The sequence below is a fragment of the Prunus mume genome, linkage group LG6 (genome assembly GCF_029339155.1).
Source record: "Prunus mume cultivar Tortuosa linkage group LG6, ASM2933915v1, whole genome shotgun sequence".
NCBI classification, from domain to species: domain Eukaryota; kingdom Viridiplantae; phylum Streptophyta; class Magnoliopsida; order Rosales; family Rosaceae; genus Prunus; species Prunus mume.
In genome coordinates, this window is record NC_142703.1 from 11,302,910 (window position 1) to 11,424,636 (window position 121,727).

General features: G+C 37.4%; 28 protein-coding genes and 1 long non-coding RNA gene across 53 annotated transcripts; 16 read left to right on the forward strand and 13 right to left on the reverse strand.

Annotated features, from left to right (window-relative positions):
• Window positions 1-888: 888 nt before the first annotated feature.
• Window positions 889-4,706, forward strand: SCPL21 (serine carboxypeptidase-like 21). Of its 2 annotated transcripts, none has more exons than XM_089054641.1 (14): window positions 889-1,270; window positions 1,359-1,504; window positions 1,815-1,891; window positions 2,029-2,151; window positions 2,262-2,364; window positions 2,463-2,500; window positions 2,576-2,677; window positions 2,772-2,852; window positions 2,933-3,178; window positions 3,421-3,516; window positions 3,624-3,745; window positions 3,934-4,047; window positions 4,217-4,262; window positions 4,394-4,706. In XM_089054641.1, exons 1-14 carry the CDS (start codon window positions 1,104-1,106, stop codon window positions 4,475-4,477), a joined length of 1,545 nt encoding a protein of 514 aa, XP_088910767.1. In that variant the 5' UTR covers window positions 889-1,103; the 3' UTR covers window positions 4,478-4,706. The 2 variants fall into 2 exon arrangements, with proteins under 2 accessions (XP_088910767.1, XP_008235895.2); XM_008237673.3 differs by having other exon boundaries at window positions 3,451-3,516.
• Window positions 4,707-6,116: 1,410 nt separating this feature from the next.
• Window positions 6,117-9,760, forward strand: LOC103334691 (CDT1-like protein a, chloroplastic). Its single transcript, XM_008237672.3, has 7 exons — window positions 6,117-6,601; window positions 6,687-6,806; window positions 6,910-7,144; window positions 7,604-8,509; window positions 8,992-9,193; window positions 9,281-9,377; window positions 9,497-9,760. The coding sequence occupies exons 1-7, from the start codon at window positions 6,321-6,323 to the stop codon at window positions 9,552-9,554; spliced, it is 1,899 nt and encodes a 632-aa protein (XP_008235894.2). The 5' UTR covers window positions 6,117-6,320; the 3' UTR covers window positions 9,555-9,760.
• Window positions 9,761-10,086: 326 nt separating this feature from the next.
• On the reverse strand, window positions 10,087-13,256 carry LOC103334690 (uncharacterized). The gene is made up of 2 exons (XM_008237671.3): window positions 13,051-13,256; window positions 10,087-12,565 (listed from the first exon to the last, which is right to left on the reverse strand). The coding sequence occupies exon 2, from the start codon at window positions 12,446-12,448 to the stop codon at window positions 10,496-10,498; it is 1,953 nt and encodes a 650-aa protein (XP_008235893.2). The 5' UTR covers window positions 12,449-12,565; window positions 13,051-13,256; the 3' UTR covers window positions 10,087-10,495.
• Window positions 13,257-14,061: 805 nt separating this feature from the next.
• On the forward strand, window positions 14,062-17,231 carry LOC103334689 (Polynucleotidyl transferase, ribonuclease H-like superfamily protein). Its single transcript, XM_089053790.1, has 8 exons — window positions 14,062-14,437; window positions 14,533-14,663; window positions 14,909-15,091; window positions 15,192-15,304; window positions 15,413-15,529; window positions 15,607-15,721; window positions 15,824-16,054; window positions 16,359-17,231. Exons 1-8 carry the CDS (start codon window positions 14,109-14,111, stop codon window positions 17,003-17,005), a joined length of 1,866 nt encoding a protein of 621 aa, XP_088909916.1. The 5' UTR covers window positions 14,062-14,108; the 3' UTR covers window positions 17,006-17,231.
• Window positions 17,232-17,556: 325 nt separating this feature from the next.
• LOC103334688 (uncharacterized) lies at window positions 17,557-20,487 on the forward strand. The gene is given in 10 exon segments (XM_089053789.1): window positions 17,557-17,989; window positions 18,129-18,278; window positions 18,483-18,697; window positions 18,800-18,870; window positions 18,951-18,961; window positions 18,964-19,112; window positions 19,249-19,447; window positions 19,539-19,697; window positions 19,840-19,928; window positions 20,089-20,487. Coding segments are annotated over 10 exon segments (1,311 nt in total). The 5' UTR covers window positions 17,557-17,814; the 3' UTR covers window positions 20,182-20,487.
• A 298-nt stretch (window positions 20,488-20,785) lies between these two features.
• On the forward strand, window positions 20,786-24,107 carry LOC103334686 (uncharacterized). Of its 3 annotated transcripts, none has more exons than XR_016127671.1 (9): window positions 20,786-21,217; window positions 21,348-21,497; window positions 21,631-21,845; window positions 22,067-22,137; window positions 22,262-22,424; window positions 22,622-22,814; window positions 23,092-23,243; window positions 23,388-23,476; window positions 23,660-24,107. XR_016127671.1 is itself a non-coding variant. In XM_008237664.3 (9 exons), exons 1-9 carry the CDS (start codon window positions 20,866-20,868, stop codon window positions 23,750-23,752), a joined length of 1,485 nt encoding a protein of 494 aa, XP_008235886.2. In that variant the 5' UTR covers window positions 20,787-20,865; the 3' UTR covers window positions 23,753-24,107. The 3 variants fall into 3 exon arrangements, 1 of the variants encoding a protein (XP_008235886.2); XM_008237664.3 differs by having other exon boundaries at window positions 20,787-21,217; window positions 23,085-23,243; XR_016127670.1 differs by lacking the exon at window positions 23,660-24,107 and having other exon boundaries at window positions 23,085-23,317.
• On the reverse strand, window positions 24,023-27,628 carry LOC103334687 (linoleate 9S-lipoxygenase 6-like). The gene is made up of 9 exons (XM_089053787.1): window positions 27,426-27,628; window positions 27,044-27,327; window positions 26,716-26,956; window positions 26,235-26,573; window positions 26,069-26,154; window positions 25,832-25,921; window positions 25,415-25,713; window positions 25,053-25,316; window positions 24,023-24,907 (listed from the first exon to the last, which is right to left on the reverse strand). The coding sequence occupies exons 1-9, from the start codon at window positions 27,565-27,567 to the stop codon at window positions 24,133-24,135; spliced, it is 2,520 nt and encodes an 839-aa protein (XP_088909913.1). The 5' UTR covers window positions 27,568-27,628; the 3' UTR covers window positions 24,023-24,132.
• A 698-nt stretch (window positions 27,629-28,326) lies between these two features.
• On the forward strand, window positions 28,327-29,003 carry LOC103334685 (2Fe-2S ferredoxin-like superfamily protein). Its single transcript, XM_008237663.3, is given in 2 exon segments — window positions 28,327-28,367; window positions 28,369-29,003. Coding segments are annotated over 2 exon segments (489 nt in total). The 5' UTR covers window positions 28,327-28,341; the 3' UTR covers window positions 28,832-29,003.
• A 3,882-nt stretch (window positions 29,004-32,885) lies between these two features.
• AGD11 (ARF-GAP domain 11) lies at window positions 32,886-33,987 on the forward strand. The gene has a single exon (XM_016795392.2). The coding sequence runs from the start codon at window positions 33,312-33,314 to the stop codon at window positions 33,771-33,773; it is 462 nt and encodes a 153-aa protein (XP_016650878.1). The 5' UTR covers window positions 32,886-33,311; the 3' UTR covers window positions 33,774-33,987.
• A 1,010-nt stretch (window positions 33,988-34,997) lies between these two features.
• Window positions 34,998-37,490, forward strand: LOH1 (RNA-binding CRS1 / YhbY (CRM) domain protein). Its single transcript, XM_016795391.2, has 4 exons — window positions 34,998-35,425; window positions 35,523-35,841; window positions 36,037-36,444; window positions 36,850-37,490. Exons 1-4 carry the CDS (start codon window positions 35,343-35,345, stop codon window positions 37,396-37,398), a joined length of 1,359 nt encoding a protein of 452 aa, XP_016650877.2. The 5' UTR covers window positions 34,998-35,342; the 3' UTR covers window positions 37,399-37,490.
• A 213-nt stretch (window positions 37,491-37,703) lies between these two features.
• Window positions 37,704-39,493, reverse strand: LOC103334683 (protein FAR1-RELATED SEQUENCE 5-like). Of its 2 annotated transcripts, none has more exons than XM_008237662.3 (3): window positions 39,256-39,493; window positions 38,399-39,016; window positions 37,704-37,975 (listed from the first exon to the last, which is right to left on the reverse strand). In XM_008237662.3, exons 2-3 carry the CDS (start codon window positions 38,960-38,962, stop codon window positions 37,769-37,771), a joined length of 771 nt encoding a protein of 256 aa, XP_008235884.2. In that variant the 5' UTR covers window positions 38,963-39,016; window positions 39,256-39,493; the 3' UTR covers window positions 37,704-37,768. The 2 variants fall into 2 exon arrangements, with proteins under 2 accessions (XP_008235884.2, XP_088909917.1); XM_089053791.1 differs by lacking the exon at window positions 37,704-37,975 and adding an exon at window positions 38,228-38,283.
• Window positions 39,477-41,867, forward strand: LOC103334682 (protein FAR-RED ELONGATED HYPOCOTYL 3-like). Its single transcript, XM_008237661.2, has 3 exons — window positions 39,477-39,637; window positions 40,385-40,767; window positions 41,358-41,867. The coding sequence occupies exons 1-3, from the start codon at window positions 39,580-39,582 to the stop codon at window positions 41,571-41,573; spliced, it is 657 nt and encodes a 218-aa protein (XP_008235883.2). The 5' UTR covers window positions 39,477-39,579; the 3' UTR covers window positions 41,574-41,867.
• A 258-nt stretch (window positions 41,868-42,125) lies between these two features.
• Window positions 42,126-44,217, reverse strand: LOC103334681 (protein FAR1-RELATED SEQUENCE 5). 2 transcript variants are annotated; one of them, XM_008237660.2, is made up of 3 exons: window positions 44,058-44,217; window positions 42,967-43,385; window positions 42,126-42,487 (listed from the first exon to the last, which is right to left on the reverse strand). In XM_008237660.2, coding segments are annotated over exons 1-3 (624 nt in total). In that variant the 5' UTR covers window positions 44,059-44,217; the 3' UTR covers window positions 42,126-42,283. The 2 variants fall into 2 exon arrangements, with proteins under 2 accessions (XP_008235882.1, XP_088909918.1); XM_089053792.1 differs by lacking the exon at window positions 44,058-44,217 and having other exon boundaries at window positions 42,967-43,400.
• Window positions 44,218-44,700: 483 nt separating this feature from the next.
• On the forward strand, window positions 44,701-49,679 carry LOC103334738 (Far-red impaired responsive (FAR1) family protein). Of its 2 annotated transcripts, XM_008237711.3 has the most exons (5): window positions 44,701-44,956; window positions 45,603-46,054; window positions 46,935-47,076; window positions 47,650-47,750; window positions 47,866-49,679. In XM_008237711.3, coding segments are annotated over exons 1-5 (792 nt in total). In that variant the 5' UTR covers window positions 44,701-44,955; the 3' UTR covers window positions 47,962-49,679. The 2 variants fall into 2 exon arrangements, with proteins under 2 accessions (XP_008235933.2, XP_016650635.1); XM_016795149.2 differs by lacking the exons at window positions 47,650-47,750; window positions 47,866-49,679 and having other exon boundaries at window positions 44,707-44,956; window positions 46,935-47,393.
• On the reverse strand, window positions 48,763-49,827 carry LOC103334680 (maternal effect embryo arrest protein). The gene is made up of 2 exons (XM_008237659.2): window positions 49,639-49,827; window positions 48,763-49,520 (listed from the first exon to the last, which is right to left on the reverse strand). The coding sequence occupies exons 1-2, from the start codon at window positions 49,644-49,646 to the stop codon at window positions 48,953-48,955; spliced, it is 576 nt and encodes a 191-aa protein (XP_008235881.1). The 5' UTR covers window positions 49,647-49,827; the 3' UTR covers window positions 48,763-48,952.
• A 2,324-nt stretch (window positions 49,828-52,151) lies between these two features.
• LOC103334679 (DNA-directed RNA polymerase) lies at window positions 52,152-54,888 on the forward strand. Of its 3 annotated transcripts, XM_008237657.3 has the most exons (7): window positions 52,152-52,383; window positions 52,941-53,089; window positions 53,296-53,405; window positions 53,500-53,585; window positions 53,965-54,069; window positions 54,176-54,527; window positions 54,747-54,888. In XM_008237657.3, exons 1-6 carry the CDS (start codon window positions 52,274-52,276, stop codon window positions 54,486-54,488), a joined length of 873 nt encoding a protein of 290 aa, XP_008235879.2. In that variant the 5' UTR covers window positions 52,152-52,273; the 3' UTR covers window positions 54,489-54,527; window positions 54,747-54,888. The 3 variants fall into 3 exon arrangements, with proteins under 3 accessions (XP_008235879.2, XP_008235878.2, XP_008235880.2); XM_008237656.2 differs by having other exon boundaries at window positions 54,176-54,888; XM_008237658.3 differs by having other exon boundaries at window positions 52,154-52,383; window positions 54,185-54,888.
• Window positions 54,889-55,070: 182 nt separating this feature from the next.
• Window positions 55,071-57,232, reverse strand: OTP80 (Tetratricopeptide repeat (TPR)-like superfamily protein). The gene has a single exon (XM_008237654.3). It carries the CDS (start codon window positions 57,170-57,172, stop codon window positions 55,280-55,282), a length of 1,893 nt encoding a protein of 630 aa, XP_008235876.2. The 5' UTR covers window positions 57,173-57,232; the 3' UTR covers window positions 55,071-55,279.
• A 535-nt stretch (window positions 57,233-57,767) lies between these two features.
• Window positions 57,768-59,920, reverse strand: LOC103334737 (uncharacterized). The gene is made up of 5 exons (XM_008237710.3): window positions 59,298-59,920; window positions 58,978-59,149; window positions 58,701-58,799; window positions 58,450-58,601; window positions 57,768-58,371 (listed from the first exon to the last, which is right to left on the reverse strand). Exons 1-5 carry the CDS (start codon window positions 59,312-59,314, stop codon window positions 57,984-57,986), a joined length of 828 nt encoding a protein of 275 aa, XP_008235932.1. The 5' UTR covers window positions 59,315-59,920; the 3' UTR covers window positions 57,768-57,983.
• An 884-nt stretch (window positions 59,921-60,804) lies between these two features.
• On the forward strand, window positions 60,805-72,150 carry LOC103334677 (Transducin/WD40 repeat-like superfamily protein). 2 transcript variants are annotated; one of them, XM_008237653.2, is made up of 21 exons: window positions 60,805-61,162; window positions 61,252-61,336; window positions 61,962-62,001; window positions 62,089-62,337; window positions 62,554-62,653; window positions 62,732-62,806; window positions 63,206-63,304; window positions 63,621-63,737; window positions 63,852-63,967; window positions 64,187-64,286; window positions 65,100-65,440; window positions 65,804-66,134; window positions 66,631-66,845; window positions 67,355-67,573; window positions 68,163-68,349; window positions 68,838-69,088; window positions 69,604-69,696; window positions 69,772-69,873; window positions 70,096-70,453; window positions 70,758-70,895; window positions 70,971-72,150. In XM_008237653.2, exons 1-21 carry the CDS (start codon window positions 61,031-61,033, stop codon window positions 71,775-71,777), a joined length of 4,155 nt encoding a protein of 1,384 aa, XP_008235875.2. In that variant the 5' UTR covers window positions 60,805-61,030; the 3' UTR covers window positions 71,778-72,150. The 2 variants fall into 2 exon arrangements, with proteins under 2 accessions (XP_008235875.2, XP_088909981.1); XM_089053855.1 differs by having other exon boundaries at window positions 60,811-61,162; window positions 62,099-62,337.
• Window positions 72,151-72,812: 662 nt separating this feature from the next.
• On the reverse strand, window positions 72,813-82,156 carry LOC103334676 (uncharacterized). 10 transcript variants are annotated; one of them, XR_016127698.1, is made up of 5 exons: window positions 81,127-82,156; window positions 74,474-80,399; window positions 73,610-73,696; window positions 73,174-73,252; window positions 72,813-73,070 (listed from the first exon to the last, which is right to left on the reverse strand). It is a non-coding gene; the product is annotated as an uncharacterized LOC103334676 (long non-coding RNA). The 10 variants fall into 10 exon arrangements; XR_016127702.1 differs by having other exon boundaries at window positions 74,474-76,601; window positions 80,236-81,939; XR_016127700.1 differs by having other exon boundaries at window positions 74,474-76,601; window positions 78,366-81,939.
• Window positions 82,157-88,396: 6,240 nt separating this feature from the next.
• LOC103334736 (uncharacterized) lies at window positions 88,397-91,881 on the forward strand. Of its 3 annotated transcripts, none has more exons than XM_089054328.1 (15): window positions 88,397-88,677; window positions 88,772-89,002; window positions 89,094-89,153; window positions 89,249-89,350; window positions 89,521-89,601; window positions 89,696-89,814; window positions 89,906-90,007; window positions 90,139-90,255; window positions 90,411-90,479; window positions 90,690-90,756; window positions 90,914-90,967; window positions 91,057-91,146; window positions 91,253-91,315; window positions 91,393-91,431; window positions 91,524-91,881. In XM_089054328.1, exons 2-15 carry the CDS (start codon window positions 88,814-88,816, stop codon window positions 91,638-91,640), a joined length of 1,269 nt encoding a protein of 422 aa, XP_088910454.1. In that variant the 5' UTR covers window positions 88,397-88,677; window positions 88,772-88,813; the 3' UTR covers window positions 91,641-91,881. The 3 variants fall into 3 exon arrangements, with proteins under 3 accessions (XP_088910454.1, XP_008235931.2, XP_088910455.1); XM_008237709.3 differs by having other exon boundaries at window positions 88,402-88,677; window positions 88,883-89,002; XM_089054329.1 differs by lacking the exon at window positions 88,397-88,677 and having other exon boundaries at window positions 88,883-89,002; window positions 89,260-89,350.
• Window positions 91,853-95,747, reverse strand: LOC103334674 (alpha/beta-Hydrolases superfamily protein). The gene is made up of 13 exons (XM_008237652.3): window positions 95,494-95,747; window positions 95,336-95,390; window positions 95,168-95,223; window positions 94,895-94,995; window positions 94,675-94,744; window positions 94,279-94,348; window positions 93,896-93,952; window positions 93,741-93,808; window positions 93,558-93,638; window positions 92,951-93,028; window positions 92,603-92,758; window positions 92,263-92,415; window positions 91,853-92,063 (listed from the first exon to the last, which is right to left on the reverse strand). Exons 1-13 carry the CDS (start codon window positions 95,644-95,646, stop codon window positions 91,977-91,979), a joined length of 1,185 nt encoding a protein of 394 aa, XP_008235874.2. The 5' UTR covers window positions 95,647-95,747; the 3' UTR covers window positions 91,853-91,976.
• Window positions 95,748-96,145: 398 nt separating this feature from the next.
• LOC103334673 (bacterial hemolysin-like protein) lies at window positions 96,146-99,447 on the forward strand. The gene is made up of 9 exons (XM_008237651.3): window positions 96,146-96,372; window positions 96,616-96,676; window positions 96,797-96,876; window positions 97,090-97,192; window positions 97,307-97,463; window positions 97,681-97,809; window positions 98,050-98,136; window positions 98,764-98,808; window positions 99,060-99,447. Exons 1-9 carry the CDS (start codon window positions 96,261-96,263, stop codon window positions 99,240-99,242), a joined length of 957 nt encoding a protein of 318 aa, XP_008235873.2. The 5' UTR covers window positions 96,146-96,260; the 3' UTR covers window positions 99,243-99,447.
• On the reverse strand, window positions 99,395-100,787 carry ATG10 (autophagocytosis-associated family protein). Its single transcript, XM_008237650.3, is given in 6 exon segments — window positions 99,395-99,630; window positions 99,633-99,699; window positions 99,815-99,912; window positions 100,001-100,103; window positions 100,215-100,283; window positions 100,368-100,787. Coding segments are annotated over 6 exon segments (711 nt in total). The 5' UTR covers window positions 100,602-100,787; the 3' UTR covers window positions 99,395-99,490.
• A 132-nt stretch (window positions 100,788-100,919) lies between these two features.
• Window positions 100,920-103,332, reverse strand: LOC103334671 (Rhodanese/Cell cycle control phosphatase superfamily protein). The gene is made up of 4 exons (XM_008237649.2): window positions 102,510-103,332; window positions 102,186-102,288; window positions 101,437-101,682; window positions 100,920-101,226 (listed from the first exon to the last, which is right to left on the reverse strand). Exons 1-4 carry the CDS (start codon window positions 103,232-103,234, stop codon window positions 101,179-101,181), a joined length of 1,122 nt encoding a protein of 373 aa, XP_008235871.2. The 5' UTR covers window positions 103,235-103,332; the 3' UTR covers window positions 100,920-101,178.
• A 209-nt stretch (window positions 103,333-103,541) lies between these two features.
• ATSPO22 (Tetratricopeptide repeat (TPR)-like superfamily protein) lies at window positions 103,542-108,041 on the reverse strand. The gene is given in 6 exon segments (XM_089054902.1): window positions 103,542-103,829; window positions 103,832-104,405; window positions 104,564-105,178; window positions 105,271-105,303; window positions 105,393-105,582; window positions 105,675-108,041. Coding segments are annotated over 6 exon segments (2,850 nt in total). The 5' UTR covers window positions 107,015-108,041; the 3' UTR covers window positions 103,542-103,731.
• Window positions 108,042-108,180: 139 nt separating this feature from the next.
• Window positions 108,181-112,510, reverse strand: LOC103334669 (FRIGIDA-like protein). 4 transcript variants are annotated; one of them, XM_089054903.1, is made up of 6 exons: window positions 112,296-112,457; window positions 111,934-112,029; window positions 111,590-111,672; window positions 109,761-110,818; window positions 108,980-109,149; window positions 108,181-108,811 (listed from the first exon to the last, which is right to left on the reverse strand). In XM_089054903.1, the coding sequence occupies exons 4-6, from the start codon at window positions 110,806-110,808 to the stop codon at window positions 108,392-108,394; spliced, it is 1,638 nt and encodes a 545-aa protein (XP_088911029.1). In that variant the 5' UTR covers window positions 110,809-110,818; window positions 111,590-111,672; window positions 111,934-112,029; window positions 112,296-112,457; the 3' UTR covers window positions 108,181-108,391. The 4 variants fall into 4 exon arrangements, with proteins under 4 accessions (XP_088911029.1, XP_008235869.1, XP_088911031.1 ...); XM_008237647.2 differs by lacking the exon at window positions 111,590-111,672 and having other exon boundaries at window positions 112,296-112,510; XM_089054905.1 differs by lacking the exon at window positions 111,590-111,672 and having other exon boundaries at window positions 111,934-112,001; window positions 112,296-112,454.
• Window positions 112,511-114,496: 1,986 nt separating this feature from the next.
• On the forward strand, window positions 114,497-117,508 carry BIR1 (BAK1-interacting receptor-like kinase 1). Of its 2 annotated transcripts, XM_089054132.1 has the most exons (4): window positions 114,653-114,884; window positions 114,963-114,987; window positions 115,251-116,195; window positions 116,380-117,508. In XM_089054132.1, the coding sequence occupies exons 3-4, from the start codon at window positions 115,335-115,337 to the stop codon at window positions 117,397-117,399; spliced, it is 1,881 nt and encodes a 626-aa protein (XP_088910258.1). In that variant the 5' UTR covers window positions 114,653-114,884; window positions 114,963-114,987; window positions 115,251-115,334; the 3' UTR covers window positions 117,400-117,508. The 2 variants fall into 2 exon arrangements, with proteins under 2 accessions (XP_008235868.1, XP_088910258.1); XM_008237646.2 differs by lacking the exon at window positions 114,963-114,987 and having other exon boundaries at window positions 114,497-114,884.
• Window positions 117,509-118,514: 1,006 nt separating this feature from the next.
• On the forward strand, window positions 118,515-119,526 carry LOC148916059 (probably inactive leucine-rich repeat receptor-like protein kinase At5g48380). The gene has a single exon (XM_089054133.1). The coding sequence runs from the start codon at window positions 118,612-118,614 to the stop codon at window positions 119,410-119,412; it is 801 nt and encodes a 266-aa protein (XP_088910259.1). The 5' UTR covers window positions 118,515-118,611; the 3' UTR covers window positions 119,413-119,526.
• Window positions 119,527-121,727: the final 2,201 nt, after the last annotated feature.

A 121,727-nucleotide genomic window follows, 5' to 3' on the forward strand; every position in this document is an offset into this window, starting at 1 on the left:
CATGTGATTCGTCCAACATTATCAAGTTCTAACAAATATATAGAACCCAAACCTAACTTTTGCCTCTTATCAAATTTAAGGATGCAAGTACAAAACCAACCTCAGAATCCTCACACGCAAAATACTTTAAAAACTAACCCCACACCACACAAAAACAGTTTCTTTTCATGGAAGGTTTTAGTACTTTCTTTTCATGGAAGGTGCGTATATTTTAGTACTTATATGGCCTACCATGCATGATGAATGTTATGAAATAACCCATGCAACTATAAAAAAAATTTCATACGACAATTATGGGTTTAGTCAAGTTGGGTAGAGTGGATGTGTTTTCTACTTTGTATTTTTATTCGAATTTCACTCCCCGTAATTTAGATTAAATTAAAGTAGAATACCACTTATATAAATAAATAAATAAACTATAGAATAACTAATGAATTATATGAGAAATTGATAATAAGAAAAAAATTATATGCGAAAAAAATTTGCAGTTAATTTGAGAGCAGTTACTAAAAATTAAAGCTTTAAATATTTATCTTCTAATATAACAGTTTGAGTAATGGTTAATTAAAGCTTGAAAGTCATAGTCCAAATCTAACGTCATCACACATTTCTTGTGCCAATTCCTCAATTTTCTCCCTCTTTCTCACTCACAGGGTCACACCCATGTACACTCCACCCATACCACTGATGCGCCAATATCAAGTGGACCTAACGCAAGAATTATGGAGCACCTTTTCTCCTTCAGTTGCATCAACATCTGACTGACTACCAGTCAAAACGTGTCATGCACTGATAGGTCCTCAGAAGATGACTGGCTTGTTGCCTTCCACAGAGCACCAGTTTTCCCACTATGGTACGTAATAATAGTGGCCTCTTCTGTTTTTTCTCAAGTTGAGGGCTCACTTTTGTTATCTTCCTCTTTTTAGCACCTCTCTCTTAGCTTGTAAGCAGCAGCAACAGCAACAGCAACAACAACAACAACAATAGCAAGTTGCTGCAGACTAATTCATTATAAATTCTCTTTCACAGTGTTTGATTGATATGACATCCTTCTTGCTTTTCTAATTGCCAACAAATTTTATCAAAAGTCATAGGTAGAGGCCATGGATAGGACTAGTTCTAGTCTTGACTCCCACAGAGTATTATATTTGTTGCTTTCATTAATTTATGTGTTCTTGAGCTTTTTCCCAGCGCAATCAGCTCCTCAGTCTGCTCTCATTACCCAGATTCCTGGCTTCAGCGGCACTCTTCCTTCAAAACACTATTCTGGGTAAGCAAGACTGTTCTCAAACTATAAGTACATATGGATTTCTGGGATGCACGGTTGTTGATTTCTTTATGGGTTTGATTGTATGAAGGTATGTGACAATTGACCAAAGTCATGGGAGGAACCTGTTTTACTATTTCATTGAATCCGAAAGGAAGCCGTCGGAGGATCCAGTGGTTCTGTGGCTGAATGGTGGACCTGGATGCTCCAGCTTTGATGGCTTTGTCTATGAGCATGGTATTGTTTCATAGTTCATTTGAATTGAATCACTCAATTTAATTAATGAAGGCCATGACATTTTTAATCACACCACTCAATGTACATACTGTCTTCAAGTATCTGACTCTGCTGGGATCTGGGTTTGAAAGTAAAGGTGCTTACTTTCAAATGGGCAATACTTATTGGTTGCTGAATCTAGGAAGATGAGACTAGTTAAAGTAGTTTGTGCGTTTCAACTTACTGGATGGGCTTAATTCTCATAAAGTTTAACACTTTCTGTAATTTCATTATTAATCTATAAAATATTGGTTTCATCCCTATTTTTCAGGGCCATTCAATTTTGAAGCAGCCAAGACCAAGGGAAGTCTGCCCCAACTGCACTTTAATCCATACAGCTGGTCAAAGGTTAGAACTTTGAGAATCTCAAGGAAAAAACTAACTACACTAATATTCTGCAGATGTAATTGTGAATCTGATGGAAATTGTTTCTTTTTCTAGCACATGTGAAATCAAATTACTCATAATTATGCTTCTCATCTTAGGTTTCCAACATTATATATTTGGATTCTCCTGCTGGCGTTGGTTTTTCTTACTCAGAAAACAAAACTGACTATTATACTGGTGATCTAAAGACTGCCTCTGATAGCCATACGTTTCTCCTAAAGGTGAGAAAGGAAAAAACTTGAAAAGGTTCCCATACTTGTTGAAGTGATGCTTATTATGTCTCCCAAAATACTACTATTAATGCATCCGCAATTTGTTGTTCTGCAACCAGTGGTTTGAACTTTACCCGGAGTACCTCTCCAACCCATTCTTCATTTCTGGTGAGTCATATGCTGGAATCTACGTGCCAACACTTTCTTCTGAAGTGGTGAAAGGTAAATCATCCTATAATAGTAATGTTAGAACGTACTTAGGTACTTCAAATTCTTGAACTGCAAGTGTTGAAACTAAAAGCTAAGGTGGAGCTCTGCAGGAATCGATGCCGGTGTAAAGCCCATTCTCAACTTCAAGGTATTTATCTGCAGGCAGTCCTTTTGTGAATTTCAAATATCTGTGGCTCCAATCTCAAATTACTGCATAATACAGGGTTATCTGGTGGGAAATGGAGTTACGGATGATAAATTTGATGGTAACGCTCTTGTTCCATTTGCACATGGAATGGGACTGATATCAGATGATCTATATGAGGTTTGTGTAGAATGTCCAATTTGATTTGTAATGCTAATTTCATCCCCTTGCTCCCACTATCTAGTAATTCTGGTAATGCATCTTTGTGCTCCAGGAGGTTAACAAGGAGTGTGGAGGAAACTACGTTTACCCAGTCAATGATGCTTGCAGGAGCAAGCTTGAGAAAGTTGACAAGGTAATATAAATATTGATAATTTGCCTATAATATGGAATTTTATGTTTTTGTTCTGACTTTAAGACTGTTACTAATCCCAGAACATAGAAGAATTGAACATATATGACATTCTAGAACCATGCTATCACGGCACAGATTCAATGAAGATTAAGACAACTACAAACAGTAGAGTGCCATCGAGCTTTCGACGGTTGGGTGAGACTGAAAGGCCTCTTGCTGTGAGAAAAAGGATGTTTGGTCGTGCCTGGCCTCTTAGAGCTCCTGTGAGAGATGGAATTGTTCCAACTTGGCCAGAACTTATGAATAGCGAAGACGTTCCATGTACTGTAAGTTGCTAACATTATTATCACTTTGATATTTTGATCCCTTTTCCCATTTCAGCCATTGATTTCTCAAGTTAATAGTAATAAGCGTACTTCCCTGGAAAGGGCTAAATGAATGGTTCTTCAACTTCAATACTAGAATACTGTCCTCTGTTCATATTTATTTATAGAATGTATCCCTTTGGTCCTGATTGCCGTGACATTGATCCTGATGTGGCTTCATTGGAATTGTCTTAAATGTCAAGATGCCCTTAGATTTGATATATCTCCTGCAGGATGATGAGGTTGCTACTTCATGGTTGAACAATGAAACAGTTAGAAAGGCAATCCATGCAGCAGGGGTAAGGTTTCTCTGAATTAATATTTTAAACCAGAATCTGAAATTTGTAGATGTCTAGTCCTAGTGGTTCCTAAATCATCAAATTTTTTGGAACTTTTTGCACTATAGGAAAGCTTGGTACCTAGTTGGGAATTGTGTACTAGCGGAATCAGATTTACTCATGATGCTGGGAGTATGATCAAATACCACAAGAACCTCACTGCAAAGGGTTATCGGGCACTTATATATAGGTAAATCTACAAGGAAAATGCCACTTTTTTTTTTTACCTTTGCTACAATGTTCCATTTGATTGCACAAAAAGGGAGAAGGTAAATGAAAAATGTAAACCCATACATGCTTTCACTTGGTTATTTCAGGTTCTGATTTGCAATCTGTTATCACTGATATGCATTTATATTCAATTTTCATTTCTGGCAGTGGTGATCATGATATGTGTGTACCTTTCACTGGGAGTGAAGCATGGACTAGATCACTTGGTTATAAGGTTGTGGATGAATGGAGGCCATGGACTTCCAATGGACAAGTTGCTGGGTACCTACTGTTACATATTTTCCTTCATCAAACCCACAATAGAAATAGATGATTTTCTTTTGCTTCAACACAATCTCAAAAAGAAAGAAAAAAGAACTCATTTCCTGGAAGACCATTTTCATTGGGTACTTGGTAGTGAAATTGAATAAACCTATGTTAATGGTTGCAGGTATACACAAGGGTACGAAAACAACCTTACCTTCCTAACCGTAAAGGTCAGTACATCACTTTCTTAGTCTACTCAGGCTGTAAGCCTGTACTGAAACTGCATCTAGCATCATTCATTTTTGCTTTTGAGCAGTTTCATTGTTGATTCTCATACTTCCATTTGATTGTATTGGTGCAGGGATCAGGACATACCGTTCCAGAATACAAACCGCGGGAGGCGTTTGATTTATTTAGCCGGTTTTTGGCTGGACAACCACTATAAGAGAGAGAGCAGTGCTGCTATTTGTTGCCTATGCTGCACAAGCTTATAGTGAATAAACAATATGATCAAATGAACTGTGTTGTAGTTGCCTATTAAATCAAACCAGTCTTCTGATTGTTACTTCTATATGAAACATTAAATTAAAATATCAGATAGATAATCCTCCATGGTCACATAGATGAGGCAAATTAACAAGCTTGAGTTAAAGGAACATCCTTTTTTATTTGAATGATTCCTTGCATTTTAACTTGGAGATTATTGGTTGCAAGTAAACTGCTTAATTAAAATTAAACTGTGGCTAGTTGCTGCATATAAATCAAAACAGGCTTAAAGTATTCTCTCAAGCCTAAAAACTGGGTGGTTTCTAAATAGCCAATGAAGCATATCAATTCAAAGAAAAACTCAATGAAGCCAATCTATGTGGTGCCAATGGGATCTAGTCAATTGAAAAATGGCATTGATTTACAAATTAGTGGTCTCAGATTCAAATCCCCAAGGCACCTCAGCAATGTCTTTGTGAAAAAAAACCCCCTCTCCCTTCCTAACTTCATTTATAAAATAAAAAAGGGGTTAATTTCAATTTAGTACTCTCAACTCTTATCTTTAAGGCATGTTTACCATTGCACTCTCAATTTTAACGATTACATACTCTAAGCTTTTCAATATGGTTCCGATGTTAGTTTTAACATTAGCATTTCCATTAGTTGCTGATGTGGCATGTGTGGAATCCACTTTTTTAAACTTAAAAAAAAAAAATCAAAACACATTTTTAAACTTAAATTATTAATAAAACATTAAAAAAACTAATTAAAAAAAATTATAAACACAAAATACAAAAAGAAAACTCCATAATCTCCAAGCAGCCACCCCTCATCCCAAACCCTAGCCCCACCCCACAGCCTCAGCCACACCACCGAAGCAGCCACCCACTCCTCTCTCTCTCTCTACCGAAGAAATTGGAACTAGAAGCATGTTCTTCAACTTCACTAACCAAAATTGAGAAATCCTCCATTTATAACAACTCCATCAAAACCACACAATATTTCCGAACACACGGCCACCATTGAAACAATCACCAAAACAAAACAAAAATCAAAACAAAACAACCAAATTTCAGCCAACAGCCAATCAAAATCACACCACCACACCCCAAAACTTTATCAAACTAGATCCAAATCCAGATCAAGAAATTCCCACAGCGTAATGAGGGTTCGAAAAGGAGGTAATGATAATGAAAGAAGCATCCTCTTCCTGTGGTTGTTTGCTGCGAGCAAAGAAGAAGAAAAGAGAAGGAGATGGATGAAGCACCCTCTTCGCTTTTATACTCGGTTTAAAAACTGTATAGCCGCGCGGCTATACTTATTTTGACACCAGTGGGGGTAAATATTATAGCCATACTCGTTTTTTAATTTATATGAGCCATTTTATTTTTTTTTATAAAAATAGTATAGCCGCTCGGTTATACGTTTTTGACACGTGGCGACTTATTCGCGAATTTTTAAAAAATAGTATAGCCGGTCGGCTATATTCGGTTTTTATTTTTTCCGAGAATAGTATAGCCGCCCGGCTATACTGTCTCATAGTATAGCCGCACGGCTATATCTGGTCTTATTAATATTTCTTAAAAAATAATAGCAGCGAATGAATTATAAGTGATCCAACGGATCTATTTCGCGGGAAGCAACGGGCATCTTTTCCCGCCATGGAAAACCCTGATTATAATAAATACCAAAAACCCCCAATTGGCAAACACTTTTCCTCTTAGACTGTGGTCTTCAAAATTCACATTTTCATCGACTCCAGATCCCAAATCTCTCTCTGTCTCTTTCGCTCTTATTCTGCAATGAGTTCCTCAGAAATCCAAAAGACCCCTAAACGCAATCTCTCTCTTACCATCAAATCGGAAAAACCCCATATAAACCCAAAGCTCCGAGTCGTAGACGACGATTCAGTGAGCACCAAAACCCCAGAGAAGCCCCAACACTTCCGTCATAAAAGCCTCCGCGAGTCGACCCAGAAGCAACCAACGGTCCAGATCGACTCTGCTAGACAAAAGATCGAATCTCGCCCCGACGAAAACCCAAATAAGACCCATGTTGGTGCCACCGAGAAGCTACCAGAAAAGTAAGGCTTCGTAAATTTCATTTGTTTGTATTGAAATTTTAGGTGGATTTTAATGTATTAATTTTTGTGGGTTTTTCTTTGGCAGGTATGAGATATTGGGTGAATTTTTTGATTGCTTGGATGCTTCGATTCGGTTGTTGCGGTTGAGGGGTTTGATGACGAGTTTTTCCAATATTTGCCCAAAAATCAAGTGTTTGACAGATAGGTACTATTTTTTTTTTAAAGGGTCTTTTTAATTTGTTGTTTGGTTGCTGAAGAAATAAATTAGACTATAGAAAGTGATTGATTTTTGTTTATCTGGGTTTTAGGAGGTTTACATATAGTCACTTGGCTCAGCTGAAGTTTATTTTTCCTGAGGCAATTGAGATAAAGAAGGTGCTTGTTAAGAATGAGAAAACCAATTGTTTGAAGCCAGATCTTCATGTTACCTTGAATGTTGATGCGGTAGAGAATGATGAGTTGAAATCTGAAGGTGATGGGCATATGCATTTGAGGAGGGCCTTTCGCGAGCGGCTTGCAGATATTTCAAAGTTCCATCCTGAGGTATACCCTTTCTACATTGGATGTATAGGGCAATCTGTGAAATTATCTTGTATTTGACTGGGAAATCTATGAGTCACACCTGACTTTTACCAAAAATATTAGAAATTATTTAGTGTAGTGGCATAAGCTTGAGTGCATGCTTTGTTATCTTCTCTCTAATCGACAGTAAATGACACTAGGATTTAGAATGATTACTGTGTTAACTCTTGTAACAGAGGAATTCTACAAATATGGTTTTGTAGGGTTATTCTTGCTCTAGGATATCTGTATCTCAATTTTTTTTTCCCAACATACGCTAATTAAATTAATTAGGCTAGGCTTAAGGCAACTTGTCCAGTTGTCCTAGCTGGGAAGTAAGTTACTTAGCTCTTCAAGCTGTTCTTTTATGGATTTAACATTGTTTTTCTTGAACTTCTTTTTGAATAGCATGTGACCTAACAATGATTAATATGCTTTCAGGGTTATGAAATTCCAAAAGAAACTCTGCCCCAGCCATTCAATTGCGCAAAGCAAGATATCCATCCAGATACTATTAAGTTTCCCTTGTCACCATCTCCTGAGGTGTTGACTGATTTACACACGGTTGAAAAACCAGAAGCATCAACAACCCGCCTTCAAGGTGATGAAATTCCAGATGAAACACATCAAATGCCATCTAATCAGTCAAAGGAAGGTGTGAATTCCAACATAAGCGGAGCTCCCGGCCCATTATTACCCATTGAGACATCATTTGAAGCACCGATAGAGCAGCAACCAGCAATGACAGCTCATTTATCTCGATCTTTTCGACGGCACTTTTCAAAGCCATCCTTCCAAGCTCGAAATGTTTCAGTTCCAGAGTCCAATCTTAGTATAGTTTACTCAGGTGAGGAAGCTAGTACTGCTGCTTCATCGTATGGCAAAGTGCTTGCTACACCAACCGAAGAGATAGGGCCCATAGAAAATGATAATGGTTTATCCACAAAAAGTGCTAGCATTCAGTCTACTCCAGCTAGTACTGCTGCTTCATCATATGGCCAAGTGCCCGCTACTCCAACCAAAGAGATAGGCCTCATAGAAAATGACAATGGTTTGCCCACAAAAAGTGCTTGCATTCAGTCTACTCCAGCAAAGCTTGCTTCAACTCCAGCCAGGTTGATGACTGTTACACCTGCATTGCACCCGCCAAAGCGCTGTTATATGAGCCCAGATGATAATTCTACTAGCTCACCAGAAAAGTTGGTTAGGCGACCTCCACGCTCCAGGTCATTGAAATTTGACACTCCTGTGAAGAATAAAAAGGTCGAGGATGAAGCACTTGATATGGACAGTGCATCATTTGATAATGGCTTTTCTGATATTCTTCCAGAAGATCTTTTGCAATCGGTATGTCATGTCTTTTGTCTGTATTTCTATGAAAGCTGTTGGAGCTTACTAACTCCATCCTACTTTAATCCACCTGCATGACCCTATGAAACCTGTCAGACCAAAAAATTATGGCATCATATGCTGGGAAAAATATGCCCATTGCCCAGAAAGCTTGCTTGAACTGACCTCGGCTTAAATTATGTAGTGTAAATTACTTTTTCTGCATCAAGCCCACAACGTGGTTTTGTGAAAGTATGGCACTTGAAATATAGTGTAAATCTCGTTCTGTGTCTTAGTTTGGATAACCGTATGATCTGTTCAACGATGTATTTGGTTGAGCTCTATTAGTTATGTAAGTTTTTGGAATCATGTTAAATTATAGTTGAAAATCAAGCTCAGTATCAATGTTTAAGGCTTGCTTATTCCATATGTCTTTACATCTACTTGATTTTAAACATAATGACTTCATTTCTGATGAGTATCCATTTTATCTTTTGCAGCTTGAAGATGAGGAGAGGAAGGAAATAGAGGGGCAAAATCCTGACGTCTCACAAGCAAAGAGGCAGCGACAGATGATTTCCAGCCTGCCTAAGCTCTTCAACACGATTCATCTCCTATTTCAGTCAATGAGCTCTTCTGCTATCACAAAAGAGGAGCTTGTACACAAAATAATTTGGATAAACTGTGATTTTGTTGACAGAAGTAAGCCATTGTATAAAATAAATAATTTCCTATTACGATTTGCAAAAGGTCTTGGTGAACCTAACCCTTTTATTGTTCTTTTTACAGAGGAAGTTGAAGAGCAGCTTACCTTGTTGCTAAAGCTGGTTCCAGAATGGATTTCTGAAAAGAAGTTAGCACCCGGAGGAGATTTGCTTTTGATCTAGTGAGTTTTATCTACAGTGCAAAACAGAATTCTGTGTTTTGGAGACGTATATTGCCTTCTATTAAATAGATAGAAACTCAATCAAATTGTTTGATGTCATCTCATCTCTCTTCTTGCAGCATTAATAAAATGTCAAATCTGGATTCAATACGTGCGCGGCTTGAGGAAGCAATATAAGCTGGACAACGCTAGGTTTTCTGAAGTTATTTACTGTAAAAAGCAGATTTAGCCCTATTTCATTAGCCATCTTGGAAATATTTTAATTAATCAGTTGTTCATGTAAAAGCACATCTGCGTGGCCCAATCTATTAGTAGTATGAAGGGTTTGTCAAGAATGTTATTTAACAAGAAGATTATGGAAATATCTATTCCTTTTCTTTACAGTTTTTGGTGTTCTTTCAGCAGCATAAAAAACGCTTGACCACATTTGCATGAACTTCAAAACATTATATCTGACTCGCCAACCTTAAACTGAAAATACCCAAGAGATATATAAACAATTACCAAAAGACTTGATAATTGCTCTATTTTATTCTTGCGTTCGAAAAAGTACGATGCATAATCTTCAACCATCGATTGTATCTCTTTTTCCTTGTCTTCTGCTGTAGGTTCCATATAAGACCCACTAACCAAATAGAGACCCATGCTGATAATTGAAGGAAAATTTCATGAGGAGAATCCTCCTACCAACAACATGAGACAATTAACAAGCTTGAAATGAAGTAAATATATAAATTTGGTTATCAGTAGAATCAAATTGTGTCTAGTAATGAAATTGCTACAGCAAAACATAAACTATTCTCAACCTTAATCATTATCTCTTCCTATTTTCATGCAGCTGCTAACCTTTCACAGATCTCTCAGTGCAGTGAACCCCCGACACTGAAATAAAACATGGTCTGAAAAAACAATACAAAATATAATCCCTCTTCCAAAATAGCTAAAGATCTGTATTGGCTCTACACCAAAATCAACATGGCAGAGACCGGAGCAACAACTGCTCTCAATCTAAACCTAAAATAGCTTGCACAATCTCCGCCTAGAAAGAATTAAAAATGTAAGAGATAGCCAGAAAGATTTTCTCAAACACCTGCAACAATTGAGAAAATCCCAGCAAATTAAGCAGAACTCTTCTTGTTTCTAAAGCTTTCCTTCAGCAAAGTAAATTTTTTCTTGCATTGATTCACAGTCTTCCCAGGAACAGCAGCAGCAACTCGCTCCCAACGCTGACTGGCTTCCTTTGGAAAGGTTTTCAGGGCCTGAACCAGTGCTCTTTCTTGTACAGCAGACCATACATCCTGCTCTGAACCTGACGATACTCCATTTTCAGCAATTCGATCGTTAGGATTTTGGTCTTTTGTGCTTCCGCTTGACGACTCTCCTGATTTATCTACCTTTTCAGCAGGGGTTTCAGTGCCCTGAGGAGGAGTCAATACCCCTTCTACTTCAATTCTCGTTGTAAGTGGAGAAGCAATAGATGGTGTGGGCTTCCTCTTTTCAAGAAAAGAATCAAAAGCTTTGCTAGAATCAGGTTTCTGGAGGAGGACTGTTTTGGTTGCCTTCAGAATTTCTTCCACAGATCTTCCAGTACCAATGTAATCTGAAACAACCTCCCACCTCCGAGAGGTTCCTTTCGGAAACTTTAGCATTCCTTTTCTCAAAAGCTCAATTTCTTCTCTGCTCCAAGGTTTCTCCTTCTTCTCATAGCTGCCTAACAGCACAGTACCATTAGTCTCCACGGAACCATTCTGTTGTAGAGTTTTCTTCTCATCTTCTTTCTTACCCTCCAAATCATTTTTATATCCACATGCATCTCTAAGAACTTCTGCTCGCTCCAGCCCCTCTTTGCCCTCCATCCTCTCACATATATTCCTAAGCTGCTCAATATCAAGAGACATACAGAGACTTTCCACATCATCCTCGGCAAGACTGAGTAAACGGTTCGAAATAACAGGCCCTGAAAGTGTTCGAAGTCGACTCCGCTCTTTGCGCAGCAGTTTCTTCTCTTTCTCTTTCAACTTCTTCTGCTGCAAAGCTATTTCTGCAGCTCGTTTCTCCTCCTCCTCCTTCCGTCGCTTCTCCTCTTCTACAGCCCTGGCTGCTTCCTCCTCCTGTAATTTCTTGGCAAGATACTTGGCCTCCTTTTTCCTTTGCTTCTCAGCTTTCTCTGCTTCCTTTCTCCTCACAATTCTTGGGTCTCTTTTATACGCATTGTCAACAAGAGTACGTATTCTAGCATACTCCTCCTTCCTAGCCTTTTCTGAAAGCTTTGCATTCTGCCTCTCCATCCACCTCTTATGGTCACGAGACTCAGCTTGCTCAAGATCAAACTCATCGGTATGTGGGAACTCTCTCCAGCTCTTGAAGGTGTACCAAAAGTCATAAAAACTATCTACTTCCTTCAGAGGAGTATTCTCTTCACCTAAAAATGGGATTGGCTGGTTAACCGACCACCGCCCATTCCTCATAAAAGCAGGACCAAACACCTTGAAGAAGTCCTGTGGGGCACAATCAGTGGGGATTTCATCATCAAACTCATCAGTGGAGTCATAGATTCTTCTCTTCACAGGATCAATTAATGCCTCGTACGCTTCTTGGATGGACTTAAAGTGGCTCTCTATCTCGTCCTTCTTTGTTTGTTTAGCAGCTTCAGTTTCCTCATTAAGAAGAAGAGCAGCCTGTTTGTCAGGATGGTATTTCAAGGCAGTCTCGCGATAGCTTTTTCTTATCTGTTCCTCAGTGGCAAGGTATCTTAAATGACTCAAACCTAACAACGCATAGTGATCTTGTTGTTTGCCTTCAGCACCAGATTTTTTTTTACCTTTGCTGCTGTACGAATCAAATGATGGTATAGAAGTCGGCTCCTTATCATTAACCACCTTCTGAACATCAGCATCTTTTTCCTCCTCCACACAACCAAGAAGTTTAAGTGCCACGGCATGGAAAGAATGCCCAGCTGGTTCAAGCTTCAAAGCCTTGATAGGAAGGCAGTTTGAAGAAACATAGACCGGTTGTCCATCAACCAACTCTTGCGAGTACGAAATCAGGCGAAACTTGGATTGGACATTCATGACGTTTACAAGAAATCAACAGTGCCAAGAACTGTATAAAATGACAAATTTTGTACTCAAGAAAAAGCTTCACTGCACTTCAGAACCCAGTTAATATGACACCTCACAATCTCCACACTGCAATAACAAGCAAAGCAAACCTCAATCAGAACATCTACAATACCAAATGATGCAAAATAAATATGATACACAAACTATTGAACATGTATAGAATATCATAATCGTGGTACAGGTCCAGACAGAGAAACCAACCCTTCTTCAACATACAGACGTACAGGCATTTTCTAGACGCAACTCAATAAATTTAACTAGAAAACATACATCATACTGTTTGTTCCATGAATTACACACCAGTACCAGATACCACCGTATAATCATACCATGTTTTCCAATAAAGATTATTACTTTATTAACCAAGAAAATCAACAAATAAAAAAAACTTTTTGGGTTATTTCATATTTGATGGTACCGAAACATAGCTACTTGACCTCTCAAAAAGACTCTACAGATTCCATGCAACCAAGAAATGACCAACACAACAAGACGATTCAACAGAAATTGACAAGAAACAAAATGAAGGTCGACGAAAAACAAACCCTAACCTTGAGCTGAGAAAATGAAGGCGATGAGGGCTTGCAATGGAGCTTTTGGCGGAGAAGCTCGAGTCTTGTACGACGATCGAAGCTCTACCGGACTTTGCTGGAAACGCAGTCGCTCGTTCGGTCTGGTTTTAGTGGTTTTACATATATAAAGCTCGGATGCCCTAATCGATTACAATTGGGGGATGTTCACGATCTGCATCGAACACGTGTCACGTGCTTTCGTTGATACTATTTATACTATTGGGCCGCCGCCTCATGTACGTCGTTCGTTTTTATGGGCCCAATACTGGTTGTGTTTGGGCTAAAGTGGAAAGCAACGACATGTCGTAAGTAAATGGAGATTCTATAACATTTATATATATATATTTTGGGTGCTAAAATATAAACACTTATATATGGTTGCACTTATAGCAATAATGCCCATTAATTATCACCACTATATTACTTTATTCCCCAAATTTTAAATTGATTCACATTATCATATATTTTTTTAGTACGGTTATAGTCGTTAGATTGACTGATTCATCATTCTTTATTAACGTATAAATTAATCGTAAATTATTAAATTGAGTTTGCACTATTTATGAATTTATCCTTAACTTAGAAGTAAAAAGGCCATAACCAGACCTAAATTTCACATGGTCCCATAATTTTTTTAATTGTATGTTTTTCCCTATAGTTTTATTATGCTATTACTTTTTGTTTAAATTGTCCATGAGTTCATTTGTATACATGTATCCTATTTTAGCTCATTTTCGTTGAAGGGAATGCCCTCACACACATGCTCAACAAATTAATGCTAATGAGATTAGTAGATGATTTGAACTCAAAGTGGCAACCTAATTGGACAAAAATGATCATAAAATTTCATGGAATTGGCGACCACATGTCGCATTTGGGAAGAGTATTTTTGTCAATAGCATGCAAATGCTACATTTGAAATAAAAAAATCTAAAATCGAAAGGGAGGAAAGCAACGACAAGTCGTAAGCCCGCCGTCTGGTAAAGAAAATTGAAAGGCACATTTTCTAACAGGCAGTGCGAAGACGGAGGCAAACCATGGCGTCTCTGCCTCTACTGATACGGCGACGTTTTCTCAGCACCAGCACCAGCACCAATGTCCCAAAGAAATGGGCGGTGAAGGAAGTGACCAAGTTGAATTTCAAGGAGTCCCTGGAGGAGTTCAAGGACCACCTCGCCGGCTCGGACTTCGTAGCCGTCTCGCTGCAGAAAACGGGGTCGTTTTCTGCGGCATGGCACCGTCCCCAACCCTTCGACACCGCCGACACGTCGTATTGCAAGGCCAAGTACGCCGCAGAAAGGTTCCAGCTTCTTCAGTTCGCCGCCTGCCCCTTCACTCTCAGAGCCTCCAAGCTCACTCCTCACCCGTCCGTACACTTATACTATACACATGTGCATAAATACGTACATATTACATGTAGAGAATGAGATTGGTAATGCGGGTTTGTTGATTTTGATGCAGATACAACTTTGTATTGTTCCCAAGAGATGAATTGAAGCTGGGGATGCCATCTTATAGCTTTTCAGTTCAAACATCACATTTGACTTCCATGGCTCAAGAAGGTTTTGATTTTAATGCCTGCATATATAATGGTAAGCCTGCCCTAATGATTTATCATTTCACTTCCTAATCACCAAGTTTATGATATATGATAATACCCAAGTCAATATTTTTAGGAAAATGAGAAGAAATATGAAAGTTAAGAACATATGATGTATTGGGGAAAAGTGAGACAAAAAATAAGGACTGATTTTCTTGTTGTGTACAATTTGAGATTTTGCAAGTCTGTAACTTATATGAGGTTTTGAGATTTTTTGTCTCTTGTCTTTTGAGACAGGTATATCATACTTGTCCAGAGCACAAGAATCTGCAGCTAAAGTGCGGATAGGGAATCCAAGCCCCAGCACCTATATAATGAACTCTTCTTCGACCCATACCGTTGCTGATACAGTTTTTCTTGAAAGAATTAAATCACGAGTCAAGCATTGGAAGAATGCGTGTAGGAGTTCAAAGAAAGATGGTTAGGACTGAAAATGCAATAGATTGTATTTACATCCATTATCTTTCCTCCGATTTTGTTATCTTTTTTGTTAAAAAGTGTATTATTTTTCATTTTGCAGATGCTCTGCTTAGTTCCTTACAAAAACTTGTCTTGGGGAGTGAACTTTATGGATCAAGGCCATGCATGAATATAGATGTTTGCAGTGAACGTCAAATACAGCTTGCATTGGAGGTTGGTTGATCTGATTTTTCGGATACTTTGGCTGAAGCCCTGTCGTCTGGTGCTGATATGCTTAATCAGAGTTTTGTTTGGTTTAATGTTTGATGTCATTGGTTGCAGATGTTGAGGGAGTTCTCTGATGAACTTGTTCCTTTAATAATCCCAGCAAAGGGTGGAGGAACTCAGGCTGTTCGTGTCGTTCTTACAAGTTCTAAGGAGGACAAGGACTCGTTTGAGGTAGAGGAGATTTTCAATTCTTAGTGTTTTGCATCATCAAGCTTAGTATAATCAACATTTGGTTTGAATGTTTACAGAGAGAACTTCAAAACCTTGAAGAGGAACAAAACCAGAGAGTTCGGGGATTTCGAGAGGTGATCGATTTGATTTCTGCTTCACAGAAACCTGTTGTCTCCCACAATTCCCTTAATGGTGTATCTCTATTTAATAAATATCTATGAGCTTTAATACCCCCGACTTGGCCTCTGTTCTTTCTTAGTTTCTTAACTTATAATTTAATTTTGTTTTATGCAGATTTCACGTTTATTCATTCAAAGTTTCTCTCCCCCCTGCCGACTAATGTAGACGAGTTCATGGACTCCTTGCACTTGGTTTTCCCTCACTTACTTGATGTCAACCATATGATGAAGAATATTGGCCCTCTAAGGAAGGTGACCAATATACATGCAGCTATTTCCTACCTGAATAATCATTACTTTGCACCCATTGATATGGAAAACTTCCCCAAGGTAGTCATTTCTCCTAGTTTTCATGTAACGCACAGACACTCTAGAGAGAGTACAGTAATGCTACATGTTTGTTGCTCTTGTGGGTTTTACCTCTGGGTGTTCTTGCGGCAGGTTTGATATGGGAGGGGGGAAAACACAAAAATCAAAAATCAAAAATCAAAAGAACAAAAGAACAAAAAAAACTTTGGCAGATTGCTTGACTAGTTTTCAATAAAATAACCTCATTTTTGTGAGATTTCTCTTCATCATGCCATGATCTTTTACTTCAGAGCAAGCCTCACTTTTATTATGTATACAATGTTTGGGGTTGTCCATTACAGAAAATGAAGAAGGCACAGTTCATAGGCATAATGTGGTGAAGATGTGTTATCTGTTTGCAAAGCTCTGCTCCATTCTGAAAATTCCAGACAATGCTATGACATCTAACAATGCACTGTTGGCTCCAGCCCCTGAAGAGTATACAAACATATCCAATCCGTACCCTGACAGCCCCCAAGAATCAATCAATGATGATATCAGAATCTGGACAAAGAATATGAAAAAAGTCAGCTGCAATCATTTGGTATTCTTATGGGGATTTAGAAGTGGCATGACTGCGGGGATGCTCAAGAGCTTGTTGCACAAGTCACATGACGTTTTCTCAGAAGAATTTGATGTTCGGTTAGTGGACAAGAGCTGTGCTATTGTTGTTTTCTGGCGACCTGGTTTATCCGAAACTTTTCTGGATTTCGTGAGTGGTGAAGAGATTTGTGGATCTTTAAGGGAGATGGTTTCGGAGGGCCTAAGAGCATCGAGTTATGAGGCTTACAAGAGAGTCTGCAGGTTGGGCTTATGGGAAGCAAATTTAGCAGAGTCCTTAGACAGAGCCTTAGAAGACCCAGACTGCCTTGTGGAAGCTAATTTAGCAGCAAACTGCAAAGAAATCTATTGGTCTAGCGACTCAACGATTAATTTTGACAACTTGTAATAATATGTAAAAGTCCATGCCTTAGAAATGAGATCAGTTTTGCTCTAACTCATCTGTGTACGGCAGAGAATTGTTGCTTACCATCCCAAAATAGAGACTTTATGGCGTTGCCCTCCATATTTTGAGGGTAATCTCACGTTTTGGCAAAGACACTTGTATTTTTTGGTTAATTTTTATATGGTAGAATGAAAAAGAGACAGGATTATGTACTCTTAAACCATAAAAAGGCTTATGATGCATAACCATCCAACCATGCATATTACTACAAAGTTCTAATTGGTAAACTCTCTTCAATTGTGTTACGGGTATATTTCTTCTTCTCGTTTTTTATTTTGTACAAGGGAATTTGAACTTGAATGCAAGTGGAGCGGACTCATTATCTACGTACGTATGCTTTCTACATGTTCCTTAGAGCATCTCCAAGGGGCAGGGGCAAAGTATGTTTGCCTCGTTTGAGGAGTGTGGCCATTTTATCTCGTTTCCAACTTCATCCTTCCTTACCTAGAATGGCGATGTGGTAAGGGATACGATACCCCTTTGAGTTGCTCTAGGCCTCTAAAAACAAAATATTACCTCTTTTTTTATTTTTTGTTGATACAAACAAATATTACTTTAAATAAGTAACATTGATTCAGAGTTTAATATATAGACTGGTGCTTCTATAAAAGGATCCGCCACCGGCTGTTTCAAATAAATCGACGTCGTTTCACGGGAACACCCTGCTTCAAGTCAACGTTCGAATTCAAAAGTCTCATTCACAGAGCTGTAGCTTGAACTCAGATCAACAGAAGAAAGTCAACGAAGTTTCAATGGCTTCCGATTCTGAACCGGCACCTGCATCCCATTCCGACCAAACATTTGATGTTCTGGTAATTGGAGCTGGAATAATCGGGTTGAGCATAGCCCGGCAGTTCCTGATCGGGTCGGACCTATCCGTCGCCGTAATCGACAAGGCTGTCCCTTGCTCCGGTGCCACCGGAGCTGGTAAGCATAACGTTTAGCTCCTTACTGATTGTTTTGCAGGCGTGAATATTAAATTTAATTAAATGCATGAAAAAGGCATTCATCTGAAAAAATGTTGGGTCAAGTGAAAAATTGATGAAAATGTGGACCTTGTTTTTAGGCCAAGGCTATATATGGATGGCATCCAAAACAGTTGGCAGCGAGGGTTGGGAGCTGGCTCTGAGAAGCCAGAAGCTCTGGGAGGAATTGGCTGAGAGTTTGAAAGATCAAGGCTTGGACCCTTTACAATTATTGGGTTGGAAAAAAACAGGTATTAAAACATTTATGAAAAGTATTTTCACATCAAATTAATTCGCAGAATTATGTGACAGTGTTTCATTTATTCAAATGCGGACCGACTTTTAACTTCGTTTATTGTTAACGTGTGTACTAACACATTATTTTCAGAGTTGTCAAATTTGGTGACTATAGCATTAGTTTTTTTTTTTTTGAAAGTGTTGGTTTGGTTTTATAGGAAGCTTGCTAGTTGGTAGAACCCCGGAGGAGTCTGACAAGTTAAAAAGGATGGTAAAGCAGCAATGTGAAGCTGGGTTAAGAGCAGAGTACTTGTCTGCCAGTGACTTGCATGTGAAGGAACCTGAACTCATGGTTGATAAAGATACTGGGGCTGCCTTTCTACCTGATGATAGCCAACTGAATGCCCGTCGCGCTGCTGAATTTCTTGAAAAGGTTCATTTGTTTTTAAGAAAAGAAAACCAAAACTATTTAGCTATATGAACAAATTTAGTGACCTTATCTTTATCGGTCTATAAATCATTCCCACTTTTGTAGGGCAACAGGCATTATTCATCAAAGGGTAGATATGCAGAGTTTTATAATGATCCAGTGATAAGTTTGTTAAGGTTTGCTATCGAACTTTTTTGGGTGCGCTGGGCTAGATTGTTAAGCTAATACTATTGTAACTCTTTATGTGTGTGCTCAGGTCTGATGGCAGTGGGAGTTTAAGGCTATTAAGACTTCTAGGAATATCTTGCGCAGCAAGAAGGCCATTGTAGTGGCAGCTGGTTGTTGGAGTGGCTCTTTGATGTCTGATCTGCTTAGAGAATCAGAAATTGTCCTGGACATCCCCGTGAAACCACGAAATGTTTAAATCTACAATTCAAACAGACTTCTTCTTGCATAGATGTTAAAATATCATAGTTGGGTTTTCCAGATGCATAAATGTCATCTATGTTGCTTTGAATTTGTGTCATTTATATTTTGTTTGATCTGTGTGACAGGGTCACCTTCTAGTGCTGGAGAATTTTAATTCCTTTCAACTCAATCATGGTCTGATGGAGGTAGGATATATTGATCATCATCATACTGCAGTTCCGCTTCCAAGCTTATCAACTTCCGGGTTGCTCGATGATCATGATGGGCAAGCCTTGTCTGTATCAATGACAGCCACTATGGATACAATGGGGAACATTGTTCTTGGTAAAACATTACCTTGATGACTCGTTTCTTTTCTTGAGAAAACATGCAATCGTGTAATTATAACTTGCAGTTATTTGCTATGGCTTTGCAGGGAGCAGCCGCCAGTTTGCTGGTTTCTGCACTGAAGTGGAAGAATCCATCGTTAACCGCATATGGGAGAGGGCGGGGGAGTTCTTTCCCAAATTGAGAGAGAAGCCCCTCTCTGATTTCAGTAAGAGCAGAGAAGTGAGAGTAGGATTAAGACCTTACGGTAAGTCCTGATATCTTTTAGAACATAATGAAAATATACAAAATCTGGATCGTTTGATATTCTAAGGATTTCAAATTCATGCTAGAACTAAAAAAAAAATTGGTCATGTAATTGATGAATGACATAACCTGTACAATCTCAGTGCCTGACGGGAAGCCGGTGATCGGGCCTGTGCCAGGTTTGGCCAACGTGTTCCTTGCAACCGGGCATGAAGGGGAAGGACTTACTATGGTAGTACTCATTACATTGTGATTCAGCTGATTATATAGAAATTTATACACTGAGAAATATTTTTCCCAACATTTCTTGCTTGTTACAGATATCTTATAACCGTTATTACTTGTAAGTCAAGTAAAGAAAGAATTATCCATCCTTTTTGGTTCGATTTCAGGCTCTAGGAACCGCCGAAATGCTTGCAGATATGGTGCTAGGCAATCCTCAAAAGGTTGATTCTGCGCCATTTGCTGTTCATGGTCGATTTTGATGATAAAACCATACAGAAGAGGAACTTCTGGTGGCTGCCATCGGAAAAGCCTATTTGAACATTTCATACCTCAAGGTTACAAAGATTCTGGTTGCCTCAATGAGAAGAGAGGAACAGTCATAGTGGACATGAAAATCCATCTTCCTTCTTGTAATTATTCTTTGTGTCAATTTGTCTCGATTACGATCAAATCAAACAACGCATTTTCTAAACGATGCTTGGTTAATTGGCCTTTAAATGTTGCTATCAAGCAGCATTGATGCAAGATTAACATGGACTGTGGTGTGATTTTGTTGTTTATGATTATCACAAGGTGTTTTTGTTTGAATCTCAAGTTAAGAGTTTTGGTTGACCCTTTTTTCAGTCCATACTTTTACACCAAAATTACATTATAGAGGAGAATTCGAACTCGAATATAAGCCCTGATTAAGTGCCCTAACTCACTTCCGCAACAGTGCCCTAACTCACGTCCCTATTCCAAACACATTTTGAGTCCATTTTAAATGGCGGTTTTCTGTTGACTTTCTAGAAAAGGACCAACTCACTTTTCCAATGAAACGACGCGTCGTCTGGCTGGAATACTCTGCTTCCCTTCATAGACAACATTTCAATCTCTCACTCACAGTAACAGTTGACAGTTGTTCCCTCGTACCATAATACCTGGAGAAAGCCAGCAAAGTTTCGATGGCTTCAGCTTCGACCTTTCTCTCACACCCAAACCCTCAAGCAAACGACGTCGTCTCCTCTGCAATATGCCAGTTCAAGTCATGCAGCTTCGCCTCACAGTCAACCTTGTTTGGCTCCAAATTCGCATCCAAATCGCTTTCGTTGCACACCGCCACAACCCGACCCGAACCCGCCTGCGCTTCCGATTCGGAACCGATATCTGCATCCCATTCCCATCAAACATTCGATGTTCTGATAATCGGAGCTGGAATAATAGGGTTGACGATAGCCCGGCAGTTCCTAATCGGGTCGGACCTGTCCGTCGCCGTAATTGACAAGTCTGTCCCTTGCTCCGGTGCCACCGGTGCTGGTAATTAATTCCTCCTTATCGAGCGTTTGGTAGGCGGGAAAATTCGATTAACTTCAAGTGCAGGAAAAAGCACTCACCTGGAAAATGCTGGGTCAAAGCAGATCTGATGAAAATGTTGACCCTTTTTCAGGCCAAGGCTATATATGGATGGCACACAAAACACCTGGCAGTGACCTTTGGGACTTCGGACTCAGAAGCCAGAGACTCTGGGAGGACTTGACTGAGAGTTTGAGTGAGCAAGGCTTGGACCCTCTGCAACTATTGGGTTGGAAGAAAACAGGTATTTTCAACACTGCCTAAAATTTATTGAAAATTTTCGATTTTGATTTCTTTTTATGTTTTATGTTAATTTTTAGTAGCAAATTTGGTGATTCTAGTTTTATTGTTTTTGAAGTGTTACTCTGATTTTGTAGGGAGCTTGCTTGTTGGTAGAACCCTTGAGGAGTCAGACATGTTAAAAGGGAGGGTAAGGCTGCTATGTGAAGCTGGGTTAAGAGCAGAGTACTTGTCTGCCATTGACTTGCTTGTAAAGGAACCCGAACTGATGGTTGATAAAGATACTGGAGCTGCCTTTCTGCCTGATGATTGCCAATTGGATGCTCGTCGTGCAGTTGAATTCCTTGAAAAGGTTCTTTTTTCTCGTTTAAGAAAAAAAAGCTATTTAGCTTTATGTTTGCTGTTCTTGCTAGGGTCACCAAGTTTTTCATCAAATGATGCGTCAGTGTTTCATTTGTTCAAAAATGAGCCTGATCCTTATTCTTTTCTAGCAAGTTACTGTGCATGACACTGAACAAATTTAGTGACGCTATCATATTGGTGTATTAATGATATTGAACTTTTTTAGTGTAGGGTAACAGGAATTATTCATCAAAGGGTAGATATGCCGAATTTTATAATGATCCGGTGAAAAGTTTATTAAGGTTTGCTATCATACTCTTTTGGGTGCGCTGGATGTTTCACTGAGAGACCAAGGGACAGGAATGCAGGATTTTAGAGGTGGGCTTGATTGTTAAGCTAATACTCTTATAATCTTCATGTTCTCAGATCTGGTGGCAGTGGGGAGGTTGAGGCTATTAAGACTTCTAGGAATATCTTGTACACTAAGAAGGCCATTGTAGTTGCAGCTGGTTGTTGGAGTGGCTCTTTGATGTGTGACCTGCTTAGAGAATCAGAAGTTGTACTGGACGTCCCTGTGAAACCACGAAAGGTTTAAATCTACAATTTGAACAGACTTCTCTTGCATTTCTTAAACTGATGCTTTACTTTCACTGATTTTTGCTTTGATTAACTGAAGTAGAGTCATCATATGATTCATGTTTTATGCTATCCAACCTTCCGAACAAGGTGGTTTAATTTCTCTAACTTTAGCGTTAAGACCCTCCTAATATTTGATCTGCATGACAGGGTCACCTTCTAGTGCTTGAGAATTTTAATTCCTTTCAACTCAATCATGGCCTGATGGAGGTGGGATATGTTGATCATCAAACTGCAATTCCACTTCCAAACAGATCAACTTCTGGATTGCTTGATCATGATGGACAAACCTTGTCTGTTTCAATGACAGCCACTATGGACATGGCGGGGAATATTGTTCTTGGTAAAGCGTAGATGACTGTTTCTTTTCTTGAAAAGACTTGAAATTTTGTAATTATAACTTGCAGTTAGCTATGAGTCTAAAGATCTCAGGCTTATTCTGGATCGTGGTTCAACACTAACTAATAAATGTATCTAAAGTGACCTGGAAATGTTTCCTAACCAAACTTACAGTACTAATTTTTTGAGATCTCTCTCTTCAGAATTATGCATGATCATATTGTTCTATGGCATCCCCCCCTCCCCTCCCTCTTCTCTCTCTCTTTCTCTCTAGGGAGCAGCCGCCAATTTGCTGGGTTCTGCTCGGAATTGGAAGAATCCATCATTAGTCGTATATGGGACCGAGCTGGGGAATTCTTTCCCAAATTAAGAGAAAAGTCCCTATCAGATTTCAGTAAGAGCAGAGAAGTGAGAGTAGGATTACGACCTTACAGTAAGTTTTGATATCTTTCAGAACCTAATGGAAGTGAACAACATCTGGGTCATCATATTCTAAGGATTTCAAATGTATGCTAGTACTAAAAAGTCTATTAATTTCTTGTGAAATTGATGAATGACATAATCTGTACCCTCCCAGTGCCTGATGGGAAGCCAGTGATTGGACCTGTGCCAGGTTTGGCAAACGTGTTCCTCGCAACTGGGCATGAAGGGGGAGGACTTTCTATGGTAGTACTCATACGTTGTTACTCTTCTGATTATATAGTGATTTTCCCCAAGTTCTTGCTTCTTACAAAATTTGTGCATGCTATTGCTGGGCTAAACGTCAGTGGACAGTGAATAATAAATTGTTAATAGTTACTTGTATGTCAAGTAAAGGAAGAATCAACCATGATTTTGGTCCAATTTCAGGCTCTAGGGACTGCTGAAATGCTTGCGGATATGGTGATAGGCAATCCTGAGAAGGTTAATTCTGCACCGTTTGCTGTTCATGGCCGATGTTGATGATAAAACAATCAGTGCTAATCAACATTAACACATCGATTTTATTGATGATTTCATGGGCTATATTAGTCATAAATTCACAATGTACCCATGGGCACTCCAGAAAGCCTAAGGTCGAAGGTCATGCCTCTGAGCACCTTGGTTTCTTAGTGTTGGTGTGAATTGTATTGTTCCTGCATATGAGTTGTATTTTTCTGCACTCCATATGTTGTTGCTTCCATTATCTTTCATCATGTATTCTTGTTTTGCCTTATCTAGCCATATATGCAATTGAGAAATGTCCGAAACATATTTACAGGCTCTCATACTATTTAGAATACATTTATGTCATGCCTCCCATGCTTGTAAAGTTGCATATCTTTTGCACTGCTTCAAATATGTCAAATGGATATGCTGTTAGGAATCCCCTTCCCTGTGATGCCCCCTCTGGATTCAACATTGGATGTATCAGGGTACAAAAGCATGTACGGAATCTCAGCACGGCCCCTTCTGTTGTTAAGCTCGGGATTGGTATTCTTTTCCTTAATTCTTTTCTCTATATTTTGAAGTTCTTGATTGAACTTTTCAAACTTATGGCTAACCTCTTCATTATTTATCCACAACGACGATGACCTCTGACCCAAGTACACTTCATCTGAAGTGTGTCTTGAGACGGCCTCTGCTAGTGCTATACCCAAGGTCATCTCAACTCTTTCAGGCAACATGTTAAGGTAGTATTTGTCTGGATCCTTCAGGAACTCCGCATATTCAAATGTTCCTTCGTCAGGAATGAACTTTCGGCATAGTGTGGGATGATTTAGGGGATAGCCAGCATATGCATATTGCCCAAAGTTTACTGAAGCATGAAGGGCTGATGCAATCCATATAAGAGTTGTCAAAGCTTTGATTAGGTCCTCTCGTGATGTCATGTCGTACCACCATGTTTCACTGCTCTTATCACCATGACCCACATTTCGGATTTCCGACCACCATGCTTGGATTTCTTCATCAGATCTTACAGACTCGTCGTCTGTGTAGAAGAGCATGCAAAAATCTGTAACCCATGCCTGGATGGCGCTCCATATCTCAAGCCCATCTGAGCCATACGGATAGTCCTGGAAGAGGAGCTGAACCCCTGTGGGGTTATCTGGATCTGGGTCTTCTATGGCCATACCTCTGAAAATCAGAATATGAGAATTTGGTAAAAGTCCCTGTTGTGGTTTTTCCCAATTATGCCCCATTTCTGTTGTAAAACATCCAGAGAACTAACAATATTGCTTAGTGAAAATAAAATATTGGGTTATGATGGAATATAAAATACCTTTTAAGTAGATCAGCAGGAAGGGCTTGTTCATCAAATCTCCACTCTTTGTAGAGCTCAGCAGATAATTCCATGGAGAGTTCAGCAGAAAACAATGTCTTCTCCAGGATTCCTCCAGAGTTAATGAGCATACTACGAGCCAGCGCATTTACGTGCATGGTGTCCTTGAAATGAGGATCTAGTAGCCAATGGATTGGGTGCATCCCACTTAGCTGCCTTCTAGTAGCAATGATGAACGGTTCAACCACCGCATGTGTATGCAACCTAAAAAATGCATTGCAAGGCAAGTGTTGTGGTAGTAGGAAATGCAATGAACAATGATAACTTGCATTGTTTTGGGTTCATCGAACTGTTCAACTCACCAATGGCTGACTAGTTGATGATACACAGTGTCATTAACTGCAACATGAGCCTTGGCATAGTGCCACAGTGCCGCTGCTTCGCCCTGTCTTGCTGGAGTATATACCCAACTGATCTCTTGGCCTTCTGCTAATACCGGAAAACTAAGTTCTATTGCTATTGGCTTTAGTGTGGCATCACTCTTCAAGAACAGTAGTGTACGGGACGCATAAGTACGTACATCCTCTGTGTTGATTTTTCTTAAGAAGGGTATGAGATAGTCATGGTGATCTAAGATGAATATCCTCCAATTATTCATTGCCTGTGAAATTTATTGCTAATCAGAATGGATGAAATTTTTTTCCAAGAAATACAATGTTGTTGGGAGGCAGGATGATCACAGAGTATCACCAGCTGGTGCATTGCTATTTTTCTTTTACCTGAGCAAGAGTCATCCCTTCAAGGTTGTGCTCTATGTGTGATGGCTCTATCGAACTCGCCATTCCATTTTTGCTTTGTGGTGGAAATACCTGCAAATAACTCAAGGTACAACTAAGATCTTAAGATAGTTACAACAGTTTTGTTGTTAATCACTTTGGGATACACTACAGAGTGATAACAATGCCCTAACTGCCCTGCGCCTACTCAGGCATCCAGCTCAAAACGGTAGGACATACCTCCAAGGATCGTATTCGTGCTGGATTAATTCCTGCAAGCATTTGGCGCCCAAACTCTTCATCATCCTTCCATGCAAATTCATTTTCTGGAAAGTGGAAAACAATAATGTAAAAGAGAAATAAAGCGCTATCCATCATGCAGAAGTCTAATAGTCAACTCTGTCACCTGCTATCATTTGAGGAACTGGAAATTTCAATGGGGTTTTGATTGCATGAGTAATATCTTTGAAAAGGTCATTTGGTACCATAGCTTTCAGCTTCTCTTCGAGTGACCCCTCAATTACTTGATTTTGGTTGTCAGAAAACATGTCATGTATCTCATCAAATGACTCAAAATGATTGGAATCTTTTTGCATCACAAATTTTACCTCACGGATCAGGAACCATAGAGCAGCCTGGATTGAATTTGATGTGAACTCGGATTGTTTCTTGGGGCTGAACCTCTCATCCAGAGGAACATATATGTCCAGGTTAGTGGTATGTGGCCGGCTCTCGGTTAAAGGATCTAGCATTGATCATGTTGGGAAAGCCAGGTAAGTGTAGAACTTGTAAATTGTATTGGGAAGGAAAAATATTCAATCCAGTTTGCCAGTACAATTTGTTGTCACAGCAGAAATGAAATGAGAAAAATGAGAAGTTGTATATACCTGCATTGCTAGGAGGGCGGCCTGTTCTTCCTCTGCGAGGATATGGATGCAATTCAGACCCACCCAAGACAGGTCTCTGATGTTCTGGACCTTTGTCAGGATTCCCAAGATCATTGTAGTAATCGTAGTCGTAAATTCGATCCCATTCTTTCCTCTCCCCACTTCCATCTCCTCTCAAGCTAATAAGCTCTTTATTCCTCAGTTTCATTAGTCCTTGGGGTGTTTGATTTGGAAGATATTTCTATGACAACATGATCAGCTGAGTTGCTTAATTGCATTTGCAAATACTTGTATAAAATAAATCAGGCAAGTTCACTATGCAACTTACAGTATTTGAGAAGAAGATTCGATCAAACTTTTTGGTCTTCTGGGACGGGTAGACCCAGGAGTGGCAGTCAAATTGGATAATCTGATTGCTGTGAGTTTCAAAAGATGCAGATTGGAGGAAGAATCTATGCTTCCCTTGGTTTCTTATAACAAAAGCTCCTGGAATTCCAAAGCTTGACTCAACATAAAACTTGACATGATATGTTCTGGTTTTTTCACCATTACTTGTTTCGGTCTTGCCGCATTTGAGGTTTGCTTGGCTGCTCATTTTGCCTTTGCCAGTTTCTGCTGGATACAATATCAAACAAAAAACAAGATTTGGGTTTGATACTTGCTCAAATCTCATTAATTTCATTAATTATTCATGAAATATTCGAACTTACTTGGATCGACTTCTGCGCAACTATATAATCGAAGAGAAGCTGATTTTCCAGACCCTGGCTGTTCATGACTCTGCACAACGACAATTTCACCATTGATAGTTGATTGCCTGCTCTGTGCTCTGTGTTGCTGCTGATGTTGCATTTTGACTGCCTGTGCATGGGAAAAAGTGGCTTCTCAAATCAAATCTAGAGACTTTCTGCTGACTAACAAGGCGGGGTTTCATTAATACAATTGGAACAATTAACTTGTTGATGTAGTTTAATGTGAAAGGGAAAGACTTATGCTTTGCCTTGATTCTTAGCCAATGCATCTGATTCATTGCTTCCACAGAGGTTCTCTTGCTTTTTCAAGTTGAGTTCCACATGAAACTTGTGATTCTGTCCCTGCTTCTCATACAATGCATGAGCTTTAGAAAATTCATGCTTTCACTCAGTAATGATACTCCATCAAAATCTAAATTAACTCAAAACATTTTGTTTAAATAGTTCCAATACACTGTCTAGTTTGTTAATTTTCTCTTTTTCTTCCAAACAACTATATTAATGTTAAATTTAGACAATTGTTACTATTAGTGAGTAAATTGTCGATTTTGAATTGGTGACTCGTAACTTCAATGGTAAAACACTTTATCTTGCATTTGCTATAAAAATTCTAATTCTCGTTGTTTCTTCCTGAATTAAACAAGAAAAAAGTCCACTGGATTACATAAAAAGCAGTTATTTCTAATTTTTTTTATAAAAAAACTCTTTGGTATTAGGAGTTAAAACATGCTTAATTTTTCTGTTTTTCTATTTTCTTGTTGGAGTTTCTATTTTTCCTTTTTTTTTAGTTTTTACAATAAAGCATTTTTCTTTCCAACCAAACAGGTTGTCACAGTCGACAGCCAAAAGCGTCCCCAAACCTGAAACAAGCAAAATGGCGATGGCGAGCCTTCAGAGACTTCGTCACTCCCAAATCCACCACCGCCTGCCTTCTCTCCTTCATCTCCAGATCCTCCGCCTCCTCTGCATCCCCATCCCCATCCTCACCCACCCACTCAGCCAAAGTCTCCGATCGAATTGTGAAGCTCTTCGCGATCGACGTCGATGGGCGCAAGCGCGAGGTGGTGGGCCTATCGGGCCACACTCTGCTCCGGGCCCTAGCCCAAGGCGGTCTGATCGACCCGGCCTCCCACCGGCTCGAGGATATCGACGCCTGCTCGGCCGAATGCGAGGTCAATATCGCGCAGGAATGGTTCGAAAAGCTCCCGCCACGGTCCTACGACGAAGAGTACGTGCTCAAGAGGAACTCTAGGGCTAGGGTTCTCAACAAGCACTCCAGGCTCGGATGCCAGGTCGTCCTCACTCCTGAGCTTCAAGGTATGGTCGTCGCTGTTCCCGAGCCCAAACCCTGGGACATCCCATAAGATTAGGGTCTTGAAAGACTCAGGCTTTATTCTGCTTTTGGATATAATAATGCGATTGTCTGGCTCTGGTGGAAATTTGGAACCAGTTTTTTATGTTGTGATGAAATGTTTTCGATTCTGTGTAAGAATTAAGAGAATTGTTGCTCAATTTCATGATTTGATTATGTTGGAATGTTGAATTGTTTATTGTGATGTCTGCTGCAATCTGCATGTTTTTTTTCTATGTTGGTTTTATTGGTGACAATTGACAAAATGTAGGAGAAATGAAGAAAAGAATTGAGTTCCAGATTTGGGGTTTTCTAGAATGGGGGATATAAAAAAAAATGCTTGTAGTGTTTCTGAAGTAGGAGTAGCTTGAGGAAATAAAGTGTAGATTTTGACTTGAATTGAGTATGAATGTGGATCTTCAATTTGTAGGCGCATCTTGAGGAAATAAACTGTAGATTTTGATTTGTATGGAGCTTGAATGTGGATCTTCTGTTTTGTAGCAACCATCATGTTTTAGTTTATGTGAGTGAAGAGTGTTAGTTACCACTGCAAATTGTGGAATTTTATGGAATGCAGCATAAAGTGGAAATGATGCAAGAATTGAACAAAGGAGGTTCGGAATTTTGAGTTTTACTTTTAACAGTTATTAGTTACAGTAAGAATGATGTCAAGTTTGATACACTTGAATGATAGCTCGGTATTCATTTTCTTGGGTGGGTTTGTTTTGTGAGCTGGTGGTAGTAAATTAGTAATGAATCATAATGACTTTTGTGAACTTGAGATTAGTTGGCGTAAGAAACTAACAGATTGGTTTGTGCTCAAAGCCTGAGTTGATCTCAATCTTTTGGAGCTTCTTATTCCTATTAACTCTTCTGATTTGCACACTATAGAGATGTGTGCCATAACATGCGGTTGGTTTGGTCCAACCCATGTTTTTGCACTTGAGATGCTTTCTTCTATTCTGATGATTTCTTAGAACCTCTGGGTATTGAAGATATCAAAAGATGTCTCCGATCACTTTTCCAGCATGCTGTTGTGCCACATACTGTTCTGTAGCATACTTGCTAAACAGCATGCTGGAAAGAATAAGGGATACTTACCTTGAGGAGTAGGAATACCATGAGAAGATCGTGATAGGTGCTTCACATTTGGAGCTTTGGCTTAAAAATGCAGACTTTTGGAATTTTGGTTTCTTCTGTATGAAGTGACTAGAGCCTTTCAAGCACATATACCTTGCCTGCTATATGCCCATATTTTGGCTTCTGTTTGAAATCTGACCATAGTAATACATTAAAATCATTTAAATAGTTTTACATGCAAAAAAAGGAAAATGAGATAGCCAATGGGGTGTGAGGATGATTGCCCCGGCTATGAGACTGCTGAATTGGAAATACTAGTGAAAGCAATGGAAATTGTATCTTTTGGATGGGTGCAAACTTGACATTCGAACCACTGAATTCATTTTTCCCTAGCTGCTTGTGGTTGATGGCTTGAAGAGAATTTATCATGATCATGATAATCGGCATCGTCAATAGTGATGAATCTTGTGCTTGGAGGATGTGATCCTCGTATCTTCTCCAGTAGCCATTGACGAAACTGGGACAGAAGAGGGTAGTAGTGAGTGACGAGTAAGGTGCCCTTCTTTTGCCATCTGAATTCTTCTGCTTCCTGAATCTTCATCATCATCATCATCATCGACAAAGAACTTAAAAGAATTTTCGATTCAGAATTTAATGATCAATGTAAAATTCTTCAGCAGCTGATACTTAGTAAAGTCAAAAAGTTAATAGGGTACAAATTACAATCTGCGGTTCAGATTAGAGTTAGAAAAAGACCTCTCCATCTCTTCTCGCCCCATAAGAAATGGAAAAATAATATCTTCACCCAATTGGCAAGCACATTGGATGAACAATTGACATAATAGAAATACAAAATTTTCAGTAATAGATACAAAATTCACGTATTGTACACATAATTTTCACATATTATTGAATAAAAATAACATATATTAAATAAATTAAATAAGTTAAATTAAAATATTATATATAGGCTGAACTATTTATTAATACGTGAATACTCTTTAACATATTATATAGAGGCTGAAGTATTATATAAGTTATATTAAAATATTATATAGAGCCTGATTTAGTCTAGCCGAACGGCTATACCACTTTAGTATAGCCGTTCGGCTATACGGTGACACGCGGGCTGCTTTTTGTTTTTAATCAATAGTATAGCCGGCCGGCTATACCTATTTTGACACATGGCACCTAATCGCTAACGGGTACATATTTATGAATAGTATAGCCGCGCGGCTATACGGGTGACTTATTTATTTATTAATAAAAATAGTATTGTCGCTCGTCTATACTGTGGTTTTTTTTTAAAAACAAAATAGTATAGCCGATCGGCTACACCGTTTAAGCATTTTAAATAGTATAGCCGATTGGCTATACGATTTATATAAAATAAAAATAAAAAAGTTACCGGGCACCACACAAAACCCTAGTTTGCTAATTTTCTATATAAATACGAGAATGAATGGCATCTCAATCATCTGAGGGTACCGCAGGCTGTGCGGCTTCTTCTTCTTCTTGGCGCTTCCCATCCGGACTCTAAATCTTCTGTTTTTGTTTTTGAATTTTATCTTTTTTCTAAGCAAGTTCAGCTTCTTGACTGGGTGTTGATTCAAACGACCCAGCCAAATGAATTACAAATCTTGCAAAATTCAATTCGTCGGTAGCACTCGCCTGAATTTGACCTCCTCCTGATCCTTCAGGCCCTTTTACTACCGGCACATCCTTTTCCTCTAATTTCTTGCCCCCTTTTGGTTTTTGTTTATAATAGGTTTTGCAAAATAGAATATTATTTACCTAGGGTTAAGCAAACGCACTCTGTCCCAAATCTTTCGATGTTTTGAGGCAATTTCTTCGTTTGCAATATTGATGGAATTCTAGTTTACTAGAATATCCAGCTACTCGCCCATCTGATCTTTTCATTTTGATTGGTCTTATGGGCACATGGTTGGATTACATTCTGAATTTTTCCATGCCATTGCAACCTATGTCCAGCTTTTGGGTCTTTCTTTTTTCAAGTTTTCAGATCCAATGGTGCAAATGAAGGGACTGAATTGCAGTCTTTGAATTTTAGTTGAAGCACAATAAAACAGCAAAGCAAATTACCAAGAGACATCTTAATCTTGAAATAGATTACACAATCAGAGTGAATGGGAAGAGCTCCAGATTACTTTAGTCCTTGTAATTTGCTGGTCTTACCATTGGAGTCCATGTAGGTTGAAACCCTAAGCCCCAAAATTGGGCCTAAAGTGAAGGGGAAGAGCTTCAAATTGTGTTTTATTATACAAATTCGGAGGAATTTGACAAAAATTGAAACGTGTTGTTGAATTGCTCCAAAATGAAACTACTGAGTATAAAATTGACAAAATTAAAACTATAAGGATCAAGTGTTAAAACCGACAAACTATATGGTCCAAGTATAAAATTGACAAAATTAAAACTATAAGGATCAAGTGTTAAAACCGACAAACTATATGGTCCAAAAATAATAAGGACAAATCTTATATTATGCGTTTTTTCTTATTGGAATTATATAAAATACGTAGTGTATAATCTGGTGTTAATTTATTTATAAACATGGTGGTTATAAATGTAAACAGAAAGTTCAAAATGATGTACTTAGTGAGATTATCTTGTCAACAAAACGCGGTTTAAATCATGAATGACGAGAAGTGGTTAGAAATGTGATCAGTAAAATGTGACAAGAACATCCTCCAATCACTACGTTACTACTCACTCATAAATTGAGTCTAAATTCTTACAATTATTTTGAGTCATGAGTCTTAGACATCAAGCAACAGAAACGAAAAGAATAAGCAAGTTCTAGAAAATTATCCAACACTCGGATCTAATATTTTGGGCCCACCCAAACTTGGACTGCCCAAACTTGGGTCTTCAAGACCAAAAGCCAACTCCTAATTTGAGAAAATATGGCGCCACTTTTAACGGTCAGATCAGAGTGCGTGACCAATCCAATACACGCAATGCCGCAAAAACACGGGTTTACTTTGAAGCGGTTATGTTTTTGGGTACAAACCCGCGTTTTTCAACCAAACAACGGAAAAAATCCACAAAACCAACGCTCAAACGTGTTGGATGGTTTCTGGTTCTCCCTGAGATAAACTTTTTGGCCCCTATCGTTTTTTCACCTCCATTTTCCTCAACAACTCCAAACAACTTCCACCACCCGTTGTCAGTTTAGTAATAGCCGACTTTCTCAACCATATCGCTTTCAGGTTTTTCCGTATCTCGTTGCAACCCTTCTTTCAAATCTCCACAATCTTCATCAAAGCCTCAACTTTTCCTTGAGAGCGTCACATTTGGTCATCTGGGTTTTGTTGCTGTTGCTCAATTGCTCAACCGCAGATCAGATTATACATTTTGGCAATTAGTTTCTCAATTTCTGAGAGTGTTTGATGGACAACAGGGCAGAGGTAAAACGAGTTTTTCAGATGTTTGATCGAAACGGAGACGGGAAGATCACCAAGAAGGAGCTCAGGGACTCTTTAGAGAACCTGGGGATCTACATTCCTGACAAGGACTTGATCCAGATTATCGAAAAAATCGACGTGAACGGGGATGGGTTCGTGGATATCGACGAGTTCGGGGCGTTGTACCAGACGATCATGGACGAGAGGGATGAAGAGGAGGACATGAGGGAAGCATTCAACGTGTTTGATCAAAATGGAGATGGGTTCATTACAGTGGATGAGTTGAGGTCAGTTTTGTCATCTTTGGGGCTGAAGCAGGGGAGGACATTGGAGGATTGCAAGATAATGATAAAGAAGGTGGATGTTGATGGAGATGGGAGGGTTAATTACAAGGAGTTTAAGCAGATGATGAAACGTGGTGGATTTGCTGCTTTAGGTTCAACTTGATTTCATAAGAGCAGCCTATTTGTTTGTGTACTCTTGTGAAATCTCATGTTAAAAGAATCCAAAATCCTTCGTTTCTTTGTGGGTTTTTATCATCATTTCTAGTTTTTTTTCTTTCTCCTTCTGGTGATTTTCATATTTTTAGTTAGTTTCTTTGTAATGTCTTTGATATGTTCAGAATATATATAGTAGGACCCCTTCAAGGGGGAACAAGTAATATCATTGTATATATATATATATATATATTTATATAAATCCAATAAACATGTATTTATATTTCACTAAAACACCCAAAATTTGATAAATAAAACCCAATTTATAAACCACCCAAAACCCATCAGACATGTTGACTTTGGGGTTAATTTATGTTTAAATAATAAATACATGTCCAAGCACTATTTAAACATAGAAACACACCCAAAATCAACCCCAAAGTCAACTTTTTGGGTGTGTTTATAAATGAGTTTTGAGTGTGTGTAATGATGGGTTTTGGGTGTGTTTATATGTTTAAATAGTGCTTGGGTTTTTTTATAATTTCAATCTCCATTTTGGGTGTTTTAGTGAAACTCCCTATTTTTTATTTATCGTTGTGAAAGTCTTTAGTTTTTTTTTTTTTAATTTCAGAGATAATATCTTATTTTACAAACTGAAGTTGCATCAAGCTTAGAACATGTGTTTGCATTAAACAATCACAGTTATGCATTCAGATAAGAAATCTCTTTAGAGTTATTGCATTTGCAACAACAAAATCATGCCACAAATCAAATATTAAGTGGTTTTAAGAACTTGAAGTCCCTGCTTTTGGGATCTTCTCCACTCCCCCTCATTTTGAGACATACATTCAAGTTCTTATTTGTTGTTATGGAGAAGTTGACACTCTAGCTTGACAAAAACAACATGTGTTTTGGGAAGCACATCATCTCTCTTCTCCTAGATTTTGGCTTACAATTTCCCCAATGTGACTCTTTCATCTGGTGAAATATTGAAGTGGTGGTTTAATGGTGACCATCTCATGCCTCATCCTTCATCTCATGATGCTCACTATAGTCGTTATAGAGATCGAATGATGCATGTATAGTTTTTTATTAAAGATCGAATTGTTAACGTGCAATCGATATTTTATCAGTGTTGACGACAATGATATTGACAAATGGATTGCAAATCAACATTTTAATCTTTATAAATCAGACGTCTATGTACATAACCAAACTCAGGACGTTTTCCCTTTCTTCCAAGAAACCAGATGAATGAGGGGAACATTAGCACTTACAGTTTTTCCTGTTTTGACAATATTAACCCTGTTACGGTTGGTAATCACAACAGGACAGCCAGGCCAACTTCGAAACGTCACCGTTTCCCGCTTACGCTGCTGCCTCTTCATCGTCCCAAACTGGGGTTCGATAGAAATATGCCTGAAGAAGACGCACTTGAAGCAATTCAATTCAATTGAATTTTATCACTACTAAAAAGCTTCCAAACCCTCTGATTTTTTAAAGGGGCAAATTCGAAATGACCTAAAGTCGTGTTCTTTTGGATTCTCCAAAACAGGGAAGTGCGTGCAGCTCAGGCCCAATGCAGAAACTGGCGCGGACGAGCGTCTTCCGTTCACTGCGTCTTCTCAAATCTCATAATCGGCTCAATATTGAGAAACCCAGGTACCCGTCTTTCTCAAATCTCATAAAGTATGGAGCTTTTTGTGAAATATACATTGAGATAAATAGCATTTCATATCACGACCTCACAGTGGAGTAGCTTGGGTGATGTTGTATGCAAGGTGTTTGTTCAAAAGCCTGCTGTTGGGGACTTGGTTGGTATTACAAGGTTTCCATTGGAGGGCCATCGATGGGTTCATTCAGCTCCTTGTGTTAACGCTGAGCACAAAGCTGCGGAGCCATTGGGAAATTCGAAAGAAGGCACATTTGCTAAGGACACTGGTAGTGCTACAGTGAAGAGGAAAAAGCTCAAGGGGAAAAGAGCAGTCGTTAGGTGGCTCAAGTTCTTCAGGTGGAAGAAGAAGAAGGATTATAAGAGAATGACTGCGGAGGAAAAAATTCTCCACAAGTTGAGAAAGGTAAAATTCTATACGCTAAGAATTGTATTGGGTTTTTATGTAAATGCCACTTTTTAATACAGTTTTTGTAGTTTTTGGCATATCTTTCAACCCATTTTCCATGGCATGGCATAAGTAACCCAATTGGACACCAAGTGTTAGAGAATGCAGTCTTACGTTAGAGAGTTATGATAGTATGTGGTTGCTGTTTTGCAGGCTCAAAGGAAAGAGGAAAGGCTTGTTGAAGCTCTTAAGAAGATTGAGCCCTCGGAGACATCAGAGACAAACCATGATCCAGAAATATTGACACCAGAGGAACACTTCTTCTTTTTGAAGATGGGTCTCAAGTGCAAGAATTATGTGCCCGTTGGAAGACGGGGAATATACCAGGGTGTGATTCTGAACATGCACTTGCATTGGAAGAAACATCAAACTCTGCAAGTGGTGGTCAAGACATTCTCACCTGAGGAGGTTAAGGAGATTGCTTCTGAGCTGGCAAGATTAACTGGAGGGATTGTGCTCGGCATTCATGAAGAATACACAATAATTATGTACAGAGGGAAGAACTATTCTCAGCCACCGACAGAGATTATGTCACCTAGGGTCACTCTCTCTAGGAAGAAGGTTCTTCTCTGCTCTTATGTTTCTTAAATTTATTTCTTTTATGCATGGAAATTTAGAATTAACCGTCTGAATTTCTGACACTGCCTGTTAATGGGTTATGCTTTTTAATTGCATATTTGAAATCAATTTTCCATACAGTAACTACCACACTTGCTCCTTTTGTAAAACATTTTGAATCAATGCATGATAAGTACGACAATGCTTCCTCATGCCCTGGAAACAATTTTTCCTTGTGAACTATGGTTGATCAGTTGCATTTAGGCCTCCATTTTTTGGTGCTTAAAGGACCTCATCAATAAAGAAAGGGCATAAAAAGTATACAGAGATGTGCATGAATGCCATATGGTTAGGCTTTTGACAGATGTTATTTGTTCTCATTTTTTCCCTTCTTGCTCCCCCACACAGGCTTTGGATAAATCGAAGTATAAGGATGGCCTTCGGGCTGTAAGGAAATATATTCCAAAACTTGAACAGGATCTTGATTTGCTTCGAGCACAGGCTAAAAGGAAACCTGAAATTGAAACAGATGCCATTGAAGAAACCCAAGAAACTGACATTGATAGTGTAGACTCCAGGAGCTCCTCAAATTTGAAGCTGGAGCCTTCAGATAAGCTGAAAGAAATAATCGGTCGAAGCAAGGGATGTACTGAAGATGAACTTGTAACGGATTCAGAAATGCCTTCGGACTCCGAAGATTTATCAGATATTTTTGAGACTGACTCTGACAAGGAGACTGAGGAGAAGGCAGAGCGACCGTTGTATTTGGAAGAGTTTGAAAAGTTTCCAGTTGAAGGTGACGGAGAACCTGAAGATTTTGAGGATCACCTGCGTCAAATATCCATGGACTCAAAGAAGGCTAAATCAGCGAACGAAGATGCTGACTTGCCAAATTTTGATGAGGTTGATAGGATATTTCTGCGCGCTGCTTCACTTTTAAAGAAAAAAAGAAGATGAGACACACACATGTAAATTGTTTATGATCACCATTCGATTGTCAGATACTTGTTAGTTTCTAGTTAAATGTAATATTTGGTTGCTTTGGTGAATTTCTTTTGTGCTAAAATGGAGCCTTAAGAAGGGCCTTTTGCTTCTAAAATGGTGCATCTTAAGGAAACCGGAAAAAAAAAAAAAAACTGAGCAATGGTTACCTCTCATAAATGCTAAACAATTCAGATACACTGAAGCATAAATACTTGGCAAAATGGACATCAATATCATCTGGTGTTTATTTAACTCGATATCCAATTGGCTGAGACAAATTAATGTTAAAATTAGTGGCATCTGTATTAAGCCTCAAAAGGGAAAAATGTACAAATGGTTATTGTTATGAATCTACACATTGCTCATTCTCAAGTTCTCTTATGTTCCTTACTATATCTTGAACTCTTGTTGACAAGTGATCACTATGCTCTTGGATATCTTTCAAAAGCATACTTATTTGTTCCTGATAAGCTGCACATCGGCGTTTACAGCGCTGTCTCTCATTGCTAAGTTCAATTGTAAGATCCCTAATTTTCTGATCCTTCTCATCCTGCAAGTAATAGGGCAAACATACATGATCAAAATCAAATTAAAAGGAACACAATGCATTAGGCTGGGAAGCATTGTCTCATCAACTTCTATGAAACAAATACGGGTCCATCCATAGCAGCTAGTTAATAAAAGCCAGGTAAAATGGCATTTCAAAAATTTCCTTCTATACTTTGACTATTTTATGAAATTGGATATGACAGAAAATTGCTTACTTTTGAAAAATTGTACACAACATATTGTTACTCTGGGCTTTTATTTTGTTCTCCAAGCAGCAGCTATGTTATTGAATTCAAGCTTAGGCACTGCCTTAGATTTAGGTCATTAGTCAGAAAGGAAAATATTGCAGAATCTGTCACCATTCAACTTAACTTCATAAATGCCACAAAACCTTCTATCTCATCATAGACGATTAGAAACATACCTCACTAATTAAGTTTTTCCCAAATCCTCGCCATGGAACTTTACTTGGAGCCATTAATGTGTGATTATGTTCTTTTACAAACTTGGTAACAACCCACTTCTCCCCATCTCTTAAAGCTACCCTCAGCATTGCAGCACAGCCTTCTCTGGTGACAGGTGGTGGAGGAAGAACTCTATCTTCCCTGCAAACATATTTCTTATCCCGAAAACCCTCTCTAGAACAAACAAAATCTTGGCCAATAACCATGTTATTCATCCTCGAACGCCGGTTGTGATGAATTCTTACTGTAAACCCAGAATGCCTGCCATAAGCAATATAAAAGTCTCGAGCATCGTCTCTAGACTTGAACCCCATTCCAATGTATGGCTCTACAGCATTGCCCATCAAAGGCAAGCTTGCATTAGGCTGTTGTATGATCTTATCAACTTCAAATGAGCATAAATCGGTGTCCTTTGGAAGCTCATCATCATCATCAATCAATAAATGCTCATCACAGCTTTCAAATTCCAAACACCTTTCGCTCTCATCCGAATTGAATGATATATTGTTAGCCTTGCTTTCCATTGCTCCTTGTACAACAGAATAATTCACACAACCTCTACATTCATCACAACAACTCTGCAAGCAGCAAGGCCAGCAAAATTACTCCATTTTGTAGTTTCTTTTTAAGAAAACTACCCAATCTAGTCTTATATTACGAAAACAAATACACCCACGAAGTACATATCAGAAAAATGAAAACCCAGATAAAATCATTCGGAAAAATTGGAACTTTTTTTAAAATTCCCACCCCAATCTGATCTCAATTTGGAGACCAAGAATGCATGAAAAATGTAATCTGCAAGAGAAATCCATACCTGACATAAGATTCTCAACAAACTGGCTGGTGAGAAGCACCAAAATTCAATCTTTACCACTTCTCATTCATTTTCTATGGAAAGTGGAAACAAACGGAAATTAAGACCCTTCAGCGTGAATTGTAGTGTCGACTTATGAGTGGGGCTTGGACTGAACAAGTTAGTCCAATACAGCGCCACTGTTACAAAACGACTAGTACAATGATGTCGTTGGATGCCATACGACGTTGGCTTTTGAGTAATTCTTTGATATTGTTGGATGTGGGTGATGCGCAGTGAAGGTGGAAGCTGTGAGCTTTGCTGAACCCATTTGTGAAACGTGAAATGGAGAACGGAAGACCAAGACCTTGGCTTGATTTGCTAAGTACCGACCCGAAACCCAGTAAGTACACTGCTAGCTTTCTTCCGTCAAGTAAATTAGTATTGGTTTTTTCTTCCATCCAGTGGCCAAAATTCATGTTGCCTTGTTTGTGTTTGGTTGCAGAGAATTCTGAAAGTAATTTCAATCTTGTTATATAGAAATCTATTCTGGGTTTTACCTTTTTTGGTCTTGGAGTGTACAGAAACTTCTGAAACCCCCAAACAAAAGTAAACCAAAAGCTCTTTAAAATCGAAAGATGTGAACTTTTTAACTCGATTATGGTAAAAAAAAAAACAAAAAACAAAAAGCCTTTTTTTTTTGCTGTGTATGATTTGATTGGGTGTAGAGGAGACTTTGTGTGACTCATTTTTTAAGTGACCTGAAGCTCAGAGAGAGAAAGAGATCAGAAACATTGTGCTGGAACGATTGTCTGTAATATGTTAGCCATGAGCTTGGCTTCAATTTCTGTGATTACAACGTCTAGGAACCTTAGTAGTGATTCCAACCTCACCTGATGTATATGAACTTCAAATACAACAATGAAACAAATTCTTTCAGACCTCTCAAAACCTTTTTTCTACTTCAAGTATTTAGTTTTCATCAGTGTGGTTCATGAGGAAGAATGAATTTTGGTATTAAAAAAAAGCATATAAGTCTTCACTGTAGGAGGAAAATCAATAGATGCAATTTTCTAGAGAGAGAGAGAGATTATGTTTGTCGAATATAATAGAATGTGGTGATGTGTGATACTGAATTTGAATGTGACAGCTGGAGCACCTGAAACTTCTGCCGAAAGGGACTTGAATGCAGTTGCAGAACCATATGTTGGTATGGAATTTGACTCTGAAGATGCTGCCAAGGATTTTTATAGTGAATATGCAAGGCATGTAGGGTTCATCATGCGTATAGATCAGTGTCGGCGATCTGATGTTGACAAGAGAATTCTTTCTCGTAGGCTCTCCTGCAATAAGCAAGGGCGTTATGTAAAACCTAGAGATCAAGTCCGGCCAGTTCGGAGACCACGACCTAGCACAAGAGAAGGGTGTAAAGCAATGATGCTGGTCAAAGTTAATAAATCTGGAAAATGGGTTGTTACAAGAGTTGTTAAGGACCATACTCATCAGCTTATAGTTTCTTCTGGGATTTCTATGGTAAGTTTATCTAATCTATTTTCAAGAAAAAGTAACCATTACTGTAAACTTTTATGTGAAGTGTTGAGTTAGTTCTCGTTACTCTACGCTCATACTCTCATGGAACTTCTAAAGCAGGAGGAGAAACATGATTGATTGAACTTTGCTTATTTACTGTGGTGCTGAAACGAAAATTTCAAAATATCAAAATCATGGTTTATGTACTTTTTAATCAGGCTAGGTGCTTTAGATTCCTCATCCCTGCTATAAGTATCATGGTTGCTGTCAATGTAATTCACTAGCTGCTCTAGAAACAAGGCCCCTTAGGTTTTCAAGGAGAAGCAAATTTTACAGGCAAACTTTTCCATGCAATGGAGTTTCACAGACCTAGTTTCCACGGTCCTGGGAATTGGATCATAATTGATCATAATAGGAGTATTTTTCTTTCTGTTTTACTTCTAAGATGATGAGTCTCTTGACTTTAGTTTTATTTCCGCTATTAGGAAATAGAGTTTGACAAAGGATCTAAAAGTGCACATAGGTACATGATTGTGAAACTGCATTTGCCTTTAACCTCTGAATCTGTTTTGTTTTCAAATATACATTCTTAGGATGAAAGGGATATGAAGATTGAGCAACTCACTATGGAGCTGGAGCGTGAAGATCAGTTATGTGAACTATATCATGGGCTACTACTTACATTGCTGGATAATATTGAGGAGCAAACAGAACTGATATCCATGAAAGTTAGCGGAATCGTTAACGATTTGAGAGAATTTGAGACGGAAGTTGAAAGACTTCCACAAAATGAACTGGACGACAATTGAAGAAAGAAGTATGGCTCTGTGCATATTAGTGGTATGAGGATGGATTCAACTAATGTTTCTCCTTTTGAGAGTGTTTTGACAGATTAACATACTGTATAGATGAGTGAGCTTGGCCCATTTATACTACAAGCAATCTCAGAAAATGTCTTGAATTGAACATGAATAATTTAGTGAATGGAATACCCATGGAATACAAGGCAAACAATTGCTTTGTCCTCCCACTGGCCAGGGTGGCCCTTTTGGCCTTGTTCCTACACTTATTTTTAATTTATTAATTGTTTATTTTCTTTTCAATCCAGAAATCGATGTCCGTTCGAAAAGATATATTTTCTAGTGTTGATTTTAATTTAGCACCCTGAATTTACACCCATAAGCCTATTAGTATTGAACAGAAATTAATCCTACTTTCAAATTCAACATCACTGCAATATTAACAATCATGTGGTGAAAAAGGAATTTTTGAATACTGCAGATACTGAGAGTATGATCTGAAGCTGCAATTATGATAAAAGAGTCATGAACCTTTTGTTTAATCTAATGAAACGATTAAAGTTTGAGGTCAAACGAAGAAAAAAGGGAATTTTCTATTTGTGAAAAAAGGACTTTCCTATCTGTCATAAAAGAAACTGATTCTAATAAAAACTGTACATTCTTGGATGGAGCTGAATGCGAATAGGTGGCAAATAAATCCTAAGTGTTAACTTGCAAGGCTATCTACGACGAGAATGTTTTTGCACTTCAGATTCAACTTTTCTCACATTGTCAACTATAACTTGTATCTTTTCCGACAGTTCTTCCGTTTCTGCTTCAACATTATTCATAAAACTGAGAAGTTTTTCTCTATAACCTGCACATAGTTGATCTTGACGCTCCAACTCCATCATAAGTTCCTCAATTTTCCTATCCTTATCACCCTGCAATTATCAATAAGCAAATAACTCATCTGCGGAAACTGAACTAATTCAAAGTATATCACACCTATTAAAAATTAATAATCATATGCGAAACCAAACAAAAAATTGCAAAGTTTTGACATCTCACTTTTAGGTTTCAACAATTAAATTCAAGGCTTTAGTTGGTAAACGGCTTCCTAAACTATACTTGCTTGGTCATGAGGCCACTTTCACATAATTCTAAGGTTTATTCGTGAACGTCATTCGTGAACATCACTAGAAATCTTCCAAACTCACTCTCCTTTTTCTGCTTGAAACTTGTTCAATCAATAGTTCATTCAACAACTTATGATACACCTTAATATGAGGGAACCAGGCTTTGATGTGGCAAAGAAGGGGCAAAAATCAAAAGCAAAAAACAATTATCTTGAAAATTCAATAAGATATGATGAATAAAGGAGAAGATTGTTGAAGCAGTTAAATATTTTAAATAAGCTCACCGCTGTGCTAAAACCACTGGCAGTAACAACCAGAGGATGATTATGATCCTTTACAAATCTTGTAACAACCCATTTTCCAGATTTTTCCATCTTCACCAAGATTGTTGCATTGCAACCCTCTCGCGCACTAGGTCTAGGCTTTTTCTCAGGTCCAAATTTCCCCTTCTGGTTAGGAGAAAACCCTTGTTTGTTACACCCAAGCCGACGGGCAAGAGTTCTCCCATCAATGCCTGATCGACGACGCTGCATAACACGAACAACAAATCCGACCTGTCTGGCATAATCAGTATAGTATTTCCTGGCGGCATCTTCAGAATCGAATTCCATACCCACATAAGGTTCCGGAATTGGACCTTCTGAAGCAACTATGGTTATTTCAACAGACTCATCTACTGCCCCAGCTTCCCTTTCCAAATCCACTGTCATAAATCATGTAATAGAATCCATAAACATCTTTACGGGTGTATTATATACGTAATTTGTTATTAAAACGAATCTAACACACTTAATACTCCACAAAGAGCTCAACTGAACTAAAGAAATCTACACACCACATTACTTTCAAACAATATCATGAAATTACTTTCTAATACTTGGGTCATTTTCTCATGGGGAATTTTCGTCATACTAAAAGGAGAAGTACTAGTTTAACTCAAAAGGTAAAGCCTTCATGAAATTGGACCAATAACCCAATGTTTAATATCCACAAGAAAAATCTTGGACCAATAGCTCAAAACAATACAAAGAAACAAATTCCAAAACACAAATTTGAGCAACAAGCTGCAATTTCCACAAATAGTTCTGGAATGCTCAGTTGAATGTTATCTATGAAATAACCAGAGATCTGAGAATCTAAAAACAAAGTTTTTTCCACTTTCCCACACTTTCTCGTCAAGGAATGGATTGCATGACCTATATTTCTCAGAAAAATTAAACAACTTTGCAAGTATTTTCGAGTAGTTAGAAGCATTTGGAGGGAACAAGAGGTAAGAATATATAGATTGGTTATAATCATTAAAAAAAATTGAAGGAGAAATTGGAATTGAAAGGCTGGTAGAGCGGGAGAGAGAGAAAAGAAGAAAGGAACTTACTTTAATTAAAAAATAGTCGAAGTGCTTCGGACTGATATCGGAAGCTGAAGATCTTCTTCTGGCTTTCATGGACTGATCAAGACGGAGATAGACACTGCTCAAATGTAAGTGACTAGTGAAATCGATTTATTTTTTTCTTCTTTTTTTTTATTTATTATTTTTTTTGTTTTGGCCTCAAAATTTCTCACACGCAACTATGGTGTCGTGTAAATTAAATCCTTTTCACCATGCTAGACCTCTTGTAGCTTTTTTGAAGTGGTCAGGGCTGGGCTATACTGTTTTAGGAGGTTCTAAAATGGGCTGGGCTCACAGTATTTTTTTTAATTTAATTATTTTTTGAAGAAAACAATATTCTAAATTATTTTTAGTGTTAGGCGAAGCAAAAGTGAATTAGGTTAGTTAGTCGGAACAGTGAGTTCGTAGTTTTCTGTACACTCAAATTTGAATCTCTTTTCTTATTTTTATTAAATAAATTAAAAGAAAATATTCAGCCATATAAACAAACTCGATAACACGACAAATATCCGATCTTGATCAACTAGCCTAACTCACGCTTACTATTTAATTAGATGGTAATTGATAAAAGAGGGGTTTCTATTTTTGTCAAAGAGAAAGGCTATTTATAGATATATTAGAAAGAATTAAAAAAAATTAAGAAAAGAAAAACAATAATCCGTACAGAGGGACGCTGTTCTTCGCCGTAGAGGATCATTATTCTCTATCCGCCTGCCACACCCCCTCTGGACTTTGAGCTCCGAGACCTCTCTGAAACGTTTCAACCGCCACCTCCTAAGAAAGAACAGGGGAAAAAGGAACGACCTTTTTTTTTCTTTCTCTCTCTCTCTCTCTATTGTAGAAGCTAAGCAAACTACTGGGTCAGGATCTCTCTCTTAAAACAAGTGAGTTAGTCCTTTTCTTCACTCTTAATTTGTCTAAACATTCATTAATCTGCACTTGGATTAAAGCTTAGATTATTTTGTTTTCCATTTTGGAATTTCCTCTCTCTTTGGCTGCTGAGAAATGATTTAAAACGATGAGTTACAAGTTGGGCAACTTAAAATTCAGCAACCCCAATTTTAGCTGCTGGTCCCATTTCCACTCTGATATGACTATTCTCTTGTGTTTTCTGAGCAGCCAAACACAACCAAACTATGCACCCATCGTTCAAAACTTGTTCAGTTCAATTTCTTTGACAATTGATTTTGAGCTTATTTGTGTATAGAGTCGAATTCTTTATAAACGAGCTTGCTTTGGAATAATTTGTTTGCTGTTTCAAGTGGTTGGATTAGATATAGTTGTGGTATTCAACAGATGTCATTTGACTCGTTACATTCGTAAAATGAGTTTCCGCGGAAGTAGTTCCGAAAAATTCAGAAACTAGTTTACTCGTTTCTGTAACATTGTAATGTGAGACTTTACACGATTAATTATGCATTGAACTAGCTTTGGTATTAGAGTTCATTTTCACCCTCAAAGTCTCTGTCTTGCTTGAGTTCCCGAAAATTGAACCTTAGATTGACTCTTAGAACGATGTCTATTTGGCAGTGGATGAACAATCTTCTATGAGCAAGGATGAGGATGTGATACAGAGTTCCAATGGAAAAGATGCAGTCACATCTGAGGGGAATTCGGATATGGAACCATATGTGGGTATGGAGTTCGAATCCGAAGAGGCTGCCAAAGTGTTCTATGACGCATATGCAACACACTTGGGGTTCATCATGCGTGTTGATGCCTTCCGAAGATCCATGCGTGATGGTAAGGTAGTTTGGCGTAGGCTTGTGTGTAATAAAGAGGGATTTCGTAAGACAAGACCCAAAAGAAGTGAGAATAGGAAGCCTCGAGCAATCACCAGAGAAGGGTGTAAAGCAATGATAGTGGTAAAGAAAGAAAAATCAGGAAAATGGATAGTAACAAGATTTGTAAAGGAGCATAACCATCCACTGGTGGTTACACCTGCAAATGGTCGTCGCACTGTGCTTCTATCTCAAACACCAGTGAGTACTCGATAAGATTTCTCTCGTTCAAATTCTATTTGTCTATGTCGCCTTATTTTATCAAATCTGCATTTGTGAGTTGCTGAACTGTAGTTTACAGGTTTATTTGGTGACATTTGAGATGCATTGTGATTTGTGTGGCTTAAGTTAGTGGATTATCTAGTATCTGTGATGTTACCCTATAGATTTGGAAGTGCATCAGATGTTCTAGTATCTAAGAACCTGAGATTTGCTGCAGTCTGTTGCCTGGAAGTGGTTTGGAGTTTTTACAAGTTGGAAAGTTACTTTTGTTATGTGTCTTACATGATATTAGTAATTCTGGTTAATTGGATGAAATTAGCAGATGCCTCTTGCTTAAAAAGGTTACTCTATGTTGTAGTTTCTATTGTTTCATTGTTCTAAGTTTATTGTTCAGATACTAGACAACTCATGCTTCTTCACCTCCAAATTGCTAAAATCAATTTTGATATTCAATCTAAAACTTAAATTTACTCAAGTAATTATAAACAAATATATAAAGAAATATCTCCCCACTCAACTCTAGTAGTAACCTTTATTAGAATTTTTGCAGGTCCCTTCATGTGCCATATTTGCTTCTCTAATCCGTTTCTGTGATCTATTATAGTAGGTGTGTGTGGTCAGTTCAAGTTTATAATTGTATCTTTTGGTATTGTGCTCTAGTTTGTAATGGTTAAAGCAAGCACTTTATATAGTTGATCACTGCTTGGTAAAGCCATCTAGCAGATACTTGATGTATGTTTATGACGGCATGGAAAGAGTTCTTTGCATTCTATTACCATAATATTTTCACTGACAATCAATGTTTACCATGCATTGTCTGTTTGTTTTCTTATTTTTTCTTCTTGTGGGTATGTTCCAGGACGAAAAAGATGTGAAAATTCGGGAGTTGATGGCTGAGTTACAACGTGAGCGGAAGAGATCTGCAGCCTATCAAGAACAACTTGATATGGTTTTGAGAGAGATGGAAGAACATTCAAATCACCTCTCAAGAAACATTGACGGTATAGTCCAAAGCGTGAAAGAAATTGAATCGAAGAGGGTGGCACCCTCAAACAGTTAAAGGCTGTTCTATTTGTTCAGCTGACCATTTTTGTACAATTCCTTTCATGTGCTGTTGCTTGTATTCAGGACTGTAAATCTCAGTTTTAGGTTGAGCATAGACTGAATAACCCTGTAGTTTCTTCTTTTCTTTCTTTTATGAATTAGCCTGTAGTTGTAAAAATAGCATACCTATAATTAGCAAGATGTTCTAAATCTGTAAACTAGTGTATCCCTCTTGTTTTTCTTCAGTTTCATTTGGTATAACGTGTTACTTTCACTCGTTTTCACCATGCCATCATTATGCGCTACCAGAAGGGAGGTGTTAATTTCTAATATGACCCCAAAATTATGAACAACATTTGATTGTATCAAGTATTGTTCATAATTCTGGGGAATTTGTGTGTCGGATATGTAGGGGCTGGCCAGCCTGGACCCATCAAGTTGCAATATCTGAGCTTGCAAATCCCATTTTGCTAATCCTTGTTTAGTACTTCTTGGATTTACGTGTAAACAACTTGTTTCTTTGCTTATAGGTTTTGTGCCTCTAAAGCGTAACGACTTCTTCCAATTTTCTCCAAGTCAAATGCTTTGGTCCCAGAAAACACACGGCGGGAACGGAGGAACAGTATCATTTGTAAGCTCTCCATAACTGAGTTTCCATCCAAAAGCCACACAAGCCCAAGTTGGAAAATTTCAGAGAGATCAATTTATACCTACTCATGTTTTTCTTTTCTGTCTCAATAAACCAGCTGGTGCTTGCCAAAGTGTATTTTCATGGCTATTATCAATCACCATTTGGTGGGGGCCCTGGGGGCTTTCAATACACTTCTATTCCAGAAAGCTAAGAGGATGAGCTCATCTCGCTGAGGAAACTTGCACGTCACGATGTTAGTACTGTTTTGCTATCCTCATTCAATCATGTTTTGAGTAACAATACAGTTTTGCTATTCTCATCCAATCATGTTTTACCATGTGTAATACTTATTACACGTTACGGAACGTAATTGAATGGATATAGCAAAACAATGCTATTCCCGTAAATGAAAGTGTTTTTCCCCCTAGTTGGCTCTGATCACTGATGTGATCAAAAGAAGGGAGACGGGGAAAGGACTTGAAAATAGAAAATGAGATAAGAATATGCTCTTCTTTTTTTAATGAGGCTCATCAAGTCTCAAGTCTAGCACGAGTTATGTGGAGACACAGCAAACTATTGACCAGCGGACGCCATGAGACCCTGGTTCGAGTCCAATGTTGGTAGAAACGTTAAGGAAACAAAAAATAAGGGTCTCAAATGCAACTAAAGCCATCATCATATGCAAACCAAAAAAAACGTCCTTTCTGCAACAGAAATCCAACTTAATAATGCTACACTCCAACGATTAAGTCTTCTTTTTCTTTTTCTTTTTCTGGCTTGAAGATAGAATGCAGGGCAGAACAGACAGTGAGAAACCAAGCACAAACGAACACAGAAAGAAACAGACACCAAAACCCACAAAAGGGCAGGAAAATCATGTGATGGTGTCTGACAAACATTGCATCAGCAGCTAATTTGAGTGAAATTGCGGGCCAACATTAACAAAGCAATTCTAGAAACTGACCATAACCCAGATATCCAACCAACATTAATCAACTGAGAACTCAAAAGAAGCACCTAAAAGTTACCATCTTTTGCAGATTTCTCTTCCAACCAAAACAGAGGTTTCAAACAAAGGCCAGTCAAAACTGTCTCTTGTAAACAAAAAGAGACAAAACAAAGACCAATTGACAAAACCCAGAGAGACAAATATACAAAATATGATACTGAATAAGAAACATGTATATAAAATTGGGCTTCAGCTAATGAAGAAAAGCATAAACAACAGTGGAAATATAGACCAAAAGAGCCGTGGAAACCAAAACGACAAGAGCCGCAACAGAATGCACGGCAGATTTGCTTCCACAAGACAACATCCCCAACCTAATCTGAATCACATCCACCATTGACAGCACCAAAAACACACAGCCCATCACCGACCCGAAAGCCGAACCCATCATCCCAAATCTCAAGACTTTGAGATTGATGTGGGCCCGGAAGGCCTCGTCGACATCCTTGCTGTTGAGCAAGTTGATTGCCAGCTTGAGGCCCTGGGCCACCAGAGAAGAGAAGAGGAAGAAGCTGAAGGAGACAACCTCGAAGACCAGGAGCTTCTTGGCTACGTCGATTCTGGCGTCGCAGGCTGTCTTGCCCTCGAGGCTTCTCTGTCCTGGTGTTGTCAGAGACAGACCCACGAAGACTGCGATGGTGAATAGTGAGTTGACGTTGACCAGGCCGTCCAGAGCCGTGACGTGGACGCTTGTGGTGGATGAAGATGACATCACTCTCCGGCCGTCTTCGGTGTAACACTCTTTTGGGTAGCCATCAGATCTGGAAATTAAGAGAAGAAACAACAAAAGATGATCAATTTTTCAGCTTAGAGGTTCATTTGCAGATGAAAGCTTGAATATGAAATGAGAGAGAGAGAGAGAGAGATCGTGTGCTATACTCTTCCATGGCTTTGAAATTGTAATGTTGCTTGTTGGGTTTTATGAATTTCCTTTTATTTTGTTGCTCCGTTGTTGCTTGCAGGGTTTTATGTTGGTTCTTGGGAGAGAGAAGGAAAGAAGAGGGAAGGGCCCAACGGAAGATGCTTTGCTTTTTTTGCCTTTATTTTGTATGTTTGTGTTGTACCTTTTGGGTTGGTTTTTTAAAGTTTTTTTTGGAGATTTTGGGTGGGTGAGAGAGAGATGGAAGACACGGAGAAAGGGGGGTTTGTTTCAATTTTTTCTTCTCTTTTTCAAACCATCAATATCCTTAACCTATAAAGTTGATGCAGACGTTCAAGAAAGAAATAGTCATGACTACGTGATTGACAAAATTCTTGCCTATAATGGGATTATAAGCTCGGAGAAATGTTTTATCAGTAGTGTGGAGTAAGTTAAATGTTTACGGATATTGTTAAATTTTGAATCTGAATTATTAATCATGTTAATTTTCGTTTGTAATCTTACGACAAAAGATCAATAAAATAACATCATCCTACTATGACATCGGCATTGTTCTTGTTGTAATAGAAACATTGTATATGCCTATTTCACCAAAAACATTAGAGAAATATGGTTAGGAATTTCAAAGTAGGTTATTAGTTGGATTTCATCTAATATACCAAAAAATTGTTCACAAAAGTAAAATGACCGGAAATAAGAACACATACCCTTTTTCTGGGTGAAAATATTGCAAAGGATTAGGCCTTAATGCACTGGTGGAACACCCAAAAAAAAATCTAAATTTACAGAAGCCAGGAGGACGCTTTGCTTCATGCGACAAAGATTGACTTGTAGCTTCGCTAGGTAGCACCAATTACAGTGATCGTTGAATGATATTATGATAGGATCAACTGAACAACAGACCAAGTTATTTTCAATGGTGAATCGACAGCAGGGCCTGCGTGTGAAGCTTAATTCCACTTTGGATGACTATAATTTTAGTTTAGAAAACACTTCCAAGTATTTTTATAACTCATAAGCACTTTTAGAGACTCTCTTTTTTCCAAATAATGCTGATTCTCACAGTGAAGCTTTGCATATAGCTCACCAGTTTTCTTATATCTCTCATCCCACGCATTTCAGAATCTGTGCTATAAACATAAATGTATAATGTTGCATAAAATTCAGAAGTTGAAACATCAATGAAACGCCTATTTGCTACGTTCCATATTCAAAGAGCATAGCAGCAAGCAAACTTTACATTCCATACTCAAGGTTTTGCTATACTACCATTGGAAAAATCAATTGCTACCCCAAATTACTATATTCAGAAGAAACGATTTCCATGCATGTATTCCAAATTTCACATCTATTTGCGTTCGCCCAGCAATTCATACATATGAGTGTCTGTGTGTTCTTTAGTTATGTGAAATTGCTTTTGAAAAACGTGATTTTGATGCATTGTAATTTGCATAATCACAAGGCTTAATATCACAAAACGTCCCTAAAGTTTATGAAACTATCATTGCATCCTTAATGTTTTTTGTTTTTTTTTGTGTCATTCATTGTTCTTAAGGTTAGTATGTGTAATCACAAATGGTCAATGCTGTTAAGTTATGTCAAAAACTCTATTAGTTTGCTGATGTGGTATATATATATATATATATATATATCACAAAATATACCGAGGTTCATGCACCTATCACAAATGGTCTCTGTGAAATTTTTTAATTTTTTAATTTAAAATTCATAAAATTTTGGTTTTCTTTTATTTTTTTAAATATATATTTTATTTTAAATACACGTGACACTATATTTTTGAAGGAGTTGGCTCCACGTATATGCTACAACAAGAAACTAATGAATTTTTTTTTATAAATAATTTAAAATTCATAACATTTAAAAAGAAAAAACCATTTATAGAAGATTTTAACCTTGAGGACCATTTATGAACCATAAACCCTTGGTTTTTTCATTTTTAAGTTTTATGAATTTTAAATTATTTTTTAAAAACTCCATTAGTTTATTAATGTGGCATGTATGTGGAGCCCACATCTTCAATAATATGTGCCACTTGTATTTAAAATACAATATATATTTTTAAATAATTTTAAAAAGAAAACCAAAATTTTATGAATTTTAAATTAAAAATTAAAAAATTTCACAGGGACCATTTGTGATAAATGTGGGAACCTCAAATTTTTTTTGTGATATATATATATGCCACGTCAAGAAACTAACTGAGTTTTTAACGAAACCTAACGGTAGACCATTTATGATCACACATACTAAGAGGACCACGAATAACTTAAAAAAAACATTAATAAAGCAATCTAATAGTTTTGTAAACTTTAGGAACGTTTTGTGATATTAATTTCTTATCGGGGTCATAAGACAAAGTCTACGGCTCTGATTTAATATGGGTGGGACCCACATTCTAATTATGAGTTATGGCCCAGTTTGTATCTGATAGGCAAGTTTTGGCCCGTTTACGGCCCAACCCAAATAAAGGTTGAAACTTTTGAAGAATGGCGAATAACCAATCAAGGTTCCTCGGACAGAGAACCTGAGAATGTTTCAGAGAGTCTGCTAGGGTTTTAAGCTCTGCCATAGTGAAGAAGAAAAACCCTAGCTCCGGTTCGATTTGAGCGCGTAATGGATGGGCTGAATGTTTCAGACGTCAACTTGCAAGTCCAACTACATCCATCAAGGAGTAACAATGTCCGCAAAGCAGTCCTACGCGAGCTTAGCTCTCTGCTTTTAAGGTACGTTCTCGGTAACCCTTTATTTATTTATTTAGTTTTGTATTTCTAGGGTTTGGTAAGCTTGATCTTGTTTATATGATTGGTTTCGATGTTGCCCACTTGATGAATGCTTATAAAGGTTCTTGCTTTTTGTGCTGGCTGAGTCAGTTGAGTCAAATTTCCTGAAGAAAAAAAAATGAGCTTTTGGAGAATATGTTTGCAGAATAGCTATAAGCTATTCGGAATTTCGAAGAGAAGCATAAATATTTGCCCATTTTGTTGTAATTTTAATTTTCTGAATGTTCCCACAGTTTATGCGTTTGTTTGGTCCCCTTCTTGCAACAGAAAAGTTATTTTGAGAGCTAATTTTTCAGAGTTGAGGAATTGAAGTTTCTTTCAGATTTGTTTTTGAATTGTAATCCTCCAAATTCATCAGTGGGCTGTTCCATTTCTGTCCCGTTTGTGGCCCTTGTTGGAATAATATTCTGTTTCACATGTTTTATGTATTATGATAATCATAGTTAAGAGCCTTTGAGAGTGCAATGTATTTGATTTTCTTTCTCTGGTTTCCCATACAGGTTCAATGAAAAATTTCAGGGTGTCGTATTGGCGTATGAATTCAACATAGATAAGGTTCCAGAAATCCTTCCCAGTATGCATCCTTATTTGTATGTCAGACTAAAAGCAAAGTTGTTACTTTTTTCTCCACAGCCCGATATGCTTTTAGGTAGTATGTCTTGTCCTTTATATTAACTGATGCAGTAGCGTAAGGACAATTTTTACTCCTTCTGTGAATAATATTATGTACAATTAAGTTCAAAATTGGTTTATCATGTGATTAAGCAAAAATGCATCTTGTTATTGAGTGATACACACACATTTGTATTCATTAATGTTGATTTTGCTGATTGTTTCGTAATGTGCTCACTTCAGAAGGAAAGGTAGTGAAAGTCAGACAAGAATCAATTCATGTCATTATCCTTGGCTTTTCATCTGCTATTATAACAGACAAGGATATTCGCGAAGAATTTCAGTATAAAACTGTAAGAGTTTTTTATCTTTGTATTTCAATGTTCTTATCCTTAACATTGCCAGTATTAATTCATTTTAACTTTTGGTGCGCCAATATTCTCATAGAAACATGGCAAGGACTTATTTGTTAGCAGATCTCACAAGCGACACGTAATAAAAGCTGGAACCATGATACGCTTATTAGTCAAAAGGTGACCTTGGATTACTATTACCTTCTTATTATTTATAAGAGAATTGATATTTGGTGGCACTAATGCTAAAAGCGACTGCATTTTTAGATCACACGAGCAAACAACATTATACGGCAGGTGATGGATCAACTACCAAAGTTGATCCCACCTGCCTCATAATGTGGTCTGAAAATATGGTCCATCTAGCATTAGTGAACATAAAGGACAAGACGTACTACCTAAAATACTCCAAAGCTTCACTTGTCTAGATGTCGTATGATTTTCTATCTAGTTCTGAGGTCTAGTGCTAACCTTTGTCAACTTATGAAATGTGGCTGAACTTCCTCTTTTGATTGTTGGTGTGTATATGTACTTTCATGACATTGATTCATCTTTGCAGTGTGGATGAGGAAACATTATGCATTTCTGGTTCTTTGCTTCCAGCTCACACTGGGAGCATTCTCTGGTTGGATAAACATGTGGAAAATGTTTCACTAACGGACGGGTATTTCACTGACCTTATAACTTGAAAGAGTTTTCATTAAAAAAATTTTGTTCATGTTGAAAAGATTTAAAAAAAAGATTCTGCATTGTAACTGTGAACTGTGAAGAATTTGTAGGAGTAATAAGAGGAGGAGAGGAAACGAGGAAGAATCAGTTATGCAAGAGCCTGGTAGAACCAGTGCCGAAGCATATTCTATGGTTGACCATTATATCAAGAAGTCAAAGAAACACAGAGAATATGCTACGCAAAAGCCTAGCAGGAGCGAAGCATATTCTGCCATTAGTGACCATTCAATCAAAAAGTCAAAGAAACACAGAGAATCTGCTATGCAAGAGCCTAGTAGGAGCGAAGCATATTCTGCCATTAGTGACAATTCGATCAAGAAGTCAAAGAAACAGAAAACAAGAGAAGAGTCATGAAGACTGTTGTCGTGTCCTTGCTTGATTTTGTTACTTCAGGTGATTTTTTATATTTACATTAGTATAAATGTTATATTTCTGAACTAGCCAAAGGCATGCTAGCCAAATAGTTCATCCAGGATAGAGGGAGGGGGGCAAGCAAAGTAAATTTTCTAGTTGTGAAACTCCAATAATTAATGAATTATTGGGTTCATCTTTCATTTCAAGTTATTGGGAACTTTTATTAGGTTTATCTCAAAACCTATTTTTGCTTGCCAGGATATTGGAGGAGACAAAAACATTTTTCTACTGCTAATTTGGTTTTTGAACTTCAAAAGTTGTGTGTTGTATAATGTTTTTGTAGATTTTGATAAATTATCAATCTTTGAGGTTATATGTATGGTCTTCTGTACTTGTGAAATGTTTTCCATTTTTGATGCAACGAGCTGTCCAAACACTGTTTCAAGTTGTGAAATGTATGGTCCAATGAGACTATTTTGAAGCATGTTGAATCGTTTCTCGAGCTGTTCAAGCTTGATTCATTTATTTTTGTTCGCAAAGTCAAGCTTGGCATGTACATCACTGATGAAGTTGGAGTTTAGCTACAAAATTATGATGCTGTTGCAAATAATTTGTTATTCATGTTTATCAGGGGTGCCCAATGTTGTTCCAACCTAAAATGTTCTGCACAATCAACCAAGTACAAAAACAAGTATCCATAAAAAGAAAAAAACATAAATGAAAACTTGTAACTCCAGGGTAACGAAACAAGATATCTACTTGATATTGCTGTTTGTATTAAGCTTTTTCTTTCACCAATAATCAGCACAAGAACAAGTCCCATTCTCAAAATGGTGGAACCTATTGCGATCCCTTACAACAATCTTTCTCTTGGTAATCTTAGCTATCAACTTGATCATTGAGTGGCAGTCATTGCAAACCCTTAAATTTTTCACAATCCTCAAAGTGGTACATGGTTTTGTAGAGATTAGCCCGTAGCATATGGCAAGCCTCTCACTATGTATTGACAGAGCCCATTCCTTTTGCCTGTCCTCAATGTCATGCAAAACCACCTCTGTTGCAGGCAAGTACCCTTCAGATTTTAGTTCATCGTTTAGCTCTTTTAACTTTTTGTAGATTTCTTCTTTTTTCGGGTGCCTGAGGTCTCCCAAAAGGAACTCATGGATCTCATTGTTCACTTCAATCAAACTACAACCAGGCTCCTTTGGAGTTCCACTTTCCTTCATCTCTGCTCTCACTTGTGCAGCCTCTTTCCACCTCCCCGATGAAGAGTATACATTTGATAGCAGAACATAAGTTCCCGAATCAGCATCGCCGCAATTTACCAAGATTTCGGCTACCCGTTCTCCTAATTCGAGATTTCCATGGATTTTACAAGCACTTAGCAAAGCTCCCAACATGATATGATCTGGTGCCATTTTTATTTTTGTAATGAAACTATATGCCTCTTCAAGCTGACCGGAGCGACCTAGAAGATCAACCATGCATCCGTAGTGTTCTATCTGTGGTTGAATGCCGTGACGAGTAGTCATGGAATGAAATATCTCAAATCCCAACTCCAACAAGCCTCCATGGCTACATGCATTTAATACTTTAACAAAAGTAATGCTATTTGGCCTAAGCCCTTGTTTTGTCATTGTCCAGAACATTTCAACTGCCTCATTGCTCTTCCCATGCATAGCAAGCCCCTCAATCATGGAATTATAACTACTGACATCTCTCTCTTGCATCTTACCAAACACTTCTACTGCCTCATCAATATCACCACACCTCGAATACATATTAATCAGAGCACCACCTACAATGTAATTGAATTCAATGCCATACTTGTCCATGTATGAGTGGACCCATCGCCCCAGCTCCAACGCTCCCAACTGTGAACAAGCAGATAGAACACAAACAATGGTAACTTCATTAGGCGTCACATTATTCCTCTGCATCTCCCTAAACATCTCCAAAGCCCTATTCATCTCTCCATTCCTAACCAGTCCATCGATCATTGCAGTCCAACAAACCGTATCCTTTGTTCTAACCCGATTAAAAACACCATTTGCCTCCTCAACCAATCCATAATCAACATAAGAAGTAATCATAATCGATGAAGCAACAACATCCCCTTCAGGCATTTCATCGAAAACCTGCCGTGCACGTTCAAATTCACCGCACTTCCCATAAAGACCCATCAGCTTCATCCTTACTGATCTATTCGTTGACAACCCAAGCTTCAAAACCTGGGCATGGACTTCTCTGCCCACCTCCAAAGCCAACCCAAAGCCACAAGCTTTCAACACAGAGGTGATGGCATAGTTATCCGGCAAAATAAACTCATTCACCATTTGACAGTAAAGGCGAATTGCATCAAGGTAACAACCAGACGACACAAACCCATCAATGAGGGCAGTGTAGAGGTAGACGTTTGGGGTTTTAGTTTGCTGGAAAATCTTGTTGGCGTAGTCGATGGAGTTGAGGTTGGAGCAAAGCCGAAGAAGCTCGAAGATCACGAATGGGTCTTGGCCTTGGGCATTTCTTATGATTTTGGCATGTATTGGTTGAATCTGATAAACGTGTTTGCATTTCTGTAACAGAGAGATGACTTCTTTCCGGTTTTGAGAATTCTTGGGTCTTGAATTTGAATTTCGCGGGAATATTGAGTTCCCTGTAACCGTGGTCGTTGAAAAACTCATGTTCAGGAAACGCGGCCCAGGGTCCAAACAGCTGCTCTTTTTTCTTATCAATAGATTTACAATAATTAAAAATAAATAAAAATACAACTCTGCACTCGAGCTTTTTTGTTCGACTCCCTTTTCCTCAATAAACATAAGGGTAATTATTTAAGTGAAATCTACTTTAAAATGCCTATATATTCCACATCACTTGTACACTACTTTGAATTTACACCCTCAATTTTTTTTATAGAAAAATTAAGCACACGACGGCAGAAGGGGACGAAGGAGGGTGGAATTGACAATAAAAATTAGTTCGTGTACTTAATTTTCCATAACAAAAGTTGAGGGTGTAAATTGAAAGTAGCATACAAGTTCAGGGGGTAAATCGACAGTTAACCATACTACGTATAATATAATTAGTTTTATTCGACATTCTTTGTGAGATATGCGGTTAACAATGGGATCAGTAATAAAATAACATGTAGAAGAGTGCCTAATGGCATTTAGGGAAATTTATTTTGATGTAAAATTTGTAATCGGTGTACTCCAATTTAATCACAAATTTTAACTAGGAACCAACACAAGAAGAGTAATGCAATCATTTAAGTTATGAAATACAACGAAGTTGTATAACTAAATCACTAATCTAATTCTGGAGCAACACTATAGATTAGATTAGTACTAGGTTACATTTAAACTCCTGCAAACAGGTTTAAAAGAATTCAAGTCCTAGCCATGCACAACAAAATGTTCATTCAAGTGGGACAGTATGCTGCTGCTACTACAAAAGATCTGAGCAACGGGGCATATTTGCATCGAAACAGCAGATTCAGGAAAGCCAATTGCCGGTAGGGTTGCTGAGCCAGATAATCAACGGGAACTGTGAAAATGCGATACCAAGCAAGAGATAGTGATGCATGTTTGCATCATAACTATGGAGCTCAGCATACAAAGTTATCTTGATTGTCTTTGCCAGGAAGATGCCTGAGCACATGGATGTCCATATGATTATCAAGTAGTATGCATAGCTCAATGTGATTCGCCCTAGAACAGCCACACACAGCCCTGTGAAAGTGTAACCGGAATATGCTATCATGTCCAGCAAAGGTGCCTCTCCGCCCCCGAGTGAAGACAACGATGCCTTGAGCAGCATCACTTGAAGCAGCCAGCCAACCATCCCCTTCACAAACTGCCAATTTATGGCTTCCGGGCTAAATCTGGCACGGCACAGGAATAAAAAATGTCGAAACATATTTCATGCTAAATATTGGATTTTTGGGATGCTCTAGACTTACTTCCCAGAGAGGCCTAGTGAGATGCCAGCAAGAACCAAGTATGTTGCAAATGTCATGAATGGAATGTATAAATCTGGAGCATGTATGTCAGTGATTGGAGGGTTATAAGAAAGCCTGCCTCCAACTGGCTCCGTTCTCCTCGTCCAATGCCCCTAAACAAAAGGAGATTTAGAAGTTAAACACATGTTCCTACAACTTGGTTATGAATTCAAATTTGTTTGTGACCAGCCTTGAGTTCAATTTCTACATACTCTGTGCAGAAATGGAAACAAAATTATCTTCAGTTTGTTCCTGACATAGTGAGCGTTCACTTGGAAGTAGTATTGAGGATCTGAGAAGTACTTGCATATCTGCTCATTTGGGAATAAATAGTAAAGAAACAAAATGACATCACAGAAAACATTTTATCATATCATTTGTCTTAAACATCATACCACAACTGGTTATCATCCATCTTTGTAGATGTGGAATCAGTTTGTAGTTTCGAATTTCGGTTCCAAAATCAGTGCAGGGTTTGATAAAACTTACATTGCTTTGCACATACTGAGAACTTGACCCACAAATTCTCTTTCCATATGCACCCAATCCACCTCGGATGAGTCCTGAGCTAGCTTCACAAAATCCATTCTCAAATTGAACTGATGGGGGATTCAGCCCTGGTCTGGAAAGTCCAGACTGGAATCCTAGATTCTCATCCATGCTGCAGTTTAATAGGTGAAGGTTTTAAGCACAAAGAGATGAAAAACAAACTATTAGCTCCATGAAGCAATAGAGCATTCATCTTAACTCAAATTGAGATAACAAAAACGTTATAATTTCTGTGGAAGTTCATAAAGATAGATCAGAACCTTCTCGAAGCCGGCATTTCGGTTTCTTGTAACTTCAGCCACAAGGAAAGCCCTTTCAACCAGTAGAACCAGAAATTTGCATTAAATTTTTCAGTTATACTCTAATCCAAGGTTCCAAATTGCAAACTAATTATAAATAATTATGTATAGTGAGGTTCGCATGTGAAACCTGATCCTGTAAAGGAAATGTATCATTTGAAAACAGAAAAGATTTATGGAGAGACAAGGTGCACATTGCACTTATTAGGAAGCAATAATGTTAAGTTTTCTTTTGGGTATCTGCAAATAACAGTGAAGAAACAGAATTTACAAGAAATTTGGATTCAGACACTCAAAGCTTCAATTGGTTGCAGAGACCAATAAAAAAAGAAAACTGAAGATTCATTCTTGCAATGGTTTGGGTTTCTGAAAAGCATTCTTTTTAATTGAGAAACCCCAGCAGAAAACAATCCAGGAAATTGAAGGTGATGACAATTCAATTCAATTCCAAAATGGGATCACAAATTGCTTGGGCCCTGAATGTGCATAACAATGTGTGAGAGAAAGAGAGAAAAGTACCTGAAAAAATATCTAATCTAATAGAATTCTAAGAAAGATTGAAAGTCACTGAAACATTGACACGATAAATGTTCCATGGTGACACTCCTTTTGTGATCCTTGTATGGAAAACAGAAAAGATAGATAAACAGCAATGACTCAATGAGGCGGTTAGCAGTCCATGACTAATTCATTCAGTCTACCAAAAAACACTAATTAATTCCCACGTGTCCTTCGTAACAAACCATTGAACCAAGTAATTTGTCATGGTACTCGTTGCACTGCTAGATCTTAGTTTAGTGGTATTTTTTTCCTATAATAGAAGAGATTTTAAATTCAAAATCTCATCACCTCAATGATCAAAAAATAAATCTCAAAATGCGTGGATTACACTCAACTTTTGTAATAATAATTGGACTTTTCCCAAATTTTCTATATTATTTTATTTACTAAAATGTTTTTTTAAGATGAGGCATTAACAAAAATTCATTTGAAAAATAGCTCATATATTAATTACATAATTCATTTTAATTAAAGTTACATATTCTTTGTTTTTGCCATTCTCAAATCATAGTACCATGTTTTAACTGTTTTTATTTTCTAACCAACGATTAACCCAAGTAATTATTGAATCTTGAAAATGTTACTCCGTTTTCTCATTTTTTATTTATATTTTTGAAAACATTGTCCAAAATCGTTATAAATGGGCACTAAGTTTCTAAGGGGGCTCATTCATTATTGTTGCACTCAAAAAAGCAGCCCATAGGGGGAAATAAATTAACTAGAAATTAGCAACACGACAGACAAAGTCGACTAATTAAACCAATTTAAACTGTAATAATAATAATAATAGCCAATGGAAAATGACCTTGAGGGAAAAAAAAAATCCAAAGTTTTTCAAAATAATCAATTAAATTTCCGAACATTTTCAAAATACAAAATCGATTTTGTAATTAAAATTGTAAATTTCTTCTGTAATAGCTTTTGCAGAAATTTTAAAATTTTCCTGCATATTGTTGAGGGAAATCAGAAGCCTAAAGAGAGAGAAAGAGACGGTGGCTAGCATTTGGCATTTTGGAGGCACCAAACCATTTCTCTCATTGTTTAGGGCTTAACATAATGTGCTGTTGGATCTGAAACTCGAGCAAGGTCGTTGTTTATCGATCCGTTTCGCATTTCAATCGAAACACCAATCAATGTTGCGGTTAAGGGCGTTCAGGCCGACGAACGATAAGATCGTCAAGATTCAGCTGCATCCCACGCATCCATGGCTGGTCACTGCTGATGCCTCAGATCACGTTTCTGTTTGGAACTGGGAACATCGCCAGGTACCCCTCTCTCTCTCTCGTCATTTCTTCGTTTTCTTCAGTTCGTGAGTTTGTGTTAATTGCTCAATTCTGCTGTGGATTCGAATTAGGTGATCTACGAGCTCAAAGCTGGTGGAGTCGATCAGCGGCGTTTGGTTGGCGCCAAGTTGGAGAAGCTCGCCGAAGGCGAATCAGGTACTGAGTCCTAAAATTGCTTTGACTTCCTACGAGGCTCATGAAATTCAATTCTAGTTATGGTCAATTTAGCTTCTGAATTTCCGAGACATAATTCTAGTAATCTAGCTTACGAGTATCTAAAAGCTTTTGTAGAAGCACTTTGAGAATTGCATTGGATTTAACTCTATTACTATTAGCTGCTCTTGTACCTAAAAGCTCAAGCATAACGGTAACCATTTACTGGTTCTCTTTGGTATAAGAATAGTGTAGTAATGTATGATTCAACTTAAAAATTGGATGTTATAATAAGCTTCTCCAGTTTAGTTTCAATGGTTTCTAGTTTCGTAATTTCAACAGTGTTATAATTAGCTGCTCTTACCTTAATTTCTTTGAGGTAATTGAGGTACTACATCTGGCACAACATTTCGAATGAAAATCCATGCAGATTTTCAAGTGACTTTGAGTGCTACTGTGTTGCCAATCTTCTGTTTCTTATCTTTAGTTGAAATTCGTGCAACATAGTTTGGTTCAGTAATTTAAGAGTTCTAAACTTCCACTGTTACATCAAAGACTATTCTTCTGAATACATTTTTGGTGTGATATATATATCTTCTTAATTGTTGTGTTTGTATGTGGTTGACAGAGCCTAAAGGGAAACCCACTGAAGCCATACGTGGAGGGAGGTAATAGACCACTGCAATTGCATTATTTTGTCTACTTCTCTTTATTGAAACCTGAACAAACACTGAGGGCATACGGTTTCTAAAAAGTGTTAAGCAGGTGAACTTCTATGATGATGACGTGCGCTTTTGGCAACTTTGGCGTAACCGTTCTACAGCTGCTGAGTCTCCATCAGCTGTCAATCATGTTGCATCAGGTTTTAGTTCTCCTGCTCCATCAACTAAAGGAAGACATTTTCTTGTCATTTGTTGTGAAAATAAAGCCATATTTTTGGACTTGGTAACAATGCGTGGCCGTGATGTACCAAAACAGGAGCTCGACAACAAATCGCTTCTCTGGCAAGTTATCACTATTTTTTATTATGTTTGTGTATATTTGTTATACACTTGAAGAAATGGCGTTTATAATTCCTTTACACTGATTCTGGTAATTTTGTAGTAATGTAGTATTGCTACTTACAAATATAAAAGAACATTAACATACCTGTAATTTTCGTTTTTGTTTTTGACATATTTTGCGCTCTGTTTTTTTGTCCCCCCAAATGGCTCTTTCAGTATGGAATTCCTTTCTAGATCTGCTGTTGGTGATGTTCCTCTTGTTGCTTTTGGTGGATCAGATGGTGTTATCAGAGTACTTTCAATGATGACATGGAAGGTTTGCTTTTTCCCCAAATTGTCTATCACGCTGGCTATGAATATCCATTGCTTTATGTGATATACTTGTTTCATGCAGCTTGTAAGAAGATACACAGGAGGGCATAAAGGATCCATTTCTTGTTTGATGACATTTGTGGCTTCTTCTGGTGAGGTACATTTTTAGTTCTAAAAGATGAAATCAAGTTACCTTCTTATATATGTTTATGCTAGCTTTCTGTTGAACCATTTTTTTCTTCCTTTTTTGGTCTGAGTGTTCAAGTACTATAGTGGGCTTGATGTATAATATTTTATTGTACCTCTGAAGCTCATAAAATGTTATATCTCTTATTCTTCATGTTCATGCTGATAGCACTTTTGTGGAAGTAACTTCTTCACTCAATCAGAAGCATGGTGTGAAAAAAATCTGGGTTTAGGATATTGAGATGCTGGGATATGCCGATATGAGTGTTCATCTTTTATAGACTTAAGTACTCTATATGCGCATGTATACAGGCTTTTAACTGTTTTTTTCTGTTACATTCTCTTTTTTCTATACTTAAATTTATTGCAGGTGCTTCTTGTTTCGGGGGGTAGTGATGGTTTGCTCGTAGTTTGGAGTGCAGATCATAGTCAAGATTCACGAGAACTCGTTCCCAAGCTAAGTTTAAAGGCAATTATCTCCTTATCATATCATATTTTCCCTCATTTTTCTTTGACCACTATTAGATTAGATTACTGATGAATTAATTTATTCCATATTTTGGTTATGGTATGTAAGTTATGTGCCTGGAATCTAGCCTGATGGATGTCGTCATCATATTATGATTTGTATATGGACAATGTGACACAATGTTGTGTCTCAAACGGATCTAAGATGTCCAATATTGTGATTTGAAGGCAATGTAATCAGTTAAGAATGCACGTTTTCTCTGGTTGACCTAGTAGAACTGATGGAGATTTGATTATAGACATTTATTTTATGACAGGCACATGATGGTGGGGTTGTGGCTGTTGAGCTTTCTAGAGTGATTGGAGCTGCTCCGCAGCTTATTTCAATTGGTGCAGACAAGACGTTAGCTATATGGGACACAGTTTCTTTTAAGGTGTTCCAAAATTTCAGAAAAGGCTTTCAATTTTTTGAAAAGCAATTGATTTTCCATTAAGCTTACAAGTTTCGTTTTAATTAATTATATATTTTGTCCACTTTTCTCTTTCAGGAGTTGCGGCGTATTAAACCTGTTCCAAAATTGGCTTGCCACAGTGTGGCATCCTGGTGCCACCCTCGTGCTCCAAACCTTGATATATTGACTTGTGTTAAAGATTCCAATATATGGTATGCATAAAATTTTCTTTCTAGTGGTATGCATTATACATTTCCGTCAGGTCATTATTCTTTTTGGCTATAAAACAGTGGATTTATGATCAGAGTCTGTGCCTTTTGGCTATAAAAGTTAGGTATGAGCTGGTTATGAGATATGTGATCAAAATCATTTCCCATCTTTTTAGTTCTTTATGAAGGGTATCACCAAGAATTGTTTGGACATTTTCTCAGGGCTATTGAACATCCAATATACTCTGCTCTCACAAGGCCGTTGTGTGAACTTTCCTCACTAATCCCTCCACAAGTAATCGCACCAAACAAGAAAATTAGGGTAAGTCACTCTTAACTTTTTAGGTTTTCTTTATGTACCTTCTTTTAAATAGGACAAACTCACTGAATTATTTCATGACTTGTGGACTTGTCTAATGTTAAGAAAATGCAAATTGCCCTAATTGTTATAGGGAAATGTTTTTGCTGGGCTTTTGCAAATGGTTTTCCTTTTAATTTTAAACATCCCTGAATCAGAATCTTGTACACGTCTCTGAAGAATTAAGTGAAAGACCACCTTAGACTTAACAGCATATCATGCTATATGAGAATTAGGTCTCTTACAGTTGAATTTGATTTTATTCCACTGCAAGACATATAGCATGTGTTCAATAGGACCCAGATTTTTACACTGAATCATGCAAGAGTAGTGGTTCTTCCTACTTGCTGCGTTTTTGGGAAATTCCAGGAGCTCTGGAGTTCTTGTTCTTTGAAAACATCATTACTTTTGTGGTTCAGTGTATATGGTAAATTATTAAATTCGTTTTATGAGAAAGTCATGTTAAATGAATTGTGGGGTTTGTCTACTAACTCCATTGGGGACCTAAAAGAAGCACAGGGACTTCTTTTGTGTGATATACTCGCTTCAAAGTAAAATGGAGTTTGTCAATTATTAAATTATAAATTATAAAGCTGATAATTCAAAAGAGAGATATATGAACAACCTTCCTTGCAGCAGACTTGCTTCATAAAATTGTTTTTCAAAGTACTCTATTAAATAAAGATAATAATGTCAAAGCACATGTATGAATGTTCAATGCTAAAATTTTATCAAGTTACTATAATCTACCAATTTGACTCATCAGTTGTATTGCAGGTTTACTGTATGGTTGCCCATCCTTTACAGCCTCACCTGGTCGCTACTGGAACCAATGTTGGTGTCATTATCAGTGAATTTGACCCTAAATCTCTTCCAGCTGTAGCTCCCTTACCAACACCATCAGGAAGTCGAGAGCATAATGCTGTCTATGTCATTGAAAGGGAACTTAAGCTACTAAACTTTCAGTTGTCCCAGACAGCAAATCCATCTCTTGGGAATAATACTTCTCTCAGGGGGGACTCACCAGAAACGTTACATGTCAAACAGATCAAGAAGCACATTAGTACACCTGTTCCACATGATTCCTATTCAGTTCTCTCAGTGAGCGGTTCGGGAAAGTAAGTTTCATCCAGCACTGCAAATGCTGATTTTTAATTACGATACTTTCAATCTGTGTAGGGGACATAGTTAGGTCGATAACTTTAGTACTAAATTTATTTTGCTATTAAGTATTCTTCGGTTTATACAGTCTTATGCCTGTGAATCAGCCTTTTCATTAAATGCTAATAGAAGAGAGAAATTAATGCATCTTGTTTACAATGCGTGTCTTTAACCAAGTTTCTAGACATTCTGTATTCGGTGTGATACATGTCATCTCAAATTACCTATGATGTTTATTTCAACCTGTCGTGATTTTTCGTATATTGCTATTTGGAGCTTCGGTACTGACATGGTAATGATTATTTTTCTACAACTCGCAGGTATCTTGCAGTTGTGTGGCCTGATATCCCATACTTCTCCATCTACAAGGTTAGTGATTGGTCAATCGTTGATTCAGGCAGTGCAAGGCTTCTGGCTTGGGATACATGTCGTGACAGATTTGCTATACTAGAGTCAACATTACCACCTCGAATTCCTGTAGTTCATAAGGGGAGCTCATCAAGAAAAGCGAAAGAAGCTGCTGCTGCTGCAGCACAAGCTGCGGCGGCAGCTGCTTCAGCTGCTTCTGCAGCCAATGTACAAGTTCGCATCTTGCTGGATGACGGCACATCAAATATTTTAATGAGATCTATTGGTGGTCGCAGTGAACCGGTATTTATTCTGTTCTCCTCGGTCTATGGTTATAGTCATTTTAGTTATGAGTTTTAAAATGCCTATGGGTTACAAAACAGTAGTTCGCTCCTCATGGAATTGTTCTTGGACTGAAAAAAATTAAGTACATTCTTTATATTGTATGTGTTTTAGTTGATATACATCCTAGATATGCATAACAAATTAGCCCTCTTTGGTGCTTTTGTGAATAACAGTTTTCCATAACTAAACTCATGAACAAAAACATGCAGCTACACCAGCTTTCAAATTGTATTTAGAATTGCAGAAAACAATCTAGAAAGCTTTTGAAAATTTTTCTGACATTAAACTTATTTTTGTAAAAAAGATTTCAAATGCTTTAGGAATTGGCCAGAAATTTATGATAAGCACTTCAAATGTGCATTGGTGGACTCATCCATAAAAATTTTGGTGTGGAATGTGTAACAAGTTTTGAAGGTTAAGTTTCCTTTCTAATAGTAATAGCATTATATTCTAGGTCATTGGCTTGCATGGAGGGGCCCTTCTTGGTGTTGCATACCGAACATCTCGGAGAATTAGCCCTGTTGCTGCAACAGCTATTTCAACAATTCAATCCATGCCCCTGTCTGGATTTGGAAGTGGTGGGCATTCTTCTTTTTCGACTTTTGATGATGGATTTTCTTCTCATAGATCTTCTGCTGAGGCTGCACCACAAAACTTTCAGCTATACAGGCAAGAATTTTTTTTTTCTTTTGCTATTTTTTTTTTATTTCGCCCAAGCTAAAAATGTAAAGATGTTTTTGTTTCTCTAATAAATTTGAGTTTCTTCATTCCTTTATTGTTTAAGATAATGTGGATTTATTAGATATTGCTTATAAATTTTTGTGTTTTGGATAAAGTGAGTCAAGCTTTTGACAAAATTACCCAATTAAGTCTCGGTTTCTACGGTGCTTATAAAATTTTCTCAAAACTCCTAAATTGAGGATGCTTGGACTTTCTTTTCAATTATTGCTTGCGGATATTGCCTTTTTTAAGCAGTCATGGTTTCTAGAGTTACATACTTGACTGCAAACATGTCTCTCTTTCACCCTCCTGGCCCATGTTGGAATGAATTTTTCATTTCAATTGCTAAAAGGTGCTTAGTGCTATACGTTGCATTAAAGGCTTTTTTAATGAATATATATGGATATAAGATCAAGATGAGCTTTCCTTTTAAACTTATGTGATTCCTGATTATGCAGTTGGGAAACTTTTCAACCTGTGGGTGGTCTAATTCCTCAGCCAGAATGGACAGCATGGGATCAAACTGTTGAGTATTGTGCTTTTTCATATCAGAAATACATTGTCATATCTTCTTTGCGTCCACAATTTAGGTATCTGGGGGATGTCGCAATTCCTTATGCTACTGGTGCTGTTTGGCATAGGCGACAGTTGTTTGTGGTTACGCCTACCACGATTGAGTAAGATATACTAATTCCTCCAAAAATTATGTCTTTACAATTACACAGGTTCTTGGAATAGATGAGAATTGTTTTATCAGGGAAAAAGAAGTTGTTAGATTTACAGTCGGATAAAGGATATTGTTTAGTAATGCACAGAATTTAATAGAAGACTTTGACTTCTAGTAACTGGATCTTGAAAAGCTTCTAAAACTTGTCATGATGTTACATGTGAGCCCACACAAAAACTCAAAGTTGTCAAAGTTGAAGGCTATGCACAAAAAACTGATTCAATTCATGCACTCTAGTCCTCGCTTGGAGAAAACTCAAGCTGAGATTTCAGAATGTTGAAGTAGAACTATATGAACTCAGGAAATTAGGACCTGAGTTTGCTATTAGGAGCAACAAGACCATTATATATGTGAGAATGGTGTCTGTCAAGAAACTTGTTGCTGTATTTCATCTCTTTTTTCATTGTCACATATTCTTTGCACCACTTTGCATCAACAAATAAGAATGCAAAATATAATTGTAAATTGAGTTGATAATAGGGAATAAAAAATGTTGTAACATGTAAGCTGTGCTCATCTTCTTATGCTGCATTTTCCAGATGTGTTTTTGTGGATGCTGGAGTTGCACCTATTGACATTGAAACCAAAAAGAGGAAAGAGGAAATGAAGCTAAAGGAGGCACAACAAAGAGCCCTTGCCGCGCATGGTGAATTAGCACTAATTGCAGTTGATGGTCCGCAATCTGTTACGCAAGAAAGGATAGCGTTGAGGCCCCCAATGCTACAGGTAAAAAGAGTTCCCTAAAGTATGACCTTTTGCTGACCGTTCATTGCCTTACATAGAAACATACAAATTAAGTTTTCCTCAGTTTATCTGGAGTTGGTGCCTTCTTTTCTGTGAAAGCATCTGAGATTTGTAACGAGTTTTTCAGGCAATGAATTACTCAAAGTTTATATTAATTGTTACAAAAATTCATGTAAACAATTTTCTTTATTGATAACAAAATAACCTCTTTTTATTAGACCATGTAAGTTTTGTTCCTGGAATTTTTTAATCTATAATCCAAGTTGTATTCGTCATCTTTTATAAATTTTAGAGGCTTTGGTTTCATTTCATTCTACCTACTTTATACGAGCAGCTTTACATAGAATTTTAATAGCTGGAGAGTTTAGAGAAGTTGCAGCCTAAATACAGTTGCTATATGTTAAAGTCATACATCTCTTTTGATTAAAATTCCATTATTTCTCTTTTCTTTTTTTCTTTTTCTGTTTTAGGTGGTGCGATTAGCCTCATTTCAGCATGCCCCATCTGTGCCTCCTTTCTTAACATTGTCGAGACAATCTAAAGTTGATGGGGATGATTCAGGGATGCCAAAAGAGTTTGAAGAAAGAAAGGTTAATGAGGTAGCCGTTGGTGGTGGAGGGGTCTCAGTTGCAGTTACTCGTTTTCCAACAGAGCAGAAACGACCTGTGGGACCTCTGGTTGTGGTGGGTGTCAGAGATGGTGTTCTTTGGCTAATTGATAGGTATTGGGTTCCCTTTTTCAATAATCTATTTGTTAATACTGTATGCTGAATTAATTATGTTACCTGATAAGTATATGAATGTGAACATAAGCAATTTCCTTTCTTTTGTTCTATTCTGTTGTCATGTACAACTTCAAAGTACAAGCAAATTCAAACTCCTTGGAATAGTAGTGTTTGATGTTGCTTCATAGATTTGTGATTCTTGTCAAAAAGTTGAAAGTTAGGATTCGCAATGAAGTATTATAGGGTAAGTAAAAGGATATAAGTACCCCTTAATTCAATAAATTATTTGAAAACGTTGTTGAGTTGAGTTGACTTGCCTTGTTTTTCTGTCCTCATTCCTCAACACTATGTAAAGTCAGCAATTGTTTGATTTGACTAGCTACCATAACTTTTGCTTTCAGTTCTGGTTCTATTTAAAAGAATGAAATGGTTATTACTTTCATATTATCCTTCTAGCATAAATATCAATTGTAGAAGTTTCCGTGTATAACTCCTGAATATCTCCCTGGCAGATATATGAGTGCTCATGCCTTATCCCTAAGCCACCCTGGGATCCGCTGTCGGTGTCTTGCTGCTTATGGAGATGCAATTAGTGCTGTCAAGTGGTAACAATCTCTCTCTACTGTTTTATACAGATTTAACTATAATTATTTAATGCCACATGTTTTTCTTTTATTCAGGGCAAGTAGGCTTGGCAGAGAACATCATGATGATTTAGCTCAATTTTTGCTAGGCATGGGTTATGCTACTGAGGCACTTCATTTGCCTGGAATATCTAAGAGGTTTGCCATAACTACACTCGCCCCCTTGTGTGTTTGATGTCGCAGTGCCTACTGTTGCTCTTCCTTTTTCTTTTTTCTTTTTTGTGCTTATTATTTCCATTTTGAGGGGATTCTTTTCTTTTTTGTCAATTACTGGCACTTCTGTGTTGAATCCTTTCTGTTATTATGGTGATAGCAAAACATCTCAGTTTGAACCATATAATTGATATCCCTGTTTTGTAGGTTAGAGTTTGATTTGGCCATGCAGAGCAATGATTTGAAAAGAGCTCTTCAATGCCTTCTTACAATGAGTAACAGTAGGGACTTGGGGCAAGAGAATACAGGATTTGATTTGAAGGACATTCTAACTGTAACAACTGCGAAAGAAAATATTCTGGAAGCTGTCCAAGGAATAGTGAAATTTGTCAAGGAGTTTTTGGATCTTATCGATGCTGCAGATGCTACTGGACAGGCTGAAATTGCTCGGGAAGCTCTTAAGAGATTGGGTGCTGCAGCTTCTGTAAAAGGAGCTTTACAGGGTCATGAATTAAGAGGACAAGCTCTGCGCCTAGCCAATCATGGAGAGTTGACACGGCTTAGTGTATGCTATCCGTATCTGAACATGCTTTTCTTACTTTTTTTTTGCCTTTCACTTCGACAATTAATCATTGTATGCAATATATGATTCGTTGTTGTCAACCTATTCATAATTGTCCTCTCTTGCATGCTATCCGTTCTCTAAGCAGTTTGATTGAGGTCTTCTAACAAAGAATTTCGACATTTTGTGTTTGATTGTTTCTTTGTACTTGTCTTCTATGTTTTCCAGATTATTCTTGTTGATGGGAATTTTTTGAATTCTTCTATTGTCATATCATACTTTCTAAAAACCGTTGCATGCACTGCAGAACTTGGTAAACAATTTAATATCAGTTGGCTCCGGACGTGAAGCAGCATTTGCAGCTGCAGTTTTGGGAGACAATGCCCTTATGGAGAAGGCGTGGCAGGATACTGGAATGCTTGCCGAGGCTGTGCTTCATGCCCATGTATGACATTTTATGTATGCTTATACATGTATCTCAGATATTGTAACTTAGACCTGACCTCATGAATATTTGCAGGCTCATGGGAGACCAACATTGAAGAACTTGGTTCAGGCTTGGAATAAAATGCTACAAAGAGAGGTTGAGCATACGCCAACAATGAAAACTGATGCTGCTGCTGCATTTTTGGCTTCTCTGGAGGAACCGAAGCTCACAAGTTTAGCAGATGCTGCCAAGAAGCCGCCGATTGAAATTCTTCCTCCAGGGATGCCGTCTCTTTCAGCTCCTCCAATTTCTGTTCAAAAGAAACCAGCTCCTGGGGCTCAGAACTCACAGCAGCAACCAGGCAAGCCCTTGCTATTAGAAGCAGCCCATGCTACCACACCAGCACCTTCTAGTGAGCAACAACCATTAGAATCAGGTGAACCCACATCAAATGACAAGCCTCCCGTTTCATCAGCAGAGAGTGATCCAGCTAATCCAGCTCCGGCTGCTCCGGGAGAAAGTGTCCCAGAAACTTCTACAGGTAGTGCGGCACCATCAGATGCCCCACCCCAAGCGCCTCAATCAGAGGCCTCATCTCAAGGGCCGCAATCAGAGGCCCCATCCCAGGGGCCGCCATCAGAGACCCCATCCCAAGTGGTCCAATCAGAGGCTCCATCCCAAGCGGCCCAATCAGAGGCTCCATCCCAAGCGCCACAGTCGGAGGCCCCATCGCAAGCGCCACAACCGGAGGCTCCATCCCCAGCTCCACAACCAGAGGCTCCATCCCAAGCTCCACAATCTGAGGTCCCAATCCAAACACCACCTTTGGAAGTCCAACCAAAGCTACCACCACTTCAGAAAACCAGTTCTCAGCCATTGCCGGATCTATTTCGAATGTAATCCCCAATAAACTGCCAAGTGTTGCAGAATCGCAGAAATTCTAATGATTCGTCCAGTAGAACCTCCAATGCATGTCATATGAAGAACTCATGGTCTATATTATATTCATTTTCGGGCAAAGCGGTGTCATGAAATAGTTAGTATTGTTCATATTTCTTGTAAGCTCAAGTTGTGTGTGTATTTTATTTTATCTTATCCTCTATCATTGAGCGTGTAATATTTTTTGGTATTTTGTCTTATCCTCTGTATCATTGAGCGTGTATTGATATTTTTCTTTTTACTCTATGCTGAGAGAGACTTGTTCCTCGGAAGATTTGTTTTTTCAACCCACATAAAAACAGAAATTGTAATTTAATACATCATCATTTCTCCACCTAGAGCCTTATTTTATGCCGTTGTGTTTTTTAATTTCTTAATTTACAGGTATCTTTCGTCATTTACCTGGAAACCCTCACAGGCAAGGTCAAAAGATTCATAGGAACTTGTATATAAATCAGTGACTTAAATAACGATTTTTATATAACTTTTAGCTCTTGATAAAGCATGACATTTTCCAGCAGTAAATTTAGGTTTTAGCCCAAAAAAAAAATTTCACTTCTGAAAAAAGCCAAAACTTTTTCAAAAAAGACAAAAAACCTTTCAACTTTCAAATCAAAGACATGCAAATGTAAAAATTCAGAAATCAAAAATAAATAAGAGCAATTTTGTCCATTTTGACTTCTTTTACAAAATTTCTCAAAGTCTCCCTTTTCCACCCAAGGTGTATCGAGGGCTGCATCCCACCACACAATACCGGTCACCACCACAAGCCATTTTGGGGTTGGGTCGTCAGAGGAAGATGCATTATGCATTGCCATGCCGCGTTTTTTGTTCTTTTTGGAAGCCCAAGTCTGGGCCTGATCTTTGCATCATGCCATTGCCCTGTTAAATTTTGTTTTAACAGAAATAACCAGAGGGCTTCTCATGATGAAAAGCGGGTTTTTTTTTCTTTTTTTTTCTTTCTTCAAGTCGTGTGAAATTAGAAAAACCACAACGGCATAGAAGAGAGCATCTCATAACAAGAACTACTCAAGTTTTCAATCTACATATAGCCACTTTCTTTCATTCATGAACACAAAAATGACATCCATTGACTGATCATTAGAACCCACAAAAAATGTGAACTTAAAAGGACGTCTGACACCCCAATTCTCAAACCACCTGGTTTTGTCACTGTCCAGGCTTCGAGAGTAAACTGATTGAATATTAAGCCAAAGGTCAAATACCGCAGTTTCGGAACCTGAATATGTATGCCTACAGAAAAGGACCAAACAGTTGGCAGGGAGATACAACATGTAACAACCTTAAAAATAGAGTGAAGATAAATTTTTAAAAAGTTGGGAGAAAAATCCACAACCTTTAGAAGCTGGTTGAAGCATATCAAGGGAACGTTCTTCAGTCTTCAGCCCATCCAACTCCCAGTGACCATTCAAACACTTTAAAATGTGAAGAAAAAAAAGTTAAAACAGTTTTGAAGTGTATGAAATCAGATCGACCGACGTGTGCTCAACTCAATTCCTATGTTGAACTTTCTATCTCGTTAACAGTGAAATCAAGTACAAAAATGGTATGCCCAAACTGTTTATCTCGTTGTGCATTCCATTAATAAGCGTACACTTATGAGTTGAGTACCAAAACAAACATCAAAGATGTACTCAAGAGTGGCACAATACAAGGAATAGATGGGAAGAAAAAGACAAAACACCCAGAAAAACAGGAACGGAAGTTTCATAATGCAAAGAAACAAATGAATGAACATTCAGAAGTTTCACAAGCCTTGGATTTAAATATACCTGTAGTATTTTTGATAAGAGGCACTTGTGGGTTCAAATCATCAAAGAGGGCTTACCACTTCATCTTGCAGGGTCCACTACATATGCCTGCAGTTTTGAACCATGAGAAAAAAATATTTCATCCCATAGAAGAAAAAGAGAATTAAAAACAACTGCCATCAACTAACTCAATACCACCATGGCAACATCAACTAACTCCCCACATGCCTTTGTCTCAAACTTCACTTGCAACACGCCTTGTTAGGGTGTGAAAGAATTGTTCAGTTTTTAGTTACCACAATATAATAATGTATTTTATATACTATATATTAAAAATAGACCCTTATTTTTCACTCAACTTTATTTCTTTCCCTTTCTATTCCTTTCCCTCTTTGTCTCACTTCACTTGATTGTGGGTGTTCTTTTTGGTGATTTTACTTTTGGGATCAACAATAGGTATTTAGTTTTTGCTTCTATTTCCAGTTATGGACTTGTTTAAGCTCATTAACAATTATTTCACTTGTAGTTAATGAGCACCAATTTAACCAGATTTATAATTGTGCTTCTAGATGGGGTGGGAAAAGGGCAAATATTTCTTGTAGGAGCAGGAACAAAGGGGAAAGGAATTAATACTCATAAACCGTAATCCAGCCCATATTCATTGTTTGCAACATTAAGCAACAAGTGAAAAAAAAGTCAAATAAATACTTCATCCAAATCAATTTTTGAACCCCAAATAGTAATAAGAAAATTCATTACAACCGCTAAATGCTTAGCCTAAATCTTTCGAATCACAGCCTTGTATTTTCCCACTTACAATTACATTATGACCACTGAACAAACTTGATTAACAAACATGATTTATGCAAAACTAATGAATTGTACCTCTATTAGATATTCCAATAGTCAAACACATTGTAAATCAGAAACTACATTTCATGACCACTGCATCAAAGAAACAGCAGATATTACTAGTAAGAACAAGTAATTAATATATGAAATCCAACAAATTGGATATCAGAATCATTTTCTAGTTAGTAGTTCATCTGCCAATTTGAACGAAGTACAGGATTTAATATATCCCTTGTGAAAGAGAGTGATAAAATGTTTAATATAAAGTATAATCTTAATGAACAAAGAAAACTATTATCAATTCACTTACCACCATCAACCCTGCACATAACAACGCTACCAAAACCCAATTCCTGTCCATCAAGTTCACCATGATCATGGTGAGAGCGTTAGTAACCTCGCTTTTCATGTTTAGAACTTCCATTTATTTTTCTCTCTTTAATACTTCACTCTAACTCTACCAAACACGCATCTTCTGTAAAAAGAAACAAATTTTACAAGAAAATGCATTTCCTCAAATATATAGTGTCGTTATAATTGATCTTCCCTAAGAATACTAATTTTTGTTTTTGCAGCTGATACTAAAATATCAATACAATCCAAGTTCAACAAATCCAAAAAGCTTGAAAATGAAATTGTCTTGAAAAACATAACTAATATTTTCTGTTTCTAATCATTTCAACAATTTTGGATCTCTTGGATATAGATTATTATCACTATTTCACAAAACCTATGAAAACAAAACTTAACTGAATTCATTTAAGGAGTATAATGCAAAAGAACACAATTCCAGTATTTGGCAAACATACAAAGACACATGTCAAATTGTAAAGTAAAAGATGATAGAAAACCAGTAACTGCAACCTAAGGATGAAAGATTATTTGCTACAATGCAACAACATTGATGATCTTGTTGGAATCTTGTGCTCTCCCTGCACCCTACTCAACTCTCCCAACCACATTGATGATCATGCTATAACGGCCAAATCACCATGGCTCTCTGCACCCACTGCAATGCCGTGGCACAATGGACATGTCTGACCCTTTGTTTAATATATTTTTCTATTTTATTAATCTTAAGAAAAAGAAGTTAAATAAAGCTAAATGGCAAAATTTAAATTTTAAAAATAAATAAATGTGAGAAGATAACAATGAATGCAAAGAAAACAAGCATTCAGATTTGTCCCATTCCATTTGCACACTACATAAGATAACAACACCCTTCTTTTTCAAAAATTAACTCTCTTTTCCTTTCTTCTACTTCTGCCTCTTCTTCTTGTCTTCACTTGATTTGGGATCTTGCCTATGGTCATTGTATTTAATTAGGGTGTTGGTTTTATTTCTTTTGCTTCTAAATGTGTAGTGCAGAAGCTTGATAATGATATATACTTTCTGATCATATAATCAAGAATAATGGGACATGTTCTATAATTCCAGCTGAAACGGAGATGAAGAAGGGGTACCATGGAAGTCACCTTACTCCACCGCCAGTCCATTGTCATCCCTATCTACAATGTTAAGAAAATATCTCAATAATAATAGACTGAAATATATACTTTAACCATCAAATTTTGAATACTCAAATGGTAAAGAAGACATGAATTTTTTTTTAAACAGTAAATAACACCTGCATCAGGCACGGCACAGCCTACTATTTACCTACTATGCAATTACATTACAACCATTGAACAAACTCAGTTGAAGGACGATAAATTTATGTGCAATTGTTGCTTATTGAAGTTCTATTAGATTTCAGACATGTCTTCATCGGTCATTAAAAAAAAGATTGTCACAAAAAAAGTTCTATTAGATTTCCCAAAATGAGCGCATTAATTAATTATGAATCTTTCAAAATATGCAATTCAGTTAAGCTCATACAAATGATTCTGTATCAAAGCGACAAAAAAATCGAAGTAAAAACAAGTAAATCATATGCATCATTCTAGCATTACTTAGATATCAAAATTAATCACCTGCAGGTTGATCAAATTCCAAAGATCTGGGCGAGCTGATAGACTGTATGACAACAAGAGAGAGCACGCCCGTAAACATCCATGGCCCTTTCATGGGTGCCGACAAGCGTGCTCTCTCTCGTTGTCAAACAACGTCAATCATTGCTCAGTTCATGCATCAGTAACAGTAACTGAAAAAGTAAAGCAACCTGTTTTAACAACCGCAGCAATTGTCATGAAATCTGACATGGGAATTTCTACACATAAATCAAGTCAAGATGCAAATAAATTTGAAGGTAAATAAAGAAAAGAAAGGGGAACACAAACACAAACATGTTGTGTGTGTGTGTGTGTGTGTGTGTGTGTGTGTGTGTGTGTGTGTGTATATGTATATATCATCAACGAAATCTGAAATCTCCAATCATCCCCAACTGACCTAGATTTCAACACAACAAATATAAAGCCACAAAACAACAGCAGCATCACCCACAGAAATCGAAGCCTAGTATATCCTTGAACTAAGGAGAATTAAGACCTACTCTACAATCAGAAATTACAGATCAATAATGATCTAGAAACCAAAACATACAACATAAAATTGAGCGCACAGAGTATCACATGCAAAATACTATCAGAAACCTTAACTCGAGCTTCATGATAAGAAAATTTTCTAGAACCCCATGACAACTTTCATATTATACCTCCAATACTAGACTTGCAAACTTCTACTTTAGATCTCTAACAAAAAAAAAAAAATCAAGAGGAATTTAGCTGCCAATAAAATGTAGAAAAGAGGTTGAAAAATCGGAGAGTAATTATATATAAGCAAGTGAGCAAGGATCTTGTCCATCTCGAAAGCAAAGTAAGTTCCATCAAATCTAGAATCAAAGAATAAAAAGTTCCACCAAATTTTATGTTATCGTACTTGCTCAAACTGCTTTGTTAGTCAAACTTGGACTTCAAATCATAGATTGTTGCACAAATTATTAGCAACACACGCCTATCACTTTAGCTATAATGCTCTTCATTCTTATGTCTTCTATAATTTTTTTCTTAAGATGAAAGCACTGTTCAGTGTTTTAGTTAGCATATTATAACAATTTCTTTTATATATATTATATATTGAAAAAATCTTTTATATATATATTATATATTGAAAAAAGACCCTTATTTTTCAAATCTCAACTTTATTTCTTTCCCTTCCCTCTCTTTGTCTCACTTCACTTGATTAAGGGTGTTCTTTTTGGTTATTGTATTTTTGGAATGAACAATAGGTATTTAGTTTTTGCTTCTATTTCCAGTTATGGACTTGTTCAAGCTCATTAACAATTATTTCATATTTAACCAGATTTATAATTGTGCTTCTAGATGGGGTGGGAAAAGGGCAAATATTTCCAGTAGGAGCAGGAACACAGAAGGGAAATGGAATACTCAAACCCTAATCCAGCTCACATACATTGTTTGCAACATTAAGCAACAAGTGAAAAAAAAAAAAAAAAAAGTCAAATAAATACTTCATCCAAATCAATTTTTGAATCCCAAATAGTAAAAAGAAAATTCATTACGACCACTAAATGCTTAGCCTAAATCTTTTGAATCACAGCCTTGTATTTTCCCACTGACTACATTATGACCACCGAACAAACTTGATTGACAAACATGATTTATGCAAAACTAATGAATTGTACTTCTATTAGATTTTCCAATAGTCAAACACATTTTAAATCAGAAACTACAATTCATTACGATCACTGCATCACAGAAACAGCAGATATTACTAGTAAGAACAAGTAATTAATATATGAAATCCAACAACAGTTGGATATCAGAATCATTTTCCAGTTAGTAGTTCAATCTGCCTTGAACGAAGTAAAGGATTTTATACATCCCTTGTGGAAAGAGTAGAGTGATAAAATGTTTAATATTAAAGTATAATCTCAATGAACAAAGAAAACTATTATCAATTCACTTACCACCATCAAACCCGCACAGTCCAACACTACCAAAACCTAATTCCTGTCCATCAAGTTCACCATGATCATGGTGAGAGCATTAGCAACCTTGCTTTTCATGTTTAGAACTTCCATTTATCTCTCTCTTTAATACTTCACTCTAACTCTACCAAACACACATCTTCTCTAAAAAGAAACAATTTTACAAGAAAATGCATTTCCTCACATATATAGTGTCGTTATAATTGATCTTCCCTAAGAATACTAATTTTTATTTTTGTAGCCGATACTAAAATATCAATACAATCCAAGTTCAACAAATCCAAAAAGCTTGAAAATGAAATTGTCTTGAAAGGCATAACTAATGTTTTATGTTTCTAATCATTTCAACAATTTTGGATCTCTTGGATATAGACTATTATCACTATTTCACTATACCTATGAAAATAAAACTTAACTGAATTCATTTAAGGAGTATAATACAAAAGAACAAAATTCCAGTATTTGGCAAACATACAAAGACACATGTCAAATGGTAAAGTAAAAGATGATAGAAAACCAAAAACTGCAACCTAAGAATGAAAGATTATTTGCTATAATGCAACAACATTGATAATCTTGTTGGAATCTTGTGTTTTCCTGCACCCTACTCAACTCCCCCAACCATATTGATGATCATGCTATAATGGCCAAATCACCATGGCTGTCCTGCACCCACTGCAATGCTGTGGCACAATGGACATGTCTGACCCTTTGTTTAATATATTTTTCTATTTTATTAATCTTAAGAAAAAGAAGTTAAATAAAGCTAAATGGCAAAATTTAAATTTTAAAAATAAATAAATGTGAGAAGATAACACTGAATGCAAAGAAAACAAGTATTCAGATTTGTCCCATTCCATTTGCACACTACATAAGATAACAAAACCCTTCTTTTTCAAAAATTAACTCTCTTTTCCTTTCTTCTACTTCTGCCTCTTCTTCTTGTCTTTACTTCACTTGATTTGGGGTCTTGCCTATGGTCATTGTATTTTATTAGGGTGTTAGTTTTATTTATTTTGCTTCTAAATGTGTAGTGCAGAAGCATGATAATGATATGTACTTTCTGATCATATAATCAAGAATAACGGGACATGTTCTAAATTCCAGCTTAAACGGAGACGAAGAAGGGGTACCATGGAAGTCACCTTACTCCACCGCCAGTCCATACGGAGCTAGAATTGTATAGTTAGGGGGGCCGAAGTAGAAATGCAAGTATATAAAACACCTAAGTATTCAATAATGACATGTTGAGAGCTAAATATTTATAATTTAGTCATGTCTAATTTATTTTAAAGGAACTATAACTTAAATTATAAGTTGTTTATTACAAATTCTATATGATATATATAATATAGTAGAGGAGAGATCAAAATATGGGGAGGCCAAGGCCACTCCAGGCCTAGGAGTGGCTCCGCCATTGTCATCCCTATCTACAATGTCAAGGAAATATCTCAATAATAATAGACTGAAATATATACTTCAACTACATCAAATTTGAATACTCAAATGGTAAAGAAGACATTAATTTTTTTTTTTAAACAGCAAATAACACCTGCATCAGGCACGGCACAGCCTACTATTTACCCACTATGCAATTACATTACAACCATTGAACAAACTTGGTTGAAGGACATGATAAATTTATGTGCAATTGTCACTTACATTGAAGTTCTATTAGGTTTCCCAAAATGAGCACATTAATTAATTAATTATGAATCTTTCAAACTATGCAATTCAGTTAAGCTCATACAAATGATTCTGCAGCAAAGCTACAAAAAAAAAAATCGAAGTAAAAACAAGTAAATCATATGCATCATTCTAGCAGTACTTAGATATCAAAATTAATCACCTGCAGGTTGATCAAATTCCAAAGGTCCGAACCAGCAGATAGACTGTATGACAACAAGAGAGAGCACGCCCATAAACATCCATGGCCCTTTCATGGGTGCCGACAAGCGTGCTCTCTCTCGTCGTCAAACAACGTCAATCATAGCTCAGCTCATATATCAGTAACTGAAATTAAAGCAATCCGTTTTAACAACCACAGCAATTGTCATGAAATCTGACATGGGAATTTGTACACATAAATCATGTAAGACGCAAATAAATTTTGGGGAAAATGAAAGAAAAGAAAAGGGAATACAAAGATAAAGCCACAAGACAACAGCAGTGTCACCCACAGAGATCGAAACCTAATATAACCTTGAACTAAGGAGAATTAAGACCTACTCTACAATTATAAATTACAGATCAATAATGATCTACTAGAGAACAAAACATACAACATAAAATTGAGCGCACACAGTATCACATGCAAAATACTATCAGAAACCTTAACTTGAGCTTCATGATAAGGAAATTTTCTAGAACCCCAAGACATCTTTTATATTTAACCTCCAATACTAGACTTAAAACTTTCTACTTTAGATCTCTCAACAATATATATATATATATATATATATATACGCTAGAAGTAGAAAAGCTTCAAGAGGAATTTAACAGCCAATAAAATGTAGAAAAGATGTTGAAAAATCAGAGAGTAATTATATATAAGTGAGTGATCAAGGATCTTGTCCATCTCGAAAGCAAAGGAAGTTCCATCAAATCTAGTACCCAAGAATAAAAAGTTCCACTAAATTTTATGTTATCTTACTTGCTCAAACTGCTTTGCAAGTCAAACTCAGACTTCAAATCATAGATTGTTTCACAAAGAGTCTAAGAAAATAGTCAAGCCACAAACCTTCAACCTTAAATGTTACAGATTGAATCTGCTGTAAAGAAAAGGAGAAATCTTCCACATAAGGGTTCCTGTCACATCTAAACTGAATCTCAATCGTTAGAAAACATAACAAAAGGAGTATAATTTGAATTTCTCTTCTGTTTTTTCAAACTTTTTCAACTAAATGGTGCATGATGAAGAGTTCTGCTTTTAAAGAAACCCAAAGCTCAAAAAACAAGAAGAAGAAGAAGAAGAAGAAAATGCAAGAAAAGACAAACAAACTCAAACTTAAGAACAAGAAAACTCAAACTTAAGTACAAGAAAACTCAAAGAAGTCAAGCAACTAGAAACATCTGAGGCATCAGTTGCCTTATCCAAACCCTACAAGGTAGACAGAAGATAATCCCACACCAACCCAGAAAATGAAAAAAAAAAATAGTAACATGCAAAGGAAAGAAATATCACTTTCAAGGAAGAAGCTGAGAGAGAGAGAGAAAGAGAGAGAGACATCAAAGTAGGCAATTCAAGAGCCTTAAAAAGCCAAGAATAGTGAAGAAAAAAGAAAAAAGTGAATCCCTCGAGCAGACCGAGGGTTAAAATAACTTAAATGGCTTCCACCACACACAGAGCCTATACAAATATCAAGAAGATAAACCATTGCATTGCACCCGAAAATAAAAAATAAAAAGTAAAAAGGAAGATAACCACAACGTTCAAGATTGTACCAGAAAGAATGTCATTGGACACACAGAAGTAAAAAGATGATACCAACCAACGAAAATCCAATACTCAATACCAACTAAAATCCAATTATTAAGCTTTAAAATCAATTATTTTATAATATTAAGTACTAGTAATGAATGATTATGAAAAAACTAAAGAGAAAAAGGTACCATTTTTGTTTGAAAAAGCCCATCACTTGTCCTATGATGCATGCAATCGACGGTCAGAAGCTGGACACGTATCCACACCTGCCCTATGATGGCATTAACTCTGAACCAAATATAAAGGCTCTACTGTATATCTTCGTGAACTGAGAAACCAGGTACATACATACAGCACTCAGAACTACCGTCCCAGTCCACTCATGCGACCGACAAGCGCGTGAGACAAACGAGTTGTTGCCCTAAGTAGCTGTCTCGGTACAAGACCACCCACGAGCCCGGGACATTGGTGGGGCCCATTCATATGTTAAGTGATGCGATCAAATTTAATGGTTGGATAAGGTTTGCCCTTGGTGTCGGAGGTCAAGTCTTGTCATGTGTCTCATAGGCTGTCTCAGTACAAAAAAAGATAGTCTCTCTAGCATTACTCTTTCTGCAAACAGCTACACTTGTTCTTTAAGACCCTGTTTGGTACGGCGGATTATTATAGACTGGACTAAATTTTGAGACTGTCTTGATTGGCTTAACTTGGTCTAAGCTGAATTAAGTATTGATCTATATTTAGTGCTGATCTAAGAAGCTGGATAAAATAGTACTATCATGTGTTTGGTTTATGCTTGGACTGGGACCAAAATAAAAAAATTAAAATTTACTTTGAAGTGATAATATTTTAATTATCAACTATTTTTACCATAATTCCAAGACAAAAAATTGTTATTAAATTTTCGAAAACTTGCCTATATTTTAAGAACATTTCCAAAATGTGAAAGTTCAACTTCCCTAATGTAAATTGTCAAACCATCACTAAGTAGAGGTCATGTTGCTAATCGCATGTTGTGTTTGCACACAGACATTTGGTTTTTGCAAACTGTGATTGCAATTGCATGTTGTGTTTGCAAAACCAAATGTCTATGTGCAAACACAACATGCGATTAGCAACATGACCTCTACCCTTTTATTCTTATTTTCTTTGTTCAAACATGGTGGTGAGACAAGCTCCAAACCATCCCAACATTATATAAAGCAAAACTCATACAATATTTATAGATGCAAAAGTTAGATATTTTATATATATGCGTCATTCATATGGCTTGAAATTACAAATTCATGTTCATATATTACTTTCCACAAGCGCACAGATTAACAATAATAATAATCAACCAAAACCCACTAAATAACATATATAAATAAACATCCACAATTCCAAACTGAGACTAATAAAGCAGCAAAAACAAAAGCTATAGCAGATACTTGTGGTGGTTTCTAAGGTGAGAGATGCACTTGTGGCGTTTCCAATATATCATATGTTGCCTCCTTCAAGCATTTTCATTAAGCAATTGCTCAACAAAGACTTTTTTTATATCAGCATCAAGTGACTTGACAGAGATATTGTTTGTGGCTATCCAAAATGATTTTTAATGCTTTAATTTGATCCATAGCAGAAAATCTAATTTCCTTGACTTCTTTGGCAATATCAAATAGATCTTCATTACCTCATTAGTCACCATTTGCATCATTTTTCCAGATGGCAGTCACAATTCACTCCTCTTTTCCTCTTGTTTTGACTAGCCACAGATTGGCTGCCCTCTTTGTTTGTTAACATGCATTGTCATCACTAGCATCAACTTCATTATTCCATCATCTCACTAAATTAGCACGATCCTTTCCAAAAATATTAGCAAGTCTATCAAATAATGGGAATGATTTTTTCCTCCATTCAGCTGCATTCTAGTGGTGCTACAATAAAATAAACACCACTTAGTTTATGTTTAACTATTAAGATCACATCTTTCTATAAGCCGTTGATTTCTCCTCATTTTGAACATCATAAGCACAAGAATTGTACAACCACACATTGTCTCTAAATGCCACATCTCCATCAGTAATATCAACAAAAGCATTCTTCAATCCATATCTAAATAAATCATAAAAACCAACAAAAATTAAGCATGTATATTTTTACAAACCAACAAAGTATATGTTTAGATAATATATGTACATTGCATTGACTATAGTACATGTTTCTTTTTTTTCTTTTTTTCAACTAAAACAATTACACTTTCCACTTGAAAAGTGTCAATCACCATGAAAAAGAAAAACCAGCATCTAACAAACAATTATGCCTAGCCACCCACATAGAGAAATTATAGAACATCCATGAGCAATTGACCATATGACCTCTACCCTTTTATTCTTCTCATTCCAAACAAAAACCCCATAATCAAAACAATTCAAAATTGAAAACCCTAGAAAAATACCCAATTATAATCCAATGAAAATTAACCAATACAAATGTTATTTCTCATCAAATTAAGCTAACTACAAAAAACCACATAATCAAAACTTAAAAATCAAACTAAGAAATAGCAAATTGAACCCATCAAATATCACCAAGGAGAGAGACAAACAGAGAAGAAGAGTGGAAAGAGAAGAAGAAAGTTGAACAACTAACATGAGTGAGTGAGAGTAGAGCACAACAGAAGATGAAAACAAAGCAACGTGGAAGAGGATAGCCAAAGCAACGTTGAAGAGAAGAGGAGAGCAAAGCAACGTTGGATAAAGGCAGACTCAATAACGTCTTTGTTATTTAGCGGCACCTCTTCAAAGTTCTCTATTTTGTGCCAACAAGTGAAGTGTTTTTTGTAGGCCAAGACTATATAGTCTCATTTAACTTAAAGATGAGCTGCACCAAACATGGGCTTGGGGTGTTATTTAAGTTAATCCAATCCAAGTCAATCCAAGGAGGTGTACCAAACAGGCCTTAGTATCTATAATATTGGATAAGGCTTTTCTGAGTAAGCTATTTCATTGTAACCGTAAACACCTATATGAGATTATGAGTAACATTTTGTACATGCATCCAGTGATTGATTTAGGAATTTTCTTACTTTAGGGCAAGAAAACACTACTACAAAGCCACTAATAATGAAGATCAGTTGACTCTAAATATAAGGAAAAAAACACAATCATATAAACATATTTATACACAAATTAGTAACACAACACATTCTACCTAATTCATCTATTGACCACACAAGTACAGAAAAATGAGAAGAGTGAGTCCAGAGAACAAGAAGAATAACATAAGTAGAATAGTTTCTCCCTTTGTCCCTCACTGTAGTCTTCTTTGAGGCAATTTATCAAACAATTTGCCCCCATTAAATACACAATTTCATAAAATAAAAAAATGGCACCTTCATAGATAAATAATATAATTGAGTGAGGGCAAGTGCCTTCATTGGACCTTTAATGGATCTGCAAATGTATGCATCAATAATTCATGGTCATACAGTGATTGAGTGTGCATCCCACAATGCATCTAGTCAATTATAGACGTCAATGACTGAGTCAAGGACCGAACTAGGATTTTAAGAGGAAGGGGGCCAAAACGTAAAATGCTAAGTTTAATTGTATACTTTTTTTTGGCCTATTGGGTCAACTAGGCTTGCCCCTGGTCCGGTACGATATCAATCACTTCCCGATAACAAAATTTGCAAACAATACGGTATGGTACAGGGTTGGCGTTTGCAGTGTTTGATATCAAACCATACCGGAGAGCTCTGGTAGGTTCCAAAATGAAACTGTACCATTTCGGTACCATTGTTGCTAGTTGCAAACAACAGCAAAATTTACATCCATTCATAAACGCCAATCAGCATTTCAATCAAATATCTGCTAATTCATCAATTCAGCAACATTCAAGCATTATAAACATTCAACACATAAAAACTTATGCAATTCAATGCCTTATGACTTACAAACACACATAAATTTTGACAGAGCAGAAACTACATAAATGATGCAATCTGATTCCAAATGCATAAATGACAACATAAACTTATGCAATCCAATCTTTCTTCCCACAGTTTCTCACCAATCAAACACTCAGAATCCATCAAAACGCGAGAGAGAGAGATATATATATATATATATATATATATATTTTTCCTTTAACCATGCGTCTCTAAGACAAGAAGGGTTTGGTTTGGGGATTGAATTGATAGAATGATCGATTGGGGTTTGGGTTTTGGAATTATTGAATGGGGTGAGAGAGTGAGGCAGAGAGAGATTGAGAGATAGTGGCTTTTTTTTTCCTTTAATTGAAGGACCCTGTCGATTTGAGGCTGAGAGAGAGTGTGAAATAAAAATATAAAAATTAGAATTAAACACTGTTCAATAAGGTACAAGATGTAACAATCAAATATCTGGTATAGCTCCCGTGCCATACAAGGTTGATACAGTCGCTATCATAGCAAATGCAGCCAAACAGCACGAATTCAGTACCGGGTACGACTATTACCAATAATAAGAACGTGTTCATTAGTCGAGTTTATTTCAGGCTACTCAGATGCCCAGCGCTAGGGTAAACTGCATTTCGACAAAATAATTAATAATGGTGGGCTATAAGCTTTAATGCAACCATATTACCAAACATTTGAGCTATACATTAAAGAATAGATAACTGTATACTCGTTATTTTTATGCCTCAAGTTTATTAGAAATACATGTGTGCAAAATTACGATGTGCCTTGCATAATAATTTTTCCACTTGAAATAGTATGATTAGTCAAAAATAATAAAACAATGCTATTCTTCATTTCACATAAATTTTTTTGCAAATTTGGAGTCCCATTCTATAACAGGATATGTTGCTTTTCTGGGCATTATCGTTAATTTATATTTTTCTGAAAAAGGCCATCGATTGAAATGAAACAATAATAAAACAATGGAGCCTAGGACATTTCTTCTTTTCATGTATGCATCGATTGAAATGAATATGTAGAATTTTATTTGGTCGGGTCTGAAAAAGGCCATCATGATTCATATATAACATCTTTATATCCAAACATAATTCAAAATTGTGTGACATTGTTTCGTCCAAAAATAAAAAATTAAAAAATAAAATTGTGTGACATTGTTAGTGGACCACTTATAATTATATGCTTGATAACTTTATCATGAAAAGGTTGTCATAGGTTGACGATGAGCAACGAGACACGTGTTCTGATCATGTTGATATTTCATCTTCCTTCTTAATTGGTCTTCATCTTAATAATAACAAGTTTTAAAAATAAAAATAAAAAACCTAATATGTTCTAATCCAGTGAAAAAAAAATTTGAGTTGCAAACCAGTTGTCTCAACTTCGAACCAGCTGATATTGAGATGCATGTATCTTCGTAGGTGAAATTTTGTTCACTAGTTAACTGCAATTTGTGTTTTGAAACTAATTGTTAAGTTGTAGACTCACAAATACCATGGATGAAAATGACAATTTAATACTCGGAACACAAATTTCGTTGATTTACAGATAGTATGTTCTTTTGCCATGGTTAGTCTATTGATTAACATCACAGTTTTTATTAGAGCACCTAGCGTCACCTCATCAACGATCACAGAATTACTACCAAGTAAATAACAAATAATTAGTAAATAAACAAAAGTTTATTTCCTAGTTACATTCACATCAAAGAATAATCATTTCCTAGTTAGCTGGTAAATAAGCGAAAGTAGAGTTGGTAGGGGTGCGAGTTGGATTGGAAAACCTGATTCCGACCAATTCGGTTATGAAAATTTCCGATTTTGTCAAGTTCAAATTAATTTCGACATTTGAAAGTTCCGAAATACGAAAATTTGGATAAAAAATTGGATTGGAATTGGAATGTATCTAGAGATTCCGAAAGGATAATAACATCTAAGTACTAGCATATAATAGTTTCCAAGCTTATAGTATGAGTTTTCAATTTTGAGTCAATTTTAATCCTTCAAATGGTTGGGCATGTTTAGAATTTTGAACTAGTTTCCGAAATTTTCCAAGAAAAACCTGAAATATGTTAATTATGAGTTTTCTGATTTGAAACGGATAATGAAATTCTGAATTTTGTTAGGAACGGAATTGGAATTAGAATCCCCTAATTCCGATCCATCCGAAAATCAACCCTAGATGGCAGTTGTTGCATATGATGTTTAAAAGTTATCTTCTCTCTAGTTATGCTATGGCCTAGAGGCGGACGTCATCCTTGTGATTTGACAAGATCCATGTTTATGTCCGTTAATTGGGGATTTATGTGGAATGAAAGGTGTTGTTAACTTAATGTTTACTCATAAGTTCATAACGTTGTGTAAACATTTCCAAGTGAAATGTAAAGGGAAAGAAGAACAAACTGATATTAGTGGTAATTGTGTGACAAATTAAAACTTAGCAGCTCTTGAACGTAACTAATAAACTTTGCCTTGTGCTAAAAGTTTATAGATTAAATGCAATTATCAAGTGAAATATTTATTTAAATTAATTATGAATCTAATGTGCTTAAGAACAATATCAGTTGAAGTGGGCTTGTGCCGAACGCATTAGCCAGTCTTCCCGCGTCTTGGCTGCTGTTGATGGGCAAGTGGCATCAAGTGCTCACTTTATTTGAAAACTGGCCTGGCTGCCACTGAGATAATTGGAGTGGTTTAAGCCTTTTTTGTAGGTTGAAGTAACGTAGGCCGCTTCACTTGCTGCACTGCTTTTCAAGCTTCGTTGACAAACCTGAATTAATTATCGCATCCAAATATAAAATTATAATAGTTTCTTCCCATCACCATTCTCATTTCTCTCAATCTCTGAACTGAGAATTGTTTCTTTATTGATACCAAGGAGAAGGAGCTATAGTTTTATTCAACTTAGAGATGATGATGTCCACTTCTGTAAGTCCCTTTTGCCATCTCTCTATCTTAAAAACTGTTAAATTTTTTATTTTAAAAGTTCTTTGGATTGATCAACTAGAATTTGGGTTTTCAGTTGGTTTTCTGTGGATTTCTCTGTCCAATCTTATACTAGAGGATGATGAAGACTTACCCTTTTAAACTTTTTGGTTCACATGCTTGCTCTCCTCTTCCCACTTGCATTCAGATTTATCACAAGGACCCAACAAGGAGGTGGTTCTTTAGCTGCTGTTTCCTTTCTACTATTGCTATGCTTTCTGCAGTTTTCTTCTTTGGGAGCCAGTGTGTTCTCTCTGATTATAAAGAGGTACTCTCCACTCTGATTGCATTGTGTGTATGAAATGATTAGATGGTTTTGCAAATTTGGTACTAATAAGGCATTAAAATTTATCCAACAGAAGTTTTTAGCATGGGGATTGGTTGATGCTATGCAATATACAATATCCAAGAACTGTGAGGTTTGTAGCTACCGATCACGATTTCTCTTCAAATTTTGTATAATGGTTGCCATTTGTAATTTGTTGTTGTGATTGATGCTGTCATACATATTTAGACTCACTGCAGGCCTGATGGAACTGAGGCACTACCTAAAGGGATTGTTTCCAAGACCTCTGACTTGCTAATGCAACCATTATGGGGACCCCGAAATAAAAAGGTACCGCGCCGATGTTTCTATGTTGATTTTAGTGGTAATATAGATTTTGATTAGGCAGCTTGAACAATTTGATAATTAGTTTTGATTTTAATCTCATCTGGCTGCACTCAATAGGGCTGTAAGTAATCTGATTTGAATGTTAATATATGCTCTGCACTCTTTTTGTTTAGAACTCAAAGTCATCTACAAACTTATTGGCCATTGCAGTTGGAATAAAGCAAAAGGAAAGTGTGAACAAGATTGTAAAGAAGGTAAAGGAGGCCAATTGTTTGTCATACCCTGGTTTTGTTCTGCCTGTCTTTGAATTCATTGGATTTAATTTCTCCCTTCACTTCGCTCTTGCAGTTCCTCTTAAGTGATTTTGTTGTGATGCTTTTTCATTATGATGGTCGCGTAAATGAGTGGAGGGATTTGGAATGGAGTGGTAGTGCCATACATGTGTCTGCTATGAATCAAACCAAGTGGTAATGGTTCTTAGCCATAACTCTAACTGAGTTTTGCACTTGCTCAGATTTTCCTAGTCAGTTCTAGTAACCTGGTTCCTTTTTTACTTAGGTGGTATGCAAAGCGTTTCCTACATCCTGATATTGTTTCTGAATATGCATTCCTCTTCCTCTGGGATGAGGACCTTGGAATTGAAAATTTCAATGTTGGAAGGTATGTGAGCTCATACATGTTTGAATGTTTCTTGCATTCATGTTGTGAAGAAAGAAGAAACCATCTGGTGCTAAATATTTATTCAGTAGACATTTTTGTTGATATTCAGAGATTCGATTTCTTCGATGCAGATACTTATCAATTATTAGAAAAGAGGGGCTTGAGATATCACAGCCAGCACTTGATCCTGAGAACTCAGAGGTCCATCATGATCTTACAGCAAGAGACAACAGAACAGAAGTACACAGGTTTGATTTTCTGCATGCCCTAGTGATGCTTATGTACACATTGTTTTAGTCACATTAGATTCTTCACTATTTTCTTCCATTTCAATTGAAGCAAGTGTATCTATCTTTTGTGTTCTGACTTGCTACTTTTATTGTGGTCGGTGATGCATTAATAGGAAGATAAACAAGTTAATTGGTGGTGGAAGGAGGTGTGATCAAAACAGCACGGATCCGCCATGCACAGGGTACTAAATTTGCATACACAAACACACACATAGACGTGTATATGTTACTCACACGTTTATCAATTCATGAATGTGTGTGTGCGTATGTGTGTGTCTTTTGTATGTCGCTCGGTATATCCTACATGTCAATAAGCTTAAAGTTCTGCAATGATCCAAAGAATACATATGAATCTGGGGATAGATTGAAATGAGAGTTAATACATATGGCAGGTTTGTAGAAATGATGGCTCCTGTTTTTTCAAGAGCATCCTGGCGCTGTGTGTGGCATATGATTCAGGTATGACACTGAGGCTTGATGTAAATTTAACCTCAATAATCTGATTTTGGTTAATGCATAAGATTTTTATGTTACTTTAGTAAGATTTCAGTTGGGGATCCTCAAAATTTTAGCATTTAATTTTCTCCTTTCTTAATTTTATTTCCCTGATAAACAGAATGACTTAGTTCATGCATGGGGCTTGGATTTCCAGCTTGGTTATTGTGCGCAGGCAATTTCACCATCCTTTATATACGTTTTTCTTTCTTTTTCACGTTTTCTCTTCCACATATTTCTTATGTCTGAATCAATACTTGACAGGGTGATCGAACGAAAAATATCGGAATCGTTGATTCTGAGTACATTGTTCATTATGGTCTTCCTACACTGGGGGGTTTGGCACCAAACAAGGTTAGAAACTTAATACAAATAACTCTGTGTTTGTGTGTATTAACTTAAGTATTTGTATAATCTATTTATCACTCACTATTAATAATGATGATAATCACCAATGCAGACAAATGCAGAAGCACCTGATCAAGCTGCTAAAACTATAAGCTTGCCTAGTTCAGAACAACCGGTATCTAATCAAAACATTCAAAATTAATGTGCTATTTTAACTTGTCTAAATTATGGTTAATAACTTTGAATTTGCAGGCATCGACATCGTCATCTCCATCGGACCCTAGAACTGAGGTAAGAATTGTAATGATTTTTTCATGCACCAATTATATATTATCCTAGCTTCGCATTCTTTGATTCATTGATCTTGCCTCTATATTGTTCAGGTAAGGAAGCTATCCTTTGTTGAACTGGAAATTTTCAAGAACAGATGGAAAAAGGCAGTTAGAGAAGATAATTGCTGGGATCCATACCAAAAGACACCACAACAGAGTAAAAACTAGTGCTTCTTAGCAGCCCCTGGAATTTTTACCCCAAAGAGATTGATTTCTGACCAATTACAGCATTCACAATACCTTTTAATGTGTACTTTTTTTTTTCTTTTCCTAACAGCCTAATAATGTATGCTACAGTCATATAAACTTGTAAATGAGAATTATTCTTTTCTTTTTACAAATTAAAGTTTATACACAATTCAATTCTGGATAGCAAGAAATGAGAACAGAATTTACCGTCTTTCTTGTCGTATTGTACATTCACATATTTTTATGAATAAATTAGTTCTCTCAATTTGGCTGAGTCAAGAAAAATAAAAATAAAAATATGCTATCACAGAAGTATCACAAATTTAAGCGGGTTCTTCTTATAACCCCCTTAATGACTTCTCCAAGTTCTTCGCCACGATCTTCCTGCACATGATGGCCTGCCTGAAAACCCCAATAAACAAATTGCATGAGTTCTCAAAACTAACAACCTCAAACAATTGAACAATATCAATACAGCAACAGTAATTATTTTCTACTTTATCTTTATGTTAAGCACAGTATAGCACAAAAATAGCAATGTGCATGTGTTTATGTCTGTGTAAAGCTAAAACTTCTCCTGCATATGTTCATAAGCTGTTACCATAGGAATTTCAATAAGCTTATGCTTCGAATCCTTGCAAAATTCTTCGACTCCATCGTAACTCAACCAGCGGTCTCTTTTACCCCAACATACTGTAGTTGGAATTTTCCAATTTTCATCTGATAGTGTAGTCCTCATTTCTTCCACATATTTCTGCCAAACTCAGCACAAGAAACAGCATTAGCAGCTTAATCACCTATTTTCATGGAAAACTGATTCTGCTTTCATCGAATATAAGAATCCCTTTTCCATTGGAGCTACCATGTAACCGGAAAAGCCATTCTATACCAAACAAAAGATGATGTATGTTTAAATCAAATATGATAAGAAGAAGGTTCACCTTCAAATCTTTCTTCATGGCCCTGCTAATTGCATTTAATGCAAACCCAGATGCCCCAGATGTGAGGTAAGGATTTCTATAAACCATTGCATCATCCTCTTTCATTTTATAAGGTCCGCAACTTGTCAAGGCTTTATCACTAGCCCTTAGAGGATCCTAGCACAGAAAGAAGCAAGATCAAGTTGACATGGAATAATTTCTTTCTCGAGCAACAAAGCAGAAAATATCTTAAGACATATATAAAGACAGACAAGCATGCTAATTTGAATGTATAAGCACAGAAATGCACACAAATTAAGTGTACAGACATGTTAGATAAAGTATGAAACTATAAAACAACCTTCCTACCTGAGAAAATATTTCCCCTAACAAAAAGTTGCTGAATATGGACAAGGTTGATGGAAGGTTGGCATGCTTCGCTGTAAGCTTTAATGAAAACACAGGATCAAGATCATATTGATTAGACGTCGTTCTCAATAGCCAAGAAATCAATATGTACATCACTATCATCAGCCCGAATTTGTTCCTAATGCAGTAAGAAAGCATTATGGCATGCATCATATACACAATCAAATAAAAAAGATAAAAAAGAGAGAGAATTTCCATGTGGCAGAAGCCTATCTTGATCCTAGTTGCCAATTTCTACTTCATAATCAGGAGAAAAATAATCACCATAACATTTCTTGTATCAGGAAAGTCCTAAGGGCAGTCAATGCAGATATCTATAAAGGTCATTGCCATTTCAAGGGAACCTTGAGAAACATTAGTATTTTTCTTGAGATATAAGGAAGTGAGTGCTAAAATATGAAAACCTCACAAAAATTCTGCAATTTGACCACCTATGTAGGTACTTGCTTAATTAATCTTCTGGTAGACCCAGTATTGAAACGATAAAGTATCGGTAGAAAATGCAAAAACAATGAAAATGAATGACAGATTTCTGGAGAATCCATACAGGAGGGTTTAAGAGTATTATGTTGTCAATCTTTTCCTGATGGCTGCTAGCATATTTAACAGCAACTGGAGCAAAGTATCCCTGAGAAGCACATCGAAGATCAGAAGTTCTTTCCAGTTGCATGTTATGCAATAACTAATGTAGCCTGCTACATGTTTATACATTCAGTGGGAAATCAAATACCTGGACAACGAGTGTGACCTTGTTAACAGCAACTTCATTAATAAATGACTCCAAGGATGATACAAACTCTGCAATCCATAACAAAACTCCACATAAACAAGAGTTTCGTTACTTTGGATATGAAATTAGTACTGAAGGGAACCAAAAGAAATTACCATTCAGAGTGTAGTCAAAACCATATTTGGGTTGAGGCTTATCTGAAAATCCAAAGCCTGTAGTTGAAGGGAAGGACACAGGAATGTTCTGGCTTAGCATACAGTCGGAATCATAACGAGATGCAATGTAACATGAACTTCTGAAGCTATTGAACTGCTTTGCAAGCAAAGCCAAACTAAAATTGCACAAGAAGTTTTATTCTTGCTATGTATATTTATATATATGTAAATCCATATTCAGAGCACATATTCCAAAATCATTTTCCCATAATTTACCTAAAATCAACTGAAGAAGAAGAAATCACTGATGTTCAACCGCTAAAAAAGGAGTAAAATAGAGAATTTCAATTACAACTCAGGGTAAGCTAAAGCTATGATCTTACCCAGCCAATCAAAAGCAATTGCGTGATAGTCTTTAGAAAGCATGGGAAGAACTTTGCGGTAAGAGTATGCCTGATGATTTGAACACATTTATGAATAAGGAACCAAGTCTAATTACAATAGTTAATCAAATTATATCTTGCAATCCACATCAATATTATTGTTATGAAGTTTACAAATTGGAAACTATATGCTATTAGATCCAATTGCACATCCAACATCTACAAAGTTAGCATTAATGTTAAAGAAACAGAACAGTATGAAGACATTTATATATCTATAGATGGGAACTTGAAAATGGATTTCACAAGTAAAAACATACATTTGAAATGCATCATACAGATACAACAAAAATATTGCAGAAGCCGTCCTACATTGACAAATTAAGACTCACTCACCTGAGAAGGGAAACCATGAATTAATATAACTGAAGGGTTATCAGCACTTCCGGATTCAACGCAAAACCATCTATTGAACAAAATCATGTATATAGATAAACCCTGCAAATAATTCAATCTCATGGTCTGCATGCCACGGAAACATATAAATAAAGACTAAATTATCATGTTTCGAACATGTCAGCTGGTACTAGTCTCCTAAAGCTAATTTACAAATTACCTGAAAATATCAGTGGAGGCCTGAGAATCAGCACCCATTGCAAGTCCAAAAATGGGGTCTTTTGCCTTCTCACCGGAACCAAAAGCAGCATAAGCTTTCACCTAGAAGAAGAAAAATACATGATCAAACAAAAAAATGGGATCCTAATAAGATACACTGCAAAACTATGCAATACAACAAACATATGATGGGATTTCCCCCAAAACATACTAGAAGGTTGAACTAAATAGGGTTTTTCATTTGCTTTTAAATGGTTAATTTAGGAGGACTCACTATCTTCCCTTGCTTAAACCATTCATCAGAAGGACTTGGCCCATCCGAATACTTTCCTGTCAAAAACACCCACATTTTCAATTAGCTTCCAAAATTTCCACCGTTAAAAAAGCTAGAAAAGAAGAGTAATATTTGGATTTGGGAAGAGAACTAAAAAGTAGTAAGCACCTCCACTGAAACTAAAGCCATCACCCACTTCCACAGGAGCATCTATGTAATAATCCTGGCACAAAAAAACAACATAGTAAGGCATCAAAAAAAGTACACAAATTAACAATGGTACAATTTTTTTGTGTCATCGAATTAAATCAAACAAAGAACCATACATCGTTGCCGTTGGATCTGCAACTAAATTTGGGAGCCTTCTTGTGAGCCTTGCCATTGCCAACAAGTGGGAGTGATGCAGGAACAGGATTGTGAAGAAAGCATTGAAGTTTATGAGAATAACAAAGAGAAGGGCTTTTGGCTTGGGTTGCCATGTTTGGTGCTTAGTCCTTCTGTAAACTGTAATAACGGTAGCAAGGCGGGAGAGAATGGCTGTATTAACTGCTGGTTGCATACAATGATGGGCCAGGGGGATAGACATTTTCTGGTCCTCATCTGCTGTGTAACACCATACACACATATTTTTCAAGTTTACAGTATAAATTAAGTTTTGGTTGATTATTTTCTGTCACAAAATAAAACAACCAACATACTAATTGTCAATGTTTAGGAGCTAAAGAACTTAACTTTAAACTTTTGTTATAAATGGGCCAAACTCTCCCCATTTCCCCCAAATGCATCCGGTTCAATTCACATAAAAAACAATCTTGAGACAACTTAATATAATACTCCCTTCTTCCCCTTCCTAACAAATAACAAAAAAAACAACAGAACAATGTTCAATTCTGTGGTGTAAACTTTGGAATCTTTCCTAGGATTTGAAGCTATAAAGAATAAAATTTGGAATCTTTTTTAAGATTTAAAGCTAAAAAAACGAAAGCAAATCTTGGGCCGTGATAAAACCTCTAGCCCAGTTACAAAAACCCATCCGACCCCCAAGAACAAACTACTCAAACGGGTAGCCTCCCAAGCCGTGGCGGAGTCAGAGATGGCACTTCAGCTTCTCAAGTTCCCAAATCACATGATCATCTCCCGCCGTTTCTGCAGAACTTCAAGCTTCTTCCTTTTATCCCAGTCCAACTCACATAATAAACTCACTGGTACTCCTCTCTTCCTCTCCAACGGAGTTATTTTTATTACATGATTCTCGAAAGCACCTTCTATTTTCTTCATTTTCATTGGGTAATTTTCACAAGCACCTAACGTTCTGTCATTTGGCGCTGTCTCATTGTGCTTTCATGGAAACTGAATAAATAAATTTGGCTTTTTTTCCTCGTTGAATCTCTATTATTTTGCTCCAACAGTTGAAATCTCTAATTTTCTAGACTTGGTTTTGTTTTCAGCAAGATGGGTTGGAGTGCCAATACATAGAAGCTTTGCTGCTGAGGTTCAACCAGCAAAGAAGTAAGCTTTTTTGTCAAACCCAATATGTATAATTTAACCCATTTGCAATTAGTGTTGAGTTCCAGCAAACCCATTTAGATTAATATATTCACTATTGTGTTTGGAAAATTACAATTTCAGGAAGAGGAGGCTAGATGAGGTATGCCTGGAAAGGTATCAGCAATATAGCCGAACCTTCATACAATCATGGATCATACAAGGTGAGCTATACAGTTAATTACAAAACCCCACTCATTAAAACAAGGCGGGGAAAGTTCTAAGTTTGTTTGCATTCAACTTCAGCTGCATAGTTCAGGATTATTATGACATAATCATGTATGTTTGTAAAAATTTGTGATCATCTTGTATATGTGCTGTTATATAATATAACATTGTAGGGAGTTAACTTTAGATGTTCATGTTTGTTGGTGTAGGGAAAGTACTTGTAAATGGAAAGGTGGTTAACAAAGCGGGGACTCCAATCTCTGACAAAGCTGTTGTACAGATAATGGCTGAAGTCCCAAAATATGTATGTAGGTGATTACTTTACTCTGACAAACCAACTTTCACTTCGTTTATACTAAGATTCGTTCATGCACTAACTTTTAGCAAGACCTCTGGTGCTAATTTGTTCTTATATTGCCCATCCAGAGCAGGACACAAGTTAGAAGCTGCCATTGAACAGCTAGGTATTGATGTTTCTGGCAAAATAGCTCTTGATTCAGGGTTGTCAACCGGTGGATTTACTGACTGTTTACTTCAGTATGGTGCATCATTTGTTTATGGAGTTGATGTAGGTTATGGTCAGGTAATACAATTATTTGGTAGCAAATCAGGCTTTGTTCCATTAATTAAAAGTGTATGTTTATCAGTAGAGGTGCATTTTTTTACTACTTTTCCTGAATATAGAAATACAGATCAAATGGCATTACAATGGCCTGTGCCATACTTCTCTCTGATATTCTTCTACTCTGCAGTTTTGTCATTGGTGTTTCTTGATTACTTATGTATGCTGGCTTCATTAGGTGGCAGAAAAAATTCGAACGGATGAACGTGTTAATGTGATAGAACGAACAAATTTAAGACACCTTCCTGGACTCCCTCAAAGAGTTGATTTGGTGACTTTGGACCTCTCGTTCATCTCTATTCTATTGGTAAGCTTTCAAACATTAGTAAAGTTACAATTGCCATGTGTCTGGTTCTTTGGGCGATTTCAATCTTTGTTTTATTTTCTGTGAGGGGCCACTCCGAGGATTTACTGTTCATCTCACTCTTAAGTGTTCTCTATGTGCTATCCCCCAAGGAAAACAAAAGTTCTTTTTTTTATTGTTTTTTTATTTATGAATTTCCTGGGTTTTACACTTGGGTTACGACTTCTTTTTATTTGGAAGCAGGTCATGCCTGCTGTAATCAAGGTAATGAAGGAAGAGTCGTCATTAGTCACCCTGGTCAAACCTCAATTCGAAGCTCGCAGATCACAAGTAAGAAAGTTGTCTTCTATCAACCTTTATATTTTTAACTAGAAATTATAAAGTATAGAAGAGCTATCAACTGACACATGGCAATGGTAACTATGCACAGGGTAATTAGTAAAGTTACCTTTCTTAGTAAAGTTACCTTTCTTATCTGGGCTACAACATCAATGCCAATTTAACTGCTATTTTATATTTAAAGAAAACCCTTATGAACAGGGTAATTATGCAAGCATTATGCATTTACTTCTGGATGTTGCAGAATAATGACTATTTCCTTGGCATATGCATTCACCATTCGGTATGAGAAACTAGCTTTGATCAAACAAACTTTTTTCTACATACTAAGCCTTGCATAAAGCGTAGAGAGACTTTTATTGGTATGCAGACTCTACATGTATAAACTTTCCTTGCCGTTTAAAATGCTCAATGCATGGAACAATTTCTATGTAGTTTGCACATATTTTGTTTTGTTTTCTGTATAAGATGCATGTTAGCTATCAATAGTTTTTGAGGATGGAAAATTTAAAACCTTCTTATCATTTCAACTGCACAGTGATAAGAGAAGGATCAATATTATCCAGAAAACATCAAATAAGCATTTCTTTTAAGTTCAGAATTTCATTTTCTTTGTAGGTAGGAAGTGGTGGGATTGTGCGAGATCCATTAGTCCATCAAGAAGTAAGTATTTCTTCCTTGTTTATATTTGGTTTCTTTCAGCCTAATATCTAAAAGAGAATAAGATTTTATTTTTCATCCTTTTGTTAAGATTGTTTCTCCATAACAACTGTTATGTAGCCCTAATTTATAACAACTGTTAAGGTTCTTTTTCCACAACAACTGTTAACAGAAAGTGGAATAAATGCTTTATCCACTATTTTCTGGCGAGTAAATGAAATATAGCCTGATATTGATTAAGTCTTACTGTATAGGTTCTTGAGAGGATTATCAAGGGTGTAGAGAATTTCGGATTTACCAGCAAAGGATGGATTGAGTCTCCTCTTAAGGGTGCTGAGGGAAATACAGAGTTTCTTGTTCACTTTACTCGGACAGCTAAGAAAAGTGAGGATGAACTTAAAATGCTAAATACGACAGAATCTGTTCAATTACCCTGAATACAAACCTGCCATTAAAGAGTACCATGAAATGGAAGATGGGGTGGCATACCAATGACAATTAAATTGAGTTACAGCGTTGAGTTACAGCCCGGGGTCTAGATGTTACTTGAAATTCATGAATTAGCTTATTTGAGAAGGCTTTTCTGTAATTGTAAGGATGAACAAGTACATAATTTGATCCATAATTTTTCCAGTTTTCTAAGTTTTGCATGAACATTTTCAACTCATGTTCATAGAGCAGATGTTCAATTACAACTTCTAGGATTGTTCAGCATTTCAAAAGGGATTCTAACACCAACCACTTGACCAACAACTGAGAGCCAAGACACCAAATATTGTTCAACTGCTACTCCATTTTTAGCCCGAAAATCATCGCAGAGGAAAGCAGCTTCATCCACTCACTGGTACCACATGGATGCAACTTGTACCATGGTCTGTTCAGGTAAGGATGCTCCTATGTATACCACATTCAGATATTTAATTAAATATTGGCAGCTCCCAAAAATAGGAGGAATGCATCCAGAGATTAAGAGAAAGAAATGGTTGCAATGAATATTGGGAAAATGCACCTCCTGAGTTATAAATGTCCATTTTGATTCCAGTAACACCTTTGCTGAGCATGCAGGTAGGTCTTTTTCAATTTCATCCAATGCCAAAGGCTGACCATCTATATCATTCACAAAAATCAGAATTAACTCTGTTCATAAGTGATTCATTAAATTTAGTTTTAAGTTCCTAAAAACAGATTAACATACCGATGTAGTAACCGCGAAAATACAGTACCGGAACTCGATATGAATCGCTGTACACTATATGGAAATCATAGTAACATACTTGTAGACAGTTGTTGGTCTCAACCTTGCAAATAGGAAAAAGAAAAATGATAAAAATGCAAGATTGATAACGGGGTGCAAATTTAAACGAAAAACGGTGTTTTAACAAGCAAAGAAAGCAATCACAATACATTACCAGTGTGGCATTATCAACAGGCTCAAGCTCCTCTTCTCCCTCATTAAGACTTATTTCATCAACATCTTCCTGTAAAAGAACATTAACAAATTATGAGAGCTCAAAACATCATTAAACTCTGCTAACGTAAGAAGCTCATTAAGCCTTGATTACTTGAGAAGCCACGTGTCCTTTCTTGCTTGACCCAGGAAGGCATATCTTCTCCAGTGACAAGTAGCCCTGCTGCAACAACTGAGGGAGATGGCAAGGTGGTTGTTTAGGAGGACAAGGAACCCACGTCCATGGAGAGAAGGCAGAGTTGAATTCCTTCCATTTCTCGGCAAAAGCACGTGCAGAAACAAAAAAATCACGTGACGTGAGGGTTCCATCCCACGACAGAGCATCCATAAATCGCTTGATTGATTAAAATTTGGAAGCGAAAAGTGGGTTCCTTTCGATTTTGATTGCGATTGTGAATGCTGGGTTGATGGGTATTTTGTGGTTTTGAGTCACGGTTCTTAAACAATTCGATCGGGTCTGGAATTTTGCTCAAATCCGTCATCAATATGATACATACGACATGTCGTCTTGCTGTTTAGAGGGAATTAAAGACTTGTCGTCTGTTTACAAGGGAGTTGGGAGGTGTCGTTTACTTACAAAGTATGCTACTTGTCGTTCATGTGTAAAGGCTCAGATTGAATACTGTAAGATGGATGCACTTGAAAATTTTGGAATGGTTTTTGTTTCTGAACACAACTCCACTTGAATAATCACAATTTTAGTACACAGGTTACATTAATGACAAAATCAAATATACAGCTGATACGGAAACTCAGAACTAACAATTTACTGCCAACTAAGGGATACAACAGAACTCATTTCTCATTACCCTCTCCTATCTGATAGATATAGAACTAATGATTGGCAAAACATGTTAAAAAAATTTGCTTCGCCCAACAGGAGACGCCGCTTCATGTTATCGATTTCAGGGCTTCGATGGAGTTGGGGAAGATGGTGGTTTCAAATCTGGGTACTGCATTCAAAACACAAAAAAGCTAATATACACACAAACAGACAAATGTGTATGTAGAATGTGATTTGGAAAAGCTATCATCAAGGAATCCTATTAGAAAAGGAATTTTAAGCTGCATCTGAATGTGCGAATCCACCCACCAATATGGCATAAACAATTAAGGATCAGTAGTTTTCTTGTAACTAGTCATAAAAGAGAAGGTGAACATACACTTGGGTAGGGAGAGGATGATCTAAAACCATTTTTCACATGTGACACGGAGTCTGTAGACTTGGCCGTGCGTCCATTGTCCGTCCTTTGACCTTCTTCTATGGAAAAACTTCCAGCAGAGGCAGCACCATTGCTGTCTTCATTGCCCCGAACAACTCCTCCATTCATCCCAGTTTTTTGTGAAGTTTCAACCTTCTTCTTGGGGTAGATATGCATAGATGGTGGCAAAAGAGTTTCTTGTGATTCCTGAGGAGGAAAAAAGTAGAGTAAACACAATATCTAACAGAACCAAAAATGGTCAAAATACAACTCCTTGAGTTAAAACTGTAACTTCAGAATTGTTCTATGCAATTGTTGAATGGTCTTTAAAACAGCCCAGAAGAAATTTCAAACTTATGCAGACAATCATTTCACTAGGCAACACGGAAATTTTACTTAAATTAGGCAGTTACTAGTACAACAGAAGTCTACAGAGTTTGGTGCTGGTACACATATACTGATAAGAGGGAAGGTTCCTCAATAGAGGATTATAGAGTTCTCTACTGCATGATGGGATGGCTCAATCCTGATCTTACACATCCAACCAATGTTTTATGAGGACTTAATCAATCAACCAAGTACAGGAATGTGCACAAGCATCAACACACCACGGTTGATATCGATGGAACTCTTTGGACAGAAACTAGAGTTAAATTAATCATAGATAACACGACAAATGTAGCAAGTAGAAGAAATGAAAAGAAGCTTACCAACCACCCTTTTGTGCCTCCAACCCCACCCTTGATTGCATAAGCCTCTTTGAAACCATTCCTGAACAGTAACTCAGCCACTTTGATGGAAATACCATCAAAACTACCTTACAACAAGATAAGCTGATACTGAGAGCACAGAAACATTTAATCCAAGATAGAAAACAAATTTTTGGAACAAACATAAACAATCAATCCAGAGTTAACTAGGTGGTCAACTTAAGCAATGGTTTCTATCTTTGAACAACATGAACTTCAGCTTTGTATTTAAAATTCAGAAATCCAAGTAAAAACATAAAGCTATAGCAAAAATTTTACACTTACTTGCCCAGAACACAGAGGGCAGTGTCTGCTGGGTTCCTAAACCTCTCCAAAACCTTCTTCACAAACCCATCTTCATCATCCTCAGAAAACGGAACCTGCACCGTAGCCTTATTCAGAATCTTCAAATTTGGAGACTTCAGATACTTCAAACTTTTCTCATCCCTAATATCCAAAAGCTGAACATTTGGGTCGTCTCGGAGTTTCCGAAATGCATCAATGACGAGAACAAACTTATATTTTCTAAAATACTCTTGAACCAGAGGTATAACAACCAGCCAAACGAATGTACAGCCAGCAACAAAAAAAGGGTTTCGATTGAAAAAGTCATCAATGGAGACTAAGGTTGCTTCCAAGTTTATTCTGTCAGAAACTTGCTCAGTCGAGGAGACTGCAGCTTCAGAAGCAAAACCAGGAAGAGTGAATGCAGTAGTTGTAATGAGCTCGGTGAGAAGAAAATAAAGCTGGTTTCTTGTTAAGCCTTGTGAAAAAGGAGAGGTTTTGAGAATCAAAGATGGGTTTTGGACAGATTTTGAGGATTGAGGCTGAAGGTTGTTTTTGGTGGAGGGAAAGTGAAGTTGAGAAGAATTGAATGGTTGAAAAGCAACAATGGAGGTAGAGGTGGACTTTTGGGGAAGAGAGATTGGTCCTGAGGTGACTGGTTTCTGGGTTTTTAGGTGGTTCTGCAGTGGTGGAGAGCAGGAGAGGATCATGGAAAGAGACTCCATCGGAGACGATACCAGAGAGGAAGAGAGGGGATAAGGCCAAGAAGGGAAAGGATGATCATTGGTCGGTCGATTTTGGGTAGTTACTAAAACCGGCCCATGACCCAAAAGTCCATCCCATTATATACTTTTGTACCGGTGCTTTATTTATTTATTTATTTATTTTAATACAAACGATATTGAAATATAGGAAATGAGTACAACCACTTGAGCTATAAATCCTTTATAGATCCTCTATAAAATAGCAAAAATGACGATTTGTAACATGACATCAAAATATTTAGAGCTTCATATGTGTAGAGGTAGTAATTATAGATACAATACGAGTCTAATACAAAATTAACAAATTAGGATTAACAACATGAACGATAATTGGATACTCGAATTGTGATTAGTCTTAGGCTTGTCTAATTATGATTAGCTTCAGGGACTTAAGTGTTGTATGCACCCATAATTTTCTTTACAATAATGTCTACCATCTTCTATACAAGCTGCACACATTATATTATACTCCTAGCTGAGTCTATTTTTCTTTCACCATCATCTGGGGCACAAAATCTCTTTTCAAAGTCATTAATAAAATCCTCCATGCATGCCTATAAGTTTCCATTCCAGGAACATGCTTAGCAAGTTGCAAACCCACATCCATCCATTTCCTGGCCACGTCAGTCTGCCCAAGCCTCACAGCCAGTGATGCTCTGTTCCATGCTGTCATGGCCAGCCATTTTCCTTCTTCGGTTGGATACTCGCTGTCCTTTAGTCCCACCATTACTCTGTAAGCTTGCTTGTACATTCCGTAAACAGCCTCATCATCTGTATCCCCCTTGTGAATGCTCGTTACTCCGATGAGCCTTCGAACGATGAGAGCCACATTTTGGTAGTCTGGTGATGAGGAAGAGAGGAAAGCTGAAAGGCATTCGTTTAGAGCAAAGGTGGCTACTTTATGATTGGTTCGCGGGCCTTGTGAAGCGCTGATGCCAATCTGAAGGAGGTGCTTGGGGTTGTGGGCCTTTGAACTGGTAAATTTCTGGACAAGTTTTAGTTGTGATCCTGAGTCATTGAGCCTTCCATGGATATCATAGGCACAAATGGTGTAGATGAAGTAAAGATCAGGCTCAGTGGTGGTGAGTTGATCACCGTTAAGTTGAGTCCCAGGTAAGATTGATTTTAGAATCTGCATCCATACAAAATCCCATTAGAAGAACAAAGCAAATCCTCAAGGTCAAGTTATTACAAGTCATAGATCATATCAGCTAATTCATATGATGAGTTGGGAAAAATCAACAGATCAAATGCCTGCAAGAAATGAGCATACAATTAGTTAATCCATACCTTCCCTGCTCTATCTAGAAGCTCTAGAGCTTGTTTCACTTCACTTTCAGACAGTGTAGTCTTTCTCTGATTCTCTGAAGCTATAATTGCAGATACACTCAGTACCAATGATTTGCAGACCATGTTTTCTTCTGCTTGCCCATCAGCCAGAAGACCATAAAATTCAGATGCCAGTCTCAAGAATTCGCCACACAACTCATAATTTTTCTCCTTCCCAATTTTGGTCCCCAAGTTCCATGAAGTCACAGCAAACCAATTCCTTTCTCGTCTTCCGACCTCCCCTGTTCCAAAAAAGCAATCAGACCCGAGTTCAGATGCCCGGTCATGAACACGCTTAACAAACTTGAGGGCTTCAAGCTCATTCCCAGGTTCTTGAGTGAGGATTGTGACCAAGGTGCGTAGAACTACAACTTCAGTAGCTGGCATGGACTTTCCCGGAGCATAAAAGTTCAGCAGATTGGATAGAGAGGCAACAGCAACAGCAAGAGCACGGCAAGCAACGGCTTCATGGGCTGCAAGGGAGAGAAAGTCTGGGGTGAAATCAAGGCAGGTAGCCATTGCCTGAATCTGATCAATAGCTCCATTCTGGTCTTTCTTCTGCAGATAAATCTTAAACTGCATAAGCACACAGGATCTGTTAGGTTCAAGCTGAATACGGCAATACAATAGTAACATAGGTTAGGATCAAGCTAAAGCCATGGGGGTACCTTTAGGAAAGCTGAAGCTATGTTAGGATCAAGCTGCAGAAACAGAGAAGGCAAAAATTTAATCAGTGAAAAAATTAAGTTCCCAAAGAACCAAAACTGCAATCTTGTAGCTCTAAGCAAACCTTTTCGGCCTCGTTAATGTACTCGTATGCTTGATCAAGCTTGGACAGACCCAGGTGGCAGAGACACAAAACTCTAAATCCCTTGGCTCTGAGAATTCTACTTTCAATGTCAAATGGGATATAAAGCATCGCTTTCTCAAACATTTCTGCACTTGTTTCATAATCTTTTGATCGGAAATGTTCTGCACCACTGTAAAATTTAAAAACTCTTAAGATTTTAACGATAGAAAATTCATATTTGGAAGGAAGATGGAGCAATTGAACTGGAACAGTTGACCATACCAATTCCAAAGCACCGCATGCATTGCTGTTCTCTGCTTGGCAGCCCCTTCACCATTGAAGAGTGCCACGACTCTATTGTCTGATACGAGCTCCGCCACCACTTTGGCCCTAACTCTTGACCCCTCGCTGACGTCACCTATCACTCGGTGGGCCACCCTAACCGCCGAGCTGGCACTAACGTGGCACCGCCCTAACAGGCCCAAAAACACTCCCTTTGCCGTCTCTGCTCCGGCCGTCCCAGCTGCCTGAAAATACGCCTCCACAGCCGACACCCAAACACCCTCAGGAATCCCCTTATTTACGACCATGCCCCTGAGCTCTTTCTCGGCCTCGCCGTACTTCCCTAACCCCAACCAGGCCTTCATCGCCAGAACTGAAAGGCTCGGATGGTGCTCCCCACTTTCGCATTCCTCTCTCAACACCCTCACGCACTTGATCACGCTCTCGAATTCATTCTTCTGCAAATGGAGGGCCGATATGAACCGGAGCGTCTTCGACCTCAGATCCTTGAGGTCCACGGTCTCTTGGCGTGTTCTCGCCTCACGCAATCCCTTTTCGTACAGATCCAGAGCCTCGTTCATGAGCTTCAACGCGTCGTTTAGATCCTGACTCTCCTCGCTCTTGGCCAGCGCGGTCTTTCCGAACGCCAAGTACTGGTTCGCGAGTGATTTGTGGTGGTCCGGTGTCCCGAATAGCAATCCCTTGGCCCGGTTCAGCAACGCAATCGCGAGACTTCGGTCCCGAATCTCCCATGCGGTTTTGGATCTCGCAATGTTCAAGTCCAGCAGAAGCTTTCTCTCTCCGGCATCTGAGAGTTTGTCGATGTCGATCTTCGAGACGATATCGGTGGCTCGCTCGAAGCATAAGGAAGCGAGGTCGAAGCTTCGGAGATCGTGCCAAATTAGGCCGGTCTTGAGGTAGAAGGAGGCGGACTTGATCGCCGGGGAAGGAACGCCTGAGACGTCGCTGGCGATGAATAGGAGATCGGAGGCGACGTGGCGTAGCTTGGCGTGGTCTTCGGCTTTGGAGGGAGGGAGAGACCGGAGAGAGGAGGCGTTGGAGAGGTCGACGCAGGCGTTCCAGAGGCGGTAGCTGAGCTTCCAGATGAGGAGCTTGAGGGAGTTGGGGAAGGGAGCCAGATGACTCAGCTGAGTCGAGAATCGGCTGAGATCGGCGGAGATTGTGTCCGGCGGAAACTGGTCAGGGGAGAGATTCTCGGTTTGTTTGATGGAGGACTCAATTTGGGAGAGTAGATGTTGATGTGACTGCGAATGCGAATGCGATTGCGAGTGGGCGTGGCCTTGCCGGAGCTCCGGCGTCGATAACTCAGCGATTCTCATCTGTGTTTGGCGGGAATTTGAATGAATATAACTGTAAACTGTGGGAGGGAAAGGAGCTTTTGTTTTGAAAAATGTGAGATTTTGGAGGAGAGTTCGTTACGATTAAACGACGCTGGAGATATGGTCGTTCGAGATACTGGACCAATTGGGCTGGACATTGGTGTGTCGCTTTAAATTGGGCTAGGCTTTTTTAGACCCCTCTTTTCTTTTCTTCTTCGTTTTATTTAATTTTTTTTTGTATTTAATTTTTATTTTTATGATCAAATACCTCTTTGCTTTCTACAATCCAACTTACCGATTGATGTGGCAATTTTATACAATAAATAAGGTCCAAAGTGAGTTTATAATGAAATACTATCACATCAACTATGTATTTCAGTTCTTGTGTGGCGAATTTTCAATAATTGACAGAACATTAGCGTATTTGCGGACCATATTTACTTGTGTTTTGAATCATACTGTCTTGTCTCTTTTAATAAAATGAGCTACTTTGCCTTCATGTTCTTAGTCAATGAATTGTTGGTTTGCCTTCATGTTCTTAGTCAATGAATTGTTGGCACTTTGGAGAAAAAACTTCGTGCATTTAAGGACGTCCTTCTCAGGTAACCTACTTGCGTGCTACCTACGTTTTTAATTATTTCAATCTGTAAGTGGCAAGCTTTTGAATAATTGGCATAACATTAGCATGCACGCCGCTGTACTTGTCTGTATTGAAGCATACTCCTGTGCCAGCCGTATCTCTTTTAATAAAATGAGCTTCTTTGCCATTTTATTCTTCAGTCAATCAATTGCTGGTACTTGGACCGAAAATTCATGCATCGAAGAGACATACAACGTTCCTTCTCAAATAACCGCCTCACGTGCTTATCACGTGATCAATTATTGTGAAAGGAACAACAAAACTAGAACTGTATATTTGAGTTTGAGCTGAATTGGCATGATCACAATATCCCAATGAACTCTCCGGTTGAAAGAGATTTGAGCGTTAATTGAGTTGAAATGGGTCCCAAATTCAGCAAAGCCATCAACCCAAAAGCGTGAAGGAGCTGGGGTGTTTAAAATTTGCATCTCCATGGTTTCAGAAGAATGCTTTTGCATCAAAGTTTTCAGAAAGTTGGCATGCAGTCAAAATCGAATACAACGGATTATGGAGATCAAGAAACATATACAAAAGAAAAACAAAGTACATATATTAGAGGATCAAATATCTTCTTGTACATCCAACTAACAAATTAACAAGACAAATTTTTTTTTGTTTTTTTTTGGGGTCTTTTTTTGGATACTAATATCATTCATACATTGGAACATCAACGAACTCAGAGGGTTAAAGACTAACCGTTAAACTGAGGGGATCGTAAGTCACTTTTGGCCATCAAATTAGTGAAGATATGCGGGCTGATACTGGTAGCCAGTTGCAAAGTAGTTGCCATGAGCAGGAGACATGTTGTAAGTGGCAGAACCCAGCAGGGAGGGGCAGTGGTTGTCAGCAGGTCCAGGGTAAACAAACTGTCTGTCATACATGTACTGCGGGTACCTATTTTCAGCAACTCTAGGATAGAAAGTCTTGTCAGCAACAACATTGGTGACACGAGGCCCATATCCAACACCATTAGCGCGAGGTCTCTTGGGTTGAGGTTTTGCAGCTTCAGCCACCCTCTTCTTGTCTGCCTTGGCCTTTTCCAACTGAAGAACCCGTTTCTGAAGTGGATCCACTGGATACTGGTCCTCAAGCTTATGTTCTTCAATGGACTTGAGCACAGCCTTAAGGGCAGCCAGTTCTCGGTCGTTCACTTCATTCTGAAATAATGAAGTATTTGTTATGTATATCCAATTTGCATTTAGATAGACAAACTTTTTTTTATGGGAAAACTCATCAAATATGAGTGCTATCTCAGATTAATAAGTTGGGAGATGCATCCAAGAAAGATGACCAAGACCCCTAAAAGATGAGAGTGATGAACACACCTGTGCTGTGGGAGATGCATTTCCAGGTTTGACCGGTGAAGCTTTTCTAGCCTCTTTCAAGTAGGACTTGAGTAAAGGCACAGGAGAGAACTGCTCTGTCAATTCAAATGCAAAAGCCAAGTTAACTGCATCAATTTGTCGTCCACTACTCACCAACACTTCAATAACACCTGTAGAATACCAAAATAACAACAACAAACTGTAAGAAAATACAAAATAGAAGGTTGTGAAAGGTCGTGAAAGGGAGAAATCAATCTTTTCAACTACTATGTTCGCCATGCTGGTGCATGAGTGCAAGCATCCCATTAAGTTTTAAGTATCAGTAGAACTATCCTGCTAATGCCAAGATAATAGTGTCTGGCATTGCTGGACTTTAACACCAAGAATTCAATGAAATGCAAGAGCAGCCTATATACGATATAGTATATAGGTTTCTGAGTTTCATCCAGGATGAAAAGGAAAATCTCAATGTCTTCCTCCTCTAAAGGACTCATCTAAGACCACTGCACACTTTATCATATTGGTTAGAACACAGTAATTCTATATTTACAATTATATCCTTATTTCAGTGCCTATAGTGGAAACTATCTAAATAGCAGAGGAACAAAAACTTGCCAAAAATATATGCAAACTAGTAAGAGATCAGGTGAAAAAAAAAATTATGATAAAGCACTTCTTTACTTTAGAAAACTTGATCAAATCTTAAGGTCAGTGTCTTAATAAACTAAAAAGCTTGACAAATTTTTCCTAAAATGTGTTTCTTCAAAAATAAAAGACGAACCTGGCATTCTCTCAGTCAATCCAAGAGAACGGCAAAGGTCAGCTGTTTGGCGACGACGTGAAACCATTGGTATTAGCCTGAATAATTCTTCCTCGTCAAAACCAGAGGCAATACCAAAAGTAGCAAGAAGTTGCAAAAAAGCATGAGCCTCTAGTGAGTTCCCATTGCTAGCATCCATGTCAAGAGCATCCAACTTTGGCTTCCATTCTTCAGCAATTGCTTCTGCCAGATCCTTAACCTCCTCCGTAATTACATCAGATGCAGAGACTAAATCTGGGTTTGTTAGCAATATGCTCAGACACTCCATCAACATGATACAAGTACGACGGACACCCAACAGATTTGAATCCTTCTTCCCGTCCATATTGGGCCCTTCCAGGCGGTAAAAGTCTTCCAAAGATTCCAAAACAAATAGGGCAGGGTTGGCTGCAGCCCTTAATGCAAGTGGAATTTCCTCTCTTATGGAAGCAAGGTTCTTGCGGTTATCTGATATAAATTTGTGGAGCCCTTCTGAGTCCATCTGTTCACATAGTTTCACTAACTGGGGATAGGACATCACCTCTATACTCCCATTTTCAGAACTTTTCATTTCTTCAAAGTTACTTTCAGAAACCATCACATCCGGTGGTTTCTCTTCCACACTTGGTGGCCCACCCTGGCCATCATCAGTGACAACAGAAGACTCCTCAGTTGATACCTTCCTTTGCTTCTCTCGAGCAGTAGTAATAACATATATAGCAGCATCTCGCTTCTCTTGAAGAGTCTCCAGTGAAGCTTGTTCCTTGGCCACAACAGCTGCTTGCCGCTTTTCTAACAGTTTTTGGGCTTCCACTGTTCTGCTTTCGAACTCCTTTTCTTGGCTTTCCAGCTCATGGAAACGCCTCTTTAAGGACTTTTCAAGCCCATGAAAATGTTCTTCAAGTTCTTTCCACTTCAAGTTCAGGGTTACAGCCCGGTGACTCTCAAGTTCAGCAAATGCTTTCTGAAGCTGTTGTATCTTAGAGGTTGTACAATCTATAAGTGTAGAAACTGAGTTGGTATTATCCATGGCAAAGGATCTGGAGATAACAAAAGAGAGAAGTGTCAAAACATATAGAAGTATTGATAGTCAAAGCAGCAGAAACAGAAGCACCAACAACATGCTAAACTTTAATCCAAAAAACAAATTCCCTTTCCCACAATCTGAGTCCTTACAGAATTTTGGTTAATCTAATCATACTGCTAAACAGTAGACAGATCAATACATGCATACTTGGATGTACAAATATATTATAATCTGCCAACATGCATCAGGCATGCACTTGTATTGTTTATATGCCACATCCACAGGGAAGTAAATTATTAGAAAGAAAAAATTATCCGTTCAGGTCTTGATACAAGTCCAACAGGGAAGGTATCTAAAAATAGTGTTGGCTTCAATGGTAGAACTGCAGGAAACAAGTTAGGAGAATAAAGTAGTACAGCTGCTGCAGAAGAGGATTTGAATTGAGGTAAATTGGATGTTATTGCCTTCTCAAGCCACCTCAATGGTTGAGTAGTCATCCATATGCAAACATCTTAATAAAGATATGAAAGATTTGATAGCCATTAATTTCCCTATATCTAAATTTGATAAACAGAAGATGGACTGATGGGGAGCTTCAAGAATGTACTTGGTTCAGATCCGAGACCATTTTAATAAATTGGGAAGTGGCATGGCGAATGGTCATCTTTCTACTCTTGAAAGACATAGAAAACCCTCAAAATGGCATGGTGAATGGGACGAATTGTCTCCAATTAAAACATAAAATGATCAAAACTTCATAGCTTGGACTTAGAATAATACTCACAATTCAGTATGCAAATAAAGTCAAAGAATAATGCTAAAGCTGGAAGTTCAGTGGGGTAACACTGAGCTTTTGAATAAGTGGTCCTATGAATCATCAAAAGGGAATGTTAGCTCAACAAATCCACTACAATTTCACCTCCACAATTAATCTATTAATATCATTATCCTCAAATTAAAAACAGTTCCACATTTGTAGCAAAAGTAGCAACCTTGAGGAGCATTAACCTCAGTTAATCAAACTGACAGAAAAAGGCAGCTTAAATTTCAAAGAAAGTGCAGCCAAAATTGGAAAGAAAACGAAAAAAATTCCAATTTTTTATGACAAATTATCACAAAATAGCTCACCAGTAATTACAGCAAGCTTGAATTAACGCAATGAAGATATCCAAGCAAGAGATCCCAATTCCTAAATGCTAGATTCACAAAGCACACTCAGAAACCCTAACCAAACAAAATCAAAACAAAACATTAAAAAAATTCGAAATTGAATAACAAAAACACTAAATAAAGTAACCCAAACTCTTCAATTCCGTTCACAACAGCCGGCTCGCTCTCGCGGTAAACATTTCTCTAACGTTCCCGTAAAATGAAAGAAATTTCGCGGGAAAATAGAGAACTTTCCGCGGAAAGAAACGGCGCCGATCTGAAGATAAGAGTAGGAAAGTAAGCAAAATGAGTGAATTAGCGAGTAAAGGAAGGAAATTTACCAAAAACCCCCAAAGGAATTGTGGAAATTCCGAGGAGAACCGATCAATCCATGGCTACTGAGACTGCTGGTCGATGTGTGAGTGAGTGGCTGCTACTCTCAGCAATCCCTACATACAGAGACGAAGAGAGAGAAAGAGGAAAGTTCAGACAAGCAAGCGAGTGTGTTTTATGTCGCAGCCCTCTTTCTTTTGCTTTTTATGGGGCACTCCCATTTTGCCTACTTCCCGGTTGGACGATACTGGAGACGATCTAGAGAAATGTATGGGCCTGGGCCTTGGGAGTGTTTATAGTGAAGTGTGGAGTGGCGTTAAGGTTATGCCACCTGCCTCTATGCGCTGGACAGGACTATGAAAAACATCTTTGTCGTACAAGGTTTTGTTTGCTTTCCATAAGTAATGCTTTGTCACGGAAAAATTATCTAAAACTTTGTTTATGAATGTCGACAAAGTATTCTTGGATTTCAAAATGTAGTTTGATAGCAGGTTTTGTTTTGTTTTTGTTTTTGTTCGTTTTTTTTTCAGAATAGCAATATGATTTGTTTATAGGAACAAGGAAAAAAAAAAAAAAAACTCGACTATGTCCTAGAATATTAAGCAAGTATATATACGTAATGGTTCGATCATCAGTTTAAACTAAATAATTTGCCCTTCACCGCACTATAAGAGAAGGAACCTTGTCCTTGATGGAGCACCCCTTGTCCTCCCATTCCCTCTAGAATCATATTCGAGAAAAATCCTATTTGTTACTATCCTCAAACATAACATCTATAAGAAAATTTGGGGCTCTTCGAACCAAGAAATTGGATTCCTATTCCTCACTTGATTTTCATTCAATTCTCATTCTCATTCCATTTCATGGATTGTGTTGAAGTTCAAATTATTGTTGGGTTTCATTGTGCATTTTGATATAAAGAGAGATGGAAAATAATGGGGAGTTTGTTGTTTGAGAAAAGTTCATGATATATATTCTATAATGGATTCATTTGTATTGCAATGAGTGCACTCTTTAATGAGGATTAATGACATAAACAACTAATTATAGAAAATGTAATTGAACATCAAATGAGGTGAGGATGATATCTTTGAAACAAAGTGGATGCACTGCCAAGTCAAGCAAAACAAGATGAATGCCCCTTTTTTCTTTGTTTTTTCTAGGTCAAGTATGACATGCAGGCCACAATGGCTTTACACATGCCCTAAATCCATAATTAAGCAAGAAATATATTTAATTAAAGTAAGTGATGTGGGAAGAAATGGCAACGGATGAAACATTATTTTCAGTAGTCACCTCTACCGGGCTCTACCTAAACAACCTCATGTAGGAAAAATAAATAAATTTTAATTGAATCCCACTCAATTTCATGAGCTAACATTTAGTGATTGACTTGACCTTAACTTTTGTTTTTTCGATTATAAGAGATATTGACATAAAGATCTCTACCCTACCCTTGCGGTTACCCCTCCCTTCCCATTATTGGGATTGAGCTCAACTTTAAATAAATATTTTTTTCTAATTTTCTTTTTAGGAGAGGTAATTTGATTTTGGTAACTTTGAACAACAAAGTTTAAATTGGTAAATTTTTGTGTGTGCGCTAAAGTTAAGAAGAAGCGGGAGGAAAATTCATACATGCAGTACCATGGAAACTTGAACTAATGACTGCTTGGGAGCACACCAAATACATAGGCCAATTCAATTAACACAACGGTTGCAAATCGAGAATATCACTAGATCAATAATGAGTTAAACTTTGGAAAATTTTCCTTAAGACTAGCAATAATCAATTTTGGAAAACATTATTGGATACTAGCTAGCAAAAGACGAATTATGTCCAAGCTGAAATATCTCTCATAACAAGTACAAAAATTAAACACAAGCTGAAGTTGCATTCATGTCTAACAACTCACTCAAGTTTTTTGTTTTTTTGTTTTTGGATTGAAACTCATTCAAATTCAAAGTTCAAAACTTTTACTCGGTGAATCTTAGTGCAGTAAAAGTAAATATTTTACTTAAGAATTTATGAACCAAGTTTTTTCCAAAAGTCAAGGAGATAAAAAGGAGTGGTTGAAGACAAACGCACAAACGACCTTAAAGTTAAAGCTTTCATATTTTTAACGGTTTGGTGACCAATAGCATAACATTTTTTATAACAGTACATAAATAAATAAATAAATAAATAAATAATAAATTTTTATTATTTTTTGGAAATGAAAGAAAAAGCGAGTCAAGCACTCTGAGGAGCTCTAGCAGTCCCGAGTCGTCGCTAAGTTTGACAAAAATGGCCGGCCTTCTTTGACCCGTCGAGCCTCTCATTTCCTCACTTTTTCCCAAAACCCACCCAAGGCTGTCCTGCAAAAGCATCTCCGTTCACACACACCCATGTCCAGTTTTTCCGAAAAATATATATAAATTCTCGCTTTGTAGTTATTGGATGAATATATCTGTATGTAAATCGTATCTGCCGTTGCTTTTTTGTTGACCCATGAAGTCTTTGTCTTTGCGGAAAGAGGGGAAGCTGTGCTGTTGTTGATTCAAGAAGCCTTCTTTGCGCTCTGTGAATTTTCTGTGTATGCGCTAGTGAACTATCTCAGGTGGGTTCTTTAAATTTTTCTCAAAGCCTTCAACTTTTAGCTGGATTTTTGTGAATATATATGCTTATGTTTGGGCAGGCTTGGGTCAACTCAATTGGATCAAGTAAGGTTTTTTTAACTAGCTATGTCTATGATTTAGTCTGTAGTTTGTGAATTTTCAGGTTTATCAATCAAATTGTTGCTTGTTGAACCTGTTTTTGCATCTTTTGATAGAGTGATGATGAATTGGGTTTTGTTGTATGTGTTGTTTTTTTTTAAAATTTATTTCCAAATTCGGTGTTGTTGAAAGCTAAGCTAGATTTTTGTGGGTTTCAATATTTGTAGTCTGATTGGGTTCATTTTCTGTTGCTTTTGAGTTTGTTTCAGGGTTTGGTGTTGACTAATGCTGGGGTTTTGCGGGTTCAGTATCTTGATCTCTGATATCACTAAGTAGCTATTTAGGCGATTCTGATGGCTTTCTCAATGCATATGTTGTTGAATGGACGAGATCCCGGCATTTTTATTGGTGGTGTTCTCTGGTTATTGCTTAGTTGTAGTTTCAGCTTTGGTGTTGAGAGTGATATCAACTGCTTAAAAAGTATAAAGGCATCACTTCAGGACACTTTAGGTTACTTAAACTCTTCCTGGGATTTCAACAACAACACTGAAGGTTTCATCTGTAACTTTCTGGGAATCGAGTGTTGGCACCCTCATGAGAGCAAAGTTTTAAACATCAAGCTTTCGGATTTGGGACTGAAGGGCTTGTTTCCTCAAGGCGTAGCAAATTGCACAAGCCTAACAGGATTAGATCTTTCAAGCAACCAGCTCAATGGACCTCTTCCTACTAATATCGATCATATCATTACGTTCATTACGTCCCTTGATCTCTCATCTAACAGCTTCACAGGGCAAATCCCAATGAAGCTTTCCAATTGCAGCTATCTGAATGTGCTTAAGCTTGAAAACAACAAGTTCTCGGGTAACATTCCTCTAGAACTTGGCCAGCTTGGTAGGATTAAAACATTTAGTGTGGCCAACAATCAGCTGTCTGGCCAAGTCCCAATCTTTAATAAGGATGCATCAATTACAGTGGACTCTTACGCAAACAATCCTGGACTTTGTGGGAAGCCTCTGGAGGTGTGCCGGTCAGCTGCAAAGAAGTCTAACAGTGTAGTTATTGTGGGAGCTGGTGTTGGTGGTGCAACTTTTGCAGCATTAATTGTTGTTATTGGCTTGTTCTTCTTTATGCGTAGAGTGTCTGCAAGGAAGAAGGAAGAGGACCCGGAAGGGAACAAATGGGCAAAGAGTTTCAAGAAAACTAAAGGCATCAAGGCAAGCTAATACAGAACATTTCTTTTAGAAACAAATTAACGATTTACATACAATGATAATCTGATTAGTTCTCTCTCTCTTTCTTTCTTTCTATACTTTGTTCATTTTGATTATGCACAAAGTTATGTTTCTATTTCTAGTAGTTTCAGCTGTATTGTATTGTAATGAAGCTAGTTTATTCCAGGTTTCCATGTTTGAGAAGTCAATTTCTAAAATGAAACTGGGTGATCTCATGAAGGCCAGCAACAATTTCCACAAAGACAATATCATTGGGTCAGGAAGAACTGGAACTATGTACAAGGCAGTGCTCGACGATGGCACCCCACTTATGGTCAAGAGGTTGCAGGAATCTCAACACTCTGAGAAAGAGTTTCTGTCTGAGATGGCTACTTTGGGGAATATAGAACACCGTAACTTGGTTCCTCTTTTAGGATTTTGTGTGGCGAAGAAGGAAAGGCTTTTAGTCTATAAGTACATGCCTAATGGTACCCTCCACGATCAGCTTCATCCTATGGATGCTGATGGTGTGAAGATTATGGAGTGGCCAACTAGGCTTAAAATTGGGATAGGGGCAGCCAGAGGATTAGCGTGGCTCCACCATAACTGCAATCCTCGAATTATCCACCGAAACATAAGCTCCAAATGCATCTTACTGGATGCAGATTTCGAGCCGAAAATATCTGAATTTGGCCTTGCTAGGCTCATGAATCCAATTGATACGCACTTGAGTACTTTTGTGAATGGGGAGTTTGGGGATCTGGGTTATGTTGCTCCTGAGTATGCACGAACTCTACTTGCCACTCCAAAGGGGGATGTTTACAGCTTTGGAACTGTTCTTCTTGAGTTGGTGACTGGTGAGAGAGCTACCCATATTGCTAAAGCTCCTGAAGACTTCAAAGGAAATTTGGTGGAATGGATTATGCAGCTGTCAAGCCAATCTCAACTCCAGGATGCACTCGACAAATCTTTGGTTGGAAAGGGTGTGAATGAGGAGCTTTTCCAGTTTCTTAAAGTTGCATGTAATTGTGTGGTGCTTACTCCCAAGGAGAGGCCTACTATGTTTGAAGTATACCAGCTTCTAAGGGCCATTGGGGAGAAATATAACTTCACAGTCGACGATGAGATAATGATGCCTACAGACATCGGTGATGGTGACGGCAGAGGGGAACTTATTGTTGCTCGAGAGATGAAGGAGATGAACTGAAAAAGGTAAGAAGAGTATATTAATATATGGCCAGTACCCTTTTGTAATTATCTGTTTTTGTGTACTGTAATAAACATTATTATTACATATATGATTTATGCTTTAGCTACTGATTGGATCTGCTTTTTTACGACATACGGTTGTAAAATTGCCCTCTATAATCTTTGAATGTGTATTTTAAGTCACATATAGCCCAACTCGTTTAATGTTCTTCATAAGAGCAACTTTTTTTAGATTTACAAGGTACTCAGTTTGTAAAATGCCCTCAGTTTCTTTGTAGTTGATTTGGTATTGGTTTAACAGATGTATTATTTCCTATACAAAAACATTGAAGTACTTGGTAGCACTGCAACACCAAGATTTCAGTATCTGCAATTAAAACCCACAGAGAGAGCATGTAGGGCATGTGTGCTGTATGTTATGGCCCTTGATTTCTTATTTGACCATAGGCAAGACAATTGTATTATGATTACAAAACTTGCTCGAGGAACTGCAAATAAAATAAAGAATGCCAACAGCTCCAGGAAATGGATAAATTGCAATTTTTGTAGGTCATGCTTAAATTCTACTGCTTCAACGAATTCAATTCTTCTCTCTCTCTCTCTCTGTTTTTTTTTCCTGTCATATCTTTTGTCATCCTCGCTGCCTCTCATTATTTGCTTCTCTGCAATCGAGACACCATAGAATCTATCGTCTCTGTTCAAACTCTTGTTCTGCTAGGTCAACTCAGCTCCATTTTTCAGAGAAAACCCTTTGCTTTTTCAGCTATTTTTGAAACAAACCTAACTTGATTAGAAAAAGTAAACAAAAGTTGAAAAGTGAGCGAAAGCATTGCCCAAGTGTTGTTACAGTGTGCTGCTCATGGCCACTTCTGAAACGACTCAAAGATAAAAATAAAATAAAAAGGATAGAGGACTGTCAAGCACTCTGAAGAGCATAGCAAACAACCCACCCCCCAAGTCGTCCCTGAGCCCATAATGAGCTTCTCCTTCGCTCGCTTTCATCAAACCAAATCAGATTCGGTTTACCAAAGAAGAAAACGACAGGAAACTTCTGCATAATTGCAATTCATTTACGTGTTGACTCAAAGTCTTTCATCTCTGTCGAAAGACTAAAGAGGGTCGTTTTCTCATTGAACTTTTACCTTTTTTCCAGGTGCATTCTGATATTCATCATTGCTTAAATAGGTACCAACTTTTAAGGCTATTTTTGATGGCTTTCTTGATGCCTGTGTTGTTGAGCAAACGAATTATAGACATGTTTGTTAGCAGTGTCCTCTGGTTGTTGCTGCTTAGTTGCAGCTTCAGCTTTGGCGTTGAGAGCGATATCAACTGCTTGAAAAGTATAAAAGCATCATTTGAGGACACTTTAGGTTCCTTAAACTCTTCATGGGATTTCAGCAACAACACTGAAGGCTTCATCTGCAACTTTCGCGGGATTGAGTGTTGGCACCCTCACGAGAGCAAGGTTCTGAACATCAAGCTTTCGGAGTTGGGACTAAAAGGTCAGTTCCCTCGGGGCGTAGAAAATTGTACAAGCTTAACAGGTTTAGATCTTTCAGGCAACATGCTCAGTGGACCTCTTCCTCATGATATTGATAAAATTCTTACGTGGGTTACGTCTCTTGATCTCTCTTCCAACAGCTTCTCAGGGCTGATCCCGGCGACGCTTTCCAATTGCAGCTATATGAATGTGCTCAAGCTTGATAACAACCAGTTCTCGGGTAACATTCCGGCAGAAGTTTACCAGCTAACGAGGCTTAGAACTTTTAGCGTGGCCAACAATCTTCTGTCGGGCCAAGTGCCACCATTCGGTGAGAATATTGCTTCAATTAGAAGGGACAGTTATGCAAACAATTCTGGACTTTGTGGATACCCCCTCAAGCCTTGCCCATCAATATCTCAAAAGACGTCCTTGAATGTGGTTAGGGTTTTCAAGTCGAATGGTGTACTTATGGTGGCAGCAGCTGGTTTTGGTATTGGTTTCGTTTTCTCTTTTTTTTTTTTATTTTAAGATGAGCTCCAACAGCCTCGTGTGTGCCTTATTTGGTCATGTACCCGAACATAATTAAATAAGACACCCGCAGCGTTGTCTTTGCAAATAATACATACAAAGTTGGATGAATTAGCATTTTTTTTAGTCTAAAACACACACCAAGTGGTACCTTACAAGTATAAAATCAACAACAAAACTGAAATCTATGTTTAGATAACAGAATCATTACCCATTTTAATTAAACTTCCGTTGCATAATTACCCTACAAAGGAATAATCAGAAATAGTGAACAAGCACTAATTATTTTTAAACTTAATCACATTAATACCTCCTGAAACTTTGATTAAACTGCACAGGTGTAATTAAGCCTCGTTTTTATTTCTCAGTGCTTAGCAAACTGCACATGCGTCACGCATCTTTCGAGCAACCATCTCCAGGGACCTCTTCCTGCTGACATCTGTCACACCATTCCGTACATCACAAATCTTGACTTCTCAAACAACACCTTCTCAGGACAAATCCCAGACCTTCCCAACTGTGCGTGGCTCAATCTGCTCAAGCTTGATGACAATGTGTTTTACCTGGGCTGCTTCCTAGGCTTAAGAAACTCAGTGTGGCCCACAATCTTCTGTTTGGGCCAGTCCCACAGTTCATTTATGGGAGCGCAGAGTTATGTGGAGAGCTTCTACAATGAGGAGTTAAAGTGAGGAGACCGATCCGACCGTCAAAACATTTAAAATATTTAAGTCCCATGATTTCTTTACATTTGTTGATGGTGAGATTTGACCTCCTCAAATAACCTCCTCACTTTAAGCCCTCATTATAGCATTTCCGGAGTTATGTGATCAATTTCGGACTCTGTGGGGGGCCACTGGAGCCGTGCAAGTCATCTTCAAGTCCGAGAATGATGTTGCTATTGTTAAATTTAGTGCTAAATGAGCATATTACTATTTTGCTATTTCACTAAATCGAAAAATTATCATATATTGCATACTGTGATTGGGTGGGATAACAATGCTTCTCCTTCAAATGACCCCATTAATGAGCTTCTCCTTCTCTCACTTTCATCAAACCAATTGAATTTGTTTACCGAAAGAGAAAAAAAAGACAGGAAATTTTTTTAAACGTATAATTCACTCTTGTGTAATTGCATGTCATTTACATGTTGAAACGTCAACTCCTTTCATCTCTCTCTGTAGAAAGACTAAAGAGGGCCCTTTTCTCGTTGAACCTTTTATTTATGGGGTTCTTCGATCTAGGTCCAAAACAATTAGCTGGTATTGGATTTAGTCCATGAGTTTTTAGTTTTAGATGTAGGTCCTTTGACTTTATTTACTTTTTTTGTTGTATCGATTTTACCCTTTGAGGTAAATAAGAAAAACATATTGAAAATCTAAATTTAATGCATAATTTCCTTGTAATTGAATTTTGAATTCTTCCTTAATAATATTTACCTAATATATACCATTTAATCAATAAAAGTAAGACCCTCATATTATACCTATGCGATGGACAATAGGACAATATATCTATACCATGGGATAATATATCTACATCATAGGCTGAACAAACCACAAAACTTTTTACCTATAAGTAAGGTGGAAAAATAAACAAGCAGAATATTAAATTACCTATAACTTAGGTGCATAAAAACATAAGTCGGAAAATATATGCTACCTATATCTCTGGTACATAAAAAAGATAAGTGGTAAAATGTATGTTACCTATAACTTAGATTCATAAACAAAAAGGCAAAAAAGTGTGGTACCTATATCTCATGTATGTAAAAACACAAACACAAGTCAATTAATAACTTTTTTTTTTGGTTAAAGGAATATGTTACCTATAATTTAGATATATATATATATATATATATGAAGAAAAATATATCAAAAAAATGTATTACCTATATATCAGGTATACTATACTTAAAAGAACAACTATAAATAACAAAATGACTGAACCTGATTCAAAGTTGAGCATATTCAACATTAAAAAATAATAATAATAATAATAAAATAATAAGAAGAATAAGAAGAAGAAAAAGTCGATACTATGACTGCATAGCAAATGGATATTAGACCATGCTTTAGCAGTCATTTGTGCCTTGGGATGAACCCCAACTCTGAATCTCAATTATTTTCTCATCTATTTTAATGAGTGTTTGGCTTCCTTTGAGCACTAAACTCACTCCATTATTTCTTTCTTATGTCAATGTACAACATTTAAAAAATAAAAAAAAGTCTTCCTAATTAGGTGCTTTACTTACCATAAATTTAGTAATTTATTATAAAACCACCATAAAAATTTGCTGCAGTTAATAACTTCATTAT

Coding starts and splice junctions, on each gene's coding strand:
- LOC103334679 (XM_008237656.2), top strand. CDS start 52,274: ATGGATGGGCTGAATGTTTCAGACGTCAACTTGCAAGTCCAACTACAT. Junction 53,586..53,964: donor ATACGCTTATTAGTCAAAAG/GTGACCTTGGAT, acceptor TCATCTTTGCAG/TGTGGATGAGGAAACATTAT. Junction 54,070..54,175: donor AATGTTTCACTAACGGACGG/GTATTTCACTGA, acceptor TGAACTGTGAAG/AATTTGTAGGAGTAATAAGA.
- LOC103334690 (XM_008237671.3), bottom strand. CDS start 12,448: ATGAATGTCCAATCCAAGTTTCGCCTGATTTCGTACTCGCAAGAGTTG.
- LOC103334736 (XM_089054328.1), top strand. CDS start 88,814: ATGATGAAGACTTACCCTTTTAAACTTTTTGGTTCACATGCTTGCTCT. Junction 90,008..90,138: donor GAAAATTTCAATGTTGGAAG/GTATGTGAGCTC, acceptor TCTTCGATGCAG/ATACTTATCAATTATTAGAA. Junction 91,432..91,523: donor CATCGGACCCTAGAACTGAG/GTAAGAATTGTA, acceptor TATATTGTTCAG/GTAAGGAAGCTATCCTTTGT.
- LOC103334669 (XM_008237647.2), bottom strand. CDS start 110,808: ATGGATAATACCAACTCAGTTTCTACACTTATAGATTGTACAACCTCT. Junction 109,150..109,760: donor ATTGACTGAGAGAATGCCAG/GTTCGTCTTTTA, acceptor GGTATTCTACAG/GTGTTATTGAAGTGTTGGTG. Junction 108,812..108,979: donor ATGCATCTCCCACAGCACAG/GTGTGTTCATCA, acceptor TCATTATTTCAG/AATGAAGTGAACGACCGAGA.
- OTP80 (XM_008237654.3), bottom strand. CDS start 57,172: ATGAGTTTTTCAACGACCACGGTTACAGGGAACTCAATATTCCCGCGA.
- LOC148916059 (XM_089054133.1), top strand. CDS start 118,612: ATGGCTTTCTTGATGCCTGTGTTGTTGAGCAAACGAATTATAGACATG.
- LOC103334689 (XM_089053790.1), top strand. CDS start 14,109: ATGGCGTCTCTGCCTCTACTGATACGGCGACGTTTTCTCAGCACCAGC. Junction 14,438..14,532: donor TCCAAGCTCACTCCTCACCC/GTCCGTACACTT, acceptor ATTTTGATGCAG/ATACAACTTTGTATTGTTCC. Junction 14,664..14,908: donor TAATGCCTGCATATATAATG/GTAAGCCTGCCC, acceptor CTTTTGAGACAG/GTATATCATACTTGTCCAGA.
- LOH1 (XM_016795391.2), top strand. CDS start 35,343: ATGCAGAAACTGGCGCGGACGAGCGTCTTCCGTTCACTGCGTCTTCTC. Junction 35,426..35,522: donor CTCAATATTGAGAAACCCAG/GTACCCGTCTTT, acceptor ACAGTGGAGTAG/CTTGGGTGATGTTGTATGCA. Junction 36,445..36,849: donor TCACTCTCTCTAGGAAGAAG/GTTCTTCTCTGC, acceptor TCCCCCACACAG/GCTTTGGATAAATCGAAGTA.
- LOC103334682 (XM_008237661.2), top strand. CDS start 39,580: ATGGAGAACGGAAGACCAAGACCTTGGCTTGATTTGCTAAGTACCGAC. Junction 39,638..40,384: donor AAGTACCGACCCGAAACCCA/GTAAGTACACTG, acceptor TGAATGTGACAG/CTGGAGCACCTGAAACTTCT. Junction 40,768..41,357: donor TTTCTTCTGGGATTTCTATG/GTAAGTTTATCT, acceptor ATACATTCTTAG/GATGAAAGGGATATGAAGAT.
- LOC103334738 (XM_008237711.3), top strand. Junction 46,055..46,934: donor TGCTTCTATCTCAAACACCA/GTGAGTACTCGA, acceptor GGTATGTTCCAG/GACGAAAAAGATGTGAAAAT. Junction 47,751..47,865: donor ACGGAGGAACAGTATCATTT/GTAAGCTCTCCA, acceptor TCAATAAACCAG/CTGGTGCTTGCCAAAGTGTA.
- LOC103334674 (XM_008237652.3), bottom strand. CDS start 95,646: ATGGCAACCCAAGCCAAAAGCCCTTCTCTTTGTTATTCTCATAAACTT. Junction 95,224..95,335: donor TGGCTTTAGTTTCAGTGGAG/GTGCTTACTACT, acceptor TGTTTTTGACAG/GAAAGTATTCGGATGGGCCA. Junction 93,029..93,557: donor TAATACTCTTAAACCCTCCT/GTATGGATTCTC, acceptor TTTTCATTAAAG/CTTACAGCGAAGCATGCCAA.
- SCPL21 (XM_089054641.1), top strand. CDS start 1,104: ATGGATAGGACTAGTTCTAGTCTTGACTCCCACAGAGTATTATATTTG. Junction 2,678..2,771: donor TATCAGATGATCTATATGAG/GTTTGTGTAGAA, acceptor TTTGTGCTCCAG/GAGGTTAACAAGGAGTGTGG. Junction 3,179..3,420: donor GCGAAGACGTTCCATGTACT/GTAAGTTGCTAA, acceptor TTAAATGTCAAG/ATGCCCTTAGATTTGATATA.
- LOC103334687 (XM_089053787.1), bottom strand. CDS start 27,567: ATGCAACATCAGCAGCAACACAGAGCACAGAGCAGGCAATCAACTATC. Junction 27,328..27,425: donor TTGCGCAGAAGTCGATCCAA/GTAAGTTCGAAT, acceptor TGTATCCAGCAG/AAACTGGCAAAGGCAAAATG. Junction 26,155..26,234: donor AGTTCCTCAAATGATAGCAG/GTGACAGAGTTG, acceptor TCCACTTTCCAG/AAAATGAATTTGCATGGAAG.
- BIR1 (XM_008237646.2), top strand. CDS start 115,335: ATGGCTTTCTCAATGCATATGTTGTTGAATGGACGAGATCCCGGCATT. Junction 116,196..116,379: donor AGAAAACTAAAGGCATCAAG/GCAAGCTAATAC, acceptor AGTTTATTCCAG/GTTTCCATGTTTGAGAAGTC.
- LOC103334671 (XM_008237649.2), bottom strand. CDS start 103,234: ATGGAGTCTCTTTCCATGATCCTCTCCTGCTCTCCACCACTGCAGAAC. Junction 102,289..102,509: donor GCCCTCTGTGTTCTGGGCAA/GTAAGTGTAAAA, acceptor GTTGTAAGGTAG/TTTTGATGGTATTTCCATCA. Junction 101,227..101,436: donor CATCCTCTCCCTACCCAAGT/GTATGTTCACCT, acceptor TTTTGAATGCAG/TACCCAGATTTGAAACCACC.
- LOC103334681 (XM_089053792.1), bottom strand. CDS start 43,392: ATGACAGTGGATTTGGAAAGGGAAGCTGGGGCAGTAGATGAGTCTGTT. Junction 42,488..42,966: donor CCAGTGGTTTTAGCACAGCG/GTGAGCTTATTT, acceptor TGATAATTGCAG/GGTGATAAGGATAGGAAAAT.
- AGD11 (XM_016795392.2), top strand. CDS start 33,312: ATGGACAACAGGGCAGAGGTAAAACGAGTTTTTCAGATGTTTGATCGA.
- LOC103334737 (XM_008237710.3), bottom strand. Junction 58,800..58,977: donor CTCAGTATGTGCAAAGCAAT/GTAAGTTTTATC, acceptor CCAAATGAGCAG/ATATGCAAGTACTTCTCAGA. Junction 58,602..58,700: donor TGTTTCCATTTCTGCACAGA/GTATGTAGAAAT, acceptor CCTTTTGTTTAG/GGGCATTGGACGAGGAGAAC.
- LOC103334691 (XM_008237672.3), top strand. CDS start 6,321: ATGAGTTCCTCAGAAATCCAAAAGACCCCTAAACGCAATCTCTCTCTT. Junction 6,602..6,686: donor ACCGAGAAGCTACCAGAAAA/GTAAGGCTTCGT, acceptor TTTCTTTGGCAG/GTATGAGATATTGGGTGAAT. Junction 6,807..6,909: donor ATCAAGTGTTTGACAGATAG/GTACTATTTTTT, acceptor TCTGGGTTTTAG/GAGGTTTACATATAGTCACT.
- LOC103334683 (XM_008237662.3), bottom strand. CDS start 38,962: ATGGAAAGCAAGGCTAACAATATATCATTCAATTCGGATGAGAGCGAA. Junction 37,976..38,398: donor GGAAAAACTTAATTAGTGAG/GTATGTTTCTAA, acceptor TATTACTTGCAG/GATGAGAAGGATCAGAAAAT.
- LOC103334673 (XM_008237651.3), top strand. CDS start 96,261: ATGGCACTTCAGCTTCTCAAGTTCCCAAATCACATGATCATCTCCCGC. Junction 98,137..98,763: donor TCGAAGCTCGCAGATCACAA/GTAAGAAAGTTG, acceptor TTTTCTTTGTAG/GTAGGAAGTGGTGGGATTGT. Junction 98,809..99,059: donor ATCCATTAGTCCATCAAGAA/GTAAGTATTTCT, acceptor CTTACTGTATAG/GTTCTTGAGAGGATTATCAA.
- LOC103334677 (XM_008237653.2), top strand. CDS start 61,031: ATGTTGCGGTTAAGGGCGTTCAGGCCGACGAACGATAAGATCGTCAAG. Junction 61,163..61,251: donor GGAACTGGGAACATCGCCAG/GTACCCCTCTCT, acceptor GATTCGAATTAG/GTGATCTACGAGCTCAAAGC. Junction 69,697..69,771: donor GCAATTAGTGCTGTCAAGTG/GTAACAATCTCT, acceptor TCTTTTATTCAG/GGCAAGTAGGCTTGGCAGAG.
- LOC103334686 (XM_008237664.3), top strand. CDS start 20,866: ATGGCTTCAGCTTCGACCTTTCTCTCACACCCAAACCCTCAAGCAAAC. Junction 21,218..21,347: donor CTCCGGTGCCACCGGTGCTG/GTAATTAATTCC, acceptor ACCCTTTTTCAG/GCCAAGGCTATATATGGATG. Junction 21,498..21,630: donor ATTGGGTTGGAAGAAAACAG/GTATTTTCAACA, acceptor CTGATTTTGTAG/GGAGCTTGCTTGTTGGTAGA.